General features: G+C 37.8%; 8 protein-coding genes and 1 long non-coding RNA gene across 13 annotated transcripts; 5 read left to right on the top strand and 4 right to left on the bottom strand.

Annotated features, from left to right (window-relative positions):
• Positions 1 to 225: 225 nt before the first annotated feature.
• On the bottom strand, positions 226 to 14,579 carry ccdc135 (coiled-coil domain containing 135). 2 transcript variants are annotated; one of them, XM_079809976.1, is made up of 20 exons: positions 14,456 to 14,579; positions 14,169 to 14,272; positions 13,132 to 13,238; positions 12,905 to 13,026; positions 10,113 to 10,275; positions 9,884 to 10,009; positions 9,561 to 9,755; positions 7,837 to 7,995; positions 7,544 to 7,762; positions 7,347 to 7,460; positions 7,172 to 7,244; positions 6,943 to 7,071; positions 5,000 to 5,128; positions 4,572 to 4,789; positions 4,185 to 4,397; positions 1,485 to 1,595; positions 1,300 to 1,410; positions 1,022 to 1,216; positions 705 to 844; positions 226 to 512 (listed from the first exon to the last, which is right to left on the bottom strand). In XM_079809976.1, the coding sequence occupies exons 4-20, from the start codon at positions 13,024 to 13,026 to the stop codon at positions 428 to 430; spliced, it is 2,502 nt and encodes an 833-aa protein (XP_079666102.1). In that variant the 5' UTR covers positions 13,132 to 13,238; positions 14,169 to 14,272; positions 14,456 to 14,579; the 3' UTR covers positions 226 to 427. The 2 variants fall into 2 exon arrangements, with proteins under 2 accessions (XP_079666102.1, XP_079666103.1); XM_079809977.1 differs by having other exon boundaries at positions 14,169 to 14,304; positions 14,456 to 14,572.
• On the top strand, positions 13,747 to 19,113 carry lcat (lecithin-cholesterol acyltransferase). Its single transcript, XM_079810003.1, has 6 exons — positions 13,747 to 13,927; positions 14,166 to 14,322; positions 14,863 to 14,978; positions 15,060 to 15,155; positions 15,566 to 15,790; positions 17,428 to 19,113. The coding sequence occupies exons 1-6, from the start codon at positions 13,783 to 13,785 to the stop codon at positions 18,003 to 18,005; spliced, it is 1,317 nt and encodes a 438-aa protein (XP_079666129.1). The 5' UTR covers positions 13,747 to 13,782; the 3' UTR covers positions 18,006 to 19,113.
• Positions 19,114 to 19,698: 585 nt separating this feature from the next.
• pla2g15 (phospholipase A2, group XV) lies at positions 19,699 to 31,702 on the top strand. The gene is made up of 6 exons (XM_079810011.1): positions 19,699 to 19,978; positions 21,451 to 21,607; positions 24,141 to 24,259; positions 24,343 to 24,441; positions 24,542 to 24,766; positions 30,185 to 31,702. Exons 1-6 carry the CDS (start codon positions 19,843 to 19,845, stop codon positions 30,694 to 30,696), a joined length of 1,248 nt encoding a protein of 415 aa, XP_079666137.1. The 5' UTR covers positions 19,699 to 19,842; the 3' UTR covers positions 30,697 to 31,702.
• usb1 (U6 snRNA biogenesis 1) lies at positions 30,976 to 33,534 on the bottom strand. 3 transcript variants are annotated; one of them, XM_079810009.1, is made up of 7 exons: positions 33,262 to 33,534; positions 32,970 to 33,178; positions 32,714 to 32,897; positions 32,577 to 32,630; positions 32,387 to 32,492; positions 32,223 to 32,306; positions 30,976 to 32,099 (listed from the first exon to the last, which is right to left on the bottom strand). In XM_079810009.1, exons 1-7 carry the CDS (start codon positions 33,366 to 33,368, stop codon positions 31,995 to 31,997), a joined length of 849 nt encoding a protein of 282 aa, XP_079666135.1. In that variant the 5' UTR covers positions 33,369 to 33,534; the 3' UTR covers positions 30,976 to 31,994. The 3 variants fall into 3 exon arrangements, with proteins under 3 accessions (XP_079666135.1, XP_079666136.1, XP_079666134.1); XM_079810010.1 differs by having other exon boundaries at positions 32,714 to 32,882; positions 33,262 to 33,519; XM_079810008.1 differs by having other exon boundaries at positions 32,387 to 32,501; positions 33,262 to 33,508.
• An 870-nt stretch (positions 33,535 to 34,404) lies between these two features.
• Positions 34,405 to 41,245, top strand: znf319b (zinc finger protein 319b). The gene is made up of 2 exons (XM_079809988.1): positions 34,405 to 34,741; positions 36,945 to 41,245. The coding sequence occupies exon 2, from the start codon at positions 37,082 to 37,084 to the stop codon at positions 38,903 to 38,905; it is 1,824 nt and encodes a 607-aa protein (XP_079666114.1). The 5' UTR covers positions 34,405 to 34,741; positions 36,945 to 37,081; the 3' UTR covers positions 38,906 to 41,245.
• On the bottom strand, positions 41,238 to 52,629 carry cfap263 (cilia and flagella associated protein 263). Its single transcript, XM_079810005.1, has 8 exons — positions 52,523 to 52,629; positions 52,325 to 52,424; positions 46,953 to 47,108; positions 46,710 to 46,865; positions 46,391 to 46,627; positions 42,551 to 42,658; positions 42,171 to 42,326; positions 41,238 to 41,460 (listed from the first exon to the last, which is right to left on the bottom strand). Exons 1-8 carry the CDS (start codon positions 52,597 to 52,599, stop codon positions 41,350 to 41,352), a joined length of 1,101 nt encoding a protein of 366 aa, XP_079666131.1. The 5' UTR covers positions 52,600 to 52,629; the 3' UTR covers positions 41,238 to 41,349.
• Positions 48,123 to 52,195, bottom strand: LOC307122129. The gene is made up of 7 exons (XR_013816002.1): positions 50,907 to 52,195; positions 50,243 to 50,316; positions 49,951 to 49,998; positions 49,784 to 49,867; positions 49,428 to 49,633; positions 49,101 to 49,260; positions 48,123 to 49,002 (listed from the first exon to the last, which is right to left on the bottom strand). It is a non-coding gene; the product is annotated as an uncharacterized lncRNA (long non-coding RNA).
• Positions 52,630 to 53,663: 1,034 nt separating the features above from the next.
• Positions 53,664 to 67,245, top strand: csnk2a2b (casein kinase 2, alpha prime polypeptide b). 2 transcript variants are annotated; one of them, XM_079810372.1, is made up of 12 exons: positions 53,664 to 54,623; positions 56,230 to 56,341; positions 58,253 to 58,354; positions 58,947 to 58,997; positions 63,101 to 63,160; positions 63,245 to 63,328; positions 63,548 to 63,658; positions 63,922 to 64,023; positions 64,153 to 64,253; positions 66,224 to 66,372; positions 66,467 to 66,549; positions 66,730 to 67,245. In XM_079810372.1, exons 1-11 carry the CDS (start codon positions 54,520 to 54,522, stop codon positions 66,541 to 66,543), a joined length of 1,053 nt encoding a protein of 350 aa, XP_079666498.1. In that variant the 5' UTR covers positions 53,664 to 54,519; the 3' UTR covers positions 66,544 to 66,549; positions 66,730 to 67,245. The 2 variants fall into 2 exon arrangements, with proteins under 2 accessions (XP_079666498.1, XP_079666499.1); XM_079810373.1 differs by lacking the exon at positions 58,947 to 58,997 and having other exon boundaries at positions 53,678 to 54,623.
• Positions 67,246 to 85,245: 18,000 nt separating this feature from the next.
• On the top strand, positions 85,246 to 118,739 carry fa2h (fatty acid 2-hydroxylase). The gene is made up of 7 exons (XM_079810004.1): positions 85,246 to 85,948; positions 108,808 to 108,903; positions 112,650 to 112,792; positions 112,975 to 113,075; positions 113,749 to 113,921; positions 114,714 to 114,966; positions 116,913 to 118,739. Exons 1-7 carry the CDS (start codon positions 85,667 to 85,669, stop codon positions 116,978 to 116,980), a joined length of 1,116 nt encoding a protein of 371 aa, XP_079666130.1. The 5' UTR covers positions 85,246 to 85,666; the 3' UTR covers positions 116,981 to 118,739.
• Positions 118,740 to 121,896: the final 3,157 nt, after the last annotated feature.

Here is a 121,896-nt window from a genome sequence, read left to right as displayed (position 1 = left end):
TATTAAAATGATTTCTGAAGAATTATGTGACACTGAAAATTGGAGTAATGATGCTGAAAATTCACAGAAATAAATTCCGTTCTTAAATATCTCAAAATTACAGTTTTTACTGCATTTTATCAAATGAAAGCAGCCTTGGTGAGCATAAGAGACTTATTTCAAAAACATTTTTTAAATCTTACTGACCCCAAACAGTAGTGCATAATTATGGCTTAGTCATTTTTTAACTTTTTCCTCATAGTTTATTGGTTATGTCTTTCTCTTGACATTTATCAAAGCAAAAGCAAAATAACCCCCCAAATGATGCCACAGAACATTTTATTGAGGTCATATGTGATGGTTGGAGAAATGTCCTGAAAGATGGCGTGTCCCAGACAATCATTTAAGAAGATTGTGTGGTAGACCGCTAGAGTGAACTTGTCTTGTGTCACAACGAGTGACTGGCCAACCTTGTATGTCTTTTTAGTTTCTCCTCCAGGGCCAGAGACTTCTGAGGTGCCCTCTCCATGTGTCTACAAAAACAACATACAGATTTACTGTTCCAATGTGATTGTTCAAGCTAATCAACAAGGCGAAGATCAGCCCATACACTTCCAAAGTTAATTAACTACAGTTGTACCGTCCTCAAAAACTAGATGAGATACTCCACAAAGGTCAGACCATGTCGTCATAAGAGTATTCGGCAAATGATTTGAGATGCATACCGACTAAGTCTCATTTTGAGAATGTGGATCCTGAACATGGCGTCCGAGCAGTAGGCGAGGTAAGCGTCCTCGTCCTCAGCGGTCAAGGTGAGCTGGTTCTTCTGGTACCACTGCTGCTTCTTCTGCAACTCCTCTGTCTCCTGAACAAAGAAGTTTGAGATGATTTCAGTTCACTAGAAGCTTATTCTGGCCCGCTTAGCCAGAAAGAAATCAAGTGACCAACCACAGTTTATATTGTGTTTCCAGCCCTTTAAAAAAAACACTAATTCAGCCAACCAGATTGAAGATGCTAAATCTTCTCGACTAAACTAGCTTGCCTTTTCGATTCTGCTCTGTATGAGGCTGGTTTTGTTATCAAGCAGCTGTTTAAACTCAGTCAGACAGTCTTTCTTCAACTGTTGTGCTTCCTGGAGTGTGAGGGCTTCTGGTAGTCCCAGTCGGGCCTGGAAAGGAGCCAACAGGTCCAGTTCTTTCTCTTTCTGCCGCTGCTTCTTTTCTTTAGCCATACGCTCCTGAGGAATGAAAGGAACCAGAGATAGGTGTTAGTTTGGATCAATGCAATGGAAATGGTGGAGCTTTTAAAGCCCTGATTCACCTTTTCTTCCATGTGCAGTTGGGCCATCTTGTTCCTCATAGTGTTGTATATAGAGATCAGCAGATCAGTATTACTTTCCTCCTTTTCTCTTGAAGAAAGAATGGACTTAACCTGGAACATATGCTAACTTCAATATGATGGGCTAGACAAAAAATTTAATTTGTGCCGCTTGTGAACTGTAATACCTCTTTTTCTGTCTCTCTGATTCGAAGTTCAACGTTCTCCTCGTCGCTCATCAATTCCACAAGCATTTTATACAGCTCCAAGTTCTTGTAGGGTTTCGCAGAACGATCCACCTGAATATGCAAAATGAAACAAGCCATAAATGCAAAGTATTTTGCAAAGTTCGTACATATATAATTGGATTCGTAGAAAAGCTACTATTTGTAATAAACTACACCTAAACCTAACCCTCAGTGACGAATTAGCTGGTCAAACGAAAACTTACAAACGAGATTGTACAAATGAGGTTGTATTCAATTCAGCTATGTTTCCATTCAAGTTGCGGATGTAATTTATGCGCAAAAATGCATTATCGCATAAAACATTTGAGAATAAAGCACCGTTTCCATCCAGTGAGTCGAAGAGAACATAATCGTCACTTCCTGATAAACTACCGCAAAAAATCAGTAAGAAACATAGGAGAAGCCACCATATATAATCATTTTCGTATATAATAAATTATTTGCGTCTCAGAGAAACTTGTGCGTCTCAATAAACTTGTCATCATGCTTTCAGAAGCAAATGCTGCTGTTTGGGAACGCAGTCATGTAAGAGAGGAGGGAAATATACCGAGCATCTTTGACAACAGACTTCTGAAGGACCAAAACAGTTGCAAACAAGATTTTTCTGCTGGTTAGTACAGTAATGCTGTTACATTGCGTAAGTCACATTTTTATGCGCATCAAGGAATTTATTCGATAATGCATTTCCATCGTAGTTTATGCGCATGTTTTCGTATCGGATAGAAAATTCAAACGAGTGCATACGTTTTTTATACGCATCTTGCCGTTTCCATACAGCATTTTCCCCCAAATTCACCCAAAATGCACATAAAAAAGGTGGATGGAAACATATTAACTCTTTTTTTTACTTTTACTTCATTGGACAGAATTTGGAGTCAAAGATTTCTATAAAATTCAGTTATCTGGAGTCAGATTTGGACCAATGAGATTTTACTGTGGATGAAGTTATGCATCGTGACTTTACAGAAATGCTTTTTTGATGTTCTATAACTGTTCTATAACTGTTTTCTATTAATTTCTTATTATGATTTTAGTATCATATCGCTATGGGGATGCCCTATGCCCATCACATAGGGCAGTTGTGGCCTAATGATTAGAGAGTCGGACTTGTAACCGGAAGGTTGCGGGTTCGAGTCTCAGGTCCGTGAATAACCGTGAATAACCAGCGCTCCCCTCCACCCTCAATACCATGACTGAGGTGAGACCCTTGAGCAAGGCACCAAACCCCCAACTGCTCCCCGGATGTGTGCCGCAGCAATATGGCTGCCCACTGCTCCGGGTGTGTGTTCACGGTGTGTGTTCACTACTGTGTGTGTGTACTTGGATGGGTTAAATGCAGAGCACAAATTCCAAGTATGGGTCACCATATGGCCACCACTTGGCCACACGTCACGTCACTTCACTTCACTTCACTTCAGGCACTTCAGCGCTGGGAAGATGGATGTGTATTTACACTGGGTCACATTTAAGTAGTAGAAATGTGAAATTATTTTTGAATTTGGTGCCTTCTAGACTGAGAAAAGACAGAAAATGTATTTTTGTCTCAAAGACAACAACTCCCAGAATGCACTTGCTTCGCTGCCCTACAAGGCCATTCCCAAAGCCACGGCTACTGGTTATCACTTGCCCACCGCGGCACCGCCCCCACCGTTGTTTTGATATTCATAGTAATAAAATAATTTTGTTCAGTTAGAGAACAGACACTACAATTAAAAACTGAACGTGTCTTTTCAATAAAGTGTGAGTGAGCCGAACGAAAGGCACGTCTCAAACGCAGCAGGAGTCAGATTTCATTCATCACGAGAGAAGAGCTGAGCAGAGCTGAGGTAAGTGCGGCTGTCATTCTCGGCACGTGTCCAGTCTAGCGCGTTATTAGATCACATATGGAAGCTTAACTTTCATAGGAATTCATTGAAAAGTTGAAACTCTCACTTTGCTCCATATCGCTCCGTTATGAATGCCCGAGCCGAGCGGCAGCGGCCGTGCGCATTTACGTTCTATGAGTGAGATCTCTCCAATATGGGCGGGTTGAAAACATACGGAACTAGCTCCTGTAGTCTTTAGTCTCTAGCCAAAAATCCTCAGATGACGATATTTGCGTCATCGGAGGATTTTTTCCAGAAATAAAATGCATAATCCTCTCGTCTAATGGGGATATGAGGGGGGAAAGTACCATAATTTGAATATTCTACCGGGTTTCTACTGATACAAAGCTTAATGCTAAATCGCTGAAGTGCCCCTTTAAGGTCCTTGCACACTGAGTCCGAAATTTTCGTATGCGTTTTTTTGTATTCGTCATTCTAAAAATGTTATTGTCAAAACACATCTCAAAATGCTTGCTACGGATGCGAAAAACGCAGAAAATTGAACACGGTCCAATTTTTTAAGACAGATTAAAGTTTCGGAGGCAGTGTGTTAACGTGATTGACACAACGTGAGGTCGTATTCAGTTTTTAACGTGCAAAAATTTCGGACTTCAATATTGTAACGTTTTTATTTTATTCTCAAAACTTTGACTTTGTATGTTTCTTGTATTTTATGCTTCTTCTCGTCCACTTTTTTGTAAAGGTGGCAATAAAACTGTTGTATTACTTCGATCATGAAACTGACCAAAGTAATTCTTTATGTGTGACATCAGACCTGAAAGCCAGAAACCATCTGTGGAGTAAAAGCTTGTGCTTTCTGCGAGTCTGCCGCTTCTTTGGGTTTGATGAAGTTGAGCCAAGCTGGGATGATCCTGTCATCCTCTAGATGATAGGTCACCTGGATCCGTCTGTCAGACATAAAGATCCGTTCAGCCACATCTTTACTTGCCGGCTTAGAAGGATCTCTGTGGAACCGCTCCTCCACCCTCTGTTGGAGACGCCAAACAAAATGTCCATGACCATATTTGTGGTGTTTATTGTTAGCAAGGCCACTAGACGTAAGCTTTTAGTATACTGTTGGTTAATGTTATACCTGCAAGATAATATTGGTTTGAACTGCTTAAAGATTAAAAGTCAAGCCTGTTTGTTGAGAGAGCATTACCCTTAGAGGCCGTTGTTCAAAAGCCTCTCCAGCCCGAATCACTTTGATTTGCTTTCCGTAAACAACATGTCGATAGAAGAGGAAGTCAGTCCGATCTTCAAAGGTTTCTGTCACTTCGAAAGGCTTCTCCATTCTTCTGGCTAGACCGTCAGTGCGAGCGTGACTATAAAAGTCCATCTGACGCTCCGTCTCAGGAACTAAAGTGACGTACCTGTGGTCTAAACAAAATTAAACGTAAAATGCCAGGCTTGGTTTTTTTTAATTGATGTTTCAACCTTTTTGTTAAGCAGTATTCCCCCATTCCCCAACCCCAACAGACACAAATTGAGCAAAACTGCTATTATTAAAGTTATTTATTTAATTATCAGTAATGTAACGAGTTACGCTTACTGACATTGGTAATATATAGAAAATGTGTGTTAGATTACATCTGAGAGCATCACTCCTTCCATGCCTGAAATGCTCAGATGTCACATTGCTGTCTGTGTGTAGTTCTCTCTCATCAAGACAGTCACTTCGGTGATTGAACCATTCCTTAATAGTGCTGGGTTGTGTGCCTGATAAAGAAAAAAAACACAAACTGAGAGTTTGTACTTAATGTCAACACACAAGCTAAATGCTAAAATAACATTAAAATATTTGAATATGTATTTTATTTATTTATTTATGAGAGTGACAGTGCACATTTGTAGTGGATGTCAACAGGCAATAAATATTTAATAATAATCATTTATTTTTAATTATTGTTCATTATTATATTTAAATAATAATAATTAATGGTGATAATAATAATTCAAAGCAAAGGGCGATATTTTCTTTTAAAGAAATCGCTTTTTAAGGACTACAACAAACGGCTGGTAGGGACTACACAAGCTTCTTCCCGGGTTGATGACATCACAAACCCTAAAATGTACATAAACCCTGCCCCCTGGAACACGCAACAAAGGGGGTGAAGCCATGTTGGGCTGCTTTAAAGAAGAGGAAGAGTTGTTGTCGTATTAGGAGTCTGTTCAAGCTGTCCGCATCCGTCTTTTCACATTTACTGCAGTACAGTACGTAACAAGTGCAATAGCATGTCATAAAAGCAAGATGACAACATAAGTTATAACTGTAATTAAACTAAACTATAGCTGTTCTATCTTCATGCAGCATATATTCTCTGGCTCTGAAGGCATCTTACAACAGTTCCCACATGAGCGATTTATAGATCATCATGACAGAATATGCTAATCGATGACTTAAAGATAGTTAACTCCACATCAGCTACATAAATTCATCAACTAACCATTCAGAAACGTGCTGTTGCATTTTACATGTTGTCACTTCTTCGCGAGTCTCTCCATCATTGTCCGACTCTGGTTTGAACATAAAAGGCTGAACAGTTTTTGACATTTTCAGAGCGTGTCTGCATGAGGTAATCGGAGCTGCTAACACGAGTTCTTGAAGCTCCGCCCTCTTCTTGAAAGGGGGCCGGGAGCAGCAGCTCATTTGCATTTAAAGGGACACACACAAAACCGGAGCGTTTTTGCCAAGCGGCAACCTTCCCCAGTTTCTCTTGAAGCCAATACGGAAGTGACTTAAACTGCAATTCATCGACTGGCCGCTAGAGACAGGCTCCAGAAGGGAGCAGAATCTCATTGAGCCCCATGTTAAAATGCCCAAATTTACAGCAGGAAGAAAACATGTTTACAACCTGGTACAAATTGTGGTTTTGGTCTACATATCTAATTTTGCCCTTCATGACAACTGTGAGGGGGGTGAATTTTATTATAACTCATTCGTTAACATTATATAAAGCCTTAAAGTTCTGCATAGTTATGGGCGTGTTTTCACTTTGACTGACAGGTGGATTGCCATTTATCTGTTGTCTGTTAGTCATTGCGTCACCCACGCATCGCGTCACCCACGTCCCGCCTCTTTGCCCATTTTCTATTATCCGGAAGTGACGCGCGATGATAGGAGGATGACACGCTTCCAAGACGGCAACGGCCAGCTCGACCCAACTTTACGCTTCAAAACTGCTCTTCAGAATCCTATGGGTGACGTCACGGACACTACGTCCATATTTTTTTATATGGTCTATGGTTTTTGCTCACCCTCAAAAAGTGACCATTTTAACGTGCTATAAAGAATTACCTGTGGGGTATTTTGAGCTTAAACTTCACGTACAGACTCTGGGGACATCAGAGACTTATTTTACATCTTGTGAAAAGGAGCATAATAGGACCCTATTATTGATTTATTTTGACATTCTTTTTGTTTTGGGTGAACTATGCATTTTACGTGATTTTTTGTTCATATAAATGTACATGATCAACATGACAAGATATATTTTATATGTTGAAAACAAAAACATCTGCAAAAGTCTTACAATCAAGGTCTTTATAAATGGTGAGTTTAGTCACAAGGCCGTCTTTCAGAAGGTAAGGGGCAAACTTCTCTAGCTTGGCTTTCCTGTACTGGATAACCTTCATACCCCCTGGATAACGCATTTCCATATCTGTAAAGATGAAAAATAAAAACAGAACATGGATGATTAATGAACCTCAAGAGATAGTGGATAATGGATGGAAGGCTATGTGTGAGAGTGAAGACTTGACCTGCTGGTGAAATATCTATTTTAGTCACCCAAGATGGAGGCATTTCAAACACTTTCAGCTCATCCATTTCCTCCTTCAGACGAAACATAATAGGTGGTTACATCTGATGTAATAGATTCTTAGAATAAATATGTAAAAAAAAACTAAATGGAAAATTAGAAATGTTTTTCTGTACTTCCTCCTCGTCTTCTGACTCTTGGAGTGTCTTTGGCTCTGACAGAGATTGGCTAGTAAGGCCACACAGCATATACTCCCACTTTGATAGATCGCCCATGTCAAAGGTCATCTCCTACAGACACAAACAGACCCGGTCAACTATCCAATGCTTGTCATCTTCACATTAATATCACATTCACACTAAAAGATACTGACCCCACAACCGAAAGTGCAATCTTGCTTGTTGACCCAGTAGTTTCGATGGTTCCAGGCGCTCTCTATGCCCAGAAAGTTCTCATCTGTGGTGGAGTAGCTCTTACCAGTCAGAGGGTCAATGAAGAAGTTCTCAGGTACCTCCCGGTTCCCTGAGAGCACCAGAACCCAGCTGTGAACTCTCAAGCCCAGTAGAGGGTCAGGGGGTGGACGTTCTTTCTCCTGTTTAAAAGGAACCAGTAAAAAATGCAAATCACAAACTAAAGTGAATTTCACTGAAACATCCTCTGTCTAACCTTCTGAAGTCTCTCAGCTTCCAGTTGTTCCTTCAGTGCAGCTGCTTTAGCTTCTGTGTGCCGTTTCTCATCTTGACGCTTTTCAAAGGTGCTGTGCAAGTCGCGTGGAGGTTTCACAGAGTATTTCTTCATTGTCTTCTTCGGTTCCTCTGTTTTCTCCTGAGCAGATCATACAAAATAATCCATAACATGAATCCATCCAGTTTAGGTTTTCAGAAGTAACTGATTTCAATATGACCACTCAAGGAAATTGGTGTTAAAGCTGGGGTCTTCAACAAATGGTCTACAACCTCTAAGTCTGAGGTATCTGTGGACATACGTTAGAGAGTCTGCAAATGCGGAGCAATGAAGGGTGGGTGCTTGTTTGGGTTGATTTCAAATATCAGTTTCTCAGAAATTGTTTTTTTAAATTATGAAATTTTGAAGTAGGAAGACTGAAATAGTATTTTCTTGTAAAACGTACTCCATGTTTTTTAATTAATTATTAAAAAACGTAATTTTTCAAAACTCAAAAAAAAAAATAGTGTTATTTTTGTGATAATATATAAAAATATGTGGAAATACAAAAATACAATATTAACATCAAACACTAAATTTAAAAAAGCTAAAGTTCAGCTAAAGGTTGCATTGTCCTACCATATTAACATAAGTATGTAACAAGTAATATTAAGTCAGATTAAAAAGTAAAATTAAGTAATGTACAAATATATGGTCATAACTAGCCTAACAAGCCAGACCCACATCAAGATGTTGGGTCTGGGAACACACCGTTGGCAGGGCTCAATCCAAGGGGCGGGATAAACGGTTGTCTTTCAAATTTCCTCTGCACGTAATAGGATAGCGCTACAACCAGCCAGAGCAACGAAGAAGGTGAAGCGGAGCTAGTTGATAGTTTAAACTTTTGCTGTAACCGGAAAGACAGAAAGACAGCTGTTCGCCAGCTTCTTTGTTTTCAAGTAGCACACCAAACCGCTGCATCTCTGCCGTCATTTAAGCCCGCCCACTGACTCTATACACGATGTGATTGGCCTGACTAGAGTTTGGTTTTTCCAGCTCGCAAGCCAACGGAGAGTAGCTAGACACCCCTGGCTGCAAATTATATTCGCTGCTGCTAGGGTGCGTCTAGATTTCTAGGCTATCATAGCAATAGATTACGAAACGAACTACATAAATTAATAAATGTATGATAATTCATGATTTTTATTAACAAAATGTATTGCAATTTAGGCATCAGAAAGCATGTAAATACATTAATGATACCATTTGCAATTTGCATTTTTTTTAATTTCCTGCTCTGTATCAGTGTAATTTATTTTAGTATCATTGAGATATAATTATAATTTCTATTAATATTTTCTATAATTTTTTTGTATATATTTTCAATTTTCATGTAAAATTTTGGGTAAATTTGTTGTTGTTTTTTTGTCATCTTTAATCTTTTTTTGTGTTTTTATTTTAATTTTAGTTTTAGTTATTTTAGTACATCATTAAACTAAATTAAAATAAGAAATGCTGCCTTGGCAACTGATAGCTGATTTATTTTATTTCAGTTAAGGTTTTAGTTTCAGTTAACTATGTTAAACCTGCTCTGCACATCTATCCGTCAAGGAATCTGAAAGAGGTTAAATACCCACTTAAAAGTTATCACATATAAAAGATCAAGCAAACTGACTGAGTGATGAGTTCATTTGTTTCAATTTACGTGCCATTAACTCTGTACTTACTTGTATTTGAGTCTGCAGTAAGGGACATTCTTGTCGTGACTGATCGAGAAGACACATCTCTTTAGTAGCGTACCCACTGACGCAGTAAGCGTTGTATCCTGCGCCCAACAACAGGCTACACAGCACACTGGAGAAATCAAAACATGTGCCTCTCTGAGTCTCCAGAACCCAGGTGGGCGATGACAGCTGCTTGGGCTAAATGGAACAGGCATGAAACAAACAAAAAAACATGTTTTCAAGTCCAAGAGGCAAAAAACAACCCTCATAAGACAATATAGATCAAGTTGAACGCAATTAATAGAGATAGAGTCGTAAATTCTCACAAGTTCAAATGATGGATCCAAGAGCTCCAACGACAGATAATCAGACACAAAACTGGCACATCCCTCCCAGTCGTACAGCTCAGGATACGGCAGCAAGGTGCTTCGCAAGGTGGTGCTTACAAATTTCTGTTGATTTACAGTGAAATAAGAAGACATCATGTAAACAAAAGAGTATTTCAGTCAATTGTGGTAACGTTGCCATGTCTGAAAGTGTATTTGCTGTATGCACCTGAACGCCATGCTCGTTTACAGGGCACAGAAGAAGCGCTTTGTTATCAGGATATAAAAGCGCGTACTGCAGACGGAAGTTTTCAGCCATCGCAAACATGAGCTTCTCCTGTGAGGAGTTCTCCATGTATGAGGATGGACATTTGGAAAGGTCCGATTGAGGTCTGAAACAGTAAAGAATAAAGACCAATGAATAGAGATGTCTAATTGTTGTTTTATTCTTAAAATTACGTGCGTAACTTGCATGTAATGTCTATCATCATCTCTTAAGAAGGCCAGAGATTAAGGTCTGGGTAGATTAGATGGTAAGCAGACAATCAGTTCACGTAATCAACGTGTTGGATGCTGAAGAAAGATCGGAGTGATTTTGACAAGGGCCAAATTTTTATGGCAAGGCGACTGTGTCAGAGTATCTTTGAATAGGCAAGGCTTGTGGGTTGCTTCCGGTCTGCAGTGGTGAGAATTTACCAACAGTGGTTCGAGGAGCGACAAACCACAAAGTGGCGACAGGGTGTCGGGCGCCCAGGGCTCATTGATGCACGGGGGGAACAAAGGCTATCCCGTCTGGTTCGTGCCAACAGAAGGTCTACTGTGGCACAAGTCACACAAAATTGTTATGATAGTTATGGGAGGAATGTGTCACAACACACTGCTGCGTATGGGGTTGTGTAAGCACACACCAATCAGAGTGCCTATGATATTCAGTGTACACCATTGAAAACGCCTACAATGGATACGCAAGTGTCGGAACCTGACCTGTGAGCAGTGGAAGAAGGTTGACTGATTCGATGAGTCCCGTTCACTTTTGCATCATGTGGACGTCCATGTATGTGTCTGCCCTTTACCAAAGTGGGAGTGTGATGCTCTGGGCAATGTTCTGCTGTGAAACCCTGGGTCCGGCCATTTGTGTGGATGTGAATTTGACCGCACGCAGAGGACCAACAGCATATTAGGCAGTAGGGCTGCACAATATATACGAATTATCGAAATATCGCAAATGTACATAATGCAATATGCATATCGCAAGGGCACGCAATATCTGAATGATTTTAATAGGCCACTTCAACATTGTGAAAAGTAAACGTTTTAAGGCCTGTTCACACCGGGACGATTTTCGCGCGCGTTTATCGCCGACGTTTAACGCCTCGTGACTAAACAATGGGCGCCAATGTGAGTGTTCACACCGACGCGTAAAACGCCAGGCGTAAAAGCGTCATTTTAAAAAAAACGCCTCGGGTTCGTTTTTTTATTTTGACGCGGCGCGTTAAAAACTGGCCGACCAATGAGATCAGCGCTTTTGTTCACGTGCCTGGAGCTGCTGAAGTGACAGTAAAACACGACTTGGTGGCGCTCAAGCACAAAATCGGTCTTGCCGAGCACACATTGATACGACGAAGAAGTAGTAAGTAGACAAAGAAGAAGATGGGCTGCTAATGCTGCTTGCCAGTTAGCAAAAAGTGTGTGAATGGTTTTGCCATAGACATAATATATCTGTGGTTTTGGCAAGCATGTAAATACTGTCTCTCCTCTTCTACTGTGTGACAAGCGAGTGTCAGAAGCGTAAGTGCCGCAGCACCACCTTGTGTACCGGGAGCGCATCTACTGAATGTGCACGTTCACTCGGCGCATCGCCAGTGGAAATCGCTTGGGTGTGAACACTCAAGACGCGCCGAAAAACGTCACGAAAAACGCTGGCGATAAGCACGTGCGATATTCGTCCCGGTGTGTACACGCCTTTAGGTCGACGCATAAGCAGAGAATAGACTGGGCACACGACTGTTACTTATGTGACTTGCTTGACGTTAAAATGAGTTATTAAACGCAATAACTTGCAAAAAACAACTCCTTGCAGTCTCGTGCTGTCTGCTGTCTGACACACACACCGAAACGTGCGCACAAGCCGTTCTTTTTTTCCTGTCGTGTTACACACTCGAACTGCCAAATACACACACAGTTATATCAAAATGGCTGTCTCGATGAGTATTCATGTAAACACAGTCGGTTATGCTTTAAGTGAAAGACATCAGTTGGGGAAAGAAATAGATTTTACACACTTAAAGCAATATCGTATCGCATATTGAATATCGCATTATTTAACAAGGATATCGCATATCGCATTTTTCTTCAATATCGCACAGCCCTATTAGGCAGGTAGTCATGTTTTGGCTCGTCTGTGTATAAAACAAGTTATTTTGTGAAGACTATCCGGATGACTTACATTACATAATAAAAATCTTCTTTTTTTTAAATTTTTTTTTACATTTTTTATTTAAATTATTTTTTTAACTTTACTTTTGGTTGGAAATATGACCTGGACAAGCGTTATTTTAGTATCATTGAGATACTATTCATTTTTATTAATATTTTGATTTAGTTTTATTCTTATATTTTCCATTTTCATATATATATATATATATATATATATGTCTATGGATGAAATAAAATAAGTGCAAGGTGTTTAAAAAAAAAAAAAAAAACAATTATGACATTCATCCTTATAACAAGGTTAATATATAGTCCCCTATAGATTGAGGCCGTGGTGGATGGGTTTTAACAACAACTTACCCCCTGTCTCTGTGCACTAATGTACTAATGTAGATAAAAAGTTGGGGGTGTTTAACCTTGATCTACTACCCCACATGAGTGACCGGATATACCACCCATGTTTGTGGCTAATGATTAAGGCCGCTGTAAACATCCACCGTGTTCATGTGAGAGGAACTCCTATGGAGAAACACTGCTCATTGCTTTAACAAGAGTTTACCACATGTTTATGAACTTTAGTAACCTCACGTGTGTGTAACTGTGGGTGTTATTCGTATGTTAGACAGCCTGCTCGCCACTTCTCGAACACCCTCTTCATCATCTGTTATAGTAGCGTCTTCTTCACAATCCGCCTCTGGTAACACCTCCATCTAAAACAAGTCATACACGCATTGAGAGATACAAACAACGTCTAAACGAAAAACAAATAATGCATATTCGTTATTTTACAGTTAAGGCGATAGCAGTATACTTACAGTTCAATAAAGCGAATCTCTTCCCCGTTTAAGCGAAGATTAATCCATGGGCAGTAACGTAAAAACCTGTTACTTGTTTACGTCGCTGTTTCCATGGCGAGGGTTCGCTGACGTTACAATGAGGGGGCGGAGAGGTTTCATTTAAAAATGTTATATTTATAAAAATAAGAACAATATTAAAACAGAATTGTAAAATGATTTTTAATCTTTAAAACATCAAAATATTATTTAACTAATAAACAACTTACTAAAGATCCTGCTCGCTCGCTTTCTTTCTTTCTTTTTTTACTTTTTGTTGTATGTGTAACTTGTTTTTGAGATATATGTTTTAATCTTGTACTATGGGGGGCTCTCTTTAGTCATCAAAAATAAAATACGCACGTTACACCCATGTCGTGGAATAACCCCTGTGTTTTTCACACTAAATTATTTTTGTTGTGATTTTAAAGTTTGTTCTCTCGCGTATGTTTGCACCTGAACCTATTGTCATTGAAATATGTCCTTATAATGTAATCATCACACACAGTGTTACGGTCCGATGACCTCACGTTCTGATACACTCACCGCCCCCTCGCGACGCCTGACTGGGCGAACGCATTAAAAGATAGCGCTGGAGTCAGAGGCAGACAGACGAACACAGACACAAACACTATGGGATATTCGAGTTCCTTCAGATGCATTGCATTTCTTCTTATTGCACTGCACCAGACCTCTGGATTCTGGTTATTTAACGTTATCTTCCCTCCGACAGCCAAACCTCAAGTCATAAATAATAGCACTCCTCCTCTTATCATAGGTAAGCAATCTTACATTCATAGTTTGGATATTTAAGTTGTTTTCTATAGAATTTTGGTTCATTAATTTAGTAAAAAGCATACATTTAACTATATAAGGTAACCTAGACAAGATAACAGATTGACCTCACTTTTAGACAAGTTAAAATTCATATTTTGTGCAGTCTGTTGTAAATTGTCCATCTTTGGTAACAAAATATGTCTGGTAAATATATTAATTTGTTACCCCTTTTGGAATAGTACCTGGAAATTTGGGTAATCGCCTGGAGGCCAAAATAGACAAGCCCACACTGGTGCACTGGTTGTGTTACAAGAAGAGCGAGGACTGGTTTCCTCTCTGGATGGACCTAAACATGTTCATGCCCATTGGAATTGACTGCTGGATTGATAATATAAGGTAAACCGACTATGGAAACAAACTTTAACAAGAAATCTTTTGTAACATTATAATTTACTGTCACTTTTGAAAACTTTATTGAAACCTTTGCTGAATAAAAGCACTATTTTCTTTAATAAAAAATCGTACTGACCTCAAACTTTTGAACGGTGGTAGTATATATATACTTGAAATATAGTATTATTTAATATTTGTTTTGTCTCTTGTGCGCAAATGAACAGACTGACCCTTTATGTACCTCTGTTTTATTGACAACTGTTTCCTAATCGTCCTCAGTTCTGTATTTCGGGTCATTGACCTTTTGTCTATTGCTTTTGGAGGGTTCTCAAAGGCTGATGTCATAAGGACAGGCCAATGTATCATAATCAATATTAGTAGCAATCTACTGTCCTAACTATGTTTATTATCAGAAGCGTCAATATATTTTTAACTAAAGCCTCCCTGCTTTGTAACCTTGAAAGAATACATTTAAAATACAATTTCTTGTTTTGCTTTGCCTTGAACATGATATAAATGTAACTGTTGCGTCTTTTTGTGCAGAATTGTGTACAACAGGACAAGTCGCAAGACATCGAATGCACCCGGGGTGGAGGTCAGGGTCCCTGGATTTGGACAGACGCACCCTATAGAGTTTCTTGACATAAATAAGCTGACTGGTGAGTATAACATCTCAAGTAATTGAAGACTTCTCACATCACAACATCCGCATTTTCATCCTGATGTACTTTTTTTTCTAGGTTACTTGCATACCATGGTTCAACATTTGTCCAGCATTGGATATGTGCGAAATGAGACCGTCCGTGGTGCTCCGTATGACTGGAGAATCGCTCCAAGTAGGTTAAATCCCAATGACAGACAGCAACAATCATTTCACCATAGCACAAAACAAATAGCTGACTATAGTCACTATGTCAGGACTATTCAAGCTCCAGCTCAAATCAAATATATCTGAACAAGCAAATCAAGGTCTTCAGGATTACATGAAAATGACAGGCAGGTGCGTTTGATTAGGCTTAGAGCCAAACTGTGCTATAAGTTAATAAATAATACATATACGCATACAATAAAATAACATTAATAATTATTATAAAAGGGCATTGATAAGATTACACATTTTGGAGGAACCAGATTCTTATCAACCACATAGCAGCTACTTAGAAACCACCCCGAACACCCTGGCAACCATTCACACAGTGTACTTTCATTCTGTGTCCCACTCACAACTATGTTTGGTACCACATAGATGAGCAGGAGGAGTATTTTTCACGTCTGAAAAACTTGGTGGAGGAGATGCATGATGAGTACAAGCAACCAGTCTACCTTCTGGGCCATAGCATGGGCAACAACTACATCCTGTACTTTCTCAACCAGCAGACTCAGGACTGGAAAGACCATTACATTAAGGGCTTCATCTCTCTGGGAGCTCCTTGGGGTGGCGCTGTGAAGCCCCTCAGAGTCTTGGCATCAGGTACAGTGAAGAAAACACCATCTATATATATGTATATATATATATATATATATATATATATATATATATATATATATATATATATATATATATATATATATATATATATATATAGTTAACTATATATTTCTTCAGGGCCATAACTTTTCAGCATTATTACTCCACTCTTTAGTGTTTACATGATCCTCAGAAACCATTCTAATATGCTGATTTGGTGCTCAAGAAACATGTTGAAAACATAAATTATTTTGTGTGATATATTTGTTTATAATATTTTTACATTAATATAAATATTTTATATTATAAATGTCTTGCTTGTCCCTTTTGATCATTTAAAGCATCATTGCTTATAGTATTTAATAATATATTGAATTTGCTTTTTTTATTTTCATTTTAATTTAAGTTTTAGTTATTTTATGTGTTTTTTGTATTATTATTATTATTTTCTATTTAGCTTTAATTAGTTTATTTAATTTATTACTCAAAGCACCCTTGCCGAATAAAAGATGTTATAAAAAAAACATGCAGACATAAAATATTAAATTCAGATTATTTCAAATGATTTTTTTAATTGTAAACATAATTCTATAATTTTAATGTAATTATAGTTTTGGGTGACCTATTTCTTTAATATGTCATTTTAAAAATTTAAATATGTTATTTTTAAATTTTCTTTAAATTTTAGAGAGAACCCATTATGCTTTTTTATATTTTCAACTTTCTTTAGTGTGTAATGTTGCTGATTGAGCATGAAAAATGTCTGTTACAAAGCACAAAGTCACTCCAAAGGGAGTTATTCTCTATATCAACACTGTTTCTGAACTCCATGAAACGCCTCGAATGTAGTCTTGAGTTTTCTTCTGGAAACAACCACGTCACAGTATTCCTAATTTAAAGGTACAATATGTAATATTTTTGGATTCAAATATCCAAAAACCACTAGAACAATGTTATATATTTTGTTGACTTGTGTACTTACATTATCCCAAATGTATCCAAGAATGTTTAAATCCAGAGAAATAAGCAATTTTAACTAGGCCTATCAAAGATATCATCCCCGCTTTACCCTCGATTTTATTTTGTACTACAGTAACGTATAATAAACTTCATACTACAGTAACGTTAATAAATTCTTAATACATTCTTAATACATATGATTTCTGCTAAAGTTCCGTCGTATTCTTTTCCACCGGCTGTAGAGGTGAAGTCTACAACTCCCATGATTCCACGAAATCAAGGCATCGTCAAGATACGTCTTTGTTTTGAATAAGCAATCTCTAGCGGCGAAAATTACACATTGTGTCTTTAAATAATTCCCCCCCAGGGCATATGCAAAAAAATGCAAGGGGTGTAACATTTCCAAAACATACCCGAAGCTGTTGTCCAATCACAACACACTGGTCCAGTTGACCAATCAGTGCACAGTGCACTTTTCAGAAGGAGGGGCTCTGTAGAGTCAGGAACTAAACATAGTGTTACTGACAGAATAGGAAAAGAAGAGCTGCAATAATGTAAAATATGTGAAAAATAATGTGTTTTTTGACATTCAAGCATGAAAACCTATTCTTATAGACCACAAAATCAAGACTTTGTAAAAGAGTGTAATAGGTTTTTGTCTTTATTTTATGCCTTTTTAGGTGAAAATGATGGCATACCCTTCGTGTCCAATATAAAAATCCGCGAAGAACAACGAATGACGACCACAAACCCGTGGATGATCCCTTCCGAAGAGGGCTGGCCCAAAGAACACACCTTCATCTCCACCCCCTTTTTCAACTACACCAACCAGGACTACAATCAGTTTTTCAAAGACATTGACTTTGAGGACGGCTGGTACATGTGGGAGGACACCAGAAACCTCACAGCCGGCCTGCCCACGCCTGGAGTCGAGGTGTACTGCCTCTACGGGGTGGGACTCCCTACTCCCGTGACCTACGTCTACGACGAGCAGTTTCCAAACGCAGACCCCGTAGATATAATTTACGATGACGGCGATGACACCGTCGACAGCCGCAGCATGAGTCTCTGTAAGCGCTGGATAGGGAAGCAGGAACAGGCCGTGCATGTGACAGAGTTCAGAGGCATAGCTCATTTGGACATGATCTTTAATCACAATGTGCTGACGACGGTCCAGAGAATTCTGGAGGGAAAGTACCTTGAGGAAAAGCATGTCAGCATTGAACAGCCTCCATCTCTTAGCCTTAGTTTTGTGTGAAATATTCAAAACTGCTTTATAGGTACACTTGCACCACTGGTATCATGTATAAAAGTATTGCTGCGTTCATGCCATGTTGTAATTATGCTGTCCTCGGAATTATGCATTTCTATGGCAACACTGTCAACACCAAAATGAATCTGCAGCGGTCACGTGGTACAAGCTCTCCGAAAATTCCGAGTTTACAAGTTGTAATAACGAGTTCTACAAGGACGTGATTGTGAGTCGAAATCTCATAATTACAGTAATTCCGACATGGCGTGAACACTTAAACATCTTTTTGTATTGGTTTAAATTAATAGACATGATATAGTTTTCTTTGTAACTGTATTTTACAGAATTTTTCAAATGTATTTAATCTGTACATTAAAGATTATAGACACCATGGCTCTTAAAGTATAAACTGTACTAGATGTTTGTATAACGTAGCATAACTTCAACTGTCTATGCTACTGAAATATGTTAATCACATTTTTAAAAAGGATCGTATTTTTTTAGGCTGTGACATTGTTAAACTACTAGTTAAACGGCTGCATACTCTAAATATAAAAATATATTTATCCATATTATTGGTCCTTGTTATTTGTACGCCTGTCTGTACACAGCACTGATAATCTTTGTTGAACTCTGTAACCTTTGAACTGGTTTAGTAGTTCTAAGTCGGACAAACATCAGCTTTTTGCAAACAAATTAAAACATGTTAGACAAAGGTTCAGAGTACACATAGAAATGGACAGTCGCTTTGCCAGGAAATCTTTCTTTGCTTTTTGGAAAAAAAATAATTGATTGTTTCTTTTGAAATATAGATATTTTGGCAGTATAGGATTCCTTTAATCAGTAACTTGGTTTGGTAGTATCTCTTTTTTCCTCAAATCTCTATGATCTTTGATCATCATCCTCACACAGAGTGAAACAAAGCAACCTGCATGTGCAACATGACAATAATTCAATGATCATTCCCTTCAGTCGTGTCTACATGCTCACTAAAGCGAAATTTGAGTGCCTTTTGATTATACGTTTTTATTGCTTGACTAAACATTTTAATGCATACTACACAATACACATATTTTCATTCAAATATTATTATTAAACAAATGTATTAAGCTTCATCATTCCATTAGTAGTGCACAGTTTTGTGTATTTTTGTCCTTTTTTAAAATGTCTATAAAGTTTTAGAACTTTAGGTTTTTAAGGGTTTTTTAATGTTTATTTTATTTCAAGTTTTTCCCATGTTTTTATGGTTTTAGTTGTTGAAATAAAGCTGACATAGAATAAAATATAAATATCATTAGATTAAAAAACTTAAATTCAATTTTAAATTGAATGCTAAAATTACTCAAATAAATTAAAGCTACAGATAATTATTATTTTTAAATAATAATAAAAGTGTCAAAAGCACTAACAGCATTACTAAAACTTCAACTCGAATTCTCATTTCTGTAAAAGTAAAAACTTGATAATGTTGTTCTGTGGTAAATATTATTTGAATAGGTTTTCACGTTTTATTCTGAAACATAGATTACATACAGACAGCCCTTGTGGTAGCATAGTTGTGTAATTTATATTGCAGAAAAATAAAAATCAATTCTTGCAGGCTTGCCATAATCGACCTGCCTTTCAAAGCTCCGCCCACCGACTCGATGTGTTCTGCCGTTGTTTATTCGCGTCTAGCTGCTTTAAAAACACCTATTGCTTGATCGTCACATTGTGTTCTTCCCAGTCGCTGTCGCTCAGATCCAGAAGAGACACTTCTCAGATCACTCCAACACCTTATGATGGACAGATAAACACCAATGTTGATCCTGTAATCCAGCAGAGCTGTGAGCCACTGAAAGAGATGCTTCCCTGTCATCGGTTGAACCTCGCGATTCTCCAGCTGTGTTTGTTGTTGTTGTTGGTGTCTTCCACCGACAGCAGAAGTTTGAAATGCTCACCGGGGAAAGTGTGCTCGGGTCGACCGCCTGTTGTTCTCAGTAAGTTCGTGTGTTACAACACATCCTTTTTGTTGTAATGTCCTGTTGCTTTTCTGTTCTTGACACAAAACACAGTTGTTTACTTGTCTCATGATGAACTGTCACACGGTCTGTGTTTCAAAACCTAGTGTGCCGCCTACCTAGGCAACACTAATTGTAATTCTGATGCTCAAATGTTGAAATGCCAAAAATGTTGTTTAGACAGCGCTTGCATGAACATTAGATTTTGTTATATAACCTATTACATGATGTACAGTGTGTGTATCCATGTATCTTATAGTGTTATAGGGTTTTCAATATATTCATGTATTTATAACCAGATATTAATCTAGTTGCTTAACTCCTCTTGAAAGGAGTCGATATTTTATGCACGTTTTATGCACGTGACCAAACAACTCAGATAATTTTTTAGTAAAGCTGTCAAAGAAGCCAAAACCTGGCCCAACACTGTAAACACAACACAAATCCAACATACCGATTGACTTTTATATATTGGATTTGTATTGTGTTTATACTGTCTTGTTTTCTTCCATGTTCTTCTTTGTATCTGTTTATTTTCGCTTTGGCGGTTTCTCATATGACGCGTCATATGACCTGAGTAAAAAAAAAGAAAAAAAAAAGACATATTCAGTGTCACTTGAAGGCGAAACCGGTCGTAGTAAAACAAGAAAATAACTATTATTTGTCATCTTTTAATCCCCTATTGGAAAATTAATAAAATGTATGCTAACATTTTATAAATTAAGAAATATACGTAGGGCCTACTCGTTCAAGAAGAAAAAAGAAAGTTCTCTTTCTATGGTGTTTTTGACCTGGTAGCCTACTGTCAAAATGTCATATTCTGGTACAATGTATTACCATATCTTACCATCACTATTACTAAAGAATGTGTTTTGAAACATGATAGCAGGTTATGGTTATGTGGTTGTTCCAAAAAACATTTTCACTTGAAACCATCTCGAGTTAGAAACAACCCAAAAACCTTCTTTTTGTGGAAAAAGGTTTGTCTTCATGTGTAAATTTACACTAGATCATTATTCAGCAATAAAAGATAACTTAATGTATTTAAGTTATCTCTACAAAAATGTCTACAATAATATCTAAAGCACACTTTTAAGTACACTATTTGACAAGCCAATATTTACACGGCACCTGATAGTAGGAGCACAAAAATGTCTTGAATGTGGTGACTGACAATAAAGACACGTAAACTTTGCAGGAAACTACACTTGTAAATATAGTGGGGGTTAAAAATGCTTCAAAGTAGACCAAACTTGCAGAGATTGTTGATGATAGAGATGTTTAATCAGTAGGTGATAAGTATGAATGCTGATAGTGTCAAGTCTTATTAATCAGTGATTCTTTGATCATATCTAAAGTAGTTTGTGAAGTGATCCTGCGAAAACACATTAAAGTCAGTCACCATGACATTAAAATGGACATTCAAAAGATAATACATGATTTATCCATAGTTCCAGGAGATCTTGGGAATCAGCTCGAAGCGAAACTGGACAAACCTAGTGTAGTGCACTACATCTGCTATAAGAAGACCGATGACTACTTCACGCTATGGCTCAACCTGGAGCTTCTTGTGCCGGTGGCCATTGACTGCTGGATTGATAACATGAGGTAAAGGGCGAAAGGGTGGCTGAAACCGGAAATTGTGCATGTGATGTTTGGCTGGCATATGAAATCTATACCATTTTGTAAAACACGCTTCCTTTTTCTGCATTAACCTTTATAGCGTGCAAAAGTCTAGTTCCGGAATTAAAAACTCCATTGGTTTTCTCCAAAGAGATTAGCAATAATGGACCCACTTTATATTAGTTGGCCTTAACTACTATGTACTAACATTTTAAATAATCATTTGATACAATGCACTTATTGTGTACATACATGTTTTTACATTGTACATACATTTAAAAAAATACCTGCGTGTAATTACATCTGTTATTCATTTCTGTAGTTACATTTGTAATTACACAGTTGACACTTCCCTTACACCCAACCCTACCCTTAAACTTACCCACACCACCACACCTGTCCCTAACCCTACCCGTATCCCACCTCAATATCAGCAAAGGTGTTTTGCAATACAATTTAAACACAGTAAGTACATTGTACTTATTTTTTGATGTAAGTACATAGTTAAGGCCACCTAATATAAAGTGGGGCCGCAATGATTTATAAACCTTTAAAAACAGACCTACTGTGAGCCATATTGATTGTTAATCAATGGTATATGCTTTTGCTGAAGCCATCATTCTGCATTATTTCAACTTATTTTTAATGAATTTGTGGTGAAACACTACATTACCCATGATGCTATACAGAAGAAAAAAAAGTGCCGCTGAAAAAAAAATGGGCGGCCATTAATACACTCTATTGAATGTGAAATTAAAGAGATGGTTCACCCAAAAATTAAAATTCTGTCATTTAATTACCCTCATGTCGTTCCAAACCCGTAAGACTTTCTTTCATGTTCGGAACACAAATGAAGGTCTATTTGATTAAATCTGAGAGCTTTCTGTCCCTCCATTGACATCTACGCAACTACCACTTTGACGCTTCATCAACTCACTCATCAGTTGTGGTAAACGGAAGCTCAAGCATGTTCGCTTAACGTGCGAAAACCAATGAGGTTCATTCTTGTGTTACGCAGCATGTTTGAGCTTCAGCAAGAACCAATGAGGTTCAAGCTTGTGTTACGCAGCACGTTTGAGCTTCAGCAAGAACCAATGAGGTTCATTCTTGTGTTACGCAGCACGTTTGAGCTTCAGCAAGAACCAATGAGGTTCAAGCTTGTGTTACGCAGCACGTTTGAGCTTCAGCAAGAACCAATGAGGTTCATTCTTGTGTTACGCAGCACGTTTGAGCTTCAGCAAGAACCAATGAGGTTCATTCTTGTGTTACGCAGCATGTTTGAGCTTCAGCAAGAACCAATGAGGTTCAAGCTTGTGTTACGCAGCACGTTTGAGCTTCAGCAAGAACCAATGAGGTTCATTCTTGTGTTACGCAGCACGTTTGAGCTTCAGCAAGAACCAATGAGGTTCATTCTTGTGTTACGCAGCACGTTTGAGCTTCAGCAAGAACCAATGAGGTTCAAGCTTGTGTTACGCAGCACGTTTGAGCTTCAGCAAGAACCAATGAGGTTCATTCGCGTTTTACGCAACACGTTTGAGCTTCGGCAAGAACCAATGAGGTTCAAGTTTGGAACATACTCTGCAAGAACAAAGAAATTTGTTCGTTTTCTCGAGGTGGCAAGAACAAGAACAAAGTTCGTTCTGGCCAGGACATTCCATACTTCACGAGAAAAGCAGGTGCCGAACATTTTCGTTTCTCTGCATTAACCCCGCTCCCTTTAAAATTCTGACCAATCACACAATAGTTCTCGGACACCCACAAGAAAAAAGTTCTGCTCAGACGATGTGTCGAGAACGAGCTGCGAGAACTCCCAAACCAGGGCTCAGAGAACAAAATGACGTCATTTGGTTCTCGCAGCCCTGGGAGCGAGAACTTTTTTGCAAGAACGAGCACGTTTGAGCTTCCGCAAGAACCAATGAGGTTCATTCTTGTGTTACGCAGCACGTTTGAGCTTCAGCAAGAACCAATGAGGTTCATTCTTGTGTTACGCAGCACGTTTGAGCTTCCGCAAAAAACAATGAGGTTCATTCTTGTGTTACGCAGCACGTTTGAGCTTCCGCAAAAACCAATGAGGTTCATTCTTGTGTTACGCAGCACGTTTGAGCTTCCGCAAAAACCACTGAGGTTCATTCTCATGTTACACATCTGTTTATGTTTGTTGATCAATGTTTCTGTGAATAAAAGCCTAAATTGAATCTGTTCATCATATAAAGCAATGGTGTTTCTTTAGGAATTTGGACTAAACTGCTCGATTCACATGGATTAGTTTAACGTCAGTGGTAGTTGCGTAGTCTTCTCAGATTTCATCAAATAGATCTTCATTTGTGTTCTGAAGGTGAACAAAAGTCTTACGGGTTTGGAACGACATGAGGGTGAGTAATTTATGACAGAATTTTCATTTTTGGGAAATGTTTATTCATCCCTTTAGACATGTTTTTATGATATTGAAAGCAAGCTTTTACTTCTTTGGATTGCTTTAAATATGCAAATACATCATCAGCATCTATTTTGTTTAAAGGCTACTGTACAATCGTACAACCCACCTTACTGAAGCTCCTCCGGGGGTGGATGTCAAAGTGCCTGGGTTTGGAAAGACATATAGTTTGGAATATCTGGATCCCAGTAAACGGAGTGTGGGTGAGTGGAAACTGGGTGTTTATCTTATTATATTAATTTGTCGATTGGTAACTGTTGTTTGAACAGATCTTTGTCTGTTTCAGGCATGTACTTCTTCACTATAGTACAAGCACTGGTTGATTGGGGGTATACCAGAGACGACGATGTTCGAGGTGCCCCCTATGACTGGCGTAAAGCCCCCAGTGAGGATCTTCTTCTATTTATGCACAAAAACAAAGTTATGGGAAACATGTTGGTTCTTGTCTAAATTGGACATTTTTTCCCCCTGATCTGTACCTGTAGATGAGAATAAGGAGTACTTCTTGCGTCTGCAGCAGATGATTGAGGAGATGGCTGAAAAAGCTGGAGGTCCTGTGGTCCTCATCGCACACAGTATGGGGAACATGTACACGCTCTATTTCCTTAATCAACAACCACAGGCTTGGAAGGACCGGTACATCAAGGCATTTGTTTCTCTTGGGCCTCCATGGGCTGGAGTGGCCAAAACTCTGAGAGTTATGGCAACAGGTATGGGCTAAATTTGTTGTTGAAAGAAATTTTGCTGAATTAAAGGTGCTGTATGTAATTTTTTTTAAAACTGTACTATAGGGATGCACGGTATACCGGTAATGGGAAAATACCGGTATATATTTTATTTCAAATGGTACAATATCATGATTTTGCTCATTTCGGTATATGCTGCAAAGAAAACTCTTAAAGAGCTCCCATACCATGTATTAAGAAATGCTATAAAATCGCATGCATGTTCAATTTGGCAAGGGTTAAAAAGACGCGGGCAAGTGATTTCCGTCAGCTCTCCCAAAACGACATCGGAAGTGTTGAATCTGAGCGTGCAGATTGCATTTATAGTGCAGGTGCGATGTCTTTTGAAGCCAGAAGCCATTTGCGAATTTTGAGAGCTAGAGAAGGGAGACGCGCAGCATTGCTGAAATTACTTCTCACAAGAAAGTTTCCAAATGCCTGATTTGATGTGATAATCTTTGTTGATTAATTCAATAATTAACATTTGCAGTAATTTCCCGCTTCATAAACCCCAAACTTGTGAGAGTGAGTAAAATTATGCACCAAAATTCAGACCCTGTGATGGTATCGATTTAATATCGGTACTTCGGTATTAGATTGTGGTACCGTACCGAAGCCAAAATTGTGGTATCGAGCCATCCCTACTGTACTAAAGCCAGTGTTGTGCGTGAACGAGTTCAAAAGAACGCGTTCATTGAACACGCTCATTTTTTCGTGAACGTTGAACTGAACGCAACACATTTTTTAATAAAGAACTTGAACGTGAATTAGTTCACATTATGTGTCATGAACGGCAGACATCACTGTAAATGAACGTTGGAATTTGTTTTCCATTGAAAACTGAGTGACATCTGTTTTCTCTTTTGAAACGCAACGAGAGAAAGTTCCTCCCTCCTGTATTCTCGCTGGTGCCGCTTAAATCATGTATCACCAGACAGAAATGGTTTTGACATTGTGTGCGCAAAGCATTGCGGGCAACGTAGTGTCCGGCTGAGAATAGTTGAATAGCATACTGGCTTCCGCACAACGTTACCCGTGATGAATTGCAGCAGAGCGGGGTAGGCATAGCAACGCCGCGTAGCAGGCAACGACGAGAGCGCGGAGGGCTAGAGGAGCGAGAGAGAGAGAGAGAGAGACAGACCAAAGACGAGAGTGAGAGAAAGCGCTGCAATTTAAAAAAAAATGGCTAGTGGAAGTTTTTTGTGCCTTTGAGTTTTGCCTTCATTACCTTCATTCAAGAGTTTTGCTCATTTCATACACACACATATGTATATATAATATCATATATATCAAATAATATATAGCCTACATATTTCATATTATATATTCTTTTTTTAATTAAATGCTGGTAGATTTCATTGCACTAAGTATAGAACTGGTCTACCTTGTCTGTACTGCTGCAAGTTTCATCACCTGGTGAGAAACCCACAATTGCAGTGTCATGAGCAAATGTCTACAATGAGCAGCTTCAAGGAACGTATAGTGATTTCTAGCTCGTAGTGTGAAAAAAAGTATTTATTTGAATATCTCACGAAAAAAGTAAAATGAACTGAACTTTGAACTAGTTCAGAATTAAAATTGTGAACTTTGAACGTGAACTGTTCACTTTGAGCATGTATGAACTGAACTTGAACTAGTTCAGAAAAGCTGTGAACTGGCACAACACTGACTAAAGCATAAAAAAAAATCATAGTATGCGAAGTTGAAATGCTTGTTTCTCTGAAAAAACAAGCTACAGCCAGTTATTCAACTTTGAAATGTATGTTCCCTGTCAGAATGATTGTGACTGTGTTTTTGTATGTGTGATCCCGCTCCGTGCCAATTTACCCAATACTAAAAGCCAGCAAATGAACTGGGTCAGAGATTGCAGATTTTACCCAACCTAAACTGCTTTGTCAATAAAAACATTGCAAACGTATGCAGTAGCTGATCAACTTATAGTGTAAGGCTTGTCGTTTTCCATTGTAAATTGCACTCGTTGCTCTTTAAATACATTAAAAATGCAACTCACATATACAGTGGCTTGAATACACCTTTACTTTCTGAATCAAAAGAAAAGAGGGCATAAAGTTAAAACTGTCATAGTGAAACAACTGTCCTGGGGTGTATTCCAGAAAGCAGGTTATGTGCCATACCTCGGTATGTTTAAGAGTAAGTAAGCGGATAACCTCAACTTTCGGTTCCATAAATGGAGGTAACTTTCAGGGTATGTTAGTAGCAAGCTCTGGAGCAAGTTATGTTCCAGTGTTAGTTTGCTTAAGAGGTATTCAGATGTGTGTTATATAATTAATGTAGTTATATTAATATAACCAAATTTGTTATATAGTTAGTTATATAATATACAATATTACATATTAATTCTAAAGCACTATTATAACAAGGAAATGTTTAAATGTTAATTCAATACAAATATATAAAAAATGTAATGTCATCTCACACATGGATCTGCATTCAATTAATTAGCATCAAACAAACAATATAATCCTTATTCTCAGTGAGAAAGTAGGTTATGTAAATCGCCATTAAACAAAAGAGGAAAGGAAGTAGAATGGCGCACTTTATCTTAGCGTCTGTTTCCATGGTGAATCATTGATTCGTCGCTCTGTTGAGAATGTCTTATAAGTTAACCAGGAACATACTCTGGGTTGTCTGAACTTACTTCCGGACGCATTTTTTTGAACCAGCATACATCGAGTAAGCAAGGTTTGGGTTAATCAACCGAGAGTTAAAGGTATATGTGACGGTAAGTTAACCTTTCTTTCTGGAAAACCCCCGATATCATAATTTCTCTTGAAAAGAAAACCAAGTAGTTTGGCATAATCTTGTATTACTATTTTTGAGGAAAAATATTATTTAGTAATAATTATATTATTTAATAACTATTATTTAAAGCAGCACTTTTCAACCTTCATAATATATTTTCAAAACTCTTGTGATGATACATCGACTTACAATAGGTTGAATGACTGTCACAAAGGTATCCACTGGAGGCAAGTTGAAGGACCCATGTGCAGTACTTTATTCCAAAATAAACATAAATCTTAACATAAATCAAAACAAGGACTTGGCATTACCTATAACTAAACTCACCGACAGCGGGTTACAACATTCAATACTTGACAAAGACACATGGCAAACATGAGGGCTTAAATACACACACAGACTAATGACAAGACAAGACACAAGATCACATGAGGGCATGGGATTCACATGACACTGAAACATGACAAAACCAGGAAGTGCATGACACTAAAACAAAGCAAGAACATGATAAACTAAAACATGAACAAGGAACAATGAACATGAACCATCACCAAAACACCATGTGACAGATCCCCCCCTCTATGGGCGGCCCCTGACGCCCAAACAACACCAACACTTCAATGGCCTAATAATAAAGAGTCCAAACAAAAAGTCTTGGGGGGCGGTCTTGGGGGAGGGATGGTGGGCCAGGCCCGTGCAGGGGCACCGGACCCAGACATGACCTGGACGGGCCTGGGAGCGAGGGCGGACCTGGACCCTGAGGCGTGGGCGGACCTGGACCCTGAGGCGTGGGCGGACCTGGACCCTGAGGCTTGGGAGGACCTGGACCCTCGTTTTTAATCGTACTTTTAAACTTCGGGTTTCGGGTAGTAACCCGAGAAAAAAAAAGAACTACAAAATTCGACTGCTTTACAGCATATACGTCACTTCCACCGCCACCCCCACTTCCTTAAATTCGGACGTGCGAGAAAAACTATAATTGTTTGCCAAATGTTATAGTCATGGCCGAAGCAGCACAGAAAAATAAGAAAGCAAAGGTTTTGTCGGAGGAAAGCAAAAAGAGGAAACGAGAAAGTGATCGGATTAAAGGCAGGACGAGGATCAACATTGGGCCAGCGTTTGCTCGTTGGCGTGAGCTGAAGGAGGAGGCGCTACATTCTTGCAAGTAAATACGTAATACATACAAAATCATATTTTAGGATACCTAACATGTCTGTGATATTGGTTTATTTGTCTTTCCTCAAGCTATAATGCAAATCGATTTTTTTCAAATTTGCAGATTCATCTAGGGGAGCTTGATATTATAATATTGACGATATATGGTTATTACCTACCACTCAAACATTGAATTGAAGTATAGATTCTGTAAAACGGGAACCAATAGACTAGGCTACTATAATGACGCTGGCTTGTAAACGTGAGCATCGCGATCATTTGGCGTTTGAAAAAAATAAAACCCATGAAATTATATTCATATGACAAGCTGAAACATATGCCACTGTACCTGGGATGAAGACATTTCACACGCGACGCAAGCAGAACACCTGCATGTGAACTCCGGCAGTGTTCAGGGCTATCATGGTTGTCATGTCAACAAATGCACGTGCGATGCATCCGCTGATGTAGAATGACAGTTTACGACAGTAGTAGAGGACAATACTGTTTCACAACTGTAGGGGGAGCCCGAGAGCAAAAGTTACCTAGTGCTGCTTTAAAGGGTTAGTTCACCCAAAAAAGAAAATTGTCATTCATTACTCACTCATGTTATGCGGCGCGTTTGAGCTTATTAAAGAACCAATCAGGTTTGTTATTGCATGTCTGGCAAGTTTGTTTGTGCTTCTGTTTATGTTCACTGATCAATGTTTAAATGTAAATTAAAAGCCTAAATTCAATCTGTTCATCATATAAAGTGATCAAGTCTTTTCAGAAAATGTGGACTAAACCGATCAATTCATATGGATTCATTTTACAATCTCTTTATGAACTTTTTGAAGCTTCAAAGTTTCAGTTGCGTAGCTGTCTATGGACGGACTGAAATATTTCAATTTCATCAAAAAGATTTGCATTTGTGTTCTGAAGATGAACGAAAGTCTTACGGGTTTGGAAAAACGAGGGCGAGTGATTAACGTCAATACAATTTAAACCTTGAAAATGGTATAATTATTATTTTTTTAAACCATATGAAACTACAAAGAGTAATTTTCTAAGCGGCCATTCACAGAACACGTTTTTTAGTGGAATGGAAAAATAATGCAAGGTGCATTTTTAAAATCGGCATGAAACTAATTTGCAATTGTCTTTTCTTCCCTATTATGATGTTTAAGAAGCCATTTCACTTGGATATACAAGACAAAAACATAGGGTGGGACTTAATTTTGTCTATGGGGAATTGATTGGAAGGTTTGATCATTGTTTGCTATTGGTTAATCTCATGTGAGTGACAGGTTGTCCCGCCCTCATGCCAGTAAACACACGGCAGAGGAAGATATTTTGATATAAGGATTATGAGGGCATATGATTTTGAAAAAATAATGATGTAAAACATTTATAATAAGCACTGCAATATTCTGAATTTTCCATTTTGATTTCATTTTAAAAACCATTTACGACCACTCATTTGATTGTGTTTATCACTCACAGGCGACAACAACCGCATTCCCGTCATCAGTCCTCTAAAAATCCGCACCCAGCAGCGAACGGCCGTCTCCACAGTCTGGCTCTTCCCCTACGCCCACTCCTGGCCCAAGGACATGGTCCTGGTTTCCACCCCCAACGCCAGCTACACAGTCCAAGACTATCAGCGCTTCTTCAAAGATATTGACTATGAGGATGGCTGGGCCATGAGGAAGAACACAGAACCGCTGGTCAGTGCACTTCAGCCTCCGGGCGTTCCTGTCCACTGTCTTTATGGCAGCGGCATTCCCACGCCTCAGGGCTACAATTACACAAACTTCCCAGATGTAGACCCCACCGTCATCAACGGGGACGGAGACGGAACCGTCAACCTGTTGAGCTCCACACAATGCAAACGCTGGAAGAGCCAGCAGAAACAGCCTGTCCAAATGTTTGAGCTGCCCGGGAACGAGCACGTCGCCATGCTGTTGAACATAACCACGGTTAACTACATCAAGGAAGTGCTGTTTTCACCGTGATGGCATCGAGGCTTCACACTTCCCCTCTTTAACTTTGACGTGACTGTTCTGGTTTGCCAAACAGACAGGACTCGGTTCTTCTTTTTGGGTGGATGTTGATCACTTCTGGAGGATTTTCCTTATAAGGAGTTCCCTTATTGTGGAATTCAGGTTTAGCAGGACATCAACGTAAAATAGTCATCTACGGTTGGGCACAATCAGCACAGAAATGTAAAAAAAATTCCTCCTCCTCAATTCAGATCTAAAGTTAAAATTTTTACAGCACATATTAAAATAAGTCATTTCCAGATGTTTTAATGTGAAATGGCAATTGCCTGCCGTTAATCCTTGTCAATTACACTTTTTAAATATAATTGTTTTAACCTTTTTTAACTTTAACCTCCTATAGCCACAACTTCTTCAATCTACAGATTATATCTTGTGCGTTTTGTTTTTTTTAAATGTTTCTATCCAAATTGTACTGACACTGCAGTATGTCTGTCGATCTTACTAACAAGTGGCTATTTATCAGGTTGTCCAGTATTGATTTATGTATTTTTATCAGGTTCTCTTGGATGTAGAATGTGCAACTCAACCACTGGATATCTCATTGTTGCTCAATTTACATCAGCTCTTGACTGCATCTGTGCCACAGCCCAGGTTGGGTTATCTCATGTTACATATGAACAAAGTCTCTCTGCTCTTGAATATATTGAACAATGATGTGTGGAAAAAAAGTTAAATTTGTCGTTGTTGTTGAATTGAGGTTGTAAGATTAAGTTCTATTATAAAAACTGTATTTTAAAAGTACAACACCAACTGTGGAAAGTTAAACTTAGTCTTTCAGTTTCAGGATGTGGTGTGTTGCTCATAAATAGGTAATGGTAACATTTGATGGGAAAATGCAATACTAAACTTGAGCATGACTTTCTCGCTCTAACAACAGACAGTTGCATACATGCCCTGGATTAGTGAAAAATCACATTGTTGCAATTATGTACAATAAAATGCACTTGACCAAAATTGTAATAACTTTAAGAAACATTTCATGCATCATAGTTATTATTTAGTGCCAATCTTTCATTATATTCAACCCTCAAAATCCACATCACTACTAAACCGTTTCATATGGAAGCTCATTTCCATCACAGAAAATATAAAAATGCTTATTGTGACTCACTTGTTCCTAATAGTTGCGAGTTTATATCTCACAATTTTGACTTTTTCTGAGAATTATGAGATATAAACGAGGAAAAAAAGTCACAATTACTTTTTTTATTTTTATTTTGTGGCAGAAATAAGCTTCCATAGTTTCAAGATCATTGGAGGGCGAAATGAAAGACTTTATTTCCCGTTTTGCAGCGAAGCTCTGTGCAGTTGAGCCGTATGTGAAACGCCCCGTCTTCATGAGCATCAATGAGACTCTGAAAAGTAAAATCACAGTAAGTTTATTATAATTCAGATCAAAAACACCCCAACTCCTCGACCTTTACCTTTAATCAATACTTCATGTTTAGTTTGTGATGCAGATCTGTTTGGGTTCCTACCTGCAATTCTGATAAACATGCCTTTTTCAGACTTTCCGTGTGGTCACCCACACACCAAGCAAGGCTTATGTGGAAAGAAGGCTCCTATAATAAGTAGAGAAGGCGGTTACATGAAATTTGATCTAAATGTGTTCACAAATATGATACCAATGCCATGTTTTTACCTTATAAAAAGTGCTGAGGTTGAATTCTTTCATTGTTTGATCCACTATTTTGATGAGCTCAAGCAACTGAGTTTTTCCAGAGGAGATTTCCAAACCAAGGAAGGTCCTGCGTGAACTTTATGCCATTAAAATATTGAAATAAATGATACACAGCCTAGTTTGGTAATTAAAAGCAAAAGTAATGAAATACCTAGTCTTTTCAGCATTAGAATACACCATCAGTTTATCAGCCAAGCAGAGAAACCTGAGGAAACAATCTGACTTAGATACCCAGCAACTGACGTATGTTTTAATGAAACAACGAGGTGTTGATTAAATAGCACAGACTTCTGGAAATGTGTCAGACCAGTCCGAATGGACTGGATGAACGGTTGAATCCAGTGATGCCGCAGAACCACCGTCTTTGAGAGACTGAGGTGAAATTCTTCAGATAGGGTCAGAGGGATGTCGAAAGTTGCCGCAACCACCATCATTTCATTGAGTACCTCCAGAAAGGCTTCCTCAGGATCATCTAAAAAGGGTTAAAAGTCATTCAGAGAGAAATTAAAGTATCAATCGAAATACTCTCAGGCAAAATGCTTACAAGGAAAGAATACGTATGTAGCCCAGTTGCCCCGCTCATGCTGGAAGGACCGCAGTCGCCCTCCATGCACATCTCTTTTATCGGCCCACTGTTCTTCTGATTCGCTGAACATCTCCTTTACACTCTCAGGAAGAGGCAGACGAGGTGTCAAGTGGGCTGATTTGCTTGCTTTGCTTTTAACAGATCCATGATCCAAAGGTTCACTGGTGCTATTCGGGTAGAAGAGGAACTTAGAGCCCTAGGAATACACATCAAAATAAAACTAAACCACAGAGGATCAAACGCACCAAACCTGCTTTCATTCTCAAGTTTTCCTCTTTTCCTTGGAGGTGAGGAATCATTTTTTGAAGAGTTTTCAGTTTCATCTTCAGAACTGCTACTACTGTAACTGACAATCATACTAAGGCAGAACAAATATTAAAAACACCATCTCAGATATGTGACGACACTTTTATCGTCGTGTGCAAACCGCTTCCGATGGTTCTGCTTCTTCAACAGCGTCCCACGACAACAAACAATGGGATTCGTTAACGAGTCATTCTTTTGAATCGGATCTTTTACAGTTAATCAGTTGAACCGGTTCGCATATGACACCGGCCTTGGCCGGTTATTCTTTCACATTTCAGAATGAAGCTTTCCAAACGGTTCTCGAGTCAAGGATTGAACGACGATTTGTACGGTCTATGGATTGAATCGGATTGAGCCGACGGCGTTATACTTTATACTGTTAGTAACTTAACCGAATATTTAAAAAAAAAATTTGTGCAGAAAATATAATTGAGACAGCTTGTATGACAGCTTTTTATCAACACCGGACAAAACCGTGTTGGTTGTTGATATAATTTTGTTTTCGGTTTTTTATTGAACACCAAGAACAAAACAGAACGTAACTATAAATCTACAAAGACATAGTATTATATATTTTAAATGGTTTTATACATGAGTGCGTAAGAACCAGTTCTTTGAAACTAACCGTTTGAAAGAACCGATTCAAATGATTCGGACCTCCCATTATAAGAAAACAAACGGTGTTTCAACACAGCGTCCCACTACAACAAACATTGATTCAAATGGTTCCGACTCTTTTGCATTCCGCCCTTAACAAAAAACAAAAACAAAAAAACAAAACAAAGCGCATCTGTAGACAAAATTGCAACTCAGCAATGCTACACCAGCATAGGGTGTTCATTCGAACAAAATGTTGATGTTTATTTTCTGCTAACTATTACCCTGGCATTACAGTAATTCCCCCAAAAAGCATTCTAATAAAATAAACACTCACCCTATAACGTACCCTAAAACAGTGATAAACACATTTTACGGAGTAATAATAGCGTTTATTTTAGTACGAATATGACTGTATAAATGCCTTTTTAAAAAAAAAAATGAACGAAGTTCCGGTATGTTTTGTGAGGATGCCAATTATGTGTTATTCAGGTTCCCGTGCGGCTGTCGGGGGTTTCGGTGGTCAGCGATCTAAGCCCGAAATAAAACGCACTATGGGTCGGGCTTTCCTATCCAGCCAGCTCCCCTAACTGCGCTGCAAACGCCGAAATAACTGTTATCGGGGTTTTACGGAACAACCCAGGAGAGATTCGGAGAGTTTTGCATGGTTTTCATGTTTTTTGCAGGCACTGGCCAGGGGTGCGGCCTAGCAGAGATCGCGGATCGGCGGACGATTTACGGCCTTTAGAAACACCACAAGCTTTTTCTTGGTTGAACTTATATCCACGAGAATAAACATGCGCGGAATCCTCTTCTGAAAAAAAAAGGTAATATGCTTATCTGAACATAATTTAGAAGGATGTGTGTGTTGCAAAGCTACTGTTAGCCTGCTAGCCAGCTTGCAAATATTCGTTAGCCGTTTTGTAATGCTATGTGTTTGTGTTCTCATCCAGGTGTCTTAAAAAAAAACTGTTTTATAAGCTATTGGCTATTGTGTTGGATATAAATATTCATGCTGCTTAAGGTTAAATTATCTCACCGGCTTTTATTCACGCGATAAAAACCGCGAATATGTTTGAACATTTTTTGTGTAAACAAATGCGTCAGTCGTTATCTTTATGTATTACATTTTTATAACAAAGCATGCATGCTTTGGCACAGCAGTACCCATTTTATACACGCAGGTTATTACTGTGAGACAGTAAGACTGTGTCTCAAAAACTAGTGTGCTACCTACTTAGCATTTTGGGTTCTGTGAAGCCCCCAAAATAATGTAGTTTAGCAAGCAAGTCCATTTCGCTTATCCAGCTTGAAAATACAAGGTGTACCAGAGATATTCCAACCTGTTATTACTAGGATAAAGTGGTCTGTGATCTGTCAGATTTCATTTGTTGTTCACTTCATTAATAATATTTGTTTATTGTTAGCCTGTTTGAGTGCTCCGATAAGATTCTAGGTTAGTATGATTTGGAGTGCATTGGTGGAAATGATGCAGATCTCCTTGCAGACCAGCTAGCCAAGACTATGAAGTCAAAATTATGACTTCTGGTCAGTTTTATGCTGCAAGCCTTTGTCAGTGTTAGGACTCGTATTGTACAATAGGGATATTTTATTCTGTCCCCAGTCAGACCAGTAGTTCAGATTTTTTATTTGTCTTGCCAACATTTTCACTTTTCACACACGTTTTAAAGGATTATTTAAATTTAAAATGAAAATTACCCCATGATTTACTCGCCCTCAAGCCATCCGATAGGTTTATATAACTTTCTTCTTTCTGATGAACACAATCAAAGTGACATTAATAAATAACCTGACACTTCCAAGCTTTATAATGGAAGTGACGGGGCCCACGTTTGAAGCTCAAAAAGTGCATCCATTCATCCATCATAAACATACTCCACATGGCTCCGGGGGGTTAATAAAGGCCTTCTAAAGTGAAGTGATGCGTTTGTTTAAGAAAAATATCCATATTTAACACATTATGAAGTAAAATATCTAGCTTCTGCTAGATCGCCTTCTATATTTAACTTACAAAAAAAAAAAAACATAACTGGCACGACATATGACGTTGAACGTATTGTAAGCGTTTTGAACTGCGAGAGGCATTACACTTTCTTCCCATTGATTTGCTTCAAATGCCCTTACCTGAACTTCATTAATTTTATGCAAAAATGGCATTTATATAGCCATAATCGTACTAAAATAAACGTTATTATGACTCCTTTATTAACCTCCCTGGAGCCGCGTGGAGTACGTTTATGATGGATATATGCACTTTTTGAGCTTCAAACTTGTGGGCCCCGTTCACTCCCATTATAAAGCTTGGAAGCATCAGGATTTTCATTTTAAAGTGAACTAATCCTTTAAAGGGATAGTTCACCCAAATGAACATTTGATGTTTATCTGCTTACCCCCAGGGCATCCAAGATATATCGGTAGGTGACTGTTTCTTCAGTAGAACACAAATGAAGATTTTTAACTTGCGTAATAATGCATGTGAATGGTAACAAATGAGAGTATGAGAAAAAAAGAGTAAAAAAAGAGTCTATGAGTAAAAAAACATGCGCATACAAATCCATATTAAACCCTGGGGCTCGTGGCGACACGTTGATGTCAAACGCTGTACTTTTTCGCAAACCGTGTACTTTCTTTGTTTAACAGTTCTATAATATAAGGTATTAGATATGACCGTAAAACAGAGGCCGTAAACTAATGAAGACAGAAGCGCTGTTCTCGGGCACTGGCGTTTTCAGTGCCACCCGTCAAAATAAAAGTCCGTTTTCTAACACAATCAGAAAAACGTATCGGCCGATGCAGATATTTTAAAAAGCCCAAATATCGGCCGATATATCGGCATTGGCGATATGTCGGTCGACTACTAGAGGCAAGTGATAGTTCTAGCAATTGGCCCAAAACTCTTTCACAAGCCATTATTTTAGTGAATCACTGCAGTGTAAATACCCCAAAAGATGTGTGCTGTGTTTTATTGCAAGTTTTTCATCCAGTCTTTTTCTCTTTTTTTTCTTACAGTGCTGATGCTCACATCGTGTTCCTGAAAGCGTTATTAGCTACTTTTTTCCGTTCCCATCTTGGGCAGTCCAACAATCCCTTCCTCCAGAAAGCGGTCCAACTACGGCTCAAAGCTGAATCCGTACACCCGAGCACGGATGACGGAGGCGTGGCAGCAGCATGCTGTTGCCCCGCCTCCAGTCGTTCACACCATCCCACCAGGGGCGGACACACTTGGCTGCACTGTCTACGGCATCGTCCTCCAGCCGGACACGGCATTGCAACAACAATCCCAGCAACAGCAGCAACAACAGCAGCAGCAGCAGCAACAACAGCAGCAGCATCACAGTCAGCAGCAGCATCCGGCACAGGCGCAGCAGTCCTCCTTGCATGTAGGGAGCGAGGGAGGACACAAGTGTGGTGCATGTGGCCATGACATCTCCCATCTGGCTAATCCACATGAGCACCAGTGCATGGTGAGCCAAGATCGTTCGTTTCAGTGCACACAGTGTCTGAAAATCTTCCACCAAGCCACCGACCTTTTGGAGCACCAGTGTGTGCAGGTGGAGCAGAAACCCTTTGTGTGCGGAGTGTGCAAGATGGGCTTCTCGCTGCTAACTTCGCTAGCGCATCATCACAATGCCCATAACAGCGGAAACCCCATGAAGTGCTCCATATGTGAAAAAACGTATCGACCAGGTTCTGGAAATGCCACGCCGACTTCGTCAACGGCCACCCCAGGGCAACCGTCCAATGACGAAGCATCGTCTAGTGGCAGCGCTGCCGTCGGGACATCAGGCCAGCCTACGTTCGAGCCTTCACAACCTGACAGGCCGTACAAGTGTTCAGTGTGCTCCAAGGGCTTCCGTCACTTATCCGAGCTCACACGTCATGAACGTGTCCACACAGGCGAGAAGCCGTTTAAATGTGAAACATGCGACAAAAGCTTCAGCCAGTCCTCTCATCTAGCCCACCACCAGCGTACCCACAGCTCCGAACGACCATTTAAGTGTGCGGTGTGCGAGAAGAGCTTCAAGCACCGCTCCCATCTAGTCCGTCACATGTATGCCCACTCAGGTGAGCACCTTTTTAAGTGCAACCTCTGCGAGTTGCACTTCAAAGAGTCTTCCGAGCTCCTCCACCACCAGTGTCAGCCGCAAGGTGCTCGGCCGTTTCGCTGCGCCACATGTGGGAAGGGCTTTAAGCGTCCATCCGACCTGAGACAGCACGAACGCACCCACTCGGAGGAACGCCCATTCCACTGTGAAGATTGCCAGATGAGCTTTAAACAACAGTACGCCCTGGTGCGCCACCGGCGCACACACAAGGCCTCCGCCGACCGCCCCTTCAAATGCAACCTGTGCGACAAGGGCTTCCTGCAGCCGTCCCACCTGTTGTATCACCAGCACGTTCATGGCATGGATAACCTCTTCAAGTGCGCCTCCTGCGGCAAGGGCTTCAGCCAGTCTGGGGAGCTGCTACGCCACAAATGTGGCGAGGCCTCCTCGACACCCACAAATCCAGACAAGCCCTACAAGTGTGACGTGTGCGGAAAGGCTTACAAAAAGGCCACCACGCTACAGCGCCATCAGAATTCCCACTGCACCGAGAAGCCTCTCAAATGCTCGCTGTGTGACCGGCGCTTCCTGTCCTCCTCAGAGTTCGTGCAGCACCGATGCGACCCATCCCGTGAGAAGCCCTTGAAGTGTCCTGACTGCGAGAAGCGCTTCAAGTACTCGTCAGAGATGCAGCGACACAGGCGCGTGCACACCGGGGAGAAGCCCTACAAGTGCGCCAGTTGCGACAAGGGTTTCAAGCAGCGTGAACACCTGGCCAAGCATCAGAGCGTGCATGCGAGAGATGCCCAGTTTAAATGTGTATGGTGCGGAGAGCGCTTCGCTGATCTAGGAGCCCTTCAAGAGCATACTGTCCAGCACACGGCTGAAGGGGGCGGGTACCCTGTGTCTTCTCTCATTCAGTAACTTGTGTCCCCGATTACATTCACAGAGGTTTTAGCAATCGCAGCGAACTACCCCAGTCAAATGAACTTTTACAAGGCCCAGTAACCTCATAATACCTCATTTTGCTCTAAACATGCATATGTTCAACAAGTAGTTATTCCCTTTTTGATATCAAGATGCATACTTCAATTGGGTTTGATTGGCAATCAAATAAGAATTATTGGTTGTTGGTTTATATCTGAATCCTGGGAGGAGGGAAACCAATCTCTGAACTCTATCCCAGGTAGCACTGTGAACCGGTTGCATCATGGCTTCTTGGCCCGACGTGGCTCCCAATGCCCCCCCAATCAGATCTCTAGAGCACAAGACAAAAGCTATTTGGTCTGCAACTATTTGTTCAGTCTTGACCCGTCATATAGAATCAGTTGTCTATTTATAGTACCTAGTATGGTTGAGATTCTGCTTACTGTGTGCCTCTACAAAATAACTCTACTCGGATCACTAGCCTTGCTCCAATTTGAGTATGTTGTACGCACATTCGGAGCACCTCCAGCAGCCTACTGTGCACATTTAGTTCGCCCTACAACAAAAGACAAAACATAAAGGGGGACAAAGTATAAACTGTTGAAACTGTCTGTATATGTCAATGTTGACGTTCTCCTCGTGGCAACTAATGGTATGTACCAAAAACCATCATTGTACTGTACCACGCCCTAAACGGGACAGATCGTTAACCAGCAGAAGTATAATGACCTCAGACGGTCTCAACATTTCACTGAGATTATTCAGAAATATATAGAATCTATATAGAAATGTAAACTTTCATAACAAACAGATTACCACCAGAGTCCGTACAGCTGTCCTAAAAATTGTTTAAAAACCTGAAAAGGCTTCCTGTATTACTGTATGTACATAGTTAGTATGTATGCAACTTGTTTACCAGTCCTGTCATTAGATATTGCATTGTCTTTCTTAAACCGCACCACAGTTTTATAAGTAGCTTTTCATCATGTGACGTTCTGATTCATACATTCTTTACATTTTTGTTTCTGATTTGCCTTTTAAAAGTTAATTTCAGCCTCTTTGTAGACGTAGTTGGGATTGTAATTGGTGTGTTCAAGGTTGTGTGAAAGTCGAGTATGTTTTTATGAAGGTTTTTGCCCCCTCCCCTTTTACAGGACTTGTGTACTTGTACAGTACCCTAAGTGTCATTCTTCATCTACTGTATAGATTTATCCATGTGTTTGATCTGAAATCTGCCAACACCATGTCTTGCCTGCAGTCATTTGCCTTTCGCAACATGATGGTGAGTTTTTTTCTTTGTTTTTTTCTGTTATTTTCATTATAAAAACTGTAATCAAAGACTTTCAAAATGGATTTTTGGTTTCCCCCAGGATCCATGAGAAAGTAACTGTTTTTGGTCTCTAAGGCTTTGACTTAAACACACGTCATTCAGATGTTTTTGTTAGTGAATGTCTGTGTTGCATACTCGTCCAACGATAACCAGTTAAACATTTTGAGAAGTTTTTTAAACTGACATAAAAAAAGAGAAATCTATGGTTTTTGAATCACAAGCTCTCGTTTTAATTTTTAGAAGACTATACCAGTTTTTGTAATCATCCACAAAGCTGAATTTTAATAGAACTGTTCAAGTCTTGATTTGCCTTTTTGTTTTTTACTTAAACCCCCCACACCCCCACTCATCTTCCCTGGGGTAAAATGGCATTCTCAGCTCTGTTGCTTATGCAGTATTATATGTTGATTACTGGCCGTCTTGCCGTTAGGTTTCGCCTAGTACTGTAAAGCGGGGTTAGAGGTGACAATGACACTTTGTCCTTAAGCAGGGGTGTCTAGTTTCTCCGCAGAGGCCTTTGCCTCCAATTTGTTTCCCATTTATAGTATCTATTTATGCATTGTTTTAAGTACCAAGGGGCTTTTTTTAAACCGTAGGCATTAAGAATCAAAGAGCAGTTGGATTTGAAAAGTATGTTGTTTTTTTTATGTTTTCATGTTTGTATATTAATTTTTTATTAATATTGTTTAAAATCTTTATATAAATATCTATATTCTCGGCAGATGTGTCAGGACCACAGGGGAACGTTTATATCGATGACGTTCCCTCTATGGTTTTGAGACCTCTCCACCCCGTGCATGCCTGCTGTGTTAGTTCCTGTAATCTGTTCCAAGTATCTGTGCTTCCAAGCGCACATACTTATACTTAGCTTTTTTTCAAATTGTAGATTGTGAATGAGCTAGTAAGAAAAGTTAATGTGGCGTTTGATGTGACATTCATGCTGAAATATCTGTATGTAGCATTTAATATACACAGCACTAACTAATAAACCTTTTCATTAATAATGCACTGTTGTGTGGCTTTTATTTTCTTTATATTGATGCTGAAATTCAGATGAAGATGTATGGGCATCTTCTTGGGCATTGAGGCTATTTAGGACCTAGCTCTAATGTCAGAAGCCATACAATCCGGAATCCATGGCTGCATGTCGTGCAGGAACTGGTCTGACTCCAGCAGCGATCCGAAGCTTGTCCCAGGATTTTGTGTATGTTTTTAATGCCATCTGGAAATGTTACAAAACGAAGACAATTAAAGGAGTAGTTCATTTTCAAATGAAAATTAACCCCTCATTTACTCACTCTCAAGCCATCCTAGGTGTATAAGACTTTTTATTCTTTCTTATGAACACAGTTATATATTAATAAATATCTCTTCCAAGCTTTATAATAGCAGTAATGGGGTTTTGCAAGAAAAATATCCATATTTTAAAACTTTATAAAGTAAAATATCTAGCTACCGCCAGACCGCCTTCTGTATTCAACTTATGCAGACAGTGTAACGCCTCTTGCAGTTCAAAAAACTTGCGCTACGTTATAGTGCTAGTTTTTTCCGCAACTTCAATACGGAAGGCGGTTTACCGGAAGCTAGATATTTTACATTATAACATTTTTAAATTCTTACAAAACCCCATCAATTTGCCTCAGAAGGCCTTTATTAACCCCCGGAGCCGTGTGGATTACGTTTATGGATGGATGTTTTGTTTTTTTAGCTTAACTCAATGGACCCTGTCACTGCCATTATAAAGCTTGGAAGTGTCAGGATATGTTTTAATATAACTGATTGTGTTCATCTGAAGTCATATACACCTAGGATGGCTAGAGGGTGAGTAAATCAGAGGGTAATTTTCATTTTAAAATGAATACTATTAACTTTAAAAACTACAATGAGACGATTAAGATCTAGACTTATTTGTATAAATAAAAAATATGTCACCTCTGCAATCTCCACCTTGCGTTCCCATTCTTTAACACTCTTCTGCAGCTGACTCTGGGACTCTTTAACTTTGATGTATTGTAGGACATGTGGTACGTGATAGTCGGCCAACTGGCCCATCAACTTCCTGTTCAAAGCCTCTGCTTTGTTTCGTTCCTGTCAGGAAAAAAAATCTGTATAATAGCTTTTGGCCAGTGGAGTACCACACTCCAACTAGTACAAATTACTTTTAGTTGGTTTCGCTATTGTCTTAATCTTTAAAGCGTAAATATTTGGTTGCATTTGGTACTCTGGTACGCAAAGCTCTTGAGGAGCTTTATGGTGTTTTTTTCTACATATCTGTAATTTCAAGTACATATAAGGAAATGTATTATCCTGACCTCCTCCGCTTGCTTGGTCTCCTCCTCAATCTTAACCAGTAACTTCATCCGTTGAGCAATGTCACTGTTCAGCACATCTGACTCCTGTGTCAAGATCTGAAGCTTCTTCTGTGAGAAGGGGACATTGAAAAAAATCTGTGTAGTATGAATATAATCTGGACGTATTACATTCGCTACATTCATAAATCTTTTCCTGTGGCCTCATGGGATAGTAAAGTGTATGCACACTTCAGAATCTCGCCGGAAGAAGTAGGTCATCCGGGTACTTTTTGCCTACTCTTTTTATGAATGACTACTGTGAATTCAGACATACTTCTTTTGTAACGTACTGTTTTTGTTAGGATGCAATTTAGGATGCAGCCATTTAGGTATTGTGTCTTGCTAGATGCATATGGGAAAACGATGCATCCTTTTCTCAAATATTGAAGCCTTTATTTTAAAAATGCAGTGCAGCTGCACAGCCAACATAGTGCAGAGCTATAAGCACGCTGATTGGCTGGGCTGTGGGAACTGCACAAGCCTATGGCGAGGTGGCGTATCTGTGCAAAACAATTGAAGTAAGTCCCACCAACAGGGAGCAGAGCCCGTCAAAAAGGGCGGTGCTTCTGGCTATATAAGCGCCCCATTTCACCATAGGATTCAGGTTAATTCGACTGAAGCAACAATCGCTAGTTGTGAAGCTCACTAGCACGGCCGTCTATGCAATACTCGTTCCCGTATTCTCAGGGAGCCAAGGTTACGTAAGTAACCGAGTACGTTCCCGTTCTTGCTAGACGCATATGGGAACACAGTTCAATCATGCCGTGCTTCTAAAGCTGAAAGACCTTGCTCTGAACTCCAGCCTGAGGTAGCACGGCCTTAGAGTAGAACTTCAGTAGAAGTCAGAAGTCCAACGGGGCCCACAGAAGGAGTACCTAGTGGGTTGGGCTACTCAGAGGCCAACACTCAGTTAGACACAAAGCACTTGTGCCTGCAGTGCAGGTACTTCCAAATTGTAAAATCTTAACAAATGTGGATGGTGAAGACCAGCCGGCCGCCGCACAAAAAGTGTCGTCAATGGTTACACTACTGGACCATGCCCATGAAGAGGCCATGCCTCTCATGGAGTGTGCTCTGACGCTGATGGGGCATTGAAGGCCCATTGAGGCGTAGGCTAAAGAGATAGCGTCTACTATCCAGCGTGATAATCTTTGCATTGTGACCGGATGCCCTTTGGTACAGCCACCGAAGCATACGAAGAGCTGCTCTGACTCTCTGAATTGGGCAGAGCACTCTATATAGACTCTGAGAGCCCTGACAGGGCAGAGTAGGTTTAGTTCTCTGTCTTCTTCCGGTGAGGGAAGGGCAGACAGTGAAATGACCTGGGCTCTAAACGTGTTTGAGAGCACCTTGGGTACATAGCCATGTCTTGGTTTGAGGACGACTTTCGAGTCATTAGGCCCAAATTCAAGGCAGGAAGCGTTCATGGAGTACTTCCTTCAAAATCGGCCACTCGCTTGGCCGATGCTAGAGCTAGCACAAGTGCGGTCTTGAGCAAAAGTGGCCTTAGGTTGGCCGACTGAAGCGGCTCGAATCGTCTAGTAGCTCTTGTAAGAAGGAAAGTACCAGTGGTACTTCACATGAAATGTGGTCTTGGTTCCGAGCTGAGCACCAGCTGGTGAACACGGACCATTAAGGGCATAAAGGTGCCTCGTGGACGGAGCTCTAGCCTCAGTAATAGTGTTTAGGACTCTTTCTGGGAGGCCCCTTTGTACCAGTTGAGGGGCCATATGTGAAGGGCCCACAAGTCGGGACGGGGGTCTCGAGCCGCACTGGAAATCCCCTCCGGGAAATTCCTTCGCTGCAGGGAGAGTGAGTCACGTGGGGAATAAACCGGCATGAGCTCACTTAGTCCCAATTCACTCAGCTTTGCAGCTCTACCGTTACTTCGTCTCATGCTTGAGAGAAAGAGGAAATGCAGAAGCCGCTCGTGAACGTGACAAGACTCACGCTCTCTTAGTGAGAGTCAATCTTCAATGAATGTGGCTTGTGGGGGCGGAGCTTTTGAGATACAGCTCAGAGAGACAGCATTTTGAAACAAACTCAGGCGCAAATATGCTGTTTTAGAGAAATAAGCTCTGTTAGACTCACTTGGGAGGAGCATCGTTCTCAGCCGAATTACTTAAATTCGCCCGTAGTAATAGCCGGATAGCCGCAGGGAAACAGCTGTAGCAGCGCCGAGTCAGCTGGCTGGGGAGCACGCCGAGCAAGGCTGCTTGTTGTTGTAGTCTGCTCGATTGCAGCGAAGATTAATCCGTTCTGCTGCTGGGCTTGTTCGACAGCAGGAGAGTCAGCGAAGAGGTAGATCATCGCTGAAGGAGAATAAATCTGAATCCTATGGCGAAATGGGCCGCTTATATAGCCAGAGGCCCCACCCATTTTGGCGGGCTCTGCTCTCTGTTGGCGAGACGTGCCATTGGTTAGCGCAGATATACCTGCGCCATAGGCTCGTGCAGTTCCCACAGCCCAGCCAATCAGCGTGCTTATAGCTCTGCACTATGTTGGCTGTGCAGCTGTACTGCATTTTAAAATAAAGGCTTCAATATTTTTGAGAAAAGTTTTCCCATATGCATCTAGCAAGACATAATACGAGTGAACCGTTTTCGAAAGGGAACAGAACAATATCGTCAGCTGGTTTGGACGCTAAGGCCATGTGTCCACCAATGCTTTTTTTCACGCAGCTGCCGTATTTTTCCAATTATTTTCAATGGGAGCGCCGTTTTTAGAACGCCATGAGCGCAATAAGGCGCTGAGCATCTATTTCACGCTGAGCGCTCAGCGTTTTTTATCCGGTTGCCAAGAGTTGAAGAATGTTCAACTGTGAGTAAAATGCAAACTGCAATTCATCGACTGGCCGCTAGTGACAGGCTCCAAAAGGGAGCAGAATCTCATGTTAAAATGCCCAAATTTACAACCTGGTACAAATTGTGGTTTTGATCTATACGGCTAATTTTGCCCTTCATGACAACTGAGAGGGGGTGATTTTTTATAAATAACTTATTTGTTTACATTATAGTAAGCCTTAAAGTTCTGCATAATTAAGGGCATCGCCACTTTGAGTGACAGGTGGATTGCCGTTTGTCTGCTGTCTGTTAGTCATCACGTCACCTCAGCTCCACCCACGTCCCACCTCTTTGCCCATTTTCAGTTATCCAGGAGTGATGTGCGGTGATGCGCTGCCAAGATGGCAACAGCCAACTTTGAGGCTTCAAAAACTCTCTTCAGAAACCTACAGGTGACGTCACGGACACTACGTCCATATTTTTTTACAGTCTATGGTAAAACGCAGCGCTCATCACTGTCACTTTTTACCCAGCCATCCAATCACAGTAGACGAGGGGGCGGGACAACACCGACCAACCGCCACATTCTGCTTGTACAACATCAACAGATGACAACAAGCATAATAACGGAAGAAAATAATTTAAAACAAGAGCCAGAGTAAATACTTTACATTGTATCTGCATTTTTATATAGAAACAATACAGAAACCAACTACCTGTGAAATGAGATACTAGTAACACTTCCAAGGATATTGGAATATTGGATATTGCACTACCTACCAAAACGCTCTCAGATGCTCACAGCTAGCTTTCAGCAGGCTAAAAACGGTTTGGTGGACACGTGGCCTATTATAGTTATCGTTATCGTTCTTGGTATGGACAGGTCTTTACAGTGCCCACACTTTTAGGTCAACAGTTCCCTATAGTAATGGCCATTGCAAGACCTGTCCTAATACTGTGGTGTGTGGGTCAACAAATAGTTATCCTCATATATTTTCAATGGTTGATTAAGTATCACCTTATTAGAATTCAAGGCCTGCAAGCAATTCCCTGCAAGCAGTTTGAGATCCAAATGTTCCCGGTTTTGCTCATCCAGTTGTTTACGAACTTTGATGTTCTCAAACTTGAGCTGCTCAAAGTCCAGTGCCGTCAACCCATCACCCATCTCCTCCTTTTGTTTTAGCCGGACCTGTAGATTTTTCTTTTGTGCGAGGAGTGCTGTATTCTTCCGATGCAACTTCTCGATCAAGTTCTCCTGGAAAGATTTGGGCACATTATTGTAAATTTAACTCACAACTCTTGTAAGAATAAACCTTCAACATGGCGTTTTCTTTTACCTTGACCCTTATTTTGTCCTCCATGTATCTGATGACCTTCTCAGCACTCATCGTCAAACACTTTTTGTCCTGCATTGCTTTACAGATGTCACGATCAAACTGGCAACATTCTTTTTTAACCTCCGCCAAGTGGATATCAGCTTCTTCCAGAGTTGCCTAAAGAGGGAAGAATCAATTATGTAAGCATTGGAAATATATTTGTGACAGAGTTTTATGAGCTTGTTCCCTCTCTTGATTAATGACCTTGTATTTGTCCAGCTCTTTTTCTGAATGGTCTTTCACTCTCTTCAAATCCTTAGTCATCTGTTTAAGCACGCCTTGAGCGACATCACATTTCTGTTCCAGTGTCAGGAGCTGTTGTCTCTCTGGAGTGTGGACTCTAGTTTTCCTTCCTGGACTCTGCTATCAAAAGATTGACAATGAATGAATGAACAAATAACATAATGCATGGACAACTCGTAAAAACACTGTTTGTTTGTTTTTTGTTATTATTTATCCTTATAAAGCCTATTTTATACACACATTTCTTGATCAAAACTTTGCTGAAAAACCTGTTGTACACAATCTACTACATGCCTTCTGTCATCTGATTGATTGAGTTTATGCCTTTTAGTATAATTGTAAAAAATAAAATCCCCCTTCAGATTGTGGTGCATGTCTTTTGCTGTGAAATCTTACTGATTTTTATCAATTAAAAGCAATAACTTTTATGTTGCTAGTAATATTTCAAGATGAATTAAAAAAAAAAAAATTTGAGTAAGAAATATGATGCATCAAATATATGAGCAGAGTTTATTTGTACATCTCTCAATCGTCATTGCATTTGCATTTTATGTGTTGTCCCCCACAATACAAACTATGCTTTGATCAAAATACTAAGAATTTAAATATCATCTTACTAAGACATATTATGAAGGTATAGAGTGATAATGTACATTATCTGAATTGTATGAAAGTCTATTGTTATAAATATCTCATTGACTTACAATATATTTCGAACAAATATTTATATGTCAGGCTTATCAGGTAGAACACAGAAAGAACAACGAAAAACGTATTACAAGATTTACATGTAACCCCAGATAGCAATGAGTCGGCGGACCACCGGCGGTGATCCGGCGGCTGTAGAAGCGTCAGAATTGCGTAATCGCAAACATGTTTGACGGCGCACCGCCGGCGGCAGCCGCTTTTTAAAAGCGGCAGCCGGCTTCCTACCGCCTTCGTACCGCCGCCGGCCCGCAGGCAAACCGCCGTTCCGCCGCCTTTATACCAGAAGGCGGCCCGGCGGAGGCAAACGCTTTTTTCGAACGATCTGCCTCCGCTTATTGTGTAATAAATAATATATATATTTATTTATTATTCATATATTTGTAACATGCAGTTTATGATGGATAATAATTGAACAAACCAGATAAATTCCCATTTGGCATTTTTATTCCACATTTCAAAGTACATTAACTGTCAATGATACAAGATAATATAAATTAAATATAACAGACAATAAATAAGCTTAAATAGGCCTATAAATAACAAAAAACATTTACTAAAGAACCTGCATGTTTCCAATTAAATTTTGGTTTAAAAAAAAAAAAAAACAGCCTTACAAGCAAATTATAACACTTACAATATTTGTTAATAACAAATAGGTCAGCTCTGGGATGAAAAGAATTACCATTAAATATTATATCAAATAATGAGGATATTTGGTACCAAAGAATGTGCAGGATACCAAATAAATCGAGGTATAACATCACATTTAACAAGCCATTTCTAACAATAGCATAAATGGTAATAATTTAGAGTAAAGCTCTGGAGAAGAATAGAACAGTAGTAGAACAGAACATTATAACAAGCCTGACTATGGGTTCTCCGGTTTTCCCCGACCTCCAGAATGAGGCAGCGCAAATTGGCTTATCTTCAGTGATTTCTTGTGCGCCTATATAAAGGACAAACAACCTCGCCATCCCATATCTATCCAAGGAGCTGCCTTCAAGGCAGGGTCACAGGGAATAAAAAAAAAGTAATTTCCACAGTGAACAGTGTGGATTGGGTGAGTGTAGCCTGAAACTTCTGGCTTCTTTAGGGGTCTTGATGTTACTGACTGCAGGATAAAGAAAGGGTTCCAGGTGTCAGTAGTCAGCCTAGGTGTAAGAGGTCGGCTGTGGGTCCCTCTCAGCTGTGCGGCGTCTTTTTCCACCTTCACGATCAGATGCTCCTTTCAGGTAACGCATAGCGCTAACCTGGACCGCCTCATCAGTGGCATCCTGGGTCGCCGGGTTCTTCCGGATGGCTCCTGTAGAAAATACAGATCTGTCATTCCATGTGAATGTCATAAGGCCACACACATCTACTTAAATATATAACAAATTTATATATTTATATATATATTACTTTGAACAATGGTCTTCAGGAACATGTCTCTAAAACATGCTTTATCCCCTACACCCGTCCAGGTTGTATTAATGGAAAGGTGATTAGAGAAGATACTCTAAAGCATTCGCCACACGGTTGTCTTTAGGTCCCTCCCACATTTGATTGCCAAAAACCGAAGCTGAAAATACAAAAAAGTGTTACAAATTACATATCTCTGAAGCTTCTCATACATAAATATAAAAATGTGACAGGCTGTGATTCAGACTGTAGAATATGCAGTGTACAATCTTAAATTTTACTTTTTAGATTACCCTACAGCATTATAAACAAAATCAGCACACTTACTGGAGCTCTTTATCCTGCCTCAAACTGTTGTCAAGCAACGCCAAATGGGTTGTCTAGGGGGAGTAACAGACCCCCTGGCAGGGATAACTCTCCAAAAGACACATTGGCACTGAAATGTTGCAGCATAGTGTCCATTTTGTTGTCCATGCTATGCACAACATCGCCAAACTCTCCAAGACGTCGCAGCATTAGGGTCTGATCTGCACCTACAGGGGTTCACAGAATAAAAGAATAAAGCAGTCAGTCCTGGTCCCTCAACTACTAAACTATGACATTTACAACTAGGTCTACTACATGTACAGGTGGCCCCAGTGGGAATTAAACCAACAACCACAGGTGTTGTTTGCAAGTTGTACCTGATTGCCCAGTACGAGCAAACGTCGTCAACATTGTCCCAACTTGCTTCACCTGCTCATGAAGTGAGCCGCTGTCATCCGAAGCTACAAAATGAAAGGCATTTGGTAATTTTGGACCTACATCACAGTCAAAAAAGTAAAATTTAAGAAAGAGTGCATGTTCTCACCTGCTCGTGCATTGCTTTCCCTCAGGGCTTGGTTCTCATTCTGGAAATCTACATAAAAAATATTTTATTTTAATTATATATATATATATATATATATATATATATATATATATATATATATATATATATATATATATATATATATATATATATATCAACAACTACAGGCACAATTTTCCATACTGTTAAAGTTTCCAACATCTGCAATTTCCTGTTTGTCCATCTCAACTCCTTTCAATATTCTTCTCCTTATAGCCCAGTAACTAGACATTGTGACTAACAATTTATTTACCTTGAAAGCCGAAACGATTGTCCAACAATAGGTCTCTTGGATGAAGATAACCGATTGTGCTCTGGTCAAGGTATCTGCAAGAAAATGTGAACAAAACCGCATTAACGTTAAATACAGAATATACAGTAGCTATGCTGTGGGGGGAAAAACTGGTCAGCCAAATGTGGAACAGTAAAATGTATTCATTCAGTGTAGTGATTCAAGTAAACTGCATTGTCCTCAAACATAATAAGTACAGCAGTTCAGAGAAATAACTCATAAATGACCTTAAATGCTAGAAGAACAGTAGCAACACAGCACATGTTAGCTAACACTTGCTAAAACTGACCTAACGTTAGCAGCATGCTTGTTCGGACTAACAAAATAATTTAAATAACCTATATACATCATTCTGTTTTGTTAGAAAACACCAAAAGTTAAACTTAAGTCTTTCTAGATGTAAAGCTTTGGCTAACTTACCTACAGTAGCTAGATACATTTTAACATGTAGAACATGCTTGAACTCAGTGTGTAAAAAAGGCGAAACAGCACGTGTTAGCTAACACTGTGTATTGTGCACTATATCAGCGTGCGTGTCTGAACAAACTAATTAAAACAACCTACCGGTATATACATCAAAAATGAACATAATATTGTGTGACACAAAAAGGAAACATGTACTTACTTAAACGCTCGTAGTCGAGGATATTTTCTGATCTCCTCTCTTCAAATACTAAAACCATGTGATGAGCGGCCGCTGTTGGTAAATCTGTATGTTTTACCGGTTTGTCTTCCGTCTTTTTTAAGTATACTGCCCCTCTCGGCCGGTGGAGGTACTTCTCTGTTTTTTTTATTTTATTTTTATTTAAATTAGTACATGTATAGACAAGTACAATACAAAAAGTACAATGAGAGAAAAATAAAAATAATAAAGCATTGTGGTACAGTTCCGAATATGTAGAACAAAGAATAACAACAAATGTAACACTGTATATAAAATAAATAATAAAAATAAGAATTCTGAGATAGAAAATACTTTATAATATTAAGGCAGTCACATGAAATTGAAAAGCTTTCAGGTTTCTGTTTTTGTAAGCTTTTTGTTTTGCGACCTCATGTTTGAGAGGGTTTCAAATATTGTAAAAATCAGCTTTATAAGAGGTAATATTAGAGGGCTTCTTTTGAGTTATTCTTGTCTTATGAATGTAGAATTTTTCCTAAATAATTAATAATATATTTTTGTTTTTCAGAAAAATATGGGTTTTGAAAACAAAGTAAAATGTCATGAAGTTAGTTCTAATTTTTTGTCATGTCTATTTTAAAGTCAGTCCAAAAAGAAATAGAAAAAAGGCCAATACAAAAATAAGTGTTATCCTAAAATGAACTTTCAAACTTTCTTAACCCTCCTATTATGCTAAAAAAAAAAAAAGTATTACATCCATTATGGGTCAAATTGACCAACACTGTTTAAACACACTCGACATGCAAATAATCAAGTGAAAATTTAAATGTAATTTCCTAAACCTAACCTTATCATGGAATCAAGAGTCAAGAATCTGTTATAAACCCTAATGGCTTTGGAGCAAAAAAAACTAATATTTGATATAATTCACATATAGGCTATTATGATTTTATAATCGCTTCAAATGTGAGAACTAGTTAAAATGCTGTCAGTTCCACTCTATTTCCCAACAAGCCAAACATAGCCAACGTGGCTGGTCGAATTTGAGAGTAGAAATCCTTGTATTTCACAGCGGCTTGCCGCCAGCCGGCCGCGGTCCATTAGGCGGAGGCAACCGCCAGAGAAAATGAAGCCGGCGGCCCGCCGGCTAGTCGGCCGCGGCATCTCGCAAGAAATGGGAGTGACGTATTCGGCGGCAAACGTTTCATCACCGCCAGCGGGACGCACCTATAGCCGACAGCTTAGGGCCGGCGGCAAAAAGAAGCCGTGCCGATATTTTTTGCTATCTGGGACGTTACAGTCAATAAGAGTGAACGCATAAGGACAGACATCACGACGCACTAAACTACGTCGGAACTGTACGCAATTGTTTACCTTATTAAATACAAAGATGAGCTATTTAAAAAAAAACGTAAAAATACCGTTGCCATTTCCATGCGTGATGCAGTCTGAAGGTCCAGTTGACTACTAATATATCGCTCACACATATCGATCTCGGCTTGTAGCGTTGCATTGGAGCGTCTTAAATGAAGGGGGAAATTAGTTGTTTACATGTAAAAATAGATATAGAATACAAGATGCAAGTCATTATTTGAAGTAAAAAGGCGTTTATGACTTACTTTAAGTCCTTTACCAGTTCAACAAGTTGGTTTTGATCCGCGTCAGTTTGACTGTTCTCTATCTTAGCTGCAGCCATGGTTGCTTGCTGTGGTACGTTGCCATGGTTCCGTGCGCGTGTTTGTTTCGCCCTTAATAGGTTATTGGTATTAATTAATAAGCATAAATCCATTATCCATTATTGTGAGAGGGGGGAAAAAACGCATATTAAAAATAAGCAATTTAATTTAGGGACAGATTGTACCAGACAACGTTGTCCACCATTACCTTTACATACATATAAATAAATAACATCAGAATGGTTATTTAATGTTGAAAACAGTTCTCTTATAATGATATTTACATTATGTATTTCAAAATGGTAGATTTACATCTGCCGTTTATATACAGATTTGTGTGTTTCCCCTAAATATACATACTGTAAACAAATTGTGCAAAACTGCATGTCTGATTATGCTTTTGAAACTAAACCCTCTTTATAGCAGTGAAGGAAACAAATTGGTGAATACAGCCATTCATTTCCTCAAAATGTATTTGTCTGTAGTAAGACATCAAACGGAAGTCTAATATGGGTGCATAGCAACGGAAGGACATGCCCAGTGGCATGCCCATAGACATATACATTTAGGTTCCTCATTAGTGGATGTTTTTATGGGCCGCTAGACGTCAGCCGTCCGCCATATTGGAACGGTCAAAGACGGTCCTCGAGAGCAATTTACTGTGCGTCTACAACCATAGTTATGCACATCTAGTAGTATCTATATATGCAATAGATATTAGCAGGTTATTTTCATAGAATTTAGTTTATCATTAATGTTAATTCTGCATATGGACATATTGAGAACAAAACACAAACCAACACATTCTTACCGCTCTGAAAGGTTATCCCATTTTGTCTGGAATTTAAAGATCGTGGTTTTTACAACCATATGCTGAACAATTCCGTGTCTTTATCGATGGAAATGTATCGATGTTTTTTTTTTATTGATTTGTTAGTGTGCGTGATAAACAGCGTCATGTTGACCGATCCAAGATGGCGGATGCGTCCCCGAGCTCTTTTGGATTAGAGCGGACGCATGCGGTATCTACGTAAATATATCTATGGCCATGAAAACTTGTACTTCCGGATTTCCAATGCTAATTGATAAAGCTATTTTGCGCTTCCGGGTGAAACCGTTCCAGTCCGTTTTTCCTGCAGCAGCACGGGGGGATTGGTCCGGAAAACCCGAACCCCGATCATAAGCAGAACGCTGCACGGGATTATAAGCGGTTTTCGTGATTCTTGCACTACGACTTTACGCAAGCGACGTCACGGTGACACGGTTTTTCACGGGGGTCGGCTAGAACATCGATCTGTAGTCCACCGCCTCTCCCTCTCTTTCTAACCAGTCAATATCCTGAAGCCTCGGATCTGATTAGTTTTATTCTACTCGGTTACTGTGGACTGTATTTTCCAGCATCCATTGCTACATATTGAAGACTGAGAGAACACACATCCTGGCATTTCTTCTCGGATCTTTATGCTTTGGATCTAGGGATTTGAGGCCCCTTTGGGGTGGTGGGGGGGTTTAACCCACAATAATTAGATCTAAACAAACCCCCCCGCCTAGGACTCAAAGTCTATTTTTAAACCAAATAACTTTTCACAAAACTTCACACATACAGGTCCAAAATAGACCGTCTAGACTTCATATTCGCATCTTTGCATGCGATATTAGCACTGCCAGAGCATTTCACAGCCTATCCACTATTCATTTTCACCCTCGGATCTCCAGGCGGTCTAATCACCGCTGACAAACCGGGGACCGAGTGCTGCTCAGCGGCCACCGCGCTCCATCTTTTACGCCGCTGATATCAGATATTACACGCCCGAACCGGATACCATCAGTCCCCCCACCCCCCGGGCTGGCCTACATCTGATCAGTGGTCATCCGTGTGTGTGTTTTGGATTGGATTTGGCGATCGGATTTCTCCTACACCCTGAGCTCCGTCGCGCGCCATGCCCGGCCCAGTGGCCGGTAGTAAATCTCGGGTGTATGCCGATGTCAACACTTTGAAGAGCAGGGAATATTGGGACTATGAGGCCCATGTGCCCACCTGGAGGTGAGAGATTTAAAGCTGTAAAAGTGCTTCATAATCTGGTGTTGTCTGAACCTAGCGAGCTGCGTTATTCGTGCATAATTTCCTTTGCGCAGTGATTCACATTGTAGGCTCGGTATCGATCGTGCTGGGAAAGCCATCAATCTGTGTGATCGAGCAGCCCCCGTTTGAGAGCTGCTGATGAGAGGATGACATGAACGGATTTACAGATGCAGCGTTAGAGAGCAGTGTGTGTCCTCTTCAGCATCCACAGATTTTATGCAAATGCGCCGATTCCCTCAAGTGTGCAATCCACATCCAGTAATTACCATTCGCAACCAGCGCACTAATAGAACATTTAGTGGTTTTAATGGTTAGATTCCTCTGGAGCAGTTGATGTGCTTCTGTTTTGCACAGTGCACATATATAATTAGCAGCTCGATTAATGTGCTACCATTATTTGTTGTTTTCTATATATATATTTGTTATTTTCTGTGGAACACAATTTTTTTTTAGCAATAGTCATGCCAGCTTTTTTCCATACAATGGAACTGATCATAGTGACTGTCTACCAAAAAAGCACAATAAAATTGGCATAAACAACTATATAAGTCTTCTGATAGTGTTCTATATTTTTGTTTAAAGAGTAAAAATTAAGTCATTATTAAATGTGACGTCCCAGTTCGAATATGCAGAATGGAAACTACATTACATACTTTAGTTTTATGCTGTTTTTATTCTTTTTGATCATTATAAACTGTTGCATGGAACCAAATAAAAATTCATCAAAATGTTCCATTTGAATTCCACAGAAAAATGGCAATAAAATTCGATACATTTTTGACCGAACGATTCCTTTAAACCAATCGATTAGACTTTTGTGGTCGAGGATGTTTTTCTGATGCCTACTTCTAACTTAATGTGGCTAAGTGTCTATTTTGTATGATATTAGTGAGTGAGTAATTTGGATGTTAGTATTGTTATTGTTAACTAAAACGATCATTTTTCATTGAAATAAAGTTGAAATAGAATAAAATGAGAAATGTTGCTTTGGGAACTAAGTTGAAATACTAAAATGACTAAAAGTTAAATAAAAATAAATGTAAAAATTTACACTAAAATTGAAACGCATTCAAATGAAAGCTGAAACAATAAAAGCTAATTCTCAATGTACAAATAATACTAAAATAAAACTTGGATGCAGCTGATTTTTTTTCTTTTTTCTAAACCTATAGATATAGCATACATGCCTAAATAATGTATTTATTGTAACATATTTCTTCACGTTAAGCCATTTTGTTTTGCTACACAGATAAAACTGATTCTGCATGTACAAGCTCTGTAAGAATAGTGGCATTTGCCTGATTATTATAGTTAAGAACGCTTTCAGACAGCAGACCATTGCTTAAAATGTCGTCTTTGGCTCCGTCCCTCGGTAGAGACGTCAGTCAGCCCTCAGCTGACAGGGGAAATGATGGGCTTGGTCATTTTCACAGATGGTTGACTGTGTTTCAGCCCCCTTCATGCTAGCCTAGCAGAAGCCATGCGTTTGCGTTCTGGGCTGGAGATGTTGGTTTCTGGTGTAGATTATCTTATCTGACTGGCATGTGAATCTGTGTACCACCTGCAGTAACCAGGAGGATTACCAGCTGGTACGGAAGCTCGGGAGGGGCAAATACAGCGAGGTCTTCGAGGCCATCAACATCAACAATAACGAGAAGGTTGTGGTCAAAATCCTCAAGGTGAGAGTTTGTATGGGTAATCAGTATGACCGTTGTCGAGTACCTATTTAGGGTTACAGAATGTTGTGGTTTCTCTGAGGTAAATTTAATGTAGGTTTCCTCCAGAATATCCGATAATTTGTTTTATAAGATTTTATTAGCTTGATGAAATTTCAATGTACATAGTTGCATATTTTGTGTTTTTTATTTTTATGCTCACCGTTAATTTGATTAAAAAACTGTAATATTGTGAAATGATTACAATTGAAATAGATAGTTCACCCAAAAATGAAAATTCACCCTCAAGTTGTTCCAAACCTGTATGAATTTCTTTCTTCTGCTGAACACAAAAGAAGACAATTTAATAATCATCATAATTTACTCACCCTTAAGTTGTTCCAAAACCTGTATGAAAATAGAAGATCATTTGAAGAATATGTGTAAACAAACAGTTGAACAGAAACCATTGACTTCCATAATATTTTTCCCATACTATATCTTCTATTTTCATACAGGTTTTGGGACAACTTTAAGGGAGTTTAATGACCGAAGTTCACTAAAAAATGAAAATATCTCTTTAAAAGAACTGTCTTTCATTTGAATATATTTAATGTAATTTATTCCTGAATTTTCAGCATCATTACTCCAGTCTTCAGTGTCACATGATCCTTCAGAAATCATTCTAATATGACGATTTGCTGCTCAAGAAAATTTTTTTTAAATCAATTTTGAAAACCGCTGCTTTATTATTTTTTGTGTAAACCAGATTCTTTTTTCAAATTCTTTGCTAAATGAAAAGCTCAAAAGAACATGATTTATTTGAAATAGAAATATTTTGTTTAATTATAAATGTCTTTACTGTCACTTTTAATCAATATCCATGCTGAATAAAATAATTTTTATAATATTTTTTTTAACTTTTGAATGATAATGTATATGCTAGCATTCACTTTAGACTTATTTGATACATATATGTATATGTATGCATTTAAAATGAGTTTTTCTCTTCTGAAAAATAATATTGATGATTCATCTTGCACTCTTGGGCGTGCCCAATGTTTTGTCCAATCAAATGCACTCTAGAATGAAAATGTCCCTTTCCTTATTATTCTCATTAGCAATAGCAAATTTTGTGTCACGGCCATTGGCCTTTAAAGGGTTACTTCAGTGATTTAGCATTAAGCTTTGTATTTAAACTGGGTCATTTATGTAGTAGAAATGGGAAATAATTTTTTAATTTGGTGCCTTCTAGACTGAGAAAAGACAGAACATTTATTTTTGTCTCATGTGGATGAAAGACAACAACTCCCAGAATGCACTTGCTTCGCTGCCCTACGTACGAGGCCACTCCGTACACATTGTTTTGATCTTCATAGTAATACAATCATCATTTCTTTCAGTTAGAGAATGAACACTACAATTAAAAACTGAACGTGTCTTTTCAATAATGTGTGAGTGAGCCGAACGAAAGTCACGTCACAGACACAGCATTGTCAGATTTCATTCGAGCTGAGGTAAAGTTAAGCGCCAGTATGGCACGTTTTCAGATCGCATATGGAAGCTAAACTATCACAGGAATTTATTGAAAAGTTGAAACACTCACTTTGCTCTGCATCGCTCCGTTATGAATGTCCGTTCGGCCGCCTGTGTCTTACATTCTGTGCGTGAGATCTCTCTCCTATGGGCGGGTTGATAACATGCGGAACAGCTCCATCTAGTGGCTGTAGTCTTTGCCTCTGGCCAAAAAATCTTTGATTTTTTCCAGAAATAAAAAGCATAATTCTCTCGTCTCAGGGGGATATGAGGGGGGAAAGTACCATCATTTGAATATACTACCGGGTTTCTACTGATACAAAACCTAATGCTAAATCACTGAAGTAACCCTTTAATAATGAGTACGTTTGTATATTATGTCGTTGTTTTCAAAAATAGCCTGTCAAGAAAAAGAAGATCAAGAGAGAGATCAAGATCCTGGAGAACCTACGAGGAGGAACCAACATCATTCAACTAATGGACACAGTAAAGGACCCTGTGGTACGTTCTCCATCTCTCTCCTCTTCCATTGGTGATACTTGTCAAAACAGGGTTCAGTTTGTCCCTGGAGGACTTTGATTTTCTCTCTCTCTCTCTGAAGATTGTGGGCAGACCACATTTGAGACAAATTGCTTTTTTCTAGCTTACAAGACAAAATTTGGTTTTGCCCAGAATTGGTTATAATATAAGAAGTTTCTCTGTCTCAAAATTGTAAGTGAAATTACATTAAAAAAAATCTTCTTGGTAACGTCACAGATTTACTGTCCAAACATTAGCAACCGGTAATAGTGATTCTCAAAGATTATCTGGACACAAATGAGATCATATAAAAATGACTGAGAAGCGTAGATATGATTATGGAAATATCGAATTCGATTTTACATCGTAACAAAGACTTGCAGCCAGTCAAGATGCTTTTGTACGCCATGTGCTTCTGTTTTGCTTTTGATTGCGATCACAAATGAATGCTTGTCTGTTAATGCTTACTATTGTTGATTATGGACTTCTATATTTGAAGGACTTCCTTTTCCTAATTGTTCATCTCTCTCTTATTCTGTCTATTTCTCTCGGTTTCTCCCCAATCTTTCTGCAGTCTCGAACACCTGCGCTTGTCTTTGAATGCATCAATAACACAGATTTTAAGGTATATTCTAATTGAGGTTATCTGTCTGTCTGTCTGTCTTTGTTTATCTATTTGTCTATCTATCTATTTATCTGTCTTTTTTATCTATCTATCTATCTATCTCTCTGTCTGTCTATGTCTATATTTGTTTATCTATCTATCTGTTTGTCTATCTATATGTCTGTCTATCTGTCTTGTTTATCTATATGTCTGTCTGTGTATATGTTTGTTCTATCCATCCATCTGTCTGTCTGTCTATCTGTCTGTCTATGTTTGTTTATCTATCTATTGTCTGTCTATCTATCTGTCTGTCTTTTTTATCTATATGTCTGTCTGTCTGTCTGTCTGTCTTTTTTATCTATATGTCTGTCTGTCTATGTTTGTTCTATCCATCCATCTGTCTGGCTATCTATCTATTGCCTGTCTGTCTATCTATCTGTCTGTCGGTATGTCTCTGTCTATATGTCTTTATGTCTATGTATATCTATCTATCTATCTATCTATCTATCTATCTATCTATCTATCTATCTATCTATCTATCTATCTATCTATCTATCTATCTATCTATCTATCTATCTATCTATCTATCTATCTATCTATCTATATGTCTGTCTATCTATCTATATGTCTGTCTGTCTGTATGTTTGTCTGTCTATCTATCTATCTATCTATCTATCTATCTATCTATCTATCTATCTATCTATCTATCTATCTATCTATCTATCTATCTATCTATCTATCTATCTATCTATCTATCTATCTATCTATCTATCTATCTATCTATCTATCTATCTATCTATCTATCTATCTATCTATCTATCTATCTATCTATCTATCTATCTGTCTGTTTGCTTGCTTATCATCTTCTATCTATCTGTCTGTCTGTCGGTCTATGTCTATATGTCTATATGTCTATATGTCTATATCTATCTATCTGTCTGTCTGTCTGTCTGTCTGTCTGTCTGTCTGTCTGTCTGTCTGTCTGTCTGTCTGTCTGTCTATATTGGTTTATCATCTAGCTGTCTGTCTATCTATCTGTCTATGTCTGTTTATCATCTAGCTGTCTGTCTATCTATCTATCTATCTATCTATCTATCTATCTATCTATCTATCTATCTATCTATCTATCTATCTATCTATCTATCTATCTATCTATCTATCTATCTATCTATCTATCTATCTATCTATCTATCTATTTATCTGTCTGTCTATGTTTGTCTATCTATCTTTATGTCTGTCTGTCTGTCTATGTTTGTTTATCATCTAGCTGTCTGTCTATCTATCTGTCTATGTTTGTTTATCATCTATCTGTCTGTCTGTCTGTCTGTCTGTCTGTCTGTCTGTCTGTTTGCTTATCATCTTCTATCTATCTGTCTGTCTGTCGGTCTATGTCTATATTTGTTTATCTATCTATCTGTTTGTCTATCTGTCTGTATATCTATCTATCTATCTATCTATCTATCTATCTATCTATCTATCTATCTATCTATCTATCTATCTATCTATCTATCTATCTATCTATCTGTCTGTCTGTCTGTCTGTCTGTCTGTCTGTCTGTCTGTCTGTCTTTTTTATCTATATGTCTGTCTGTCTATGTTTGTTCTATCCATCCATCTGTCTGGCTATCTATCTATTGCCTGTCTGTCTATCTATCTGTCTGTCGGTATGTCTCTGTCTATATGTCTTTATGTCTATATCTATCTATCTATCTATCTATCTATCTATCTATCTATCTATCTATCTATCTATCTATCTATCTATCTATCTATCTATCTATCTATCTATCTATCTATCTATCTATCTGTCTATCTGTCTGTCTGTCTGTCTGTCTGTCTATGTTTGTCTATCTATCTTTATGTCTGTCTGTCTATGTTTGTTTATCATCTAGCTGTCTGTCTATCTATCTGTCTATGTTTGTTTATCATCTATCTATCTATCTATCTATCTATCTATCTATCTATCTATCTATCTATCTATCTATCTATCTGTCTGTCTGTCTGTCTGTCTGTCTGTCTGTCTATCTATCTATCTATCTATCTATCTATCTGTCTGTCTATGTTTGTCTATCTATCTTTATGTCTGTCTGTCTGTCTATGTTTGTTTATCATCTAGCTGTCTGTCTATCTATCTGTCTATGTTTGTTTATCATCTATCTATCTATTTATCTGTCTGTCTATGTTTGTCTATCTATCTTTATGTCTGTCTGTCTGTCTATGTTTGTTTATCATCTAGCTGTCTGTCTATCTATCTGTCTATGTTTGTTTATCATCTATCTATCTATCTATCTATCTATCTATCTATCTATCTATCTATCTATCTATCTATCTATCTATCTATCTATCTATCTATCTATCTATCTATCTATCTATCTATCTATCTATCTATCTGTCTGTCTGTCTGTCTGTCTGTCTGTCTGTCTGTCTGTCTGTCTGTCTGTCTGTCTGTCTGTCTGTCTGTCTGTCTGTCTGTCTGTCTGTCTGTCTGTCTGTCTATGTTTATCTATCTATCTGTCTGTCTGTCTGTCTGTCTGTCTGTCTGTCTGTCTGTCTATGTTTGTTTATCATCTATCTATCTATCTATCTGTCTGTCTGTCTGTCTGTCTGTCTGTCTGTCTGTCTGTCCATGTTTGTTTATCATCTAGCTGTCTGTCTATCTATCTGTCTATGTCTGTTTATCATCTAGCTGTCTGTCTATCTATCTGTCTATGTCTGTTTATCATCTATCTATCTATCTATCTATCTATCTATCTATCTATCTATCTATCTATCTATCTATCTATCTATCTATCTATCTATCTATCTATCTATCTATCTATCTATCTATCTATCTGTCTGTCTGTCTGTCTGTCTGTCTGTCTGTCTGTCTGTCTGTGTTTGTTTATCATCTATCTGTCTGTCTGTCTATGTTTATCTGTCTGTCTGTCTGTCTGTCTGTCTGTCTGTCTATGTTTGTTTATCATCTATCTGTCTGTCTGTCTATGTTTATTTGTCTGTCTGTTTGTCTGTCTATGTTTGTTTATCTATCTATCTATTTATCTGTCTGTCTATGTTTGTCTATCTATCTTTATGTCTGTCTGTCTGTCTATGTTTGTTTATCATCTAGCTGTCTGTCTATCTGTCTATGTTTGTTTATCATCTATCTATCTATCTATCTATCTATCTATCTATCTATCTATCTATCTATCTATCTATCTATCTATCTATCTATCTATCTATCTATCTATCTATCTATCTATCTATCTGTCTGTCTGTCTGTCTGTCTGTCTGTCTGTCTGTCTGTCTGTCTGTCTGTCTGTCTGTCTGTCTATGTTTGTTTATCATCTGTCTGTCTGTCTGTCTGTCTATGTTTGTTTATCATCTGTCTGTCTGTCTGTCTGTCTGTCTGTCTGTCTGTCCATGTTTGTTTATCATCTAGCTGTCTGTCTATCTATCTGTCTATGTTTGTTTATCATCTAGCTGTCTGTCTATCTATCTGTCTATGTCTGTTTATCATCTATCTATCTATCTATCTATCTATCTATCTATCTATCTATCTATCTATCTATCTATCTATCTGTCTGTCTGTCTGTCTGTCTGTCTGTCTGTCTGTCTGTCTGTCTGTCTGTCTGTCTGTCTGTCTGTCTGTCTGTCTGTCTATGTTTGTTTATCATCTATCTGTCTGTCTGTCTGTCTGTCTGTCTGTCTGTCTGTCTATGTTTGTTTATCATCTATCTGTCTGTCTGTCTATGTTTATTTGTCTGTCTGTCTGTCTATGTTTGTTTATCTATCAAATTCAAAATTGCATTAATGGCATGAATGTAAATAATACAATATTGCCAAAGCATATATGAACATTAATAATAATAATAATAAAAATAAACAAAAAGTCTGTATCTATCTGTCTATTTATGGTACTGAATAACTAATTGGCAGATAGACAGATAAATGGTCTCCTATATTTAATTGGAAACGATTTAAGGTGATCAGCTATTTTGCAAAAATATTTTACTGCTGACTGGCTAATCAGAATTCAAGGCACTGTGTAATAATTCAAATGATTTAAGAGCTTTTTTGAAGTATCAAAGTTTCATTTCAATTTAAACCCTTCGCTTCAAATCTAATATATTGTGTTTCCCTTCTGTTTAGGAGCTGTATCAAAAGTTAACAGATTATGATATACGTTTTTACATGTATGAACTACTAAAGGTAAGCAAGCGTGTGCTTCAGTGGCTTGTTTTAGAGACTTCTGTGAATTGCAAATGTTTGTTTATTTAATTTTTTTACGGGCAGGCTCTGGACTACTGCCACAGTATGGGGATCATGCACCGCGATGTCAAACCCCACAATGTTATGATCGATCACCAGTTAAGGAAGGTAATGATGCAGTTGTTGTTAATTCTTCATCTTGAACTGAATTTAAGACAGTCAGAATACAATTCATAGAGATTTTCAGGGGAAAAAAAGCGGTAATGTTCCCTCCGTCATGTAGTTATTGACTTTATTCACCAGCAGGGGGCATCAGGGTTCTGGTTTCTTTTGGGGGCTATTTCAGATGTTGTGTTGCAGCATCATGTTTGTGTGTGTTTGATGCAGCTGAGGTTGATAGACTGGGGTCTTGCGGAGTTCTACCACCCTGCACAGGAGTACAATGTCAGAGTGGCTTCACGCTATTTCAAGGGTCCAGAACTGTTGGTGGACTATCAGGTATAATGCTCTTTATGAATCACACAGAATAATTATGTGGGATTTTTTTTGGTATTTATAGCAGCACACTCAACTATCCTCAAATATAGCACATGTTTGATATTAAACCTATGCCTTATTTCATGTACTTAGTCATTTTAATGATCAGATAAATGTTAAAACAATTGAGTTATATTCAATAAAGGATTCTGTCACATATTGCTGTTTTCTTTTTAGATTGTGTGTGTTTATTGGGTTTAATGTGCGTTATATTGTGTGGACAGATGTATGATTACAGTCTGGACATGTGGAGTCTCGGCTGCATGCTGGCCAGTATGATCTTTCAGAAAGAGCCCTTCTTTCATGGCCAAGACAACTATGATCAGGTGATTAGCAAAGAGTTAGATTATTAATTTTTATGAATATATTTCAAATTGATATTAATTTTAAACACTACTAGCTAAACAGTTTGTGCCAAGCATGTGACCATAATTTCATTCAACTTTGTTCCCCAGTTGGTGCGGATTGCAAAAGTTCTCGGAACAGATGAGTTATTTGGCTACCTGCGCAAATACCACATTGAGCTGGATCCACGATTCAAAGACCTGCTCGGCCAGTGAGTACCAGCTGAGGATGTCATTGAGGCGTTTCAGGAACCTAAATTCAATTTTTAAACTTTTTATTTTATATTCTCAACTTTTTAATACACAACAATAACAACAAGAATAGAAAACAAATTTATATAATTTTTTTTCATTATATTATTTGATATATTTTATTAGCAAATAAAATACTATTTTAATATCATATTATATTATGTATTATTAACTTTATTTGGTAACACTTTACAATCTTTTATTTGTTAACATTCGTTCATGTATTAACTAATATGAACTACATTTATTACTGTGTTTTTTAATCTTTGTTAACTTTAGTTAAAGGCACAATATGTAAGATTTTGGGATTAAAATATCCAAAAACCACTTGAATAATGTTATATATTTTGTTGACTTGTGTACTTGCATTATCCCAAATGTTTCCAAGGATGTTTAAATCCAGAGAAATAAGCCATTTTATCCACAACACGGACCATGTCTGTGCGTCGCCTATCAATGACATCATACCCGCGTTACGTGTGATGTCACTGATAGGCGACGCACGAAAATTGCTTATTTCGCTGGATTTAAACGTTCTTGGAAACATTTGGGATAATGTAAGTACACAAAAGTCAACAAAATGTATAGCATTGTTCTGGTGATTTTTGGATATTTGAATCCCAAAAATGTACATATGCCTTTAAAATACGCAAACAGGAATCAATAAACAGAATCTAAATTTTTATTTTATTACAAGTATACGATTCCTGACCTTAAGTACCGGATTCCCGAATTGGAATCGATTTTCGATTCTCAACCTAATCATTAATGATCTCTGACCGAGCTCGAGTGGTCAGTACATGGTAGAGTTGATCCGATACTAGTATCGGAAATATCACCGATACCACAACAAATTCTGGCATCGGTATCGGCGAGTACTTGAACCCATGTACCGATCCGATACCATTTTCTTAAACAAGACCTAGTTATGACAGCGAGCTTTGCATAACCACTGAGCGGTTCTTCTTCGCTGCTCAGAATGCATTGCAAACACAGGAAGTTGTGCTGTGTTGCCACAAGCAACCCCTCTTTAGAGCAGCGAAGAAGAAATGAAAATGCGTTAGCAGCAGTATGTCCGCTGTTTAGCAGTTTTTCAGACTGGACCAACCAGACGGTAAAACGGCGACTAGGGATGTCACAAGGACGAGCATTTCAGTACCAAGTCGGTGCTGAAATAAAAAAAATGTGATGATACCAGCATTTCTGTAGTACCGGTAGTAAGTTACCGACTCCCGAGTAGGCTATATTCGGTACCCGCAGCTGCGTTCAGTGGCTTCCTTATCAATCTAAGAGCAGGGCTCCAGACTGTAGCGAATATATACTAGTGTCTGTGAATATTAAACTGCAAAATATTATTTAAATATTACTCCTGAAAATTCTACGTCTCTGTGGATGACGGGCGCAGATGCGCGCGTGACACTCGCTCGCTGTCTTTGTAGTCTCTGCGATGTGTCACTATATGAGGACACGAATGCATAAAGCGTCACTTCATGAGAATTTACCGTTTCATTTGAGAACTCATATCATGAACACAGACACTCAAAGATCTTCACGGCAACCCGTCAAAATAAAAGTTCGGTTTAACGTGAATAAATTGACAATATATTAAGCTACTGTTGTAGCCTACTGTAGATTTAGCTACGTCTCTATGTAGTAATAATACGTCTCTATTAATAATAATAATTATGCCTGGACGGTTGCTTATTTTTTACTTGTTTTTGTTGTAAAGAGATTATTTTCTGATTAATTTATAATTTTTTATATTCCTAGACTTATTTGTTGCACAGTTTTTTTTATACATTAATATTGTAAAACTAAAATATATTTTTTAGTTTGCTGTGTTAGATTTGTGGCTGCATTTGAAGTAATTTTTCGCTTAAAGGGTTAGTTCACCCAAAAATGAAAATTCTGTCATTAATTACTGATAAAGGCAGACACGGAAGCGCTGGGAACAGTTTGTGCAGACGGAGAACCAGCATTTGGTCAGCCCAGAGGCTCTGGACCTTCTCGACAAGCTGCTACGCTACGACCATCAGCAGAGACTGACTGCCACCGAGGCCATGGAGCACCCTTATTTCTGTGAGTTTGCTTGCCTCACTCCTGGCAACTTATATTGACACAACAAAGAGTCTAAAATTACATAAAAACATACACCTTTTTTTGTGTCTTTTAGATCCAGTGGTGAAGGAGCAGTCTCACACTAATACAGATGGCACCATAGTGTCAAGTGGAACCAACACACCCCGATGAGAGCAGGTGTCAATATTTCATCAGTGTATATTTAAATATTTTTTGGATGTGCATGTGAATAATCATTTTAATGTGAATTCTGAATTCCAATATCAAATGAAATAATCTGCAATTCTGGATTTTGCAATTGAGTAGCATTTAATAGTGTCTGAAATTAAAATGTGCCTTTTTGTTGTTGTTTTTCAGGAACCGAAAAAGGCGTTTGTTACCTCAATTTTTTATCCCTTGTGTCTGAAACCTCTTCAAGTGTACAGTGAAAGTTGGATCTAAGCAGCACCTGTTACACCTCTTCTCTCAGACACACACACACACACACTGACACACACTCATATACACTCACACTGACAGACATTTAAACTTTCCGTGTCCATCAAGATTGGTCTGCCCCTCTATAACAGGTCTGTTCCTCTAGCTTGAAGATTTCAAAGCTTTCCCTCCCAAATTTTAGATGAAAGGAATAAATCCTCGACTCCACCCCCAAGTACACTGGCCCCTCCCACCTTAAACTAGGCATGGAGAATGAAGACCAGAATGAACCCCGCCCCCTCTCTCCTTATTGGTCTGTGTGTCTGTCTGTTCAGTATTCAGACCTTGGCGCAGCCTCCACATACTGTAGTAATAAAGTGGCATGGTGGACCTTTATTTCTTTGCTCTAGGTAGATTGATTACTATATTAATGAAAATAAATGATTTTTATTTAGATCTATGTGCCTCGCTGTCTGTTGATGGGGTTTGGGATTGAATTAAATGTGTGGTTATTTGTGGTGTTTACTCATTCTTAAAGGGATAGTCTACCCTAAAATGAAAATGTCATTGTTTATTTTAATCACCCTCATGCAATTCCAAACTTGTATGACTTTAATCTTCACAAAACAAAGATATTTTGGATTTTGGAAGATACTGGGGTCCTAACAACATCTTAGCCCATCAAGAGAAGGCCAACCGGCAGTTTGCGAAAAGCCCAATAGGATTTTCCCATAGGCTTTTGGATTATAGCTAAAGACAAGCGCTGATCAACAAAAGTTTGATACGTGCACGTTTCGTCCATCAAAATAATTATCACAGGTGAACACAACTTTTACGCAATACGCACAATACGCACTAGCAATGTTTCTGAAGAAGATATCGAAGATATCTTTCATTGTTTCGATTGATCTGCTTGAAAACATTGCTAAACTTCCTGGTTAATTAACTAACTAAAACACAGATAGGCATATGTACTGTACATAACATAAACGTAATATTACTTACCTCTTGTGAAAATGGCGAACGTACAAGTTAACTTTAAGTTGCCTGCAGTCAGATGATGATCGTGTAAAAGTCACGTTGTATATAGCCTACGCTCTTTACATAGCAACGTGCTAAAACTGACAATTTCATAATTCACTACAATAGCCTACTGTTCTAATTATAATGTTATTCTAGGAGACCAGATTTTCACTGTTTTTGTTATTTAGTTATAAGTTAATCTATAAATGTTTGAATGTTTAGTTTAATTTGTAACTTTGACAAATATTCCATTTGACAAAAAACGTTTTGAACCATTTTGTAGTTAAATAGACTCACTAAAATGAGAGATATTTACAAAAACGCATCAATATTCTTCAGGAAAATAAAAATACTTTTAAAAGTGGCAATTCGAAAGGGAAACATGGTTTTGTTAGCTTTGTGAAACGAAATCCTCATTTTCTTTGGTTCATTGGCTATGGTGCGTGAGACCGGGTTAGCGATTCATGTTGTGAGAAACATGATCACTTCATCTCTAATGTTTAGCAATATTTTGGCTATGCGATATGCTGCCTTTTGTCAGCCAGGTTAATTAATTGGCTCTGGGTCTCACGCCCCTCTGCGTCATCATAACAGGTCTTTTGTATTCAAGACAAGAGCTGTTGTCCTTACAATAGCGCTTATCAAGATGAAACACTTTTTTCCCTCAGAGGGATTAAATAATTGGACATTTTTATAGATGCTCAACTCCCAAAACGCTTTGCCTTTATAAGGTACAAAAGAAGGATAGTTTTTACCAAGGTGCAATTTTAAATGCCTATCATTTGTGTGAGCGACTCAACACCACGTGAGTGCGCTTTGGGAGGCGTCTCAATAGCGGCCCTTTGTGACACCCAGGGCTCAAGTGTCCACTGTTGGCTCATGGGATGACGCGATTTCTCCTAGACCTCCTTGATCGGTGCAGTCCACATCGGTCCGGCCTACCTCCACAGGTCATTGTTCACCTGTGTTTAGTTCTTTTTTTAACCCTCTTCTCGGTTTCAGTGTTAAACACAGAGACTCATCATTATTCATGTCTGGGCTTTTGTGCTTACTTCTGCCATCCGTGGCCCTGACCTTGACCAACAGCTCCCCATGCGACACTCCAACATGAATATTTTCAAGTGAATCGTGAATCAGATTGAGGCTTAAGTCGATTGCAAGTCTAGCACAAATCTGGCAGAACTTCAAATACATATGCTTTTGTTTTTTTGATGATAAAACATATGAGGACAGTTGCAAAAACCTGTAGAGCTGGGTACCTGCTTGTCAATACTTGTCGTGTTGGTTGACCAAAGTCCAATTAAAATGCGGTTTAGACACATTACCTGCCACATCATTACCTTCATGTTCTAACATTTGATAAAGCGACTTGGATAATGACACACAATGGTCGTACTCGGAGGTGAAAGGAACCCTGGGTAATGTGCTTAATATAAACCACATCCACCAATTACGGTGATGAGTGTGAGGGTGGTTGGGTAAACAAACTATAAGTCACTTGAAGGGATAGTTCACCCAAAAATTCTAATTCTGTCATAATTTATTTAACCTCGTGTTATTCCAAATCTGTGTGACTTTCTTTCCTCTGCGAAGAAAAATATATTTTGAGTCAATGGGGTCCAAAACAAAATTGTGTGGATACAAATATCAATATTCTAGGGCGAAAGAAAATCACACAGCTTTAGATTTACATGAGGGAGATTATTTGAGGTGAACTATCCCTTTAAAGGCAATAAGAGGAGACATTTTGAGAAATGAAAGGACTGATGCCAACATTGAAGAGTTTAATATTTCATTGTGGTGTGAGGATGGAATTGAAAGGAACTGAGAAATGCCAGAAACATTATTTGTTAAGAAGCTGTCCAAACATACTTTTAGTCTAGTGCCCACATTTTTAAAAGAGGACTCATTGATAGTATATCTTGCTTGAGCAAACAGAAGGATTGATTTCCTCGAATGATTGAGAACACTGTCATCTGACTGGTGATTCATCTCCAGACCTGTTTCCTGGTGTATAGCTGCAGCTGCGCTATCCAAACCTTTCAAGGAAATACCACGGTTATAAAGCTGACAAAATTTGCACTTGAACTTTGTGTGTTTTCTGGCATTGTGTTGTCATTCGTCTCATGCAACCAGACTTTGGATTATTGACATATGTGCATGTGTTTAAACCGAAAGAGATCATCTGACCGACATTCAAAGCATGCACCCGTAGTTTGTTTTTACACAGTTTGAGTTGGGTAAATCTGAAATTAGTGATGTCATCACAATAGACAGGCATGCTGTTGATGAAAAAACAGCATGTTAGCACAACTAGTATTAGCAAAACCCATCTTGTTCCCACTTTATATTAAGTGGCCCTAATAACTGTGAACTTACATGTGTAGATGTGTACGTAGTATATAACCACAGTGTAAGTACACATTGGTGCATAGTATGTACCGCTCTAATATTTGTGTAACTACACATGTAACAACCCACTGAACCCACTTTTTTCACTTCAGTAAGTACACGTCTAATAGGGATTATGTAACTACATTTTGTAACAACAATATGTATTCACACAAGCTTTTCCACTTTCACACGCATGTCTTCAATACTGCAGTTACCATTTTGGAATACACTGAAACTTTATGGAAACCATGATGTGCATACCATGTATTTATGACTGGCAGGACTAGTGTTGAATTAGAACTGAAGTTTCACCTTGTGATACCAGTGTACTTGCATTGTAACTCCTCAGGAACTGTCCACTCAAAATAAAGTGTAAAACGATCACAACTTATTGTGTAATATGCAAAACCTAAACATTATATAACCTAAACATTGTATAACCCAAAAAGTTTTAATGAATGAAAACTGAAAATATAGTTTATTTAATAAGTTGTATACAAATATTTAATATAAGGCAGTTTTTAAATAACAAAATTATGTTTCTTCTCCAATTCATTGAAACATTTAATAAACATTTAATAAAAACTTGTTTTCATGACATACACTATTGCCAAAAGTATTGGGACATCCCTCCAAATCATTGTGTTCCAATCACTTCCATGACCAAAGGTGTATAAAATCAGGAACCTAGGCATGCAGGGTTGCCTTTTCTACAAATGCTTTTCTACAAACATTAGTGAAAGAATGGGTCGCTCTCAGGAGTGAATTCAAGCGTGGACTGTGATAGGTTTACACCTGTGCAATAAGTCCATTCGTGAAATTTCCTCACTACTAAATATTCCAAGGTCAATTGTTAGTGGTATTATAACAAAGTGGAAGCAATTGGGAACCACAGCAACTCAGCCACGAAGTGGTAGGCCCTGTAAAATCACAGAGCGGGGTCAGCGCATGCTGAGGCGCACAGTGCGCAGAAATAGCTCAATAGCTACAGACCTCCAAACTTTGTGTGGCCTTCAGATTAGCTCAAGAACAGTGCGTAGAGAGCTTCATGGAATAGGTTTCCATGGCCGAGCAGCTGCATCCAAGTCTTACATCAGCAAGTGCAATGCAAAGCGTCGGATGCAGTGGTGTAATGTACGCCACCACTGGACTCTAGAGCAGTGGAGACGTGTTCTCTGGAGTAACAAATCATGCTTCTCTGTCTGGCAATCCGATGGACGAGTCTGGGTTTGGCGGTTGCTGGGTGAACGGTACTTGCTTGACTGCATTGTGCCAAGTGTAAAGTTTGGTGGAGGGGGCATAATGGTGTGGGGTTGTTTTTAAGGGATTGGGCTTGGTACCTTAGGTCCAGTGAAAGGAACTCTTAATGCTTCAGCATACCAAGACATTTTGGACAATTCCATGCTCCCAACTTTGTGGGAACAGTTTGGGGATGTCCCCTTCCAAATCAATTAGTCTTAGATGTAGACCCTGGGAAAATCTTATAAGAAAATATTTTTTTGTTTCATAAGGTTCCAGTGTATTCCAAACTGGTAACTGCAGTATTGAAGACTGCATGTGGAAGTGTAAAAGCCTGTTGTGAATACATATTGTTGTTACAAAATGTAGTTACATAATTCTGAAGTGAAAAAAGTGTTGTTACCAATGTTCTTCTGTTATACATTTGTACTTACACACTCAAAAAAAAAAAGGCTCGTAATCATAGGGGAACCTTTTTAAGTGCTATATAGCACCAATTTTGGTGCTTCAGTGGTTCTTCAGAGGTGCTATATAGCACCTTAGTCAAAGAACCGGTGAAGAACCTCTGAAGAACCGCTGAAGAACCTCTGAAGAACCTCTGAAGAACCGCTGAAGAACCACTGAAAATTGGTGCTATATAGCACTAAAAAAGGTTCCCCTATGATTACGAGCCAAGGACCATTTTTGGTGCAATATAGAACCTTTTTTTTTTTTAGAGTGTACAATTCTGTGGGTTGTTTCTTTTGTGTAGTTACACAAATATTAGAGCTGTATACTATGCACCAATGTGTACTTACATTGTGGTTACATACTACGTACACATCTAGTCACCATGTAAGTTCATAGGTATTAGGGCCACTTAATATAAAGTGGGAGGGACCCAATAATGTATTCCATTTTATAATGGTTAACCCAACTATGTTTCCAGGCAGACTAGTAGAAATTGCACACTGACTCTCAAAAGTTGCACGAGGCAATCAGATAAGAGCTAGTGAAATAGGTAAGTGGTCATCATTGTGTGCAAACTCAAATGTGACTGTTTTTAAAATGTGTTTATTTATAGCATCAGTTCGTTTGCCTCAGGCTACAGGCCAGCAGTTAATGTAAGAGTGAGAACAAGTCTGAATGCAAGATAAACTTCCTGCTCAAGAAGGACACCTGATCCCTTGCTTCCTATCCTACAACTTGACTCCCCAGCAGCTCACGTTCAGAAAACACCTTCCCCATGAAATTTTCAGCACTGCCTGGTTGTACCACAGTCTGTGCTGTCCAGTGAACAGTGAATGATGATGATAACCTTACCTGCCCTTTGTCAGTGGAACGCCATTGTAATTCATAAGCAAAGGAACCATGAGGTGAGCTCAACCTATTGAAAAGAACAGTTTATCCAAAAATAACATTTCTGTCATTATTTATTTCCGTTTTTAATGTTGTTGAATTGAATTGGTATGTTTCACCAGGGCGCAAAGAAATAGAGTACGCTGAGTACCATCAGCATAACAGTGAAAAATAACGCCATGCTTCCTAATGATATCCTCCAATGGTAGCATGTACAAGGTAAAAAACAATGGTCCTAGTACTGAGCCCTGCGGTACTCCATACTGAACTTGTGATTGATATGACACCTCTTTCATTTACTGCTATTGATAATGGTCACATGAGTATGATTTAAACCATGCCTATGCAATTCCACTAATGCCAACATCATTTTCGAGTCTATTCATAAGAATGTTGTGGTCGATACACTCTAAAAAATTATGTGTTAGTTCAACAAAAAAAAATTACGCAACAGTTTGCATCATTTTTTTTAGTTATACTTTAAGTGAATTTACATTCAACCAACAAGCTACATTGAGTTAGAGGAACTTAATAATTTGTAGCATAAACACAACTTTAAGTTGCTCCCACTACCAGAGTTGTAGCCCTTGAACCAATTCATCTGATCTATTTCAGTTCAAATCAACAGCTATCATAGCACATGCATATTTAAAATGTATATTTAATGAACAAGTAATATACTTGTCACTGGCATTAGCGCAGTCATTGCTTATAGTGTCAATGTAGTGTTTACCTAGTGGTATAAAGCATGCCGCCACTGGACTCTGGAGCAGTGGAGACGTGTTCTCTGGAGTGACGAATCACGCTTCTCTGTCTGGCAATCCGAGTTTGGGTTGCCTGACTGGAGGATGGTAATCTTCGTGGAATACAGACCAGACAATGTGACTGTGTGAGGTGTGTGCTTAAATAGGTCAGTGCTGATGGGGAGATGAGGTGCAGGTGCGGGTGATTAGAACTTGGGTGACATAGAACACTGTGATTGGGTGATGGTGGAGCCTGGCTGATCTCTGACATGAGCCAGGCCTTCTCGTCCAACATCAGTGCCTGACTTCAAAACTTCAAAAAATCCCATAAACACACTCCTAAACCTTGTGGAAAGCCTTCCCAGAAGAGTTGAAGCTGTTAAAGCTGCAAAGGGTGGGCCAACAGTTTTAATTAAAACAATAAACAAGAATTTTTGGTAACACTTTATTTTACAGTGTCATTGTTACATATGTCACACGTACTTAAGTAATAAATTATGCATAATTACGTGAAACTAACCCTTAACCAAATCCTAATCCTACCCTAACCCTATACTAAGTACATGTTGTTAATTAATATTACCAAGTATATAATTACACTGTAACAATGACACCTTAAAATAAATTGTAACCACATTTTTAACTTGCAACCATGCATTTATTTAAGTTGTGGTAACTGGTCCCCAGAATTAATGCATGCACTAAGATCCGGTAATACTAATAGAGAGATGCAATCACGATCAGATGAGAGCAAATCATTTGTAACTAATGAGTGCAGTCTCAGAACTATGATACGGTCTAAATCCTGACAGATACAATTTCTCTCTAAAAATGAACATACATCAAGATTTATATTTCATGCAATAGGTTTTTTTGCCTAGATTTTTATGTAGGCCTATTGTTTTATTTCTGTTATCTAAACAATTCGTTACAGTTCAAAAGTTATTTTATGTGGTGAAGTGGTAGCATTGTCATTGTGTTGTTCATAAAAGACTATGCAGAAATGTTAAAAAAAAATTATACATTCCCAAAAGAGGTTATAGCAAGCATTGCAAATGTTAAGTCTTTTCTTCTTAGGATGCAGTAATGACGAATGACGACTTGAAATCAAATAAAACTGTTTACTGAAGTTTCTGAGCAGTATTACATGAGGAATTCAATCATTTTTTCAGTGTATATCGAATCATTTGTTTCGATAAATACACTGTAAAAAAGTTCCAACTTAAAAAAGTATGTATTTGTGCTGTCTTAAAATTTTAAGTTTAGTCAACTTGAAATGTGAAGTGGTACTGTGACAACTTGAATATTTGAGTTGACTAAACTTAAAATTTTAAGGCAACACAAACACCTACTTTTTAAGTTGAAACTACTTTTTTTTTTACAGTGTACAAATTTTTACTCATTAATTCACAAACATTTCTGATGCTCTAAAACAGCAGTTCTGGCATTTTCCATTTGTTCTAATATTTTTTGTGTGCCTGGCAATCAGTCTTTTTGTTTACAACGTTTTGTTTAAGTGGCAAAAATATCCCAGAAAACATTTCAAAATACCCTTTACTGGAAGCATTTAAGCATGGTTAATCTCAAAAACTTTGTGCAAGTAATCTGAAGCTGAGTTAATGATTATTTGTGCTCAATCATGTGAATGTCTCTCGACTTTTGAAAGCATAGGTGTTTTTTATTATTGAAAGGTAAATAGGAAATCAGTAAATTCACAATGTTGTCACACACATGCTGTGTACAATGTAGCAGTTTTAGTTTCAACTCGGTAATGCACACCGGTACCTAAGTTTCCATCACAACTCTTTAAGAGAGAAGGAACCTTGGGCCCCCCGTCCCACACAGAAACAAACAAACAGATGAATAAATAAACAAACAAATAGCTGTGTCGTATTTCCACCCTGATGAGGACTTTCCGCTGGTTTAATTACAGATAGAAGCACACAGAACTGTTTGACCCTACTGGCATTTCATAGATTTCACAATTCGAGTTCAATGAGTGGAGAAAAAAAAACTAAAAAAACATATAAAAAAAACTCTTGCGTCATTATGAATTGTAAGATGTAGAGTTCCAGCACTCAGGGCACCTAAAGATCTGCTTGACTTCTTCCCATTAAAACCAGATTTGTTGCATGTTAAATCCTCCCAACAAAAGAATCCGACGAGATTGTAGAACGTGATGTCTTGGTCCCTCACTTTAAGTCTTCTCTGTAGACGTAGAGTGAGGTCTGGCTCCATTTCCTCAATTTGTAAACTCCCACAGGGCTGAAGTTGTTGGGAGGTTTTGGAGACGCTGGACGCTTAACTCACTCTTTTGATATTGTTACTACGTCTACGTCGAAAACAGGCAGGTAAGCATCGTTTCTCCGATTTGATTATAGGTGAGCTGGGAGGAGAGGCCAGTTTTCTGTAAAACAGAAACACAGAAGGTAAATATCAAATATTTCATAATCGATTCATACAGTTTCTGATGACAACAAACAGCACACTCACTCTGCTTATCTGTGTTTGCAAGTTCCTGACAGACTGGAAGTTCTGCCAGTAGGTGGCGACAGGTGTTTAAATCATTCATTCGTTCAAAACACTGCATCCGAAATCACATACTTTCACATAAAACCAGTAGGCCTTTGTGACAAAAGAAGCATGTCTGAATTCATAGTACTAATAAAAGAGTAAGCAATATTACCGGCGAGATTCTGAAGTGAGCATACAATGGACATTTTACTATCCCATGAGGCCACAGAAGACGATTCGTGAATGGCAGCGAAGCGACTTAACTGACGCTGGTAAGTCACATGACGGTAACAACATGATGAATGTATTATGTGTGGATCTATATTATACTATATAGAACATTCTTTTTTAGCTGTCGCAAAGTAATTACTTATTTTAAAATAAGTACCTACTAAAGGGAGTATGCAATTTCAGATGCAGCCATTAATTTGTTCAAAACACGTCTTTATGAACAAGTCACTGAATCATTTACTCAACAGATTCATTAGCTCCTGAACTATGATTTATTCAGGAGAATAACATGCCTGAATCACACAATTAGCGATTCGTTCACAGACAATGGACATTTTGTTCCGCTGTTCATGCCTCTGCATTGTGTTGCTCAGAAACGCACAATGGATATCTGCAGTGGCTTCGTTTGGAATTAACTGGCAAATTATGCAGCAAATTAATTATTAAGTTCAAATATATTATTAATTACTGTATAAAACTATATATATAAAATTTTTTTTATGAAACAGCAAGCATCAATTATATCATTCAATAATACTGTATATATATAATATAATATATATAATTAAATTATTCAAATAGGTAAGGATTATTCAAATCAATTTGATGGAATTTTACTATTAATTAAATAAAAGTTTTTTTTCCGAGTGAAATAAAAACATGTAATCCTCAATTTTCTTTCTTGCAAAAAATTGACATAATTATATTCATTTTCCATGAAATTGAAATGAATAATACTTATGTATTTTAATTGAATAATTGATTAAGGATTGTTCAGTTATTTAATTAAAATATGTAAGGATTATTCAGTTCAATTTGATGGAATTTTACTATTACTATTAATTAAAAGAGTGGAATAAGAATCTGTAATCATCTATTTTCTGTCTTTGTAACAATTATATTTATAAATATTTCTATTACACTGTAGAAAGTGAACATGGGTGTAAGTTGGATTACTAGAACTATTTGAGTCTATTTACTTATATTTATTATTTACTATTTACTTATATTTAGGTATTTCTGCTTTCCTAATTGTCTTTCAACTTGAACGCATAGAAATTCAGAGATTCTCAAATATCTCACTTTCACCCAAAGTATAATTTCCCTTTAAGGACCCCCGCATCAGACGTTTTAATTCATAAAATGAATTAATGTTAATGTTTTAAAGCAATTTGAGTCTTGTGTGATTGACCTAGTAAAATAAAATGGAATAATTTAAGGTGAGAAAACTAAATTTTTCTAGGTGTTACAAATTGAAGTATTTTTTTTTAGTTGATCCAACTGTAGGAAAAATGTATCAAGCATTCTGCGTTAGTTCAGGCAGGCCACGTAGTCAAGCTCTGCAATCAGCTGATTGGAAAAATTCCAACTCCACCCCTATCAGCTGATCCGATTCCTATGCACTCTCAAACAGGGTGCCTTACTTAAGCGTAGCTTCAGTTCAATCTGCCTGGCCGCTTCTGCTGCACTCTGCTTTGCAACCCAGCCCCTCCTTAAACTGTGTTTAACTTAAAGCTACACTGTGTAACTTTTTTAGTTTATTCTTAGCTAAAAACACTTAGTTCTTTCAAAAATATATGTGCTCATTAATGTATATTTACTTCTTTCAAGTAATAAAGTATTCTCGTAAGTTTATAATATGCCATTGAAAATACACACGGGTGTGGGGTTCGAATGCGGGTCGCCATGTTGCCCCTCCATCTTGAAAGTACATTAGCCAAAGAGGGACATACCTGTAAATTTAAGCTTCGCCTTTCGCGTTTTAACACTCGATGGCACCGTGTCGAATGTGGACGAGGTCGAACTGGAAGCCATGTTAATCTTGGACTAAATCGGCCACCGTAGGAGTTAAAACGAAATCGGAATTGAGAGGAACAGAAACTAATATTCACTGGATGGTCATATATCTTTTCACCGCTATATGGGGGAAAATATCACACAGTGTAGCTTTAATCAATGTCATTCTGTTGTCATTGATGCATACTCTGTTCTAAGTGGGGGATTTACTCTGCCCTCCCAGTTTAAAATGGGAGATTGTCCCCAGAAGCTGCTGCTGTTCCCTGTCTTGGCTTTTCATGGAGCTCATGAAAAGGATGGGGAAGTTAGCGCCATATCGCCAAATGAAATTTTTTGCAAAATATGCCAATAAAAAGTTGACTAAAAGTTTGTCTGGTGTTTTTGACTTAAGTGGACCTGACTGAAATACATTTAAGTTTGAATGCAGTGAAATTAAGTTTGAAATTACATTAAGACTAGTGTAAATAATATTTTTGAATGAACTCAAAAAATATAAGTGTCATTGACCTAGTGAAATTAAGTTGATAAAACGTAATAATTTAAACCTATTTTTTTTAGGTGTTACCAATTGAAGTAATTTTTTTAAGTTGATCCAACTGTTCACTTTTTACAGTGTATATTTATTTATTTATTTATTTATACATATATATATATATTCACTTTTATGTATAATAATTGTTGGACCGTATCACCATTCATTCAGAATTTTTTTTTTTGTGTGTTCCACAGATGAAGGAATGTCATGTGGAACTATACATGAAGATAATAGATGATGATAGAATTGAGATATTTGGGTGAACTATTCTTTGAAGAGACCGTGATATTATGAGTGTGTGGCAGGCCTCACCTGGCGGCTGCAGCAGCGGCTGCTGCTTCTTTATTGCGCAGCTGCCGCATTATACGCAACATACGACAAATCTGACGCAGTGTCATCTTCGGAGCGTGGCAGGCCAGACGTGGGCGAGGAGCCCCTCTAGGCCCTCTGTAGATGAAAAGGGACATATAATCGCCACCAGCCGCCCTCCCAAAGAGCTGAACGCTGCTGCTGCCATAGCAGGATGCACACTGAAAGAACAACAAGAACAAAGATATAGCATGAGATCAGGATTTGGAGACTTTTCTATGAATTAACCAGTTGATAACAAATCTTTCGCCAATCTACTGGTTTCAAACCAAGAACACGATTAATTAACTACATCCTAAGAAACCAAAGCCCTCTCACACACACACACACAGACTCCATACAACAAGCTTAAAGACACACAGATTCTTTTACTTGACACCTGATCGGCCCAGAGCACAGCATGATACATCCACACCAATAGTGCTGACAGAACATGACCCATCTAGAACAAAGAAAGCTCAAACTATCTGAACGGAGAATAAGATTCATCATGTTAAGTGATCCAAGGCATGTCTTTTATTTCACTAGTATCACCGCCTCAGACACTATTGTATTAGATAGCAATCTATTTTTAAATTCTCAACCTCTTCTAACCCTCTTCACGAACCACTAAGTCATAAATGTGTCTTAAATGAAAACCTACCTTCTAAATATTACCAAAATAATAACATTTTTTAGTAAATAAAATAAATAAACATAATTTAAAATGAAAAATAAAATAAAGACTTTTTGGTGTGCAGCATGAGCCCTATACATTCCTCTAAGAGATTGTTTCCTCTATCTGGACCATTTGTTATTTGATATCCAACCTTGTGTGAAGTTGTCTTCAATTCTCAAAAGTGAATTATCAACTCATCTAAACTCAAAAAAGGGCATTCCTATTCTCCAAAGACTCACCGGTACAACAGTTGCCATGGTAACCAACTCAGATCAGGTCGTCCTTGGGGATGCTGCAGAATAATGCGTAAAATTTTGCATGCTTTGTCTGAGCATAGAACTCTTATACCTGTTGTCTTCCCAGGTGCCACAAGATGTGACCAATCACAGGGGCCCTGGCGGTCCAGTTCCGCCCTCTGAACCTGACATCACCAAGTGATGTCACTCCGCCACTGCCCTGAACTGGACACAACAATGGGCAGAGGGTATCTCGCGTTTCAGGACCTGACATGCAGTTAATTATCACGCTACCTTTTGTCTCTGGTAGGTAAATTTAGAATCCCGTAGGAGGGAACAAAGAACTTTTCTAAGAACAATGAGTGCTGTGAATTGGTCGACGTGCTCCTGGAGAGAAGCTTTGTGTAGCCTACAAACATAAATTAAGGCAACTCATGCTTTACTGACAATAAGGCTGCTATTGAATGACAGTGGGACATGGATTACGTGTATGTTTATTAGTGTTTATCTCAGTGGAATTAAAACATTATTATCAAGGTTAATGAATAAATGGCATTCAGCATTGCAATTTATAGTAGCATCATTCATACATAAAATGCAGTGCTTCATATGTCAAAAACTTTAAATTGTGTGAAAACTTTAAATTATTTATAAATACAATTAAATACTTTAATTTTTGAATTAATACTCAAAAAAATACTGGGTTGTTTCAACCCAAATTTGGGTCAAATGTGGACAAACCCAGCCGATGGGTTACATTTTCAAAAAATGAAATTTTTTACCCAATGGTTGGGTTTGTCCACATTTGACCCAAAATTGGGTTAAAACAACCCAGCATTTTTTTAAGGTGATAGTAAAAATAAAAACGGAACAAACAAACAAACAAATAATAAACAAATACATTGGAAATTGTGATTTTAATCACATTTTGACAGACAGTATAATAATGGAAAAATCAAATGGAATTAATTCATTTAAAAAAACTAATTTTTTGAACATATTAGAAATTGAAAAACAAATAAAAATGGAACAAAAAAATAAATAAAATAAATGAATTAATAAAAAAATTGTTTTTTTTTCCAAAAGATTTGGATTACATTTGTACAGACAAAAAGCAAAAAAATGAAAAAGAGTGAAAAGGAATTATAAATAAACAATTACATTTTTGAATAAATAATAAAAAAATAAAAATGGAACCAACAAATAAAGAATAAACAAATACAATGAAAACTTTGACAGACAGTATAATAATGGAAAAAGCAAATGGAATTAATTCATTTAAAAACTTACATTTTTGAACATATTAGAAATTGAAAAGGCTAATAAAAATGGAACAAACTAACAATGAATGAATAAAATAAATAAATAAATAAATAAAAAGATTTGGATTACATTTGTACAGACAAAAAGCAAATAAATGAAAAAGAATGTGACACTTTTTCATAAACTTTAAATGAATTATAAATATAAATAAATACACTGAAAAAAATGGTGTGTTGGATTTACATGATTTAATCATCATCGGTTCCACATGAATCAATTAAGTAAAACAAACATAATTTGTTCACATAATTTCAACATAATGGAATGAAGTAAATTTTAAGTAACCGAATTGAGTAGTCTCACAATGATTTTTATATGGCTCCCTAACAACAGTGGTGCACACGGGGGCTTGAGACCCTGCCTCTTTAATCAGAACACACAAGTTTATTTTTGTAAATTTTATTTGTCACTTGACTGATCTATAACACTGTACTCAGTAGCTTTCATTATATTTGCCAGCATTAGCACATCACATGCTAAGTGCAAAGTATGAAATGCTCTTTGATGACATGTGCTGAGTCAGTCCACATAAGCAATCGCTCTGCTTTTCTCCACTATATGGTAACCCAGTGTAATTTAAATGTTTCAAATAATTCCACCATAATTAAACATTAAACACTAATAAACAATATAAAGTCTCCCCCTTTTCTCATTTTGCCCAAAAACACATTAAAAAAAACACTTAATTTCAACAATTTTACTCTAGTCATCAAGTCCCAAGCAAAGCATGCTGGGAACTACAGTTTCAGTAAAAATCATTTTCGAGTACTTAATTGGTTCACATTCACCCCAAATAATTTAATCTAGTAGATTGCACATTTTAGAGAATTACATTAATCGAAAGCAATGAAATCATGTTTAGAAGATAAACACAAATTTGTTGCGTAGATCACAAATAATACGATTAAGTAAATTGGACAACATGTGTTTTCCTGTTTTTTCAGTGTAGTCTATTTTAATTTTTTAATAAATAATAAAAAAAGGAGCAAACAAGCAAATAAACAAATACGTTGAAATCTTTTTAACACAGTATATAGGAAAGCAAATTATTAATTCATTTAAAAAAGTTTTTGAACATATTAGAAATTGAAAAGGCAAATAAAAATGGAACAAATAATCAATGAATTAATAAAAATATTTGATTTGATTACAAGATTTGGATTACATTTGGATTACAAATAAATGAGAAAAGGCAAAAGGCAAATAAAAATGGAAAACCATGGTAAAAGCAGGCCTACAGTAATTAAAAGCTAAAGGAAAGATCTTTTGTCATTTTAAACATGTTTTGAGCTTGTCTCATTGTCATTTGTGAAATTTTACAGATTTTTGGGACATAGTTTAGGTTCACCTGCTTATAGTGTGATTCTTTACATTGTATGGTGCTAAATGAATGAATGAATGAATGAATGAATGAATGAATGAATGAATGAATGAATGAATGAATTAATTAATTAATTAATTAAAGGGTTAGTTCACCCAAAAATGAAAATTCTGTCATTAATTACTTACCCTCATGTCGTTCGAAACCCGTAAGACCTCCGTTCATCTTCGGAACACAAATGAAGATATTTTAGTTGAAATCTGATGGCTCTGAAAGGCCTCCATTGGCACAATGCACGGTTCACTCTCAAGACCCTTAAAAGGTATAAGACGTCGTTACAAAGTCCATCTCACTATACAGTGGTTCTACAATAACTTTATGAATCGGCGAGAATAGTTTTTGTGCGCAAAAAAACCCCTAAATAACGACTTATATAGTGATGACGATTTCAAAACACGGCCTCATGAAGCTTCGAAGCGTTATGAATCAGTGAGCCGAATCATGATTCGGATCGCGTGTCAAACCGCCAAACTGAAATTTGGCGATCCAAACTGCTGATTCGGCTCACTGATTCATAACGCTTCGAAGCTTCATGATGCCGTGTTTTGAAATCGTCATCACTATATAAGTCGTTATTTAGGGGTTTTTTGCGCACAAAAACTAATTTCGCCGATTCATAAAGTTATTGTAGAACCACTGTAGTGAGATGGACTTTGTAACGATGTCTTTAGTACCTTTTAAGGGTCTTGAGAGTGAACCGTGCATTGTGCCAATTAATGGAGGCCTTTCAGAGCCATCAGATTTCAACTGAAATATCTTCATTTGTGTTCTGAAGATGAACGGAGGTCTTACGGGTGTCGAACGACATGAGGGTAAGTAATTAATGACAGAATTTTCATTTTTGGGTGAACTAACCCTTTAATTGATTAGATTACACACAGATCAAAACATATGGTCAAAAAAGCAAATACATGGAAATCAAATACAAATGGCATAAAAAATACAATGGCATATAACAGGACTAAAACAAACATCATTAGAATATTTTTAAATATGTGAATTTTGTGAATATTATGAGGTTGTCTAATTTTCATTTTAAATTGTGGGACATCAAGGCTTTATGAAAAGCATTCTTTACATTGTATTGTTTCAAACAGACAAACAAACAAATAAATAAATGTAAAACTACAATTTTGATCACATTTTGAATGACCGTCAGAAAAAGTATGCATTCAGTACTTTTAAAAGTTTCTTAAAATCAATTCTTATGGCAACAAATTGTGGATTCATTAATACATTTCTTAGCATCCACCATTGAAAATGAAAAGTGAGGTCTTAGAAACAGTTTTGTAAGACTTAAAACTCAGTTAATTACTAAAAGGACACAATCTCACAACACATCTGTGCTGGCATACGTTTGCATGCACAGCTTTTCTGCCTTGTTTGGCTCTCAGTTGTCTCATGACCTCGAGACAGGCCTTACCCACTTTGCATGATGTAGCAGGTCATGTAAAAAACAGAAGCAACTTTCTGTTTTTGGTAGATTTGCAACCTTCAAAAGTGAGTGAATGTTTAATAATTCAGAACTGATAATGATAATATTTCCAACCCTAATCTTAAATAAATTCACTAGCAAAGCAAAATAGGCCTTGTTTTTGTACATTATTTGATTAAACAAAATGGAACAGAGTTCTCTAACGAGCCTCTTCTCTTTATCTCCACCCATGCTATAAATTTGAATGGTTCAGTGCCATAAAATATGGGGCTGCAATAAATCTCTTGGTAACCACCAGTGCAAATTTTCATGTCCCTTTTTTCTTGCTCCTCCCATTATTCTACCTTACTCTGCCTGCCAATACTTGTAATTAATATGTAATTCATGAAAAGCTTTTGATTCAAAATATTAGCCTATTATAATTGTATAGTGTAATATTAGAAATAAGTCTTTAGACAATGCTTTACATGTAGATTAAATATTATGTAAGATGTGCGATTGTAATTTAGGCCCTTTCTGGAAAAAACAAAACAAAAAAACAATGTTGAGCATGTTTGTGAAACTTTTTATTTACTTTGCAATACTGCCACCCTGAGACGAAACTGTGATGCTCTACAATAAATCCTAAACTGGGCGCAAACACTGAAGATGTGAAACAGACCATATATTATGGGAAAACCCCTTTATTAATAATATTTTTATCATTATTTTTTTAATTTTAGGTTTTATGATGCAAAAAATAGGTTATGAAAGATTATGAAAGAGTAGAACAGTGTGACCAGACTGACTTTCGTTAATCAATCAATGTTTTGCATGTTTGCTTTTCATTTCTTATTAGTTAATAATTGTGATCATGTAGGCCTATCACTGTTTGTTCAACTGATGACGTCATAACGCAATTGAAAGAGGCTCGTGGTCGTGGATGCAATTTTTTTTTTTAAAAAAGCAATCATATTTAAAAGACCAAATATAATTGTATATTGTTATAGTTAAAAATAAAATAAAAAAACAGATTGGCTGCCGTGATGAAAAAATAACTAGTTTATGCTGGTCTACCATGCTGATTAATTCCCCAGAGATCAATAACAGCCAAATGTACAGGATGGGAAAACACTAGCGCTTTTTTTGTCAGCTCAAGTTAAATGAACACCTAAAAAAAGTCTGATCAGGTCACGTCACACCACACAGTACCATTAAACGCTATTGACAGCCTATCTGAAGTCGCGCCCTGTGTGTAAACACAACGATCGGGTTATGACAGCAACAACGCCCACACGGAGGAAGTTTAAATGAGCAAGTAGCTATCGATTGTTAACGTCAGTCAACTTTTGGCATATATGTAATTTAGAATAAAATAAAACAAAACAAACAAACATAAAAACTTTCGTGTGAAGAATAAACTCGAAAAACCGACTCAATCAGAGTCAAACAAGGTTTTCCACACTTGAAGGACGCGCAACAGGTGCTTAGATCGGCAGTGACTGCGTCATGAATTATTCATGAGATGCTTAATGAGCAGGCCGGCTATGAACTCTGCTCAGGCTCGAAGTCGAAAGTCAGTAGAGTAGCCTACACAACCGCTGGAGAAAGTCAGTGGGGGTCCCACCTTTGTGCCTACCTTTCTCTATCCTCTTGTGGACACCCCCTAAATTAATAGCAAAATGTCGCCTTCGGTGTCCCCTCGCTTTTTTTCTGAAAAGGAGGTAGCCAAACATTGCACTAAGGATTCGTGCTGGGTGTTGTTAGGGACGCGCGTGTACGATGTGACAGGGTTTCTTCGAATGCACCCGGGCGGAGAGGCGCTCATCCTCCGCCGGTCCGGCAAGGACATCAGCCGGGAGATCGAAGGACCCCCACACCGGCACTCGGAAAACGCCCGGAGGTGGATGGAGCAGTACTACATCGGTGAATGCGACAGAGACAGCACAGATGAAGATACGGAGGTAAGTCCCGAAATAGCAACTGAAAGTCACTCAATTAGTCAGTCACAAGCACTATTATCAGGAAGTTTAACTCAACTAGAGTTTTTTTTAAACATGTCACTCTTTGGTTCATCCGTTACTCCGCACAAACAAACTAGACAAGTGACTTCCGAATACTAAATTTTTAATAGCGTTGTCAGATTTGAGAAACTTTCTTTTGACTCGGTTCTTTTCAATGAATCTGTGGAAAAGAATCATTCGCGATTCGAATTCTGAATCGGTCCGAACAGTTCTCAAGTCATCAACTCGCTGAACCGAGAAATAAAACATATAGCCTACTGAAAATATTTACGACTTAATTGCCTGCCCTTTTTATCCGCGCCCATACGGATCAGAATTTTATAAGTACAATTTTATTAAAACACTTAATTTTTTTTTTGCCGTGTCTGTGAGTGAGAATTTAATTTTACTTTTGTGTTTTGTAAATTCAAATTATGTTTAGGTTCTAAATGACTAAACAAACTAGTCTCATAATAATACAAACATTACCTACTATTAATACGTTTTATCTGAGAAAACCTAATAAAAGTACTATATTTGCTACATATCTATATATAAACATTTTAGAACAAATCGCAAACGCTATTATGCAAAGAACACGTGATGACGCAATTAATGTCAGGACCTAATCCGATTTTATTTTTAAAATAATCGATTAGCCCAGTCGGTTTTTCTAGCATTTTTTACCTGTGCAGTAAATGTAAGGGATTTTTTTTCATTTGTGTCATTGTGTGAATATAAAATCTTTGAAAACAATTGGATAATAAGTTGTGTCGATTATCATAGTCGTGATATTTGTGCGTCGTGTCAGCAGATGGATATTCCAGTGAGGGCTCTTATTAGATAAACAAGCTTTCTGTCTCTACTTGCCTCTCTTCTGTCACTCCCTAAGGAACGGGTCGGGGGGACCAGGTATCTCAGCTTCCAGTTCCTGCTTTATGTATTATTCTGATTTTTATATCTTGTCATATGAAACTTTTAGATATTTCCAGTCTTTTATTTGCAAATGAGATATGTACTGACCTCAGTGCAGAAGAAGGGTGGATATTTCAAAATCCAGGAGGAGGTATAAACGAGTAGGCCTGTGTGTGTGACAATCAAACCGGTCTGTCTTGTCTAAGCAGTGGCATATCAGACACGACCCACAACACAATAGCTGAGAAGGAACATTTCCACGCCACTTCAGGTTTCATAGAGAACTGTCAGCATTTGAGAGGGTTCACATGAAGTATCATTGTGGTCACTTTACAATTCTACATGTGTTTCTGAATGAAATCAAGCTTCATTTGTTTTCTGGTATCTTGGACAATTTCAACTGTACATGCTCATCAAATAAGGGAGTGTTAAAATTTGCACTGTAGGCTACATTGTTGTGATTGGTTAGAAAATGTATACACTGAAAAATTAAATTTTTGCTTGACCTGAGTCAGACACTAATGTTATCAAACATTTCAAAGTAATTGCTTAAATTTGTATCTGGTTATATTATTCATAATTCATTATTTCATCCATCTTATTGCAGATTGTTAAGAAGTGGTATGTTTATTCTGCCCATTATAGTACAAATGTTCAGGGTTTTTACATTCAAAACCTGTAAATCCTTGCCGAAAACATATTAAGGAATTTTAAATGTAATTTCCAGGTCTGGAAAAGTCACGGAAATTACAAATTTTCCGAAAAGTTTTGTAGTGAATATTTAGGCCTGGATTCACAGACAAGGCTTAGATTAAGCCAGGATTAGTTCAATTGAGACATTTAAAGGGATAGTTCACCCATAAATGAAGATTCTGTCATCATTTACTCACCCTCAAGTTGTTCCAAACCTGTATAAATGTCTTTTTTCTGCTGTACACAAAGGAAGATGTTTGAGAAGATTGTAACCAAGCATAGATCTCGCCTACCATAGTATTTTTGTTCCCTACTATGGTAATCAATGGAGGGTGAGATCTTTCATTTTTGCGTGAACTATCCTTTTAAGTAGCTTTAATAAATGTCTTAGAAAAAAACGTGCATCTTGAGACAAAACAATGGCACTGGCATATTTTAAGAAATGTCAGCGCAAGTTGCTTTCAGTTAAAACAGCTCAAACATGCTTTTTAGACTGGGACTAGACTTAAAGGGTTAGTTCACCCAAAAATGAAAATTATGTCATTAATTACTCACCCTCATGTCGTTCGACACCCGTAAGACCTCCGTTCATATTCGGAACACAAATGAAGATATTTTTGTTGAAAGCTGATGGCTGAGAAAGGCTTCAGACAGGCCTCCATTGGCATTCAGTACATTTACACTCCCAAGACCCATAAAAGGCACTTAAAACGTCGTTACAAAGTCCATCTCACCACAGTGGCTCTACAATAATTTTACGAAGCGACGACAATAGTTTTTGTGCGCAAAAAAAAATCAAAATAACGACTTTATTCAACCTCTTCTTGTCTTCCGTGTGTGCCTCCACGACGCATGCGCGAGAATATGACGTAGCGCCAGCGTTCGGGAATCCATGAAATGCACACTTTAACCCCATTTTGAGAACTACGCCGAGACCTAAAGCACGATCAATGTAGAATTCAACAGCTTAGACACGCGCGTCTTCCTCTGCTTGTAAACAAATCGCTTCTGGGTCATATGTCCGAACGCCGGATCTGCGTTATATTCTCGCGCATGCGTCGTGGAGGCACACACGGAAGACAAGAAGAGGTTGAATAAAGTCGTTATTTTGATTTTTTTTGCGCACAAAAACTATTGTCGTCGCTTCGTAAAATTTTGTAGAGCCACTGTGGTGAGATGGACTTTGTAACAACGTTTTAAGTGCCTTTTATGGGTCTTGGGAGTGCCAATGGAGGCCTATCTGAGGCCTTTCTCAGCCATCAGCTTTCAACTAAAATATCTTCATTTGTGTTCCGAATATGAACGGAGGTCTTACGGGTGTCGAACGACATGAGGGTGAGTAATTAATGACAGAATTTTCATTTTTGGGTGAACTAACCCTTTAAGCCTTGTCTGTTTTTTGCAATCAATCTTTAAGATATTTTTTAAAAGATCTTAGAACAACTAGAAAAGTCATGCAAATGTATTTGTTTGTAATTCCAACGTATTTCTGAACCAAAGGCTTTAAAGCAGGGGTCTCAAACTCATTTTACCTGGGGGCCGCTGGAGGTAGACTCTGGGTCAGGCTGGGCCGCATCAAGTATTACACATAAAAAGTGTTTCAAGTATTCCAAAAAAAAGTAACAAAACTGATCCAATCTTCTCAATCTTTATTATTAACAGTTCTTCAACATGAATGTTTCTTCTGAACATGAACTGTTCCTCTGAATTTGAACTAAATATAGCCTATAGAAATTAAATCATTTAATATGAAATAATGAATGATTTTAATTTTATTTTAAATAATAGACTAATTCACCGCAAGGCCATAACCAGGTCAAACAGAACAGTGAGCAAAATTCTAGGTCTAAAACTAGTTGGGAAATAATCTTTTTGGGACTATTTGTAAACAATATTTGCATTTATTTGCGTCAAATATATTATTAATCCCGGTATTCTTCGCATGAGTGAGTGAATAAATGCATAGATCCGCGAAACACTTTCGAATCCTCTAGTGGTCTGGTGGTATAATTATTGTCAACCGTGTCAAAGGTTCCGGGTTCTAATCCGCTCTCATATAATTTTTCTTAATTAAAATCAAAGATGTTCATCAATGATTGTATAATAAGACCATGGATGCTTTTTGTTTCGTGATTTCACTGGAAAGATTAGAGTCTCTCTCAGCAACGGCATTAAGCGATCCGAGCCAAAAGAGAACGGAAACCCTGCATACTTTGATTTGATTGGTCATCTCAATCATTTTGACATTGATGAGCGCTGTTAGACCACATTCGTTTCTACTGTCTGATCAGCTTCGTTCGTCTGTTCCTGTCAATCACGCGGTGTCAACCAATTATACTGCATGAGGGAGGGGCGAGCCAACTCACTCACTCACTCACTCACTCACTCACTCACTCACTCACTCACTCACACACACACACACACACACACACAAAGGAGGCAGCTAGCGCGGCAAGCGCACACACAACGATTCAGCAAAAAGGTGCTTTTCAGAGCAACGCGCGGGCCGCACTAACACTAAACTTTGATGTCAAGAAGGGGGCCACAAAATATCATCCTGTGGTCCGCAAGTGGCCCGCGGGCCGCGAGTTTGAGACCCCTGCTTTAAAGGTTGTCTGGCTATCACCAGACCAAGCTCAATTTAAGATCGAACATTGGTCTGGGGAGTCTGCTTTGTATTTTCTACTGCACAAGAGGCGTGATAAACAAGCATAATTCAAAAGACTCTGTACGCAATTGGATAGTCCTTCGACCAATCAGACCACAAGAGGCGTGATAAACGGGCATCGATCCATCTCTTCTCTATCCGTCATCGTGTTAAACCCGCCAATAGCGTGCCAGGTGGATAAGCCAGTTTGTGATTGGTTCCCGTAAAAGTGTAACAGAAGCAGTAGAAATGAATGTACAGGTTTCCAGACTGAGCTGCAGGGCGAAATCAAATCGCCGGCAGATCAGGCTGGGTTTACCCAGTCTACTTTAAAGGGATAGTTCACCCAAAAATGAACTAACTGTTGTATGCGTGTTCACGAGAGACTGGCGTTCCAGCGCACGGCGTAGGACGCTCCGGTGAGAATATGCTAGTTCTCGCGAGAACCAAGTTTTGTTTTGCTCTATCCTCTGCGCTTCCGCGTTCTGATTCTACGCCGGCGTCCTACGTCATACGCTAGTCTCTCGTGAATGCGTATACGACAGTAATTGGAAGTTAGAGATTACAGTTTGTAACGTTTTAAATATGGATATTTGTCTTACACAAATGCATCGCTTCACTTCAGAAGGCCTTTATTAATCCCCCGGAGCCGTATGGATTACGTTTATGATTGCTTGATGCACTTTAATGGACTTCAAAACAGAAACAGCCATTATAATGCTGGGAAGCTCAAGGACATTTTTTAAATATATAACTCTGATAATATTCGTCTGAAAGAAGAATGTCATATACACCTTGGATGAATTGAGGGTTAGTAAATCATGGCTAATTTTCATTTTTGGGTGAACTATCTCTTTAAAGAACCGATGACATCATTGATTATTGCTAAACCCCCATTGCTGTAATCATTTAGCATGTTTGTTGTAAAGCAGGAGTGTGTTTGTATGTGATATATTGAATGAGTGTGTGTATTTGCGAGGATTGTGCAGATTTGAGCCCTTTTGACACATTGCACATTGCCCACATTTGATGCTGAATTTAACTTCGAGGCTTTGAGTCACCCGCCCAGGAACATGTTAAAGTCCTTTCTTAGCAGCTATGATTGCAGTGTAAACAGTCTGATCCGTTTAATAGTGTGAAGACTTGAGTCCCCACCACTAAACACAAGGGCTCTCTGCCTGAGACATTGCTTCTATTTCCACATAGTTCTCAAGCATGTTTTAACACTCTCCGGAGATGTATCCTGCTGTAGTACAAGGTATTTTGTTTTTACATTATTAATGAGTCAGAGTGATTTCAAACTCCAGGGAAGTTATGGAGATGTAATTTAAAAAATCAGCTAAAGGTTATTGCGCTACCAATGGTTGCCAAGTATTTGTTTGTGTCTCAGGATTTTTTTGTCTCAATGCAAAATATCAAAAGCAAATTTCTCCCTAGAACAAAACTGAGTTTGTCTCATGGGATTATCTCAGCTGATTTGCAATTTTTATTAGACATATCTGATATCAGAGTATGGCGTAAAAATTTAAATGCAAAATCCTCTTTAGATGTGAGTTACTAGTGGCTATCGAGTACAGTCCCAGGTGTTTTTATTTTGGATTATTTCATTGCAAAATATCAGAAATAAATGCAATTTTCAGACATTTGGTATCTTATATATAATATACACTACTGCTTAAAAGTTTTTTTTTTTTTTTTAGAAAAATTTATGCTTTTATTCAGCAAGTACACATTAAATAGATCAAAAGTTACAATAAAGACATTTTATAATGTTACAATAGATTTTTATTTCAAATAAATGCTTCATTCATCATATAATTGTGAGAACACGTTCCACAAAAATATTGAACTGTAATAATAAAATAATAAGAAATGTTTCTTGAGCAGCATATTAGAGAATGATTTCCTAAGGATCATGTGACACTGAAGATCGGAGTAATGATGCTGAAAATACAACTTTGATCACAGAAATACATTACATTTTAAAATATATTCAAATAGAAAACAGTTATTTTAAAATATAGAAATATTTAACAATATTACTGTTTTACTGTAATATTATTTACTGTAATTTTTGATCAAATAAATTCAGCTTTGGTGAGTATTAGCGATAAAAAAAACTTTTGAACAGTTGTGTATTCTCCCTGATACGATTCTGATATAATTTGATATGCAATTAAGTGATATTTTTGTTTTATTTCAGGGCTTGTCATTTCCATTTTTCCCAAGGAGCACATGTTAAAAACTTTAGGAAGGGAATGAAAATGTATCAAATAATGTGTATTTTCCTTAATAAATGAATACAAGGAGACATTTACAAGCAAAATGATTGAATTTATTACAAAAGTACACCAGGTTTTTAAATATTTATGCTTCAAACTGTATTTAATAATTATCTAAATATTTATTCGTAATGTGTGACTTTTAATTGTAAACAAACTCGAAAAACACCAGAACTCTTTTGAAATGTATATGCTTTACTATTGCCTGCTGCTCATTCAAAAAGATGAGGGAGATAAAATATGCACTTTTATATCCATCTATCATATATTACAATATAAACACCATAAAGTGAACATTTACATAATTTGACAGTAGATCATAAGCAATCATTAAGCATAAATGTGCGGTATTCATTGATTGCGAACTCCTCTGAAACCACGAGCCTGTAGAAAGCACAATAGTGCCACATTTTGACTTTGAACATCTAGCACTCGCATTTATATAATGAAGTCATAGCCATTTGAACTTTGATATATTATTCGATTTCTGATTTTCCACCCTCAAATTTAAGACCTCTTAAAATTATAATCAATACGTTTGTTATATTATTTAAGATATTTTAGAGCTTTTCTCCCGATTTCACAGACAAGGCTTAAAGGGTTAGTTCACCCAAAAATGAAAAGTATCTCATAATTTACTCACTCTCAAGCCATCCTAGGTTTATATGACATTCTTATTTCAGACGAATACAATCGAAGTTATATTAAAAATGTCTTGGCTAATCCAAACTTTATAATGGCAGTGAATGGCAACCCAAAATTTGAAGCCCGAAATCCTATCATAAAAGTACTCCACACTGCTCCGGGGGGTTAATAAAAGCCTTCCCATCGAATCGATTGGTTTGTGTTAGAAAAATATCCATATTTAAAACTAATATCTAGCTTCTGGCGGACCACCTTCCGTATTCAGCTTCTCGCAGGTCAAAACGCTTCATGCGACGTCATCATTGAGCCAGTTATGCTTTTTTTGTAAGTTGAATACGGAAGGTGGTCTGCCAGAAGCTAGATATTTTACCTTTACTTTACTTTTATGATGGATGGATGCACTTTTTTGGGGCTTCAAATTTTGGTCTGCCATTATAAAGCTTGGATTAGCCAGGACATTTTTTAATATAACTCTGATTGTATTCGTCTGAAAGAAGAATGTCATATACACCTAGCATGGCTTGAGGGTGAGTAAATCATGGAGTAATTTTCATTTTTGGGTGAACTATCACTTTGTTGAAAAATGCTCTAATTGAACTAAGGCCTAATCCTGGCTTAATCTAAGCCTTGTCTGTGAAACAGGGCCTTTGTGACTTTCATAAAACGTAATTTTGTTTAGACTTTAAAGATGAGCGGGGTCTATTTTTATTTACATGCTTCTAAATACATTTGATAGTTAGTTCACATATTTTTTTTAGTCGCAAATGCGAGTGAAATGCTTGCATTGTTGAGACCTGGATTTCTTAAATGATCTTGTGAAAATCCTATGCATTTCCACCTCACATTTATTTGAGTGACTTCTCAAACAGAAGACAGCCCTAAACCAGTGCGATCTACAAAAGTTCAGTAAAGTTCTATCATGGTTATCATATTTTTTCAATCGTTTTTATTACGCACTGCTTTTCAATCAAGCATGAATAAAATTCTGAAAAACTGGCTAGACCTGCTGTACATTTTGAAAACTTGGAAGTATTCGTAGTATTATGACATTGCAAGAGCAAACTCAAAACCCTCGGTCAAGTATCAAAAACAAACGTCCAAGAAAACTGGGGGAATCGTCTGTCTCTTTTGCTTATTGATTGCTCATGAAACCAGCTGGACCTGTTGACTAGGTGCGGGGGCTGTTGTCCATTTGCTCATATCTAGTGAGGGTATGGCAAGGCGATGACCTGTTATGGGCGTGTTGCCAGTGATGTAATGACAAAATGGTTCCTCTTCTTGAGCAAGCATGAATTTGAATGAGTAGAATGAGATAAAAGGATGAATACAGCAATGCATGAATGTCTAGGTAAATGGTTGTTAGGCTTATATATGCATATATTGATTGTCCTTTATGAAACAACTGTCCTTGTGGCTGCGAGTTACCTTGTAACTAAGATCATAATGGTCATTGTAAACCATGGTATCACTTCAATTCAAAACTCTGTACAGAGGTGAAAGGACAAAGGCTTCCTTAGCACCTTTATTTAAGGCTGTTTTTTTGTGGCACGTCATCTCACATAACGCCCACACACTCCCAAATGCTCTGACACATGCACATTTATATTTATGACTAAAGATTGGATTATTGGCTGTTTTAGGCTTAAGGTTTATTTTGTTTTCCATTACAGAGATTTTCCGCTTAACAGGACTAAATATTTTTTTATTATATTATATTTTAAGTGTTAGATGATGACAGGTTGTAAAATGCAAATGCCCTTTTTTCCCCTATTTTTTTTTATTAAATATCCAATATTGACTGATACAATAAATACAATTTCTCATTTTTACAGATATTCCAGTCCAAAATGAAACATTTGGTCAGAGTGAACTGGGTTAGTTGCCTGCTGATTTTTGAGAAGAACGTAATAAGGCAGAGGCATGAATCTCTGGAATGTTTCCTTTCTGAGGATATGAATCTCATTTCTCCTTCAATAGCCTTTTTGTTTTCCATGGCTTCAGCCACAAAGAAGCATGCCAACCTTCAACAAGGGCCAACTTGGTTGTGCTCAATACAGTGAAATTCCCTGAAATTCCTTTCATAATGTTGTCTCGTGGTTGTGATGGGACCCATGGCAGACGACCCGTGGCATAGGCAACATATACGGTTGCTTAGGGCGCAAAATGACTGGGGGACGCCACATAAGAGGCAGGTCGGTTCTACGGTAGTGCTAGGTGGTGATAAGCACCCTAAAACAAAAGCAAGAGCACCCTCAGGTTAATACTATAATATCATATTGGAGAAACTGATTTACAAATGCTCCAGTGCGTATTTGTGTGTACGCCACAGGGTTTCTATTTACAATGTGTGTTTGCAGCGTTGAGCAATGAAGCCAATCACAGACATGTCTGTTGATTTCTTGAACGCGATGGCCAATCAGAGGTTAAAGTTAGTCAGAATCCACTCACTGCTTAAAACGCTAGAGTTTTTGTTCAGTGCTGCTTTCTGCACGCTTGCGAATCCTCTCATTATACAAATCAAAGTGTAGTCACTGTGTAAATATGAGATAAATTATGCAGTGTAGACTGCTTTATTGATTAAAACAGAACTTTGTGATATTGTGATGAAGTGAGTCTGAGATGAGGGACAGCTTTTTAGTGATTTTAAATGGAACGCACTGCACGTTTAGCCAGTTAACATCCTTTTAGCCTACTTTAGATTACAATATGTTTATGATAGCAAAGTTAACATCAACAAAAATAGAAATGGTCGACAAAAGGATATGTTGGACTATTTTAAACACTTCCTGCATCATGACAAAGCAACGGTGAAGCTACGGTGGCCGACATGGGACAAAGATGTCGTCGTCTGAGACAGCAGAATGTAGCTAACGCTCTGTAGAGCATTTTGTCCTACTGTAGAAACATGGTGGCGCAAAATGGCGACTTCACTTTAAGGGGACCCGCGGTGTATGTAGATAGAAACGGTTCATTATTTTAGGTCTTTGCACACCACTAAAAAACATAGTTATGTATATTTTATTGCATTTGTCAATAGATCCTCATAGATATTACACACTGCACCTTTAAATACATCGTTATTTATGCATGACAGCGCAGTTACCATGTATTAGTTTCGCCATTAGCATTCCTCATGTATATGTTTTCGGAAAAATCAGCGAAAGCATAAGTTAACGAAACTTCGTGGCAGACAGTGATGTCTGTAAAATTCTGAAATGGCTTTTTTAGAACCTCTTTACTGGCAACACTAACACTCAGTTTTAAACTGTAAGTAAAGTGCTCAAAATAAATGTAAATTTTTTTTTTAGTTATATTGCTACTTGTTTTTAAAGGGTTAGTACACTCAACATTTTTTATTCTGTCATTAATTACTTACCCTCATGTCGTTTGACACCCGTAAGACCTCCGTTCATCTTCGGAACACAAATGAAGATATTTTAGTTGAAATCCGATGGCTCAGAAAGGCCTCCATTGGCACAATGCACTTTACACTCTCAAGACCCATAAAAGGTACTAAAGACATCGTTACAAAGTCCATCTCACTACAGTGCAGGTTCTACAATAACTTTATGAAGCAACGAGAATAGTCTGTGCGCAAAAAAAACCTTAAATAACGACTTGTATAGTGATGACCGATTTCAAAACAAGGCATCATGAAGCTTCGAAGCGTTATGAATCAGCGAGTCGAATCATGATTCGGATTGCATGTCAAACCACCAAACTGCTGAAATCACGTGACTTTGGCGATCCAAACCGCTGAATCGACTCACTGATTCATAACGCTTCGAAGCTTCATGATGCAGTGTTTTGAAATCGGTCATCACTATATAAGTCGTTATTTAGGTTTTTTTTGCGCACAAAAACTATTCTCTTCGCTAAGTATTAAAAGAAACCAGGGCTAGGACTGTAATCTATAGCATTTATGATTTGCAATCATTTATGTTTAGGTATGTCATTTTCTAGTGTATGCTCACAAATAGGGATGACCGGGAAGAGTCTAGTTTATTGCACTTTTTTGTCGATTTGTATTGTTTAATTCTTGTGCGATTTTCTTTTTTTATCCATATTTGTTGTTTATTATCAGCATTTATTTACTTCATACTTAACGTTCAGCACTATTCATTCAAGTTTTTGCTATCTAAAATCTCACTTAGGGCACCAACAGAGCCTGGACTGGTCGTGATGGGACCTCCATATTGGAGCAGTGTAGTTTGTGTAATATTGTAAGTACACCAATAACCACAAGACTTTAGGATGAATAGGTATCCTCTGGTGTGAGAACTGTTTACTGTGGGCTGCTATGCCAACAGGGACGGCTTCAGTCTTGGTTCCTCCAGTGTCATCAAACCGCTTCACTTTGTAACCCTCCATTCTCTTTCCCCAAGGAGACCGTGTCAGACTGGCGAATTACACCTTTGGAGCACAAGGCGTTTGGGAGCCAAAGGTCCAATCATAGGACATGCTCAGAATTTCTCACTGATAGATTATAATGTAGGTCACTCACTGATAGATTACACACAGATGGTTCGGCCACCATCTGTCCCTAATGTAACAAAGGTTTGCTCATTAATTGCATCAAGATACCGGACGGGCCCCGGGAGAGGAGCATGCTGGGTACAAGAGTCATAAGCCTGGTGTCACCAGGAGACTCCTGTTGCCTTGGCACTGAATGGAACCTGGGACCCGGAATCTCTCAATGGCTAATTTAGAAAAACATACTATAGGTTTTTTAATGCTTCCTGGAGAACAACGAACTCTTTGTCAGTAAGTTGATGCAAAAGAGGAAAATCAGTGCTTAAACTTAAACTTAAAATGTATTCAGAAAGGAAGCTTGCACAGTGGCTTGACTGTGTTAAAGTTCACTCTGACACTCCTATGAGCTGCACACAGTTTAGTGGTTTAGTCTCATGCAGACTAATTGAACTGCTTATAATACAATGCATAGAGAATCATTGTGCGAACTGAATCAGTGTGATTCATATAAACCCTGTCCAAATTGTGGCTTCCAAAAGAAAAAGGGTGTATTGTTCCGAAGCCGCATGACACCATGGAGGTTCAGCAGAACCAACATACACATTTTGATGTTGATTTGCTGGAAAATGTACTTGTAATGTTGATATTGTAAATTGAACATGATATATTTTGAATAAGCATCTGAATAACCCGTTTCTCCATCTACATGTTGATCTTCTGTTTGAATCTCACATATCTCACAGCTTGAAATCCGATCAGTGTGTTAAAAAAAAGCTTCTTAAAGATATTGAGATACTAAGCTACTAGCCAAAACAAGTTTGACCAGAGAAGGTTATAGATTTTGGAACAATCAGGAGGCGTCATTCAAAGGATCTTTTGTAGGTTCTTACATCTATGACTTAAGTGTTTTGTAACTTTTGTTATTTGAAAAGTACTTCAATGTGCTGATGAAGTTTCTAACAGGTTCAGCCAGTAGAGAAGAACCTCATTTGTTCAACCAGGAGGAATGACACATCAATGTTGGAAAACTATGTTCTAGGTTTAATATAATTATTGATTTTTATAGGTCGCACCTTATCTCATAAGATACATAACCGCATTATATAATTGTTCGTTATAGAGAACATGAAGCTGAGATATTCCTCTTTTTAACAGAAAGGCAGAACCGTTTATGTCTGCTTGGGGAATATTTGGTAAAGTTGAGTATTAAACTTTAAACTACAGTCATGCAGGGCTGTCACTATACCACAGTCGTTTGTAGCAACTACACTAATAAAATGTTAACATTTTTGAAACGCGATTTAAACACATTTGTGTATTTAAAAGGGTAAATATGAATAAAAACTTTAAACTTAAAAAAAACAACAATTGGACTTTGCACCAAAGTCTCAATTTTTGACGTCACAAATAATCTCAAAATAGGAAAAGTGCCCAGGATGCACACGTAGCAAAGTGATAGTGAGTTTTGAATCTGTGAACTTCAGACGTGCTAATCCTGTTGCACGCATTTCTAATCTCCTCGCTGATGCTCTTTCTGAATTGAAGGTCTTTACATGTGAGACTGCACTTGAACGCTGAACTCTGTACGATAGGACAAGCTCGTGTGTGCAGACCTGCAAATGATTTGTTGTTTGAAGGGAGGGACCTGAAAAAAATTCTGTTATTGCATGTCGATTTATGGCCGCCTTTTACAAGCAAACAGCCTTTACAATTACCCTTTTCATGGTTTTTTTTATTTATTTATTTTATTTACTTTGCACTATGCAAACATGCACACATATCCTGGTTTAAGCAGTATAGTTTAAAAAGATTTATTCTGTCATAATCAGATGAGAATTGACTGGTTTTAGAACAAATCATGCCGAATAGTCACAACAACCTTTGCTCGATTATACCCACCCTTGCCCATATCTAATCTTTATTATATCAGCCAACTCCAGGATAATGAAGCTGGCCATTGATGTCAAATTTGGCTTGGTAAATGAGGAAAGGTATAAAGTAAAAGACAAAAATAGAGCAAGAAAATTCTCCCAGTTTCTGAACCAGCAGGTTCCACCAGTTCTCTGGGTGATGTAGCTTACCAACCAACAACATCCCTGTTTATGGTGAGAGTGGACAGGTCTCAGCCCCGCCTACCACTTTAAATTCCAGATCCACAGGTTTGGGATCAGTTTCGACGTTCGACTAGTGTCTTTACCTAGCAGAAATAAGCGGTTAAAAAGCAGATCCTGGACCAGCTATGGAGTGACACTTTTGAGAGGAAAGCACAGGGAAAGAGGCATTGGATGGCTATAAATAACTCCGAATTTGAGACCTTCAGTACATTCTAGGTTCAGTACATTTAAGCTCAGTCAACAGCATTTGTGGCTTTATGATGATTACCCCCCCAAAAAAAATATTTAAAAAAGCAGAAATTTGGGTTACAGTGAGACACTTAAAAATGCAAAATGACTTTAAAAAACTTTAAATTTCTGCTTTGCAATCCTCAATAATTGGCCCCCTTCACTTCCTTGTAAACCTACATTTTTGCTTTTTTTTTTTAAGAGGAAGAGGTACGAGTTGTAATTATTGGTCTTATGGAATATCAACATTATGCCACAAATGCTGTCCGTTAAGTACTGAACCTGGAATATTCCTTTAACAAGCACACATTTATCAGACATACTACAACCATGCTTGTTCAGTGCATTTAAGTCAACATGCATTTTTGTTTAGTCATTTACATATGTATCTTGTTGAGCAGGAAGCCTGCCTCTTCTGCTTATATCCCAGGAATGCTTCACATTTGACAACCTCACATCATTGTTTATTTCAACTGTAGTCATATTAAAACCTAAGCATTCTACATGGAGAATCGGTCGATCTTCATTTATACAACCAGTGTGTTTAGAGAGACATATGGATTTGGGAATTGGACAGGTTGTCGAGGGACTTCTGCCTGCACATTTACATAAGTGTTGCTCTGAATAACACAAGCCAAATGTTTTACATCTGCCCCAAATCAGTGCCACTTCACATGGCTGATGTTTTCGACAGCTTGGAATAGTCCATCAGTTCCTGCCTCTTATCAAGATCAGTCCGTCCAACTGTGTATCCTGGCACCGATTGGATAATGGTTAATTATTAACTTGGAAGAATCCTACTGGGTCATGTGACCCTCTTGCCCTGACACTGTTAAAACAGGTGAGGTAATGCGGTGTAACCTTGTTTTTTTTTTAACGTTTTTGTTTCTGAAGAACCACTGACTTTGACTAATTTTGTAAGAAATTCCAAAATAATGCCTGATAAGGTTGCGTCAAGACCGAGTTTCATGAGCACTAAAACCTGAGAAGAATTGTTTTATTTTGCAGTTCAACAACCTAAATCAGGGGTGTCCAATCCTTCTGGAAGGCCAACGTCTCACAGAGTGTAGGTCCAATCTGCCCCAACACGCATGTCTGGATGTTTAGTTATTCTGAAAAGCTTGAAGAGGTGTGTTTAATTTGGTTTGGAGCTAAACTCAGCAGGGCAATGACAATGTGGAGCAGGATTGGACATCCCTGATCTAAATAAACCCCAACAATATCAGTCAATGTCAATATGAATTTTGACCGTAGCACTTTATTCTACTGGAAACCCCTTCTCGGGAGTCGGGAAGATCAGACTTGCCCAGTCAATGATACTTAAACAAACATCTCGTTTGTACAAGCATTAGAGGAACAATCACTCAGGTGGAAGTATCCAAACTAGCATCTATGCTTTTAGAAAGATGATTCATACCAAACATTCTCACTTCCCACACCTTTGTTAATGCTAAACTGATTTTGAACCATTCCAAATGTATGCAATTTGCTCCTGTTCACTTACCGAGAACAATATGGGTGTGTTTTTTTATTTAGTTGGTATGTGGCCACATTTGCTCCTACATCTCTATCTGGGGAATGTGGTGGGTTTGAGCAAATTGAGAAGAGTCACTATCGACTGGGAGTGACTCAGTATAGGGTTTGGCTAGGCGATTCTGATGACCTTGGTGCCCTTTCAAGCGTATGTATTCGACGCTCTCAACCCCCAACCATAGTCTTACCGCCACCCCAGCACCATTCGACACACTGCCAGCCCTGTTCGGATTGTGCCAGCCTGAGCCCTCATCCTCTGTCCTTCACGCTTTTGTTCTCGTAAGTCTTTCTTTATGTATGCGTGTCTCTGTCATTCAGTGTCCCGGACCCATACTGCTCCATAAAGAAGCCTTATTGTTCCCCCAGAGGAATTCTTTCAGCCCCTACAACGCTGGCCTCCTTCTTGCCCTCATTTTACTGAACATGCATTTTCTGCATTTCACCACTGTCTCAAATCTCATTTGATGACTTTATTTGCCACACTTCTAGTTTTGAATCTCACCAAAAAACGTAGAAGGATGTGGCTGTTTCCATGGAATCCTGGTTTTACGCCTGGATAGATAGAACGCCATGCTCCACAGTCGGCCACGCCCAAATATAGGGTAACCCTGAAAACTTTTCACACCTGGTTGATGTAATATTATTTACGTCACTATGTAAAGTACGCTGTCACTTGATTACAAATATGCAGTGCAGCTGTCGTAACTTTAGTCCATTTGATTTTTGCATACCACACCGGAAAATGATACCGTCTAGGTGTAATGACTTATGTCTGTATTTTCATGCATTCCACTCTGTTGGTCATCATGCAGAGCTCCAGAAATAATCACACAGTGCTTTCGCTGAATGTTGAAAACGACAACATCCTGCTATTACTTTACTTCCTTCTTTTTTCTTTCATACCAATAAGGACCTTGCAATAAATTTGTGCTCTCTAGACATCAGCATTGACCATTAAAAAACCAGGCTGTAACCACTACAAAGGACTGCTAACCTCATCCAAATTGACTTTATTTTCTCTCAGTATCCACTAAGGACAATTGGACAGCCTCTCTTCTGTAAATAAGCACCCTTTTACAAAGTAATTGTATATAATGATAGGTGGTGGGTTGCGTTGTGTGATTTTACCAAGAGGAGATCATGTATGCATGATTTGATTGCAGTTTGTTTAGGTTTAATTAACTGTGAAGAAATATAACAAAGGCAAAGGAGATAAAGATGGAAATGAAATGGAAATAGGAAGTGGTGAAGCTGTGGTTGTGGTGATTTTTTTTTCTTTCAGAATTTCCATGGTGAGGGGAGTCTTTGTGTTGTGGTTTTGATGTATGAAGTGGTCTGACTAAATATGCCCCACTCTCATTTAGGAAAACAACAAATTGCTTTGGCGACATGGCCTAGTTTAGGTTTATCCAGTCCTCTGACTGTCGCTTTTAAAAAACTTTTTCAGGCATTGCCTACTAATATTTATCCAGACGCTAAGCCATATTCACCCGCTTGGACACAATGTAACCTTCTATCCAGTCAAAATGGTATATTTATACACATATGGCTAAGAGGTACAAATATAATTACTTTATAGTTATATTTTATGGTAAATGGACTGCATTTATATAGCGCTTTTAACAGACCTACGGCCATCCAAAGCGCTTTACATTTGCCTCACATTCACCCATTCATACACTCATTCACACACCGACGGCGGTGTCAGCCATGCAAAGCGCCATCCAGCTCGTCGGGAGCAGCTGGGGTTAGGTGTCTTGCTCATGGACACCTCGGCACTTGGTCAGGTGGAACCGGGGATCGAACCACCAACCTTCCAGTTTGTAGACAACCTACATGAACCACTGAGCCACTGCCGCCCCTGTAAAGGTTCATTGGAGTGTTTACATTTTTGTATATAGCCTTGTTCTGACTGAGCCTCCTTTAAGCTTCACAAAACTCACTGAACGTGTGTGTGTGTATCAAAGAAAGGCAGCCTAATATGTTGATTCAGACTTTCAGAGCTTTTAGAGTCGTGTCTAGATTGGAGACATCTCACAGAATAAGGGTTACCAAGTTTCAAATGGTTTTGGAAAGTTGACATATTCGGCATTGTGACATGTGCAGCCAGGGTAGTCTAGCAACTCTCCGTTGGCTTGCGAGCTGGAAAAACCAAATTCTGGTCAGGCCAATCACATCGTGTATAGAGTCGGTGGGCGGGCTTAACATAATGACGGCAGAGTTGCGGCGGTTCCGCATTCTACTTGAAAACAAAGAAGCTGACGAACAGCGGTCTTTCGAATCGGCTTTGGCCGCGACTCTGGAAGACTTGGAGTTAAGCTTTTCTTGGAGAAAAGAACAAAGAATGGCACTGAAGTCATTCTTAAGAAAGGAAGATGTGTTCGGAGGTTTGCCGACAGGATACAACGAAAGTTTAATCTAGCTCCGCTTCACCTTCTTCGTTGCTCTGGCTGGTTGTAGCTCTGACCTATTGCGTGCAGAGGGAATTTGAAAGACAACCGTTTATCTCGCCCCTCAGATTGAGCCCTGCCAACGGTGTGTTCCCAGACCCAACATCTTGATGTGGGTCTGGCTTGTCAGGCTAGTTAAACATTGCAGGACCTTTTACAATACAAATAGTAATGGAATGTTTAAAAATAGCTATCAAAAACATAAACTTTTCTTTAAATTCATATACATTTCAACCTAAAATCTTAATGTTGATTGAAATCGCCATGGACATGTTATATGTGTCAAATACTGTGTTTATTTGGAGTCCAATAGCAAACTTATCCTTGGAAGCTGAGTTCCGCAGAATGATCTGTAGACAATCTCTTTGAAGGTTCTTTACCCAGCAGTCCTGTTGAGGTCAGGCACCACAGATCAGAGAACTCTGATAGACCCCCAACCAGCCACCTGAGTTATGGGACCATTGAACCTTAACCAACCCTATAGCTGCAATCTCCTTTAAACTGTTTAATTCTAATTTCCTTCCATATAACCCTGAGATAACTGTGCATTTATTTGCCCTACTTAAGGACTTTTCCTAAAGACTTCTTCACCTGCTTTTCCTAAGCGTTTTGGCTGCAGGCATCTTGCACAAGGAGCGGCCAAACCTGGCTAAGTCACCTGACAAACTATCACACATGACTGAACCGTCACACTTGTATCTGCACCTCACCTATCCCGGTTCTCGCTTCAGCACCTCGACAAAAGGGCAGCACACATCTCCTATCACATGTACCACACACATGCGCACACCCACTAATACAACACTTTCTGAGCTATAAAAGCAAATGATTTGCTGTCATTCACAGTCAATTTGCAGTGCCTCTTTGACCATGAACTCAAAAAAAGGGCACGAAAAGTGTAAATGAGAGTCGTGCGCACAGGAAACCTGCCTCAGCATGAGGTCGTAGAGTTTATAAAGACTATATAATATTGTCTCTTGACAGTTTCTAAGTTTGGGACTTGGAGGTCTATGTATTGTTCACTTGAAAGCATGTAATCAAGATGTCAGATTGAATCGTTTAATTTGACCTGTGCTTTCTAATCTGGATTGTGTTGTGTGAAAGGCCTGTCGTGCACGTTTTTTCAGTGGCTGCAGTGCTTCGATAGTGACTGTATCTATAACGACAATTGTTTGTTTCTAGATGCAATCCCTTGTGAATTGTCCTAGGCACTGGTTAAGTGTTTATTTCTCTATGTGTGTGAATGCTACTTCAGGGTGTAAAAAAATCATATAAATGTAATTTTACATATTTGCATTCTTCAGGTCCCTTGATTTAGTGTCACAATAACAAACAATTCCCCTTTCCTCTTTTTGCATTTGGTTTGTGTGTAATGATTGGCGTGGCTCTTTGTAAACAGTAACACCCCAGCAGGCACGTATGCACACTGTGTGCTAGGTGTGTCTAGGTGCAATAAAACTACATTTCCACTTGATATGGTGCTGTATTTAAAAAAAAAAAAAAGTAATATAAGAGTTTTGTTAGGCTCTAAGTTAAGCGTTAAAGTGGACGGTATCTTGAGTGTGACAATAACAACATGGACTGACTCTGAGTAAGCATTAGCTGGTGTCAGTGTCAACAAAAAATGCATTGAAAGATGAGTTTGCGTGTGTGTGTGTGTGTTTGGACCAACAGTCATCTGGAATATCTGGTCAGGCTCGTCTGTTTTCAAAAAGTTCTGCTTTGTTTACCATGCGAAGAATGTGGCTTAGTATCTACAAGAGCCCCCTTTCACTATTCAATATGTGTGTCGTTCAAAACTACCTTTTGAGTATAAGTAGTAGTACTTTTAAATAAATTTTTCAGGAAGGACTTATCAATTAATCCACAGTGACAGTAGACATTTATAATGCTTTGAACTGTAATGTTTTGACATTTCTATTCATCAAAGAATCCTGAAAAAATTTATCATAGTTTCCTCAAAAATATTAAGCAGCACAACATTTACAACATTGATAATAAGAAATGTTTTGAGCAGCAAATCATCATATTAGAATGATTGATAGATCATGTGACCCTGAAGACTGGAGAAATTATGCTGAAAATTCAGCTTTGCCATCACAGGAATATATTCGATTTTAAAATATATTAAAATAGGAAACAGTTCTTTTAAATTACAATAATATTTCACAATATTTGTTCTGTATGTGGTCATATAAATGCAGCCTTGTTGAGCAAGAGTCTTAAAAAAAAAAAAAAAAAAAACATACATATCTTACCAACCCTAAAAAATTTAATTAGAAATGTAGTGTGTGTGTTTTAGAACCGATTCCGTGGAAAGTGGTGCAGAAAAAAAATATTTTAAAACTGCGATATGAAGAGACAGATGATGGGAAGTGGGTAAAAAGTGAACATGCTGAGAGAACAGGATGGAGGCATGTGTTCAGGTCACAAATAGTGGCTTGGTCTTCAGCAAAACCAAACCAAAGATGGGATGGTGAGCTATGATTTGCCCACATGGCCTTCATTTTACTCGCTCACTTTTTGTCAATTCTTTACCTATAGATACAAGGGACTATGTAAAAATCTCATTACTATTACTGCTCTTCAAATACAGATATCATTACTTGTGTTAGCACTCAAATTCTCAGTAATATTTTAAAAATATTGCTTGCTGTTCACTTGCTGTTAAGGACAAGGTGTTTCCCAAAATAGAAATTCCCAATTGACTTTGTATTTACAACATTACCAGATAAGACTACATCAATAAAATAAGTACTGCACTGGGGAAAAACATCTCTCAAGCGCATAAAATCTCTCCATCAAATCACCTGACTCTGTAAAGAGACATCACTGATGGAGATTCTCCATGCCACAGCGCTCAAATGTAATGAATCAATCCTTTTCATTCTCGTTTTAGTGACCAGTTTTTACAACCCTACTTTATACAACTCACCATTTTTTACATTTATTGTGACAGTTTCCATAACAGTAAGTGCATGAAAATTAAGCAGAACTAAGCAGAATAAAGCATGAATTTTAATACATGCGCTACGTTCTTGTTGAAAACCGCATCAAATTAGCGTATTTTATAGACAAACACGCAAGAAATGGGCAATATTTAGATCTTTATGTATGAAGGAATGAATTGTATTGAAATATATTGTATTGAAATGTCATGCAGATCTGAGTACAATTGCATAAATATCATCCAATACCATATAAACTCTGAGTAAGTTTGTGCCACTTAAATAGTGAAAAAACCCCAGGAGGCCTCAGTCACGCACAATTTCACAAACAGAAACAGTTCAACCAGCATGTTAAGCACCTTCTGGTACAGTAGTATGGCAGATCGTATGGTTTTTGGTTGGGTGTTAGGTTGCCATGGAGGTGCCTGCATGCGTGAAGTTCTGGTAAAACCTATGTTGTGAGAACAAAATGTCCCATCAAAGATGGCAAAATGAGGAAAACCACTTAAATCATACTAAATTATGTTTTTTTAATGTGTGAAAGGGGGGCAAGGTTAATCATCTCTTTAACGTTATAATGTTATGGTTCGACGCGAGTCCTGTTTAATATTTCACCTGTCCCACCATCCTAGCCATCTGTGAAGGGTGTGTTCCAGTGTGTTTGTGACCCTCTGGAGAAACGAGAAGCCCTTGCGTCCTGTGGGATGAGGCGTGACGTAACGTGTGCTGTGATGTGTGAACCACGTGAATAAGGCGTTGTGTACTTTGTGTGGTGGTATGATGATGACAGTGAGGGTTGGTGTCCGTTTTATTTGGGAAAACACCAAATTATCATGTCTGCGTCATATTCATACGACATAAAACATTTGAATGTCATTGTAGTACACCGTCTCTGATATTTAGGTTTAGATGTATTTATTGATTTAGTTCTCTGAAAAACAGCAGATTTGACTAACAAGGGACTTTATTATTGAATGTCTTATTCTAGCACACTGTTCATTTTTATTTTATTGGCAGCATTTAGTGTTTTCTTTTCTTTTTGTTAGTATTTTATTGATTTAGATTTCTGAACAACAGCAGATCCAACTTACAAGAGACTTTACTGTCATATTGCATGTTTTATTCTACTCTCTTAATTGGTATATTTTAGTTTATTGACAGTATTTAATGTTTTCTTTTTGCTGGTATTTATTTTATTGATTCATATATTTCAACAACAGCAGGTCTGATTTACAAGGGACTTAACTTATTTGCATTTTCGCGATGTCAATTTTGATATCACATTAAAAACATGCTTTTAAACTGAACACACTTAATTTAAAACGCTAATTATCGATATATTTATTGAGAAATTAAATTAAAACAATGTTATGGATGGAGTATTCTTAGTATTTCTCAGTGACTTTAAATATTGTTTTAAGTCAAATAGTTTCAAATAGTTAATTCAAGTAAGTCAGTAATAAAGAACAAAATTAAGCGCAGTGAGATATTTTATTATTATTATTACTATTAACATTAAAGGTGTACTCTGTAATTAAAACACTTTTCCCTGATTAATAGTGCTATTAATTAAACAGAAATAAATAGTCCAAATAGTCCAAAATGAAAATCATGTAAGCTCACATAAGATGAAAAACTGTTATTTTCTTTTACATGAAGCAGGTCACTTTGTGGGGGCTGCCATGTTGAGATCACATGACCAGTCAAATTCTACTTGCTTCAACTTGTTATTTCCCTCTGTTGACAGACAGGTTCCTTTATCTCCGTGTCAGGCCAATAATCAAATATACAGTAATACAAACAAATTGACACAACTTGAACATGGATAAATCTCATCTCATCAAATATGATCATTAGAGTTCATCTGAACTGTTTCTTTTCTTCTGTTCTAGACTCTGAGACAGAGGAAGAAGATCCCAGAAAGCACCACAGAAGAAGAAGAAGAAACCTCGCCCATCAACAAATGCAGCAAAGTTGACGAAGAAACGGTATTCAAAAGTGAAATGCAACCTGGCATATTATTGATTAAAATACAAGCTCTAAGTTAAAGGGATAGTTCACCCAAAAATGAAAAATTACTCCATGATTTACTCATCCTCAAGCCATCCTAGGTTTATACGACATTCTTATTTCAGACGAATACAATCGGAGTTATATTAAAAATGTCCTGGCTAATCCAAGCTTTATAATGGCAGCCCAAAATTTGAAGCCCAAAAAAGTGCATCCATCCATTATAAAAGTACTCCACACGGCTAGTGGGAGTTAATAAAGGCCTTCTATTGCAAATCTGTGGGGTTTTGTAAGACAAATATCCATATTTAACACGTTATAAAGTAAAATATCCAGCTTCCGGCGGACAGACTTCCGTATTCCACTTACGGAAAAAGCGTAACTGGTGTGACAATGACGTCGGATGTAGTGTAAGTGTTTTGAACTGCGAGAGGAGTTACACTTTCTTTGTAAGTTGAATACGGAAGGCGGTCTGGCGGAAGCTAGATATTTTACTTTATAAAGTTTTAAATATGGATTCTATTCTATTAAATATCCCATTCACTGTCATTATAATGCTTGGAAGAGCCAGGACATTTTTAATACAACTCCGAGTGTATTCGTCGGAAAGAAGAATGTCATATGAACCTAGGATGGCTTGAGGGCGAGTACATTTTGGGTGAACTATCCCTTCAAGTCTCAGCTAAGGTTATCTAGATTATTTTTTCTAACTTTAGTTTTAGCTTAGTTAATATTTTGCACGGCCCATGGGAAACCCTTCTTATCACTGTGTGACAGACATGACGCTAAATCAGTCTAAATGTACAGGATTTCCTTAAAACATAAAAAAATTAGTTATACACATTCATAAATTGCTTTCCGTTGTGATCAACAGCATGCCGCAGATACTAGAGATTAAGCTGAACTAAACCCAGAATATTCCTTTTATCAGTCGTTTAATCGCTGTACCACACATTTGTTTGCTTGACATCTGGAAGTGAAGCTTTAGTTCATATGACAGGAAACCACAAACAACCATTCCTCTTTTCACTTGCACCGACAGTGTGAAACACTAACAGAGCAGGTGACTTTCTGTTGCTCTCTTTCTTGTACAGCGATTTTCATTTATTCTCTTCCTCCTTCCGTGCTTGAACGATGCCGCAAGACGGATGAAAGCAAAAATACTTCTGTACTTTGCTGACAATGGAAAGACGTGTGAAAATGCTAGTGCATGTACTTCCCTCACTCTCTGTTTGTGTGTGAATGTCCTGTGTCCTCTATCTGAGGCATGCAGGTCTTTCACAAGCATCGATTGTTTGGTCCAAACCCCCTGAATGTGACAAATGGGGTCAGCGATCTAGAGAACACTGACCCCTTTTGCAGAACCACGCTGTACCATTCATTACAACTTCTAGTTATAAATACCTGCATATGTGTGAGCAGTGCTTATGGAGAATTATTTCCTTATTCACTAGTATTCAGAAAATCTGAAAAAAAAAAAATCTAAAATTAAATAAAAAAATTTAAATGTATTAAATATATTACAAATATTTTATTTTAATAAAAGTTTATATTTTTTATGTCTTTTATATATATATAATTTTTTTTTCTTTTTTTTTTCAGATTTCTGTAATTAAAGAGTAAAACATTTGCATTTGTGAAGTGTATGTATATGTGTGTGTGTGTATGTGTGTGTGTGTGTGTGTGTGTATATATATATATATATATATATATATATATATATATATATATATATATATATATATATATATATATATATATATATATATATACATATATACACACTTCACAAATGCTCATTTTTTACTCATTACAGAAATATACAGAAAGAAAAAATATTTAGTTTAAAGAAAATGAAGGAATAAATATATTCAAAAATAAAATTTAAAAATAATAAAAATGTATATAAATATATTTGATATTTATATAAAAGTTTATATATTTATTTATTTGTTTTTTACTATGACTTATACATGAGCATCGTATTGTCATAAATATAATAATGGCCTTAAAATAGGTTTAATTTATATATATATACATATATATATAATTTTAAAAATATAATATATAAAAATTAAAAATGTATTATATTTTATAAAAGGTTAAGAAGCTTGCCAATTTCATTTCTTTTGGTTTCACAGTCAAATATGACCCACCTGAACATTTCTTTGTGAGATTCACCTGCTAATTATTCGTACTAAATCATTCTTCAGCCTCTGGTTTTACACTACAGGCCGAACGTAACCTGTGCATCATGCTTAGGCTTAACAAACAAAACCCTAATTAATGGCGTAATGAAACCTGTAAATAAGACCAGACAGGCAACCAGTCCACACCAGATTTCTGAGTTCATAACAGGAATGTGGTCTCGACTCTGTTTTATTGCGGCACTCTCATTCATTCCAGCGTTGCTGTGAAGGAACAAGGCGTAATTTGTCCTAACGTGTGCACCTATTGATGATGTGACAGACATTTCCTAGAATTAAACCTGAATACTTGTCTGTCCTCCTTAAAACAAGTAGTAAATAAAGTGGGTGGCTATGTGAAGTCTCGCCTGGCATTTTGTCACGTAATACTACCAAGAAATGGCACTGAGTTAACCAGAGCTATGATAAAGCTTTTTTTTTTTTTTTTAACAGCCCCTAGATAATGTCATTGTAATGTGATGACCTTTTGTACTTTATGATTAGATGTACACCTAGCATAATCCTACCATATTACTCACACACATTTCAGTAGTCATGTGCATATTAACAACCCTCCAGTGTAATGTCAGCCTATACTGTTTTGTCATAATAACTTATAGAAAGGTGCATAAATAGATGTCTATCACTTCAGGTTCAATCCACCTTGAGTTCAATGCCTCAGCGTCCTGTCTTTGAATCTTGGTGAGTTGCCGCTCCAGTCCTATAGGTCTTGGGCGAATATTCACTTTGGCTTCATAGACACGCCCACCACCTCTGCTTTATACTCTTATAGGGACCCCTAGTGGAGAAAGTGTGAAAAGCATCTGGTCAAAATCAATCTGGTCAAAGTTTGCAATACAAACAAGGAACAGTCAAATGATTCAGCAAACTAACATCATCGATAACCTACATTACAGTTTACCTTCTGAACTCAGTTAACTTTTCAAAAAAGCGTGTGTTTTTTTTATTTGATTTGAAGGGTGCAAAAGTGCTCATTTACATACTCCTTACAGAAAGGTAATGAAGTGTAAAGTTAGGCATTGCTATGCTAGTTAGCTTACATAAGGGTGTCAGTATGATGTTAATTTTGATATGACTAAATGTAATTATTTGTATTAAATTAATAATAATGCATTAAATTATTCAATTTAAAATGCTAAATAGTGGTGATATTAATACCACAAAGCATCATGGATAAACATTGCAGTTAATTTTTTTATTTTTACAAACGACTAATAAGTTGTAAATCTAGTTTAAAAAAATCAATGTTGTTATTGTTAATGAACCCATTTTTGTTTTTGGTAATGAAAGCTGAAAAAAAAAATATTAAAGAATATAATTGACCTTTTATATTAAATATAAAAGTAAAACTAACCCTAAAAAAACTAATAGAAATGACAAAAGCACATAAAAACGACTCAACATTACATTTTAAAATGAAAGCTTTTATTTATTCAGTTAATTTAAAACATTACTAAATACTAAGATAACACTTATCAATTGAAATGATCATTTGATTTATTTAATTGTCCATACAGGATCTGGTGGACTGGCAGAAGCCCCTGGCCTGGCAGGTCGGATACCTCGGAGAGAAATATGACACGTGGGTCCATCAGCCCGTGGACAGACCGATCAGACTGTTCGGGAATGACTTTTTCGAGGCCAACACAAAGACTTCATGGTAAGAGAGATCAAATAACAGGATTTATCATATCTGCCTGGTTGTTTTTGCTTGGTCAAGTTAAACATTGCACATTAGTAATAGTATTGTGCTATGTGAGCTGCGACGCTATATGTGTGTGCCGGTTCATTAACAGATACTTTGCTGTAATACAACTTTGCTGTGTGTGTGTGTGTTTGCAGGTACATGGTGCCAATTGTATGGATGCCTTTGGTTATCTATCTGAGCTGGTACTGCTACACACTATTGGCACAAGAGAGGACAAGACTGTTTATTACGTCAGGTGTGTGGAAAGTGTGTTTTAAGACGCAGTTGATTTACTCAGTCCACAATAATATTATTTACATGCTATAATAAAAACTTTAAGTTTAGGTTTTTCATCTAATATATTATTTAAGCTTTATTTCAGTTACCAACAACACTTTATTTTGATAGTCCACTTTAGACATTCTACTAACTATAAGTAACTTTGCAACTACATATAGTTGCAAATTAAAGGGATAGTTCACCCTAAAATGAAAATTCTGTCATCATTTACTCACCCTCAAGTTGTTCCAAACCTGTATAAATGTCTCTGTTCTGCTGTACACAAAGGAAGATATTTGCAAGAATGTTTGTGACCAAGCAGATCCCCTCACCCCCATTGACTACCATAGTATTTTTTCCCCCTACTATGGTATAGGTTAAGGATTTTTCCTTTTTGGGTGAACTATCCCTTTAAAGAGAGTCAGTTCAGTTGGCATGTAGTTGCAAAGTTATTTAGTTAGTATACTGTCTCAAGCGGACTATCGAAATAAAGTGTAACCATGATTTTTAAGAGTTTCCTTTTAGTTGACAATAATGATATTTATGTAAGTAAGACTTTGAAGTAAATGATCTTAGTGAAGGATTATGTTATTTTGCCAAAAATGTTCTAATGTATATATTTTTTACACTTTTATTTGTCATTTGTTCAGACTACTCCATTCTGGTCCACAAGAACAGCTTTCCGTTCATCTTCATGCTTGGCATGTTTCTGTGGTCGCTCGTCGAGTACTGCATCCATCGCTTCGTCTTCCACATGCGGCCGCCCGCCCACAATTATTACCTCATCACGCTGCACTTCCTGTTGCATGGTCAGCACCACAAGGTGTGTGTGATTTTGTTCAACCTGAGATTCATTTAAAATTCTTTGAGCTCTTTCACACAGTAATCCCAGTAAATTACCGTTAAAATGACCAGAATGACTTTACCGGTAAATACACAAATATGCTGTTCACACAGGCAAAGGCGGTCTGGCTTTTTACTGTTAATAGACCATTCACACATCAGCACCAAAACAACCGTATATTCTGTGATGTCAGTCATCGGAAATTATCTTTAAACACTGCGGAGGTGTCTTCATTTGCCCGCGTGTGGAGAAGCGCTTTAGTTTCACTATCTGTTCAATTTGACTAATGGGGATGATCACAAAGAATGCATTTTTGCTCTTAAAACATGAAACGGGCATAATAGTATCCAACTGCAAAGCTGATGAATGGAAAAGAAGGCTGGGTCTCAAGTGCGACATGCTGAAAAAGCTGCAAGACTTGGCACAACGGTCAAAAATGGCCATCTAGCGCATATTTACATAGAAAAACTATTCAAAAGCAGTGGAGGAGCACGGCGTAATTGTGTCATCTCTATACGAGCTTTATGATTGGCCAAAGCAGACTTCTTACGTCAGCGAGTTCTGACTTTGTACATGCACATACCGGTAGTCTTCGTTCTTTGTTCACGCACAGCATCATAATGGTAATTTACTGGTAGTGTTACAACTTTAGCGGTATTTTAGAAACGGTCCTGTTCACACATGATCTATTATTGGTAAATTACCAGTAAAGACTGTATGAGTGAAAGGGGCTTGAGGAAACCAATCAAACTCTCTTTTCTTACCCATCAGTCTCCGTTTGACGGCTCTCGTCTGGTGTTTCCTCCGAGTCTGGCCGCCATCGTCGTTGGCGCTTTTTACCTGATACTCATGCAGCTGTCGTCTGAGGGTTTGGGAACCTCCCTGTTCGTTGGGGGTCTGTGTGGATATGTGGTCTACGACATGATCCACTACTATCTGCACTACGGATCACCGCAGAAAGGCTCCTACCTGTATGGGCTGAAAGCGTACCACGTCAAACACCACTTTGAACACCAAAGGGCAGGTGAGGAAATGATATTTTGAGCATCTCTCTACAAAATAGTGGATAAAGTGGCTGTATTTTATGCAGGTTAAGACAGGTTAAGGTTAAATAAATAAAAAAAATACTTTATTTACTATAAGTTTAAATGCAGAAAAGAGTCATTGACCTATTTGTTTATTACTAACTATTATTTATTTTTTATTACTTTAATAATTTCTACCATCCAAGTTTAACTGGCAGTCTACTATAAATAATAAATTTGGGCAAATCCCTAAAAAGTGTAAACGTCCCAACCAGTCCTTGCATCAAAACTTTGGATCAACCAATGGCTTGAGTTGAATTACTGATTGGCCATCCAGTGGAAAATGAGGAGAGTGTTTGAAAAGTCAATATTTCTACATTTTTTTATGATGCTAGTGTCACAGATATTACACACTTTTAAAATAAAACTAAATGTATCACTTTACATTTATAAAATATTAAACGTTTTATTTTTCAATTAAAAAAAATAAGTTGTATGTATAAAAATGTATACTTTAACCCTTAAAGGGGCAAGCATAAATAAATTTGATGGAAAAATGATTCATTGCTATTTTTGTATGTATCTAGACTAAAATGACACAGTTCATACATTTTTTCCAAAATATGACCTTTATTTTCAAAGTTACAGTCTGTATCTCCCAGGATACATTGCCCATTTAGGGTTACATTGTAACATGTATTCTTTTTTTATTATAGTTCATATGAAAACTTTTAAAACATTGAATGAACAATTATTTAGCTAAATGTTTTCATGTTATCCATGCAACATTAGAAAAATTGGAAAAAACTGAACTTTTTCTCCCAAGATGCCTATGCAGGGTATACATTTGTGTCTGAGTGTGTGTGTGTGCGTGTGTGTGCGTGCGTGTGTGTGCGTGCGTGTGTGTGCGTGTGTATGTGTGTGTGCGCGCGTGTGTGTGTGCGTGTGTATGTGTGTGTGTTCGCGCGTCTGTGTGCGCGTGTGTTTGTGTGTGCGCGTGCGTGTGTGTGTGTGTGTGTGTGTGAAATAAAGTATTGGGAAGGGGGGTTCCTTCCCTCTTCCCTCCACTCATTTACTAACATTTAGGCCTCAAAACATAAGAATATCTGTGAGTGATCAGCCCTGTTAAATACCCTTATATGGGCAATGTATCCCCCAGGATACAGACATTCAATGGCTGATAATCAAAGTTGTGAGACGATTATTTTAAAAATATGCACAAGAACATGTAAAACTATCCTTAAAAAACTATTTTCTAAAACAAAATCACTCTAAAATATCATAATTGTGAAAATATAAAAACACTTACCTCATGGCCAGTGTCTTTTTCCACGTATGCTGCCATTTTGGATTTTGATACAAATGTTTGGAATGTTGGCATAAAGTCACATGACCCTGATTACATGACCCATCCTCCCATTAGTGTTTCTCATCAACTGCAACCACATAATGCCCATCCCCCCATGGCCCTTCCCCCTACAGCCTGTTAAATGTCTGTATCCTCCAAGATACAAAAACTCTTTAAGGGTTTTAAATATATATTTAGTCTTTATATATTATTAATATAGTAATATATATTATTAAATTACTAATTAACTATATATTATATGACTATATATATAAGTAAGCCATTCAGGTTATTTGTCAAAAAAGGTTCATAAGTCTCAGGACGATGGCATTTAATATTTATAAATAGATTAAAGCTGCACTATGTAACTTTTGTAACACTGTTTTGGATATTTTACTGAAAAAATGTTACATAGTGCACTGTTAACTCTTTCCCCACTATTGACAGGATTTTCTGGCTTTCCGTGTTTTCACTGTTATACAGTAGTGGGCGCTATTACGCATTTTGAAAACGCTGGCAAGGAGAGAGTTAATTAAATATTAATATTTACTGTATAATACTTAATATATAAAATATTTATTTCTGAATTTTCTCCAGGTTTTGGAATCACCACCACATTCTGGGACCACCCCTTCAACACAGTCATCCCAAAGCAGACGTTTTAGTCGATCCCTTTCTTTTTGCCACAATGACCAAATCAGAATGCCCTCAACCAACTCCCATAAGCCTCTCATTCTGCATTCTCCTTCTGTCACCATGTTAGATACAATGTCTTACCCTGCTGCTGCTACCAGCCATAGTCTTAGGTTCTTCATCATAATCATCATCAATTTTCAAAGAAGGGGGGTGCCTGAAACCTACAGAATCACGAATGTCAAGCTATATAAATATTTATATACAGTGTATGAATGTACTGAGGAATCAAGCGTTGGATGAAATCTGTAAATGTCTTTTATTAGAGGCACCACAATGTCATGCTCAGTTTTTGCCCATCCTTATGTTAGGAGTGGTATAGACAGGGACCGGTAAGTGTGGGACGGTGTGTGAAGGTGTGAGTGGAAATCATAGTCGTAGTGTTAAAGATGCTGAAGGCTAGCAGAAGGAGGTCCTTTCAATGGCCACGTGAGCCATTGCCATTAAGGAAAACTCAGGAAAGTCTCAGACGCAGTGTTGATGTTGCAACCGCTTACAGATCATCGCTTTCATCCAAATGTCTGTTGAAACTTTGCTCCGCCCTCATTGTGATGTTTCATGCTGCTCATTTCAACCCGTTAGCCTCTGGTGATCTTGCTTTTCTGTCTCGTCTCACCCACTTTGAGGTGTTTTTTGCCAATTGACTTACTAATACCGGGATCCGGAGGACCTCACATGTAGCTGCTCCTCGAGTAATATGTTACATATCCAGTGAGATATTAAGTTATTGAGGATTGAAGCTGGCTTTTGGTTCTCCTGACTAACACACAGGGACGATTACGCACTTTGAACTGGTGGTGAGGGCATGAAGCGGGGTGCACGAGCCTCTCCTGTCGGTGAGGGTTGCCAGCCGTCTCATAGGGTGGAGGGTCTATAGAAATCCTCTGTCGTCATTGTAGATCTAGCCGGCGCAACCATTCCATCTGGTGTGACGATCGGTTGCATCTGACCAGGCGTCAGGAGAGCGAGAACATCCTCGGCTGATCCCTCATCCGTTCATACAGAAGATTTCAGACACTTTTTGTATTATTTCCCTGCTCGTTTTAACCCCTGCCTTGGTCTCGACACTGTTTAATGATGTTGGAATTCTGGGACATTTACTCAGAAAAGGCTGTTGCCACATTTAACTCGTCTTCATACAGACATTTTAAGCATAATTAATGTTTCAGTGGTGGCACGTTCATCGATTTCCTAATTTCTCTGTAAGAGGCCACCGTATCCTGGTTTGTTCTTGAATATATATAGAGATAAAGATTATATATATATGATATATTTAAGGAAAAATGATCGCGATGTGCCTTCCCTAGATTCCTGTTCCTTCCTAACCAATTAGATCGCATAATTGGTCGGACGTTCCAGCCAAAGTCATGGAAGGACGTTTGAATAGGGCTTTTCTTCATACCGTGATTGAATGGCACAACGGAACTAATAAAATGCAAATGGACATTGTAATGAATTTTGATTCTTTTGTAACTGTGACGCCGTCCTGGGCATACATGGACAGATCCCATGTCATAGGAGAATGCTTTCAGTTGAAGCAAGTCAGCAGAGATGTATATTTATCTGTTTACTTGTTATCACAATGGGAGCTTTTAATTCAGATAATTGTTTAGCTACAGATGCCTCTAATAAATCTGTTTACTACTATGTTTTTTTTTTTTTTTTTGAATTTTTAAATTTCTATGCAAATGCAATTGTATTTGTAAATAAACGTATGTATATTTCTGAGGTAATCTTGTGGTGTTTTAACTAGAATCTTTTATTGCCATTTTAGAAGAGGAAAAAATGCACAAAAAACAATGTGAAAGTTATTTTTAATGTTATATCCAAACTAAATGTGTTATATTGAATGTACATTTACACTACCATTTAAAAGATTTGTAATGTTTTTGAAAGACGTCTCATCTGTTCACCAAGGCTGCATTTATTTGATCAAAAATACAGGAAAAACGGTAAAATCCAGGGCCGTGCAGAGAGTTCTTCAGGGGCAGGGGCTCAAATGTAAAAAAGGGGCAATATGTAAAATATATATATATATATATATCTTATGCTCCTCAAGCCTGCATTTATTTAATCAAAAATACAGAAAAAAACAGTAGCCTAATATTGTGAAATTTTATTACATTATGTTCTTTTTAACTTTTTATTAATAAAAGAATCTTGAAAATAGTATCACAGTTTCCATCATTGACATTAAATCCTCATATTAGAATGATTTCTGAATGATCATGTGACACTGAAGAGTGGAGTAATGATGCTGAAAATCCAGCTGTGATCACAGGAATAAATTATATTTTAAATTATTTTAAAATAGAAAACCATTATTTTAATAATATTTCACAATATTGCTGTTTTTTATCAAATAAATGCAGGCTTGATGAACATAAGAGACTTTCATAATGCTGCATAATATTCAAAAATGGTAATATAATAAAGTCCTTTCACGTAACCATTTCGCCGGCCTACACTTCACATAATAGGCCTGTAGGTGCTGGTGGCACTTGGGGTTTGTTAACTTTGATAGTTTAATGAAATAGTAAACGGTGTATCAATATACATAAATACAAGTGAATTTGACACTTACCATTAATGCGACTTTTGCTACTGCTGCATGGTTTTGTGCAGGGATTTGTTTGTTAAAATCCATTTTGTCAGTGATGCAATTTAAAAAATGAGACAAACCGCAGGAAATCGTTCCACAAACGTTAGTTCGTCTGTCCATGTCATTTTTAACCGATTTATGAATAAGAACAGAAAATTACCGTTTCACATCGCCCAATGGAATTTGAACTTGCTTTGCCAGATCACGATTGGTTGGTGTATATACATGACAAACGGGCATTGGTGAATTGTGTAATACTTTAAAATATATCATATATAGATTTGTAATTAAATCAACACATTAGCTTTGATTATGGATGAAAAAAAAATATTGGTTTACTTTTTTCCCGTAAGGCCACACACTCTCTGAAAGGACCATATTTGGCTCGAGAGCCGCTTCCGAACAGAGGAAAATCAGCTGTCTAATTAAAGCGCACGCGACCCATAGCAACGCGTTACGGCAACGCCTCAACAGAAATTGTCCGACTTTTGAGCCGTTCGTTACCATTGTATACATTGTCATGTTATAATAATCACATTTATTTAGTTTTATTGACCACGATATTATCATTGATATTTGTCTGAGAGGGGCACTTTTGATTCATTTTGAAAAAGGGCAGGGGCTCGAGCACCCAAAGCCCCCCCCTCTGCACGTGCCTGGTAAAATCATAATCTTTTTCACAATTTAAAATACATGTTTTGTATTTTAATGTATTTTAAAATGTCATTGTATTGTGTGATGGTAAAGTTATATTTTCAGCATCATTACTCTAGACTTCAGTGTCACATGATCCTTCAGAAATCATTCTAAAATGCTGATTTACTGCTCAGAAAACATTTCTTATTATTATCAGTTCTGCTGCTTAATATATTTGCAGGAGCTGTAATATATTTTTGAGGATTGTTTCTGAATATTAAGTTCAAAAAGGAAAAAATTGAATGTTCTTGTAACAAATGTTTATTGGTCACTTTTGATCTATTTATGTCCTTGCTAAACTAAAAGCTTTAAAAACTTACTGATCCCAATTGTTTTGCATGTGTTAATACTGTGAAATATTATTACAATTGAAATTTAAAATGTAATTTATTCCTGTGATCAAAGCTGGTCACATGATCCTTCAGAAACAATTTCTTCTTATTCATATTTTTTGTGGAAACAGTTTTTTGTCAGGATTCTTTGATGAATAGAAAGTTCAAAAGTTAAAATTAAAATAAATTGAACTTTTTTTGTAATATTTATCAATTTCACAAATGTCTTTGCTGTATTTTTTAATACATTTTATGTTTAAATAATGCATTTTACAATAAATTACAATTTACATTTTAAATAATAATAGTCATTTACTATAACCTTATATACAGAATTTATTATTACTATTATTATTTTATTACTTTAATAGCCTACTTTCTACCATCCAAGTTTAACTGGAAGGCAACTATAAATAATCAATTTGGGCAAATCCCTAAAAAGTGTAAATGTCCCAACCAGTCCTTGCATCAAAACTTTGGTTCAACCAATGGCTTGAGTTTAATTACTTAAGTATATATATAGTATAAGTATATATAATATATCTATAATGCTAAATAAAAGCATGAATATATTTTTTCAAATTTTTTTTTTAATCTTACCCCAATCTTTTGAATGGCAGTGTATCATGATTTCAAAACAACAACAACAACAAAACTGCTAAAACTGTTATCAACGAAATGATCTAATGATTTATGAAAGATCATGTGACACTGAAGACTGGAGTAATGATGCTGAAAATTCAGCTTTGCGTCACTGGAATAATTTATAATTTAAAATATATTACAACAGAAACCACAGTATTACTGTATTTCTGATCAAATAAAAAAAAAATGCAGCTTGGTGATTCTATGGGCCATCTCTTGCCATAAGTGAGAAACTGCGTTCATAAATTTTCATGCGGATGATTTTTTCGTGGTAGTTCGCATAGGTCTTTTCCCCAACCCTCCCCATTACATGGCTTACGACTCACACACACACACACACACACACACACTATTCACACCTACGGACGATTTAGTGTCTCCAATTCACCTTATAAGGCATGCTTTTGGATTGTGGGGGAAACCGGAGCTGAGCACCCCAAGGGGACCAACACAGACACCGGAAGAACATCATGCAAACTCCTCACAGAAAGGCCTGTGGCTCAGCCCAGACGCGCCACGCCCATACACAGCTTTTTTCATTCATTTAGAAAAACTATACAGACAGAGTTGCCAACTCTTAGCTGTTCTGATCATTTGCATGAATGTATTTACA

Source organism: Gobio gobio (assembly GCF_949357685.1).
Source record: "Gobio gobio genome assembly, chromosome: 25".
Classification (NCBI taxonomy): domain Eukaryota; kingdom Metazoa; phylum Chordata; class Actinopteri; order Cypriniformes; family Gobionidae; genus Gobio; species Gobio gobio.
This window is presented reverse-complemented; position numbering and strand designations above follow the sequence as displayed.

Bases quoted from the DNA above. Each gene is read 5' to 3' on its own strand.
- ccdc135 (XM_079809976.1), bottom strand. From the start codon at position 13,026: ATGGAGGTGTTACCAGAGGCGGATTGTGAAGAAGACGCTACTATAACA. The intron at 9,756-9,883 runs GTGAGAATTTAC...TGTTCCATTTAG, and splicing joins TGGATCCATCATTTGAACTT to CCCAAGCAGCTGTCATCGCC. The intron at 1,596-4,184 runs GTCTGATGTCAC...TTGCATATTCAG, and splicing joins AGATGGTTTCTGGCTTTCAG to GTGGATCGTTCTGCGAAACC.
- lcat (XM_079810003.1), top strand. From the start codon at position 13,783: ATGGGATATTCGAGTTCCTTCAGATGCATTGCATTTCTTCTTATTGCA. The intron at 15,156-15,565 runs GTAGGTTAAATC...GGTACCACATAG, and splicing joins TGACTGGAGAATCGCTCCAA to ATGAGCAGGAGGAGTATTTT. The intron at 15,791-17,427 runs GTACAGTGAAGA...ATGCCTTTTTAG, and splicing joins CCTCAGAGTCTTGGCATCAG to GTGAAAATGATGGCATACCC.
- pla2g15 (XM_079810011.1), top strand. From the start codon at position 19,843: ATGCTTCCCTGTCATCGGTTGAACCTCGCGATTCTCCAGCTGTGTTTG. The intron at 24,442-24,541 runs GTGAGGATCTTC...CTGTACCTGTAG, and splicing joins TGACTGGCGTAAAGCCCCCA to ATGAGAATAAGGAGTACTTC. The intron at 24,767-30,184 runs GTATGGGCTAAA...TATCACTCACAG, and splicing joins TCTGAGAGTTATGGCAACAG to GCGACAACAACCGCATTCCC.
- usb1 (XM_079810008.1), bottom strand. From the start codon at position 33,368: ATGATTGTCAGTTACAGTAGTAGCAGTTCTGAAGATGAAACTGAAAAC. The intron at 33,179-33,261 runs GTTTGGTGCGTT...CTACCCGAATAG, and splicing joins AAACTTGAGAATGAAAGCAG to CACCAGTGAACCTTTGGATC. The intron at 32,502-32,576 runs GTATTTCATTAC...AATGGCATAAAG, and splicing joins TCTAATGCTGAAAAGACTAG to TTCACGCAGGACCTTCCTTG.
- znf319b (XM_079809988.1), top strand. From the start codon at position 37,082: ATGACGGAGGCGTGGCAGCAGCATGCTGTTGCCCCGCCTCCAGTCGTT.
- cfap263 (XM_079810005.1), bottom strand. From the start codon at position 52,599: ATGGCTGCAGCTAAGATAGAGAACAGTCAAACTGACGCGGATCAAAAC. The intron at 52,425-52,522 runs GTAAGTCATAAA...CCTTCATTTAAG, and splicing joins GAACTGGTAAAGGACTTAAA to ACGCTCCAATGCAACGCTAC. The intron at 46,628-46,709 runs GTAAAAGAAAAC...AAATCTTTCCAG, and splicing joins AGGACAAAATAAGGGTCAAG to GAGAACTTGATCGAGAAGTT.
- csnk2a2b (XM_079810372.1), top strand. From the start codon at position 54,520: ATGCCCGGCCCAGTGGCCGGTAGTAAATCTCGGGTGTATGCCGATGTC. The intron at 58,998-63,100 runs GTATATTCTAAT...CCTTCTGTTTAG, and splicing joins TCAATAACACAGATTTTAAG to GAGCTGTATCAAAAGTTAAC. The intron at 64,254-66,223 runs GTGAGTACCAGC...TTACTGATAAAG, and splicing joins TTCAAAGACCTGCTCGGCCA to GCAGACACGGAAGCGCTGGG.
- fa2h (XM_079810004.1), top strand. From the start codon at position 85,667: ATGTCGCCTTCGGTGTCCCCTCGCTTTTTTTCTGAAAAGGAGGTAGCC. The intron at 113,076-113,748 runs GTGTGTGGAAAG...TCATTTGTTCAG, and splicing joins AAGACTGTTTATTACGTCAG to ACTACTCCATTCTGGTCCAC. The intron at 113,922-114,713 runs GTGTGTGTGATT...CTTACCCATCAG, and splicing joins TGCATGGTCAGCACCACAAG to TCTCCGTTTGACGGCTCTCG.